Below are 142,435 nucleotides of genomic sequence, written 5' to 3'. Positions count from 1 at the left end.
CCTAGCTGTGAGCTCTTGGATGTTTTCCTGAGCCACTGTCTCCTCTTGTATAAGATAAAGGTATCTCTCCTGTCCATTTGAGACTTACATGAGACAATGCACAGAACAGAGCTGAGCCCACAGGGTGGTCACCTTCTTTTCCACCTTTAGGCCCTGGCTAGAAACTGTGCTGGCTGGGAGGGCGCAGGGATCCCTGATCCCAAGAGGGGCTGAACAGTTGGGGTTGTGGGGATTGGACCTTGCAGGTTTCATTTACCTGCAGGAATAGGGTTGCAGACTGTTGCTTGAACAGGCCCCTGGAGATTTCCATTAGGGCTAAAAGCAGGGCCCTCCAACCCTTTGAGTTTCAGTTTCCTCATCTATAAGATGAAGCCAGCCATATTTACTTTGAACCATAATTGAGGGGATTAAAATGCAGGAAGAAAGGGTCTACCACAATGCCAGAAACGAAGTAAACACAAAATAAATTATAGCTACAATTGCAATCATGGGCTCCAGGGGGCGTCTGGGGCTAGCTGAAGGACGCCATTCTCTACCATCCAACTCCCAGTCTCTGTGGGGGATTGGAAAGCAGGTCCCAGAGCTGGTGAGAAGGCAGGTTACAAGCCCCTCACTCCTTGTGTGGGAAGGAAGCTGGCACAAACTTTCTGGAGGATGGTTTGGCGATAGGGATCCTTTTGACCCAGCCATTCCACTTCTTGGAATTCAGCCCAGGAAATAATCACAGGGTCCCATAGAGTTGTCTGTGTTAGGACGTTCACTGCAATGTTGCTAATAATAGTGAGAAATTGGAAATAATCTAAAGTTAGAGATGCACGCAACACACATTTTGGCTGAACACCAGATGGTCAATTGTTACAATCAGTATTCAGCCGAAGCCCAAGCCAATGCCTTTGATAAAGGAGTACATCTAAAGTTTTATCAGAGATTCTCTGTGATGACAGTTTCCTTATTGGTGCATTTCACTGTCAGTGTTTAACAGTTTAACATTATAGTGCAAGAACAACATTTTCTTAGTGCTAGCAGTAGCGAGATTGCTCTTGTATTATGTATTATGTAATATTTGTGTTAATATATTTGTATATTATTGTATTATGTATTATGTAATATTTGTGTTAATAAATTTTGACTGATAATGGCAGAGGAGTGTGATGCCTCACTTGTTCTAATAATTTCTTCTTGGCCAGGCACGGTGGCTCACGCCTGTAATTCCAGCACTGTGGGAGGCCGAGGCGGGTGGATCACCTGAGGGCAGGAGTTCGAGACCAGCCTGGGCAACATGGCAAAACCCCATCTCTACTAAAAATACAAAAAATTAGCTGGGCGTGGTGGTGGGTACCTATAGTCCCAGCTACTTGGGAGGCTGAGGCAAGAAAATCCCTTGAACCCGGGAGGCAAAGCTTGCAGTGAGCCGAGATCATGCCACTGCCCTCCAGCAGAGAGAGACTCCGTCTCAAATAATAATAACAATAATATTTTTTCTTTTTTTTATATTCTTTATATTCCATACTGAGTTAAATATAATTTACCATAGATATTGTTATTAATATATGTGATTTTAGAGATTTCCCTCCTTATGAAATTATGAGGTTGGTTAAGCTGAGATTCTGTTTTTATTTTATCTTTATAAGATATAAAGAGTTACAAATAGGGCTTTAAAAAAAAAAGACTCATGGCCTAAATAGAACAAAGTAACTAAAGATGGAATACAGTTTTAAAAGGTTGTTGTGCTTAGTGCCATGAATATTAGTATCCCAAACAATTCCACAAAGATTAGAACTCTGATATAATCTAATCTCTATTATTCTCCTTCATATTATTATTTTAATTTTTTTGTTGTTGTTGCCTCAAAAAGTATCTTTAAGCCAGTTGTAGTGACTCAAGACTGTAGTCCCAGATACTTAGGAGGCTGAGGCAGGAGGATTCCTTGAGCCCAGGAGTTCTAGGCTTCAGTGAGCTATGATAGTGCCACTGTACTTTAGCCTAGGGGTGACAGAGTGAGACCCTGTCTCTAAAAAAATTTAAAAATGTTTTCAAGTCTTTAAAAAATATCTTTTAAAAGTATCTAGCTGACGTATTTTTCAAAATTTGTATTAGCTATGTGTTTCCTTCTAAATCTGAACACTTAAAAGCTCTCAATAATTATTTCCATACATAAAAGGGACAATGTTTACAATCATAAATGATTACAGCATTTTACTCTTGCAATAATAAATGTACATTTATACATTGATAGAATTTCAACACATAGAGCACGAAAGAAGATATTCATTACAATTTACACATGGAACGTCATCCATATTTGAAAGTGTTTATTACGGTACATCCAAATGATATGCCAGTATAACAGGTTGTTATGCTTATTGCATGCAAAGTCCATGTAACACAGCCACGGGATCATGGATCATGCCCCAGTCTAGGAAACCCAGAAATGATGCTCAGGTCTGAACTTGGCAATTCAGCCTTTCAGGGGCCAGAGTTGAAGATGAAGCTCTAGAGCAAAATTTGATACTAAGATCAAAACCAAATTTTGGTGCACCCCTATTAAACTGTGTCACTTCTGTAAGAGGGACATACTTGCTGTCCATTAAAAATTACGCTGGGGAAATGTATTTATCAACATGGAAGGATTGTCTTGTTAATGCTGAATTTTAAAAGCTGATTATAAAAGATAATGAAGATGTGAGCCCAAATTTGTAATTAAGGGGAAAAAAATCTGAGTAGATGAAAGATTGTGAGATACGTACAAGATGTTCATGATAATTAGCTCAGGGCTTAAGATGAAAAGATTTTGTTTTGCTTTTAATTTTAAAAAACATTTGTATTTTCTTACAAAACATATTACTCATACGGTTTTTAAGAGTAAAAAATATTTAAAGTGCATCTTTTCTGTCTCCCCTTCTCTTTCATCTGGGGCCACATTTTGAGCTTATTGAAGCAGCCAGATGGCCTGGGACACTGACCATAGCCACCTCCAGCTCTCACCGTCCATGTTCATCTGAGGCCAAGGCTTTGGCAGGCTGCAGCTGCCCTTCCTGCACCTGTTCTGTGAGGAGAAGGAAACGTGCCAAGAGGAAGGCAAAGATCAGGCAGAGGGCAGAAAAGGGCAGCGGGCAATAGCCCCATTTGACCAATGACAAACTGAAATCTCAGAGACTAGAAGTCCCAGAAAAATCCGTGTTCAGTCTTGAGGCCCAGGGAATGGATAAATTGCACGTCTAAACTTTTTCACAGTAGAAGAAAAAGCTGCAAGTCATCCGCCAAATCCATTTCCCTCCTCTTCTTTCTCAATACAACTCACATATCTTAGCTGGTTACATACTGACCAGTACTAGGTGTGGCCATGTGACCAAGTTCTGGCCAATGAGAGAGGTAAGTGCATGTAATGTGTGTGACTTCCAGGAACTGTCCCAGCACTTTGGGAGGCCGAGGCAGGCAGATCACAAGGTCAGGCGTTCAAAACCAGCCTGACCAACGTGGTGAAACGCCGTCTCTACTAAAAATACTAAAATTAGCCAGGCATAGTGGCGTGTGCCTGTAATCCCTGCTACTCAGGAGGCTGAGGCAGGAGAATCACTTAAACCCGGCAAGCGGAGGTTGCAGTGAGCCAAGATTGCACGACTGCACTCCAGCCTGAGTAACAGAGGGAGACTCTGTCTCAAAAAAAAAAAAAAGTGGGGTGTGGTTGGATGCAGTATCTGTGATACAAGCATTTTGGGAGGCTGAGGCAGGAGTATTGCTTGAGGCCAGGAGTTTGAGACCAGCCTGGGCAACATAGTGAGACCCCCCTCCCCCCGCATCTGCCCTCACCCTGTCTCTACAAGAAATTGAAAAAAAAATTAGCTGGGTGTGGTAGTGCACATCTGTAGTCCACTTACTCTGGAGGCTGAGGCTGGAGGACTGCTTGAGCCCAGGAGGTTGAGGCTGCAGTGAGCTATGATCACACCATTGTACTCCAGCCTGGGTGACAGAGTGAGATCCTGTCTCAAAAAAAAAAAAAAAAATGCTGGGCACGGTGGCTCACACCTGTAATGCCAGCACTTTGGGAGGCCAAGGCAGGTGGATCACTTGAGGCCAGGAGTTCGAGACCAGCCTGGCCAACATGGTGAAACCCCGTCTCTCCTAAAAATACAAAAATCGTCCAGGCATGGTGGCACACACCTGTAGTCCCAGCTACTTGGGAGGCTGAGGCAGGAAAATCACTTGAACTCGGGAGGCAGAGATTGCAGTGAGCATTGCAGTGAGCCAAGATCACGCCACTGCACTCCAGCTTGGGTGACACAGCAAGACTCTGTCTCAGGAAAAAAAAAAAAAGGCAGGGGGGCTATTCTTTCTCCTTTTCTCCTTTTTGCTGGCTGGAATATGGGCATGATGGCTGGGATAGAAGCAGCTATTCTGGACCAGGAGGCAGCATGCTCAGGATGACGGAACAAGATAGAGTCTAGGTCTCACATAACCTTGGAGCCTCTGCATCAACCCTAGAGGGGCTCCCTTAAACTTCGTTTACGTGGCAGTGAAATAAACTTTCATCTTAGTTTAAACCAGTTTTGTCTTGGGGCTTCTATCACATGCCATGGAACCTAATCACAGTTTATTACATAACTTCTCACTTCTTTAGTGTTTACTATGCCAGCCACTATTCTAAGTGCTCTACAGATGTTATCTTGTTTAACCTATGTAACAACCCTATCAGGCGAGAGCTGTATTTAACACTCTTTTATAAATAGGACACTGAGACACAGAGAAGTTAGCTGGCTTGCTCAAGGCTGCACCAATGAGTGTTGCAGCTGAAACCTGAACCAGGGTCCTTCGACCCCAGAACCTGTGCCCTGAATGCTCTCTGGACCTTCTTTTTCCTCCTCTGGTCCCATGTGAAACTTCTATCCCGTACTGCAGACCTGTTTTTCTGATTCTGCACCTATAATCCCAGCTACCCGGGAGGCTGAGGCAGGAGAATCGCTTGAACCCGGAAGGCGGAGGTTGCAGTGAGCCAAGACTGCGCCATTGCACTCCAGCCTGGGCGACTGAGTGAAACTCCATCTCAAAAGAAAACAAAACGACAAACCCCCAAAAACAAAAGCTCATGACAAACTGCAGGTTAGCTAAAGTCCTCATTTAAAGGAGAGCAAATCTGAGACTTAGAGAAGCTAAGGAACTTGCTCAAGTTCACATAGCTGGTGAATGGCAAAGCTGGGAGACAAGCTCAGGTCAACAGACACCAAAAACTTGTGATTTTTTTGGTCGCAGCACACGGCCTCTCTCCTGGGGCCTGGGCCATCTCTGCTGGGGTAGGGGGAGGGAGAAAGAGGGGGTCAGGAGTGTGAGGTTTGTGCTGCCTGCTGCTCTGTGACGGTAACAACATATCTAAGAGGCCTCCAAACACCCAAGGGCACTGCGGGGACCTCACTCCCTTGGTCTCACTCCCCTCCTCCTGTAATTGAGATGTCAACCTTCTGCCTCATTCCCTCCCATCCTGGACACCTAGCATTGCAGGGCTCTCGATGGAGACAGCTGATTTTGTCCTGCTCCTCCCGAGCCTCCTCCATCATGAAGACATAAACTTGGTGTGTCAGACAGATAAGTGAGCACTCTCTCACTACCCCCTTTCTTCTCCTTCCTCTCTCCTTTTCTGTCTTCTCCTCTCTGCCCTCTCCCTCCCTCCTCTTCTTCCTCCCTATACCCCCTCTTTCTCCTCCCTCTGCCTCCTGCATGCTCTGAGATGAAAAGGCCAGTTAATCTTGCTGCCACCGCTTCTGCAGGGCTGGGTACTCGCTTGTCCACAGGCACAGGCGTCCCTACCAGGACTGCCTAAACGGTCCCTGGAAACCATGGCTAATTGGTGAAAGAGCCCATTGGTTCATTCTTCCACAGCCTGAATACTGCAAAAGAGGCTCTCCCAAGCTAAGCCAAGATTTCCACCCAGATGCACCAATCACCTGGGAGACCACTGGGTTTACTTGTCACCCAGACCTGTAGTTTCTACCTTGACATGTGAGCTTGGAGGCTGAGCATCCCTGCCCCTAATCACATGCACCCCCTCCAGCACAACAAACAGCAGAGTGCCTGAGGGCATTTGATTAATGTGCTGCAGGCTTACAAGTTTAGGCATATTATATTTATTCATTCAACCAATGTTTACTGAGCACCTACTACTATGTGCCAGACACTGTTATAGGCACTGGGGATATAGCAGTGAATAAAGCGGTTCAAATCCTACTCTCACACAGTTGAGAATTCAGTGGGGAGAGACAGACAGTAAACAGACAAAATATATACTTGTCAAGGGGTGATAAATGTTGTTGAAGACAAAGCAGAATAGATGGGATGCAGAGTGCAGAGCACAGCAGTTTTAGGTAAAGGGAGATCCTTCAGGTCTGTTACTCTGGGGGAGTATGTTACATACCTGCTTCCTTTATGCAACTGACATGTTCCAGAAAAGTTAAATATCGATGAGATGTGTTTTGCATATTAAATCATATTTCAAATCAAACATAGTCAAGCCTTGCAAATTAACATGCAGCAAATCTCCGAACCTCAGTTTCCCCATAAGGAAAATGGGTTTGATAATTCTCACCCCAGCTAGTTTCTGCTGTTGAGAGAGATTCTTGGGATGAAATTTTAATTTTGTGGATGACTTTGTAGCCTGCAAAGCACTTTATTACATCAAGGTAATGTTATCGTTGTTAAAATGAAGACATAGCAAAGTAAATTACCACCTCCAAATAGAAACTCTGTGATAATCCAATTTTCATGTATTTAGTTGGCTAAAATGAAGATTACACTTGCATGTTTTCCAAATCTGGGCAGGCAGGGATGGCATCTTTGTAAGCCTTCCCAGGCTTGGGAAGCACTCTGTGGTTATCCCTGGCTATGATCTGCTGTCAGCACTAAAGAGCATCCTGACCCAAGCCTATCTTCACCTTGATCTATCTGAAATAAGAGCATGAGAATGAAAGAAAACCACCACCAGCCTTCTTAGGTGCAGCTCCTTGCATCCTGGAATAGTCTCCATCCAGAACATTTGGGGCATTACAGGCCTGACAGACATGGAGGCGGGGTTACTCACTCAAGGCAGAAGCTGCTTGCTACATGGATTTCTCTCCTTGTAATACAACACTCTGAGGCAAAGTGGAATAATTTCCACTTGAAAGGGAATTCATTTTATTCAAATAACACCACCAAATAGCAAGATTGAGGGCGCATAACTCCAGGAAAGGGCTGGACAGCAATGAGATGCTTATCTGTGTCCCTGCCCCCATGGGACTGCCTGCAGGTACAGTTATGGCTTAACTATAGGAATCTACAACAAGAACAATGGAGAGTGTGGTTTATAAATTATTTCTGTCACTGTTTATGAAGGATGAGATCAGAGTCAGGGTGGGTGGTGGCAGGTTTCAAGATCAATGGCAAATGTGTCCTCACCAGATATTTCTCTTTGAGACAGAGTCTTGATCTGTTACCCAGGCTGGCATGGCAGGCTTTGCATGGCAATGGCATGGTCTTGGCTCACAGCAACCTCTGCCTCCTGGGTTCAAGCTATTCTCCTGTCTCAGCCTCTTGAGTAGCTGGAATTACAGGCACTGGCCACCATGCCTGGCTAATTTTTATATTTTTAGTAGGGACGGGGTTTCCCCATGTTGGCCAGGATGGTCTCGAACTCCTGACCTCAGGTGATCTGCCTGCCTCAGCCTCCCAAAGTGTTGGGATTACAGGTGTGAGCCACTGTGTCTGGCCCTCACCAGACATTTCAAAGACCTCAGAATATATAGCTCTTCCTTTCAGAGACAGACCAGTAGCAATTCATCGATCGAGAGACTTTTATTCGGTGTCGACTCTGGGCAAATCATCCTATTAGGAAATATGGAAGAAACTCCAAAACATTTCCAACATAGGCAAGGAGCTCTCATTTTAGTTGGAAAGAGAAGAGAGCCCTGTGGTTGAAAAGAGGAGCCCTAAAGATGTGGGAGATGCTAAGGTGCTTAAATTACGTGATCCCATTTGATCATCATCACCACAAAGTAACAGCAGCATTCTTATTCCCATTATACGGATGAGAATACTGAGAGCAGAGAGCAGAGAGGTTAAATGACTTGCTCATGGTCACACAGCTAGTAAATGGCAATAAAATGCTCATTCTTAGTCTGCTTGACTCTCATGGGGCCAGAATCCAAGTGAAGTTTTCATATTGATTTTGCCTCCCTATTGATTTTGTCAGGGATAAGCATATGTTTTAGAAAAACAAAATGACATTTGCCGTGCTTCCCTTCACTCCATTCCTTAAGGGGAGCTGAGGAACCACTAGCTTTAGATCTGAAGCTGTAATGTCCTTTTCTGTTGATAAACGATATTTCCAAATAAATAATCATCCTTGTCCGTTTGTGTTTCCACGACTAGATCTCCTTTTCCTGACTGAATACTCCCTTCCCCCACTAACATCTTCCCACGTTCGCTTAGCTTCTTTCTCTCTTTCCCTTTCCTCATACACACAAATTCAGACACACACCTTCCCACCTCACACCCATATGCAAAATAAAATTAGAAATACCACCCGACTCACAAGGTATTTGGGGAATGGAGATCTTCAGTCAGTATACCCAAACCCAAGCACCCCAGCCAGGCTCCCTCCCTGCCAAGCCCATGTGAGAGGCAGACAGAGCTTGTGAAAAGGGGCCCAGACGGCCACGATTATGAGACAAAGCTGCTCTGAAGAGAAAAGGGCCATGTGTGCCTCCCCGTGTCTGTCCTGTGGCCACTGGAACTCACAAGGCTACCAGCTGCTCACGGCCACCATGTGGCATATACTGTTCTTTCACTTACATGTCAGATCCTTTTAGAACGTGAAAAGGTTTCCTGGCCTCTTTTTTATTTTGATGTATGCTGATAAATTACAGAGGAAACAGTGTGTGGTTATTCAAGAATAGAGGCTGAGCTGATCAGCATATGGCCCTCATTTCAAGTGATTGCTCTTGTTTTAATCAGCCAGTTGAGAAAGCAATAAATAATTATTTATTTATTAAGTATGCCATCACCCAGAGGAGAGGAACAGGGCAGATAGGTGAGCTACGACACCCAGGAAATTGAGGATGGTGATGGCACCAATATTCCTGCAGTGTTTGATGTTTTTAAGGCTCTGCTCCCCCGACCCCCCACTATCTGATACACATTGGTGTCACTAACCTCTTGGCGCATCACAGTACCCACCTTAGAACAGCGGAGCCCTGGAAGAGGAAGGAAATAGAAATAAGAAGGTGGGGGTGAGGCTCAAAGAAGAAGCTCCAAGTTCAAGCTCTGTGTCTGGATAAACTCCCATTGTCTTTCCTTCTCTCAAATCAGAGCTGCCCGTGGGTCCCAGGGTGATGCTGGGTTGTGTAGAGGCTGAGCGCAGGAGCATTAATGGTAGAACCAGGTTCAAGTCCAGGCTCTGTCACTTAATGGCTGTATGACCTTAGACATGCAACTTAGCTTCTCTGAGCTTCAACCTCCTCATCCCCAGAATGGGGCTCAGCCAGCTTCACAGACCAGGCTGAGAGGATTAAGGAAGCGTCTTATGCTAAAGGCTTAGCACAATGCCTGCTACCTAGTAGGGGCCCGATAAGTAGTGTCTCTAATTATGATCTAGTCAAGCAGTGCTTGCCCTGGGCAGGCTCTGTTTAAGGGTTTTACATAGATTGTCATTTAACTCTCACATCTCTATTTTACAGATGAGGCAACTGGAATCTAAGATCACACTGGAATTTACAGACGAAGCAACTGGAATCTGAGATGTGACAGTAGTGAATGGTGAATATTCAAACCCAGGTAGACAGGCTCCAGAGTCCCAACTCCCAACCCTCTGTACACAGCCCTTCCGAGGAGATGACACTGATCTTCATGGGTGTTGCCCTGGCAAGCTGACCTCTCAAACCCCCAGGGTTCCTTCAGTCCGAGTGGAGAGCAGGGAAGGTCGTGGGACATAGCCGAGAGGGAAGGGCAGGATGATGGCTGGAGAATCCACATCAGGGCTGAATCCCAATCTCCTAGCTGGAACGGGCAGCTGAAACCAGGCAGGGCGCCCCAGCCCGCTCTAGGGGAATCGAGAGGGGAGGAGGGGGCAAGTCCACGAAGCTGAGACTGGCGGCCAGAGCACCGCCCCCAGGAGCGGAGGGAGGGGTGGCGGGGCTGGGGGGTGCCCAGCTGCCATCCCCGCCGCTTCCTGGCCCTTACTCGCTGGCGCCCAAGTGGGAAGCCAGCAGCTGCCCGCTCCCTCCTCCCCACATCCCCGCTACCTGCCCAGTTCCCGAAGCGAAGCGCAGGCTGCGAGCCAGCCGGGCCGAGCCCACAACTTTACAGCCTCGGGCAGGGCGACAGCCGGCGTCCGGGGCTCCTCTTGTCGGCGACCAGAGCTCGGTGAGTTGATTTCCTCACCCCTCTGCGGCGGCGGCAGTGCGGCGGCGGCGGCGCGGGGGGCGGCTTCCCATGCGTCCGGGAGGCAGTGGCCGAGAAGCCCGCGGCCGCCGGCGCTGCCGGTCTCTCCAAGGCTCCGGCTGTGCCGCCCTCTGCCGCGGGCGAGGCGGGCGCCAGGGCTGAACGGACAGCTCCCTACGCCCCGGGGCCCCACGGGCGGTCTCTGCTGTCCCTTCTCCCGCGCAGGGCCAGGGCTGAGGCTGCCTGCCGAGCGCCCCTCACTCCCCTAGCCCCTGTCCTTCGCCGCCTTCCCAGGGCTGCGGCGCATCTGGCTGCTCCCGCGCCCCCCTGGCGACCGGCGCGGGGAAGGCACTTGCTTCGCCGGAGCCCCAGGCCGAGGGCTCTCTGGGGTGGGCAGCACCGCCGCAGCCCCCGGCGGCGCAGGACTGGGGGCGGTGCCCAGCCCCGGGCGACCACCCTCAGGCGTGCACTGCCCTGCGCCCCAGCGTCAGGGAGAGGCCCACGCTCTCCGCGGAGGCTGCGGGTTCCCGGGGGGCGCTGGGACCTGCAAAGGGGATTCCAAGGTGACCAGTCGACCCGTGCGGACGGGACAGCCTGAACGGAGGCCCCGTGGCATCCACCCACCCTAGGTGCAACCGCCTTCCCAGAACTTTTCTCGCGCCTCCGGCTGGCCGATTCCTTAGCCCCTGGAAAAGTTCTCTCGGGCGCACGGAATCCTATTTCTCGGTGGCTTCCGAAGCTGGCCAGGAACCCCGGCTGTGAGGCGTGGGGTGGGATGGGGACGCGGTGAGGGCTGAGCACGGCGGCGAGGTCGATCCCAGGAAAGGCTGGCCAAGCATCCACTCGTGCGCCCAGGGCGGGCTTGTCGGCATGTAAAGGATTTCGGCTCCATGAGGGTTGTTTGGGTTTCTCTCAGCAGGAGGGCGGGAGGCGGGCGCGAAGGGGGGATTTTAATTTCGCCTCAAATGAAAACGCTCTTTGCGAAGAAATAGCCCGGGCAGCCAGCGTTGGAGAGATGTGCTGGCCAGGACCCGCTGACACAGGTATTCTGGCTGCGCCCCCACCTCACCCGGTGCCCAAGAGCGAGTGTGAGTGTATCGATTGTTCTAATTGATTTTTTAAAGCTAGGTAGCAGATACTGCGTGTCTGTACTCGCGGATATATACATACACAAATACAGATACACAAGCGCACACAGATTACACGTACAGAGTCACAGACAAGGACACACACACACATCGTGGTCCCGCACGCACACATACCTCCAAAGAGCCTTGGGTAACCGGTGAGGTCCCTGAGTGCTGCCCAAGATGTGTGTGTGGGTGGGGGCGCAGGGACGGAGAAAGGGGAGTGTGAAGCAGGATTTCCAGCAGGTCAAATGCCGCTGATTCCCCGCCCCCGACCCCAAATCCTTCCCTTTCTCCTCCTAGGGAGGTCTGAACCAGAAATCCCAAACCTGGGCTTGTTTCCACAGCCACAGAGGGGAGGAGTCCTATCCCCCGGTGCCCCCCACCCTCACAACTCCTATAGACTGCAAACGAGTCCGTCCCTCCTGTGCCAGACTCTGCCGCGCCAAGGCGCCGAGCTCGCTCAAAACCCCAGGCAACGCATCCCCAGGTAGGGCCTAGACCCGAGGCCGCTGCGGGCTCGGGTCTCTGGCCTGCTTGATCCGGGGTTAGGGAACTGGGGAGGGGAAATCCGCGGGACAGGGGGTTGGGGGCGTGGAGTCGCGTGCAGTGCCCCAGACGCGCGGCACGGAGGAGCGCGCGAGGGCGCCCCCTGGACGCCGCAGTCAGTCAGTCCTCTTCTCACCCTGGGCCCCGCAGGAATGTAATCGAGGATGCTGGCCCTGCGGCTGCTCAACGTGGTGGCTCCCGCCTACTTCTTGTGCATCTCCCTGGTGACCTTCGTGCTGCAGCTCTTCCTCTTCCTGCCCAGCATGCGTGAGGACCCCGCGGCCGCCCGGCTCTTCTCGCCTGCCCTGCTCCACGGGGCGCTCTTCCTATTCCTCTCGGCCAACGCCCTGGGCAATTACGTCCTTGTCATCCAGAACTCCCCAGACGACCTGGGGGCCTGCCAGGGGGCCTCGGCCAGGAAGACTCCATGCCCCTCACCTAGCACCCACTTCTGCCGCGTGTGCGCCAGAGTCACCCTGAGGCACGACCATCACTGTTTCTTCACCGGCAACTGCATCGGCAGCAGGAACATGCGCAACTTCGTCCTGTTCTGCCTCTACACCTCCCTGGCCTGCCTCTACTCCATGGTGGCCGGCGTGGCCTACATCTCCGCTGTCCTTTCCATCTCCTTCGCCCACCCCTTGGCCTTCCTGACGCTCCTGCCCACCTCCATCAGCCAGTTCTTCTCCGGTGAGTGGGCCTTGGCGGGCAGATTGGGCTCTACACAAAGACCTCCCACCCCAAAGGTTGCCGGGCCCCAAACCCCAACCCCAAAAGTTGCCAGATTTAGCAAATAAAAATACACACCGTCCCGCTAAATTAAAATTTCAGATAAACAACTCATAATTTTTTAGTATAATCATGTCCCAGATATTGTATGAGATACACTGAGAAAATTTGCTATTGGCTATCTGAAATGCAAATTAAGCGGACATGCTGTATTTTATTAGTAACATCCCCCCTTACCCCCATCATCCTCATCCATCATGTTATCCATATGCTCACAGAGTTGTGGCATCCAGGTAATACACCTGCTCAGTGCCAGGCAGGGCTAGGTGCTGGCCATTCCTTCATGTAGCCCCATGAGGTACAACCATGCTATGACATTCCTCTGCCTGGACCCCAGTTCTGCTTACATGTCACCCAAGGACTCTGCTCTCCAGAGGTCTCACCAACCAACTGCAGTAATATTGAACTTGTTGCCAGTCCAGACCAGCAGGAGGCTAAGCTCTGTCCTCCTGCCTATTATGTTTGACCTCACCAGCCTGTTCTCCAGCCTGCTGATGGCTCAGAGCAGAGGGAACTTGGGTGGGAGAGGCAGGCATTTTTTTTTTTTTTTTTTTTTTTAGACAGAGTCTCACTCCATCATCCAGGCTGGAGTGCAGTGGTGAAAGCAATCTCTGCTTACTGTAACCTCTACCTCCCAGGTTCAAGTGATTCTCTGCCTCAAACTCCCGCGTAGCTGGGATTACAGGTGTGTGCCACCACGCCACGCTAATTTTTGTATTTTTAGTAGAGATGGTGTTTTACCACATTGGCCAGGCGGGTCTTGAACTCTTGGCCTCAAGTGATCCACCCACCTTGGCCTCCCCAAGTGCTGGGATTACAGGTGTGAGCCACTGCACCTGGCTGAGGACTGCACTTTAACTAGTATGCACCAAGGACCACTACCTGCTACCTGGCCCTAGAAGGACTCAGCTCCTGGTGGCAGTTCTTACCACTTTATTCGGCCTTGAGACTGGCTCCTACTGCGTTTCCTTCCACTTCCTCCCTACCCTGGCCTTTGACTCTGAATGGCTTAGCTTCCACAATCAGTAGTGTCTACGTGCTTGAGCGTGCATGTATGGCATTGTTATCTCCATTTCTCAGATGATGAAACCGAGACTCAGATGGGATTAAGTGGCTTGCCCAGTATCTTCCTACTACTGAGTGGCAGTCTCTGGTCTGCCTCTCAGGTCCTTAATCCACAGCTCTTCTGCAGTGGCTCAGAGAATAGAGCATGCTTCCTCACCTGTTGGCCTTCTAGGAGCAAAGAAAGACAGGGGGCAGCTACTTCCTCTGAAAGCCCAAGATTGTTTTGAGGTGCCTGGACTGAACATTCATAAAAATTCTGCTCTACTCTGGGGGAAGCCATCATTTCAGTCTTTGTGGTGGCTACAGCCCAGTTCTTCCCAGGCATAGAACTATCATGCCATTTGGCGGTGGGAACACAGAGATACAGGGGGGACCCAGCTACGGGGGCTGCCTTCAGGGCTGGTGGCTGAGCTGGGTCCAGAACTCACAGCTTTCAGGCCTTCTGGATCCCAGCACTGGCACAGGAGGCTGCCGGGACCAAAATAACCAGGACGGGGGAGGGTGGGTGGGTGGGCTAGTGGGTGGAGTGTGAGCACAGGCAGGTGGAGGGATGAAGAGAGCCAACAAGCCTGCTTATACTTTCTTTTCCAAGTAGTTTCGCCAACCGTAAAAATGGATGGTTCCGGAAGGAAGACCTTGAAATGGTTTGATTTAAGATAAATCTGGGCTTGAGGCCTGTCCATATGTGCTAGGTTTGATCTGATGGGAGAACAGAGCCAGTGAGTGCCCACCTTGGGGCCCAGACTCCTGTGCTAGCATCAGTTCCAGTGTCTTTCACTTCCTCACCATATCCACTGGAAATAGGCGACCAAGACTTCTTACCTCCAACTCTCCTATCTCATCTTTTGTGACCTTTCATCTTTCCTCTTGACAACCTTCCTTCTTTCCCTCCCATGACATACACCCCACCTGTTCGGCTTTCCCTTTCCCATTCCTCTTGTTCCCCAACCCTCAATCCGAATAGTTGGTAGCACCCTCTCTCATCTGCTCAGGAGGACAGGTGGACAGAAAAGAGTAAGAAGCATGGGTTGTTTAATAGAAATTGAGTTCGAGATCAGCCTGGGCAAGAGGGTGAGACTCCATTGCTACAAAAATAAAAAATAAATAAATACACTAGCCAGGCATAGTGGCATGTGCCTGTTGTCCCAGCTACTCAGGAGGCTGAGGTGAGAGAATTGCTTGAGCCCAAGAGTTTGAGGCTGCAGTGAGCTATGATCATGCCACTGCATTCTATCCAGCCTGGGCTACAGAGCAAGACCCTGTCTCAAGAAAAAAAAGAAAGAAAGAAATTGAGCTGGCCCCAACTCTGGTACAGATCTGAGTCAGATCTGTCACCAGAGCATGGATGGCTGTGAGTTTGGGCCTTGAGAGCTAAAAGTGGGAGGGGTTTTCTAGTGTGAAGGTGGCGGCCAACCACAGGCCCTCAGCTGATCCAGAGAGGGAGGCGGCTAGCTAGTTAGGTTTCAGAAGTTGCCCTTTCTTTGGGCTTTGTGGGACCGGTACAGGTTGCTGTGTCACCTCTCTGAACCTTATTCTTATCTGGGAAATGGAGATGCCACCATCTGACCTGTATCGTGGCATTTGGGTAAGTACACCAGCATGATGGGTGCTACCAGAAAGTCCAGTAAGAGGGAAAGGGGACTAATGTTCATTGAGCACCTATTATGTACCACCTACTATGCGTGTCACATTTCACCCATTCCTCATGACAAGTCCATATTATCATATCCATTTTTAAGGCTCAGAAACCAAAGACTCAGCAAGGTTAAGTTGCACCAACACCACACAGCTGGTATGATTCCAAACCAAGATTTGGAGTTGGGGCTTCTAGCCTCCAAAGCTCATACTCTTTCCACCACACCATACTGCCTCTTGGGGGCTGCCTCTCTGAAGCTGCTTCTCAAATGAGCCACTTTGGGAGGGAGGGAGCTACTTGTCCTTGGATGTATTAAAAAGTATGCTGGGTGATTATTTGTCAAAGGTGTTATAGATGCTTGTTGGGAGGAAGGGGCAGGAGAGATTGACTGATGTGTCCTTTTAGGCCAATTAGGAAAATTCTGTGATTTTTAAAAAGAAGCAGAACTATTATTAAATAGTTAAGGGGAGCTGAAGCAGCCAGGCTAGGTAACTTCAAACACTTTTAGAGAAAGCAGGTCCCCAGAATAGCCTTTTGTAGCTGCTGCATGGGGCCAAGAAAAGGCCGCAAGGTCTTTTTCTCGTGCCTTGATTTAGTGCCAGGAAAAAGCCCTGTGGGAAATGGCTTCCATCCACCCAGGCTTGTTCCTGGGGCAGTGTTGCAAGGCAGGCCCAAGCTTGACAGCTCTGATGTTCTCACATCCCAGCTCGAGGGCCATCTTTGCCTGTCAGCATTCCTCACGCCAAAGGGCACCATGGACCTGGGATCCTCCAACCCGCACATGGCTGCCCAAGCTAATCTGTGCCGACATGGAAGAAGTGGGTCAGGGGATGGCACAGCCCAATGTGAGCCCTGTCCCACTGCTGCCCCTGTGCCAGTGGAGGGGCTGCTCTAAATGGCAGCTGGGCCTATCTGTCTCCAGCTTTGTTAAAAAAAAAAAAAAAGAATACAGCTATCCAAGCTCCTAGGGATGAGGAAAAGAGGAGGCTGCTAATGAGAGAATCTAAATCAGATCCACATCCTCCCTGGCTGCTGAGTCCACCACTGCTCATAGTGGACAAGTGTTGAAAGCCCAGTTGACAGGGCTTTGGAAATTGGAGGCTGGAGAGACTTGGGAAGAGGTGGGCTGGGGCAAGAGAAGGCTAGGGAAAGGGCAAAATATGGTTAAGATTTTCAGGGGCAGAATAGGTTTTAAGGTGGAGTCCTTAGAGGAGGTGCCCCACCCCACAAGAGGAGGTGATAGGGTTGCTCTACAGGGAGCCAAAGGCTAAGGAATACTTTCGAATTAACTCCAGGGTCCAGTGCCCTGGCTGCTGGGTAGGTCAAGGTAAGTGTCTTTGCCACAGCTGCCAAAGTTGCAGCCCAGCCAGGACTCTAAGCCCTGAAAAGGAGAAGGAGAAAGCTTGATAGTTTCAGGAGTTGAACTCATTTTAGATGTAGTCTCCTGCTCTGTAAAATGACCCTCTGCTGGGAGCACCGCTCTGAGTGTGAACCGGGATGCTGACCACTCCGTACATCATTTTCTTGAATCATGCAGCTGTATGAAATCGTTAGTATTATTATACCCATTGTACAGATGAGCGAGCTGCAACTGAGAGGCTGGGACACTTGTGCCAGTCCACACAGCTGGGACATTCAAACCTAGCATGGACCAGCCACCCAAACTCTGAGGAAGAGTGTGGGAACTCTTACTCAGTGATTATTTCAAACCAGTAATAGGAAGTGCTTGGTTTAGAGGGATTCTGGGGAGATCCTGCCCCACGACACAGGGCTGATGACCTTGGGGGCCTCTTCCAGCAAGCTTTGATTGACAGAACCAGCTCTGGTGGAATGCTGTGGTGGCCACACTGTCCTCTTGTTAACATTAATGACTGAATTATTCTCTACGTTGGTGCTCTGGGCTACTCTTGAGACTAAGCTCGTGACTTATTCTTCCCGGCTCTCCATCATGCTGTCATTTTCCTGAGTCCTCTCAACCAGCGTTCCCAGAATAATAGGAAGAAGGTGCTGTGGTCTAGACAGCTGCCCAGGCACCTGCTCCCTCTTTAGGGTCCCCAGCTCACCCCTCTCTCCTCCTGAGCAAAACCCCTTCACCCTGCTTCCAGCCCAAAAGGAGAAAGCAGAGAGAGACAGGCATCTCCTACTCTACAGAAATGTTATCAGCGGCCAGGTGCTGCCCCAGGAGCTGAGGGCTCTCCTTGCTAAGCTCATCAAACTTAGCTCTCTTCTCCGCCAGATCTCCAGTCTTCCCCTCTTGCCTCAGGTGCCATCCCCACCAAGAAAAAGTTAGGGCAGCTGGTTCTTCCTTCCTCTCCCTCACTGCAGCTGCAGCGCTGAGGTTGCTACAAAATGTAGCGTCAATCTCATTGATCTCCCTCCCTCCCGGTGGAAAGCCTGCCTAGATCGCAGTTCTGCAGGTGGCCTGGGTGTAAAGCGGCTCTGGTGTTTCCCCTCCCCCTGCCCTGCAGGAGCTGTCCTGGGTTCTGAAATGTTCGTCATCCTCATGCTCTACCTCTGGTTCGCCATCGGCCTGGCCTGCGCCGGCTTCTGCTGCCACCAGCTGCTGTTGATCCTCCGCGGGCAGACCCGCCACCAGGTGCGGAAGGGGGTGGCAGTGAGGGCCCGGCCCTGGCGCAAGAACTTACAAGAAGTCTTCGGAAAGAGGTGGCTGCTGGGCCTGCTGGTCCCCATGTTCAATGTCGGAAGTGAGAGCTCCAAGCAGCAGGATAAGTAGTAGACACTCCCGTCATTTATCTCTCTGTCTCTGTCTTGACTCCTCCTGAGCATAAAACCATGGCAGCCTTGTCTCCACCCATGACTCACTACAACCTTGTGCTGGTAAGGTCCTAGCATCTTCCCCTCACCTTCCACCCATGAGAACAGCGTGGGCTGGCGGATCATGACAAGGAGGAAAAATGTCCCCCCAGGCATTTCTAGGCTCCTCTAGCAGCCAGGTGGCTGCTAGCCGTTAGGCTGCCTCTGCTTTCCTTCCATCCCCTTGGGATCCCTGCTTTCCCCCTCTTCCTGGCTCATCCATTCTCCACCATGTCTCATTCATCACTGCTGTCTGCTAGAGCCCTTCCTGTCAGCCCCCATGTTGGGAGAGGGGAGTGGATTCTTGCTGCTGGTATGAGACTCCCTGGGACCTGGAGGCTGGCAAATGTTTAAAATCACCACGTGTAAGAGGCAGCCAAGTCAGCTCTGCCAACTGCTAAGGGAGTTGGGAAAGAGTGGGTGTGTGTCTGCATCCCCTCTGTAGGAAAAAGAACTCAGTAGCTTGCCGCTCCCTCACCCCGCCACCAGGTTCAAGACCTTTTCTCTGGGAGACAGCAATCAATGGCCTGCTTTTTCCAAATGTTATTCCCTGTCCACCCTGCCCCATCTGGCCGGCCCAGCCCAGTCCAGGACCTGGCTGGGTGCTTCCTCTCCCTGGAACTCTTCCAGCCTTTCTACTTGATCTCCAGCCCCTAGGTCTTTGCCAGATGATGGGAAGGCAAGGAAGAAGGGACAGGGAAAGATAATTACTGATAAATGAAGGGGGTATTCGACTGTATAACCACATGGAAGAGTGTGTGTGTGTGTGTGTGTGACAGAGACAGAGAGAGATGGTGAGGAGTGTTGTTAGAAACATATAGGAATAATGCCTAGGGGAAAGGGAGAAGTGAGAGGGACAATTAGGTTCATTTATGCCCTATACAAAGGGCATTCCAGCAGCTGAAACTGTTCAATGTTTGAATGGCTGCCTGTGAAGGTAGTGAGTGCCCCATCACTGGAGGTATTCCAGCAGAGTCTAGGCAGTTGTCTGCCAAGCATGCTGTGGAAGGGATTTCTGTACAGGGTCATTCTAGGTGAGCTTACACATTCCTTCCAGTCCCAAGGTTCTGGTGTCCTGGTTGTGATTGCTGGACCCAGAGGCAAGATCTGCAGAGATGCCTGTGAGATATTTGCTTTCCTGGAGGGGAGTGTGGGCGTGGGAGGGGTCTGAAAATCAGGACCCAACCCAGCCACTGAAGAGAGAGTCTCTGCAGAGACAGGGCTACCTGGGTGGTTGAGGGGACTGGCATTTGAGGACAGGGAGATGGAGCAGTGTCATTGTCGGTGGCAGGGCGTGGGGGGCAGTGGTGAGTTAAGGCTGAGGAGTGGAGATGACTAGAATATAAGGGTGCAATTCCCAGACCATTCCTGCGCATCTGACTGACTCCGGTGGAGGCACTGCTGTGTGTTTTCTGAAACCCAGAGGACCAGACCCCTGGGGCATATAAAGGAGTAGCGACAACACAAGTGTCCCCTCCTGACTGGGTCCCAAAGCCAATATGACATCCATGCAGGCAGCAGTGCTGAATCCATGCCCTCCAATGTCCAACCGCCGACTGCAGCAACCTGCTGATAGCTGCACAACAGCCTGGGTTCTTGAGCAGAGATTGGGAGGACTTTACTGTGGTTCTGCCTTCACGCCCCCCGGAAAGCTAATGTAGTATTGGCTCCACCTGCTCATATTTCTCCCTCCCATATTCATTCCTTCATTCATCCATCCTACGTATATTTATTGAGTGCCAACTACGTTCCCAGCCTCTTCCAGGCACTGGCAATGCAGTGATGAACAGGATGACAAGATTCATGCCATCAGGGGCACCTTGTCACTGCCGTCTGTGCACTGATTCACACTCCCTGCAAAATGGTCACTCTGCCATCTTGGTGGTTGGTGGGGCAGGTCATTTGGAAAGAAAAAATGTGATAGAGACGGCTGAAGAGGGGAAGCCTAGGCTGCCTCAATGGAGGAGTCACCGGGGGCATCTTCACCCCCAATTCTGGCCATACTTAAGCAATGGGAGGGAGAGGGAGGAGGGGAAGGTCTGGGCAATTTTGGCCTTGACTCTTTCCTGATCCCAGAGCTCAAGCTTAGAAGCCAGCCCTGCCATTTCCAGCCTCCTGAAGGCTCAGCACGGTGAGGCCTGACATCCTGGGGAAGGGCAACAGGGAGACCTACAGGATGTTGGCTTCTTGCAGCCTGGTCAATGGGGGATGACGGTGGGGAGGTTGCCAGATGTGAGACTTGAGTAGCATTTGTACACATGGCCCTGTATTGTCCTTGAAGAACATCAATAAAATATATGGTTTTAAATTGGATTTGATATGATTGTATGGGCACTGTTGGTAGCAGGGCTGGACTGTACTGATGCAGCCATACTAGCTATTCAAATATTTAAAATAAGTATTGAAAATACTAAGAAATTCTTACAATTAAGAAAGTTGGTAAACAACCATGGCTCAGATTCTCTGAGTATCCTATCCCTTCTGCCCCTGCCCCTCCCTGGGGACACTTGATTCACTCCACAATCCAGCAACTAAAGTGATAATGCCTGGCACATGCATGGGGTCCCCCAGCCCTGCTGCAGCCCTCAGTTACAGTCCATTGTAATTTGTCAGGGCTGGGCTGTGTGGTGCTAAATATGTATAACCTCTGGTTGGTAACCAGAGGTTTCAGTGCTGGGGTCCATGGACCCACAGGGACCAGAGATGGAATATCTTACCTAGGAACTTCCCTTTTCCTCCTTCTCCTTCCACTCTTTCTCCTCCTCTCCCTCCCCTCCCCATATCAGAAGACAGGTGAGGAAAAGAGTGAAGAGAGTCCCTCTGCTGATCCTCCACAGACAGAGCCAACTGCTCCTAGGGATCAGTCAGGCCCCCTGCCCTCTCAGGCCCTGCAACATCTGGAGGTCTCAGGCTTCCCAGCCCTGGGGACAGTTGGGAGGGTGTTGAGCCCTTCAGGGAGTGGGCCCTGAGCAGATGAATGAGCAAGGCCTCTGATTCATCCTAAAGACACAAGGCGTGGACTGAGGAAGGATACAACTGCAAAGAGCTGTTGCAGAACCCTCAGCCCAGCCGAGTGTCATGATGGTGTACGTTCCCTGAACACACGCCAACAGGCGACCAGCTTTGCTGCAAGAACTAGGTGAATGGAGCTGTGGCAAATCCTCAGCACATTCTAGAGCATGGGCTGCCTACACTCCACAGGGCAGGCACCACACTTGCCTTGGTCACTGTCATATCCTTGATGCGTAGCAGGGGCTAGGCACACAGTAGGCGCTCAATGAATATTGCCTGAATGATGCAGATTTAGTGCTCACATGCTTACTCCACATCTCTTATTCCCGTGCTGGACCCAGGACTGCACTTTGCACATTGTGGGGCTAGAAAACAGATGAGACCACTCTCTCTTCGAGGAGTTCCCATTCTGGCAGAGGTTTCTGGGAGTGCTCAGAGAAGGGAGAGAGCACATTCTGCTGCTAGGTCTGGGGCCTTTCCATGATACGGGGCCTGGAAAGATGGATGAGATTTCAGCAGGCAAAGAGGGACAGGGAGGGCTTTCCAGGGACAGAGAACAGGCCTGGGCCTTGGGGTGTAAGGGATATCATGAAGAGGCAGAGGAGGTTAAGGCTGAGAGTAGGAACCCAAGCAGAGAGGGCTCTGAATGCCAAGCTAAGGGACCTGGAGGGCATTTGACAGGCAATAGGGAACCACTGAAGGTTCTGAGCAAGGGAAGGGAGCAGCATGATCAGAGGTAGATTTCAGAAAGCGCAGCCTTGGAGGATAGACTGGAAGTGGGAGAAACTGGAGGTTGAGGGATCTGATAAGAGGCATGTGCTGTATCTCAGTGAGATGTAACCAGGGTCCGGGTGGGGATAGTGGTTGTGGGATGGTAAAGAGGGGAAAGATATCAGAAGCACTTCATAGACGTGGAGCATGAGTCTATCCCTAGAGGGATGCTAGGGAGGGGGCCCAAGATGGCCCTGAAGGTGAAAACGGGGTGATTGTTAGGAGGATTGGGGTGGAAATGATTGTGACAGTAGGGTTCAGGGCCATCTCATGCACTAGCCTCTGTCTTTGGCCCATCAGATGGCAGTTGATGTCATTCTTAACTAACCACTCTGTGTCCATGGAGGAAGGGGTTCAGGGACATCTGCCAGTCATTCTTTACAGCACAGCTCTCTGACTCCCACAGCACGGGTAGAATCATCTGTCAGTGCCAATAGAGATCATAGGTCCTCAGGCCCATGTGCTGGAGAGAGATGCTTGGCTTCCCAGTGCCTCAACCTTTCCATCCAGAAAGTGGGTACACTCTGCTTTGACCCATGCCCTAGTGTCAGATTAGGCAAGGCAGGAACTGCCTCACTCTAAGCTCCAGGAACCCAAGGAGTTTTGGAAAGACGACAAACTTGAGGAGACTTCAACCCGGGTGCCCCTCCACTGTAACAAGTCAGTCGTTAGGTCCCAGGGACTATCTGTTAGCCAGTCTTTCTCCTTAGGAAGATGACTGTCCTTGTTACTGTCCATGCATTTGGTCCTCCAAATACTGCGGCTCCTGTCTGTACCCAGTGTCCTCCAACTGGCCTCATTGCTCATGAGATTCCCCCTCATCTCCCTCCTGCCCTGCCTCTCAGCATGCCCTCGGGGATGCTTGGGAAGCAGCCCCTCCTGCCAGGAAGAAAAGGAAGGATGGGCAGGGAGAGAGGAGACATTTCTCCTAACTTATCTGAGACACGTTAAAGGTGAGGCAGAACCTTGGGCCTGCTCACCAGCCACAGTGAGCCTGCTTGTGGGGGCGGGAGGTGTCTGGGAGTAGCTCGGTTGCTCCTGGTGTTGGCCTCTGCTTCTGCTCTCATTCCCCTCTCTATTCACAGTACTGGCCCAGCTCCTCCATTCATTCTTCAAAAACATTCATCGATGCTGACTCTATGCCAGGCATGATGCCAAGAACCAGGAATGCAAAGATGAAAGAGACCCAGTACCTGATCTCAGGGAGCTCACTAGGAAGAGAACAAATTGCAGATAGTTGCGATTCAGTGGCACGAAAGTGCCGATGGGAGGACAGGGTGCTACAGAAGCCTGGAGGAGAGCACTTACTTGACCAGGGCAGACCTGAAGGCTTCCCAGAAGAGGCAACATCTGGGTCATGCAGGATGAATAGGAGGGGGCCAGGCAGAAAAGCAGGGCTGTGGGTGAGAGTGGAGGTAGGAGGGACTATGCAGAGGCAGAGATACCAGGTGATTTCTGGGAATTGCAAGTCTGCATTTAGGAATGGTGGGATGTGAGCACACACCTGCAGCCACAACTGCAGGTTTGTCCTCAGGCCACGCTCCCCATGGACCCTGCCTCCTTCCTCTGATCACTCCTTAGAAAACCCTAACTCACACCAGCTCATGGTGTCCTGTTTGGATGAGTCAAGCATGAACTGATGTCTAGTTTTTCTAAAGGATCCACAAGTCTCCAGGTTGGCGATCAAAGGTAGAGGGTTAAGTTCATTTTCCAGAGAATCAACCCAAAGATGCTAGAGCTCACCTGGGAACATCTGAGATTCCTAGTCTTCTCTGGGCCCAAAAAGGGGTCTCTGGGAGCTCCCCATCACTCTTGCCTTCCTGCACAGCCTCAGCAAATGGCATTGGAAGGACACCATTCCTAGCAAGATGGCTTCCAGGAGCTACAATAGAACTGGAAAGGCTGGAACCCTGAGATGTAAGCAGTGACTTTTGTTATGCCCATCTGGACTGGCAAGGCAGCTCTCTGCGTGGACGTCTGCACCCTGGTGGGCACCTCCCCACATCCTGTAACCTGGTGGCCCTAGCATGCCTCCTCCTTTAGCCTAGGCCCCTCCCAGCCCCTCCTCCACATCGCACTTCTCCATAGGACCTTTCTTCAACTGGTCCAGCCCCCTGGAAACCTTCTATCCCAAACTCCCACTACTGTTGGCAGCTCTCTGTCACTCTTACTCACTCTCTTCTGTAGGTTTTTTCTCCTAACTACTGCATGCCCTTGGAAAGCAGAAATAGAGATGGTGGAATCCTTTAGTTTCCCCCTGTCCCTAGCATGGTGTAGGACACTAACATTGTTGATACAGTCATTCCACTACTGGTGACAATGACCAAGATTTGCTGAGCCTTCCCTACATGCCAGGTGCTTGTCCTATACACATTTTTTCTGTATTAACTCACGTATTCCTCATAGCAATCCTACAAGGTATGTTTTATTATAACCCTGACGTTCCAGGAAAATAAATAAATAAATAAATAGAGGCACAGAGAGGTTGTGTAATTTGCCCAAAGCCTGAAGCTAGTAAGTGGCAGAGCCAGGATTCAAACCCAGGCTGCCTGCTCCAAGGTCTATTTAACCCGGCACTAGACTGTCTTTCCATTGTTCAATATTATAGACACACAATACATTCCCTGCTGAAAATTAACAAGGAGCCAAGTTTCTACTCATTCATTCATTGATCTGTTCATTCAACATGTTTATTGAGCACCTACTATGTAATAGGCACGGGTGGATACAGAGAAAGGAAGTAGGCTCAGCTTGTGCCTTGCAGAGCTAACAGTCAACTGCTTATGGTGACTTTGCTGGGGAAATGGGGGTCCCTAGGTCTTTCCCAGCTAAGGATTATGGGCAGATTGCCCTGGATGAAACTACTTCTTCCAGGGCAGAGCATCAGTGGAGGTCTGAGGACAGTCAGGGCTGAGGCTCAAGGATGACACCTAGTCAGGGAAAAAGCCCAAGCTCTTTCTAGATGGCGGTCCTCCCAGGCGGTGTTGGGGTACCTGCAGGAGGGAACCAGACCCTGGCAGAGGGCCAAGCACAGCCCAGCACACTTCTACCCCCATCCTTGCAGACCAGGACACGGAGCCACCAAAGACTCTAAAATGAAAGTAGGGTCTGAGGAGAAAAACACCTGCAAAGCCTGTCTATGACAGAGAAAAACTCTCCAGAGAGGGCAACAGACAGCTACTGAAGTGGGGTTGCATGTGAGGGTCCCCCCACGGAAGGCCAAAAAGCTGTGTAGGAGGGGACCAGAGGGCTGACCTGGAACTCAGAGAGGAGCGGAGCTGGCGCTGAGGCCTTCCAAAGAGGCAGTCCTGTGTGTGGGCTTCTCCCCAGCCTTCCTGTCCCCAAATACCCCTTTCTGGCTGGCTTGTGATGCCTGAAATTCCCCTACCATGAATATGTCCTTCAAAATAGTATTTTGGCTCCCCAGGCCCTTTGTTTCAAATTCTGGGAGGTATTTGCCACCAAATACCTTGAAATGAGGCTGCCTTCTTTTTCTGATTGACAGCTGCAAGGTGGCCAGAAGCTGTCTGAAGGGGTGATTTTAGGTAGAGGCGAGGGGAGAGTGGTGCCCAAGGTGTGAGGTACTCTGTGGGGAAGGAGGCCCTGCGGGGTGTGGTGACCCTGGGCAGGGCAGGCCAGAGGGGCAAGGACTGAGGTGGCTAGGGGTGCAAGACTGAGCAGCACTGCTCTCAAGTCCTCAGTCAGTAAGTGGCATCCTGGAAAGATCACACTGTGAACCCGGAGTACCCAGTGGTTCTGAGTCCCTGCGTGACCCTGGGCGGGTCACTGCCCTCTGTGAACACAGGACTCGCTCTTAGACTTGGTGAGGATTGCACACACTTGGCCCTCAATGGGGCACATGGTTTTAACGAACCCCAAAGGGCAAGTGCCTTTTACTTTGCCACAGACTCCCCCCACCATTGCCCAACCCAGAGCCACCCCACACTCTACCCTTGGCTATCTGGCCCCTGAAGGCTTTGAATTTGTGACCCCTGAAAGCCAAGCTTCAAGAGGGCTTAGTTTTAGTCCCGACTGTGCCCTGGATGGGCTGTGTGACCTTCCACAAGACCCCGGGGCCCCATTCCGAAAACCTTCCACCCAGCGTGCGGTGTGGGGAGATGGTGGTGGGAAGGGGGAATACGACTGAACAGCTGGAAAGACAGGGGAGGGGAACTGACACGAATTGGATGCCCCAAGCAGCAGAGGTCACCAGCAGCAGGAGAAGGACGGTTCTTGCGTTTGCTCAAAGACCTCGAGGATTGCCGTCTTGTTCCAAGTGGAAAGAGAGGGAGGAGACCTGGGGAAGGAAGCCAGGAGGCGCAGCTAAGGGGCAGCGCGGCCCCTCAACCTGACGCACCGGCCTCCGAGGCCAAAAATTCCCTCGCACGTGCCGGGTAATTAATAAACAGACTAGCAGGGGCGGGGGGCGACGGCTAGCCGGAGAAAGGATTTAATTAGCAACGCTTTCGGGAAAGAAACTTAAATTACAGGAAGCAGTGGTGCAGGCTGCGGACCACAAAATCCCGAAGCCGATTCCTCAGACCCCTACGCGCGTCGGGACCGCCTTTCCATTGCCCCTGCCGTGGGATGAAGGCCGCGCAGCGTGGGGCGTCTGTCCGGGCTCAGGTTGCGACGCCGTCGCGCGTGGCCTCCCCGGCACCCGCCGGAGCCCGCGGCTGTGGCTCTGGCCTGCCGGGAGGGGGCGCCGTCGGGCCTCCGCGCTCCACTCTCCCCGCGCTTGGCTGCCAGTGTTGGCTGCGCGGGGACCGCGGGCCGCAGCCAACCTGGGCCTGCCTTGCCTAGCCGGAAAGGGCGAGATCATGGGCCCAGACTCGTGATGCCAGCAGTGGTCTTACTCGAAACTCATCTAAGCGTAAGGTGAGGAGAACCGGCCTGATGAGTGGGCGGCAGGTAGTGCAGGACACTGCAGTCTTGTCCACGGCCCGGGCCCCGCGCATCACTGCGTCTCCGAGAGCGCGCTCCGAGCCCAGCCCCTCCTGGGAGGTTCTTAGCCCTCAGGTGCCACCGCGGCCCGGGGACCCACCTCCTCTCTGTCTCCTGGCGGGTTTTCTATTTGTCACAATAGCGACCATTCCTGAGCTCGCGCTAGAGCCAGGCCTGGTGAGTGAGTACTTAGCTTAGGGAAGGGCACCAAGCCCTGTGCGGTGTGATTTTTAGCCCTGTTCGGCGGAAGAGGAAGAGGAAACGAGCTCAGAGAGGCTGAGAAAGTCGCCCAGGAACACACAGCTGGGAAGACATTGAAATCCACATCCCATTGGCTTCTGAGCGCTTCTCCAGCAGGGGAGCGCCTGTTTTTCATTCTCAGTCTCTAGCACAGAGCCTCGCACGTGGGTGCTCAGGAAGGATTTGTTGAAGGAACGGCAGATTTTCCCTTGTCAAAGGGGGTGCTCATAGCTGAGGGGTGTGAGGATTAAATGAGATGGTGTGTGTGTAAAACACCTGGCTGTGCACTTGGAGCACCGTGAGCAATTAGTTAAAGCTGGTGCCAGTGTTAATGAAACTCGACAGTGCGAGGAATCACTGGGGACTTTGGTAAAATGTAGATTCCGAATCAGCAGGGCCTGTGACTTTGCATTTCTCACAGGCTCCCAAGTGTTGGCGATACTGCAGATGACAGTTACTTCGCTGTGTGGAACTGGTCCCCACGCCTCCTCACCCCAGCCCCAAGTCCAATCCCCCACAAGGGAGCCACTGCAATTATTCCCAGCTTTGTCTGCCTATCTGCAATCCCCTGAGGAGCTTTAGAGAATATCCATGGGGGTGGGGGAAGGCAGGTCTTTTCCCCAGAGTCTGACAGGTCTGGGATGTGACCTGGGCATGTTCAAAGCTCCCTAGAGGATTCTGCTACACAGTCAAGGCTAGAACCGCTATAGGGGAGGTGTCCAAGGAAGGCAGTAAGCGAGCAGAGGAGGTTTGAGGAAGTTCACTCGATGCAGGTGTGGAGGACAGATTGTGCAGGAGCCTGGAGGCTGAGTCACCAGCTAGGAGGCTGGGCCAGCTAGGAGGCTGGATCTGGCTAGGGTAGGGCTGATTCCTCCATAGCTCCCCACCCACCAGCTGTATAACTCTAAAGGAGGGTGAGGCATGGGACAGGCTGGGGAGAGCTGGAGAGCATGCTTGGCAGGTATTCTGCAGGGTGTGTGCAAAGGAGGGGCTCTGTTCTGGGTGCAGCAGGGTGCCAGAGGTAGGCAGGGAGCTGGGTTGTTTTGCTGGCCACTGTCTGTATGTACAAAGTGGAAGGCTGGCCTTGGACTGAAGCCAGCTCAGAGCCCAGTCCTTGTTCTTGGAATGGCACAATTCACTTGCAGTAGCAATCTTATTATTGTTTACTGAGCACCCACTACGTGAGGCCACTGTACTATATACTGTACATTAAGGCACAACAATCTTTCAGAGTTGACAGTAACTTAACAAATGAGGAAACAAGGTGCAGAGAGGTTATATAACTTGCTAGGATCACACAGAGACCAGATCAAGATCTAAAGCCATGATATTTCCATCTCACCAAGATGTCTCTACTCCTGCTCTTGCCTTTGGCTAAAATGCTATTCCCCTTTCCTCTCTGTACCTGTATCAGGTGAACTCCCTTAAAACCCCTCTGCTCACATTACTGCTCTCCTATGTTGTCTCTATGTAACAACTGAAATAATCTCTAAAAGTTATGTTCTTCATCTCAAATGAAAGGGCTGTTTGCAGATGACTGACCAGGAACAGACGGCTTATCGAAGCTCTACCCTATGCCAAGGCTGAGATCTCAATCACTACTTAGATCTCAATCATCGTGAGTTCCTCGCAAGGTCTCAGGGAGCTCCTGCAGCTCTGGTCTGTGATTTTCCTTGGGCACCAGGCACAACCTTGCATCACTCCTTTTCCTGTGGGTCATGACTCCTGGCTCAGATGCCTGGGCTTCAAGGCCAGGGACCACATGTATCTTTCTATAGACCCTGGGCCTCAACAAGTATTTGGTGCAGCCAGAGCCAGGACTAGGGTAAGTCAAGCAAGAGGCCATGTGAATGCTTATGCTGGCGGCAGCTGGGGAAAGCAGATGCAGGTGCTGTTGTTGTGGGTGAGCTCAGAAGTCTGAAGGTGGGTCGCTGAACAGGATAATCCACTGCTGATAACTCCCTCCTAGTGTGCTTGGGTGTGTTGGGGTGGACTTATAGTTTCATATTAAGGACTCCTGCCCTAATCAAAGGGTGCTAACCCCAAAGGTTATTAAAGCATTATCTTTGAAATGAGTAGGACATATCACCTTGTCTAGGCTTACACACCCAGCTTTGGACGTTTAAGACCTACAGAGACCAAAACTGTCAAAGGGGCAATTGACTAACTGATTGTCATTGCTACCTCCCACAAGACTAGAAGGAGGGACCAGGTCTGTTTTAGCCACCATTTTATATCCACAGCTCGGTCAGCAGCTGGGACATAAACGTGTTGAAAATGTGTTTCCTTGAAACAACAATGACAATGCTTTAGTCAGGTAAGCTCCAGGAATCATTAAAACTTTCAGAAGAAGGAGAAATGATCAGGTTTTGGAATACAATTTTGTGAGGAAAAAGGTGTGAAAATCCGAGTGACAAGGACCATGTTTTTGAGGATTTTTAAAGGTCCCCAAAGTGGGACCTACCCCAGGGCTGACCTGTGGCCTTGTGTTGTCTGGTGCCTGCTCACCTCTGATCCTGTGGGTCCAAGAACCGTTTTTTCCCTTGAATTAAATATTTCTGCCTTGAATTAAATATTTTTCCCTTGAATTAAATATTTCTGCCATGTTGACTTTTTTTTTAAATCATTCAGTGCATGCTGTCCCACATGTCCTGATCCCCATTCAACTGGTGGGGCCAGGAGCCAGTCTTGGCCATGGGCTGAGCAGAAGTGACATTGTCACTAGAGCCCAACCTGACTAGTACAATCAGCAATGTTAGTAATTTACTAGCTAGGAGCGTCACAGCACAACTGATGTTTATAAAATGCTTCAAGAATAAAATCAGCACAGGCTGGAAAGCATGATACTTCTAAATACCTTGCCAAGACAAGCATCAACTTGGATATCCTTTCAAAAAAATAAAAGGCTTTTTCACCTTAAAGTTCACCCTCTCGGCCTGCGAGAGCCCGGGGGACCATTATTGAAAACACACAGTCTAAACCACGCCTGTCACTGTGTTGTCGGGCTGCGGGTATCGGGGCTGTTTGTTGTGACGTTCACTGCCCTTTCTCTGTGTTTTGCTGAAGTGAAACTCATTTGCATTTCCTGAGCAGCCCAGTGAGGAGAGGAGAGGCCCGGAAACCTTGCTGGAGCCCAGAGGGGAATCAGAATGAAATGTTAACCAACAGGACCACCAGGCCTCTGGGGCCAAGTTTTCCTGCCGTTTTTGAGGACAATGCAGGACTCGTTGAGGGTGTGGTGCTCCATTTGTGTGTAACTTCTTCAGGCTTCTTCTCTTCCCCCGACTGGGCAATGTATTCACTTGTGCAAGGGTTGAGTGGAGATGATGATTTCAACCCAGCTCTCTGTAGAGACATGATTATTATGTTTTACCATCTACAAGTGGTGGCAGGTCTTGATTTTTCAGGGCTTCTGGCTTTTCACTCTCACCCTCAAATGAAGGGCAGGCCCCATGCCAAGCACTCCCATCTGTCCACCCAGTGGGCAGGGGCTTTGTGGGCTGTCCCCAGAGAATGGAAGCCTTTGCTCTCTTCTGTTATAAAGATATTTACCAGGATGAACGAACATGCTTCCAAGGCCACTGCAATTCTTGGGATCTAGTGAGTCTGTAGGAAATGTAAAGGCAGCTATTTTTACTCTCATGCTCTCCAGCCACTCTGACTGCCTTGCTGGAAGGATAATAATCACTCCACCTGCCAGGGCCCTCACGCGGGCTGGCCGCAGGATCCCACTTTCGGTTTTCGTTCTCCTTCATTTTCTAACAGCTTCCACCCACTCCCTGGGTTAACTTCATACTCTATGGGCCCTTCTTGCTTTTTTGCTCAACTCATCTCCTCCAGCTGCTGTAATTTGAGGCAGGAACCATACAGACTGTTCTTTCAAGCAATCCTGTCTTGCATAACTATCCTTTAGAAAGAGATAGGAAAGCCATGTGTTTTAAGAATAAATGGGGGCCAGGCACGGTGGCTCATGTCTGTAATCCCAGCACTTCGGGAGGTTAAGGCGGGCGGATCACCTGAGGTTGGGAGTTCGAGACCAGCCTGACCAACATGGAGAAACCCCATCTCTACTAAAAACACAAAATTAGCCAGGCGTGGTGGAGCATGCCAGGCGTGGTGCAGCATGGCTGTAATCGCAGCTACCCAGGAGGCTGAGGCAGGAAAATCGCTTGAACCCGGGAGGCGGAGGTTGCCATGAGCCAAGATTGCACCATTGCACTCCAGCCTGGGCAACAAGAGTGAAACTCCATCTCAAAAAAAAAAAAAGTAAAAAGAAAGAAAAGAATAAAGGAAGGATTCTGAGAGGAAAAAACCAAAATGGTCACACATGGATCCACAGAACAGCTCCTTCCAGGAAGCCAGTCAAAGAGTAACCATCCTGGGTTGATATTTTCTCTCCTCTCATTCACTGTAAATGAGATTTTGGTAGAAGACAGTCTTAATTATCCCAAGCAGTGACAACCCTGAAGGGGCTGAATGCCATCACTTGAATTCCATCACTGGGTCTGTGAGCGGCGAGGCTGCCTCACTCCATAGAGCAGTTTTAAAACACTTTTGAGACATCATTTTTTTGCGTTGCACCTTCATCTCAGGATGTCAAGTGCATAGCGGGGATTATGCCCCTCCTCTTTTGATAAAGGAAACTGAGGTAGCAGAGACAAAGGCTGCAGGAGCTAGAGCACAGTCGTTGTTTTCTTCTGCCTCTCTCTCAGGGATTCTGATTGTGCTGTGTCACCCAGGCAGACTTCTCATCTCTAATCTCTCTTCTGGTGTAGATGAAAGGTGGACCCAAAAGGCTTGGACCAGAATAAAGACCTCACAAAGTATCACTGCATCTATGTCATCTCTGACTAGTGACAGTGAAAATAATGTTAAATCAACCCAAGTGGTTCTGTTTTTCATTTGGCTTTTTTGTGAGACAGGGTTTCTGTCACCCAGGCTGGAATGCAGTGGCATGATTTTGATTCACTGCAACCTCCGCCTCCTGGGCTCAAGCGATCCTCCCACCTCAGCCTTCAGAGTAGCTGGGACTACAGGTGTGTGCCACCACACCCAGCTAATTTTTGTATTTTTTATAGAGACACGGTTTCGCCATGTTGCCCAGGCTGGTCTCAAAGTCCTAGGCTCAAGCAGTCCATCCACCTCGGCCTCCTGAAGTGCTGGGATTACAGGCATGAGCCACTGCACCCAGCCCCAAATGGTTCCTTAAAACACACGAAGAGGCCGGGCACGGTGGCTCACGCCTGTAATCCCAGCACTTTGGGAGGCCGAGGCGGGCGGATCACGGGGTCAGGAGATCAAGACCATCCTGGCTAACACAGTGAAACCCCGTCTCTACTAAAAATACAAAAAAAAAAAAAAAATTAGCTGGGCATGGTGGTAGGCACCTGTAATCCTGGCTGAGGCAGGAGGCTGTAATCCTGGCTGAGGAGGAGGCTGAGGCAGGAGAATGGTGTGAACCCGGGAGGTGGAGCTTGCAGTGAGCCGAGATAGCGCCGCTGCACTTCAGCCTGGGCGACAGAGCAAGACTCCAATTCAAAAAAAAAAAAAGAAGAAACATCATCCCTGGTTGTGCAGAGAGAGGTCTGAAAGGAAATAAGCTAACTGACACTTTCCCAAATACAAAAGTTACCTTCTTCATCTCAAATGAAAGGAAAGGGCTGTTTGCAGATGGCTGACCAGAAAAGGAGATGATCTGATTTAACCCCAAATCATTCTCCTTTTGGGCCAGTAAGAATTCTTTGAGACCAGGTTTTTACATGGGAGGTAGTATATCCACATTAGCTGCAACAAGATAATCATATGAAAGGCAAAACCAATGCAGACTGGCAAAGAGCTTCTCCCAGAGGTCCATATAAAGAAGTTAAAAATCTGACAGAACACCGTACTATAAAACCATCTTACTGGAGGCCCTCAGAACCTCTTTTCTAAGCACCCCATGTTTTAAAAAATTTAAGCACCCGGGTGTGGTGGTTCACGCCTGTAATCCCAGCACTTTGGGAGGCCGAGGTGGGTGGATCACCCTGCCAAAACTCTCAGGAGTTCGAGACCAGCCTGGCCAACATGGTGAAACCCCGTCTCTACTAAAAATACAAAAACTAGCTGGGTGTGGTGGCACACGCCTATAATCCCAGCTACTTGGGAGGCTGATGCACGAGAATCGCTTGAACCCAGGAGGCAGAGGTTGCAGTGAGCCGAAATCATGCCATTGCACTCCAGCATGGACGACAAGAGCAAGATGCCGTTAAAAAAAAAAAAATTAATCTATTAATTCTATGGCTCACCTGTAACACAACTATAGATCTCACAAAGGTTAGCACTGAGATTAAACTTCAAGGTAACTAATTCAAATTCTTCATCATTCAGCTGAGAGGAGTGACATCTAGAGAGAGGTTAAGTGACTTATCCAAAGTCACTGAGTCAATGAGTAGTAGATATGACATGTGAATGTAGGTCTTTAGACCCCATCACACCAGGCTACAATCTGCAGGGATGCCATAAAAAAATGTGGATGAAACATGTTTGTAAACAGGCCGTCCTAAGGGGCAAGTGTTTCCACATACAGGAATCACGCCGAGGGGTGAGGAGCTGCAAACGCAAATAACTGGGTTCTCTTGAGCCTCTCAGGCTCAAATTTTTGTGCTCCCTCCCTTCTCCGGATTCCACTTCTTAAGGAAGGATGGTTCTCTTTATTTCAGAAGGGACCTTCTCTAGCCATCTTTACCCATTTTTTGTTTCTTACTAGTGGCCTTACAGCTACATTTTAAAAAGCCACTTAGACAATTGTATAGGACAGAAATAATACTAGAAGAATTCGACTATGACAACCCTCCAGGCCTTTTAGTGAGGTCAGCTTTTCATTTCCCCAGTGTTTTAAAGATCGCAGAAAGGGGCTCCTGACTGGCCTGGGAAACAGGGAGGACTCCACATGTCTCCCTGTTGAGATCCTCTAGGTGAACCATGACAGGGAGTAAGGCTTGAGGAGGCACGGGGGAAGGCATGGAGGTGTGCTTGCTAAGGACCACTGTGCTGCAGAAAGAACTTCACTTACTGTGACTTTAGTTTATCCCGGTATACAATTGTAGTAGCTTTGTCACTTAAAAGTTCTATTTGTAAAAGTGTCAATCAGATGGAAGAAATCACTGGACTATCTTCACCTCTCACTCCTCCCAACCTGCCCAGTATAAACCTCCAAGGCTCCAGAAAACAGGGGACTACTCATTTGCCATAAGGCTGCTCGTATTTCAAGTTCACACCAGTGAAAACCTGAGCAATGAATTTCCACATGTTCACTGTCTAATCCCAATATTCCCAAATAACATGAGTACCTATGTTTAACATTTAAATCAGTTCAAATATTTACTCCAGGTTCACTCAGTATTTTTAAGCAGTTATAAAGCAAAAAGGCCAAATAGGTTTCAAGTCAGTGACTTTTATTTTTCTCTGACATTTCACAGTCAATTTCTGCAAAACTTCATACTTTCTCAAAAGAATTCACATTTGCTAAATAAATTTCTACCCTAAAGAATTCATAGCTGAAAAACCACTTCAATATATGCACAAAAGTTACTTTTCTGCTAAAGGAACCATAGTAGAAAATAAAAAGTCAGACAATACTATAATCAATAAAAACCAATGAGTGTAATAAATTACAAATGTCATTAAATTCCATTCCCATAACCATTGCAATCAGCAACTTTTCTATATATATTTCAATAATGCCAACAAAATCTGCCAAAAGTTCTCTTAAGGGTTGCTCTGAGCTAAAAATGGCTTCTCACCTTCAGAAAACAGCAGCTCTGCCACAGTACTTCATAGCCAAGTACGTTATGCATCGCTAAAACCATCACTACTTACAGCCTTGGGCAACCGATGGAGATCTTTCTGGTCACCTCCGAGGTTCCTCCATTTGCTGATCTGGCTTCTGGCCTCAATGGATCTCTCCTTCCAAGATCTATCTTCTCTACTTGGGTTCATCTGCTTACAGCTCCAACAGAGAACAAATACCCATGGTAATAGCCTGGAGAGACTTCTAGCACTAAGTTACAAGATTAGAAAAGAGCTGAGAGTGGTGCTGCTTCTCCCTGCCACTCAGCAGTGAGGATTGATAGCAGCTTTCATCATCTTTTACTGAAACAGGGAGGGAAATGCAAGCCTTAATCTAGGAAGAAGAGTCCAAGAGGTTTATAGCTCTACAGAGGGTTTTTCCAATGGAATAAATTTGGTTCTCAGCAAGTGTTTTCAGATTTTTGACACAGTAAGACTCATGACTGGTGCCCAGGCTGTTCTGAATGCACCTGTCTCTATAGCTTTGCTGCCAAACATATTCTGCCAAAAAGGAAGCTTCCTAGCATGGTGCACAGAGTAGAGCTGCTATAGTACCACACAGATTCAGGGGAGGCAAAGAGAGTGGGCCAAGAGAAAAATATTAAAAGGAGCTGAATCTGCCTAAAGACACATTTGCTCTGATTTTTGAAATTCTTTCAGAAAGCAGAGAGCAGGTAATAATTCTGCATTGATGAGTGGAGTCTAGGGATGTTACCAAGTTGTTCACTTCTAAATCAGTCATATCTAAATCACACGTTTGTGAACAAAGTATAGGCAATCTGAAGCCACATACTTTTTAAACTATGTTAGAGTTACAACTACCTAGGAAATGTCATATTTAACTTCTGGTCTTGGTAAAACTTTTCTTTGCAGAAAGGGTGAAGCTGGGCTGAGCGTGGTGGCTCAGGCCTGTAAGCCCAGCACTTTGGGAGGCTGAGGCAGGTGGATCAACTGAGGTCAGGAGTTCGAGACCAGCCTGGCCAACATGGTGAAACCCCGTTTCTACTAAAAATACAAAAATTAGCTGGGCATGGTGGCAGGCACCTGTAATCCCAGCTACTTGGGAGGCTGTGGCAGGAGAATCACTTGAACCCGGGAGGCAGAGGTTGCAGTGAGCCGAGATCCCACCACTGTACTCCAGCCTGGGCAACAAGAGCGAAACTCCATCTCAAAAAAAAAAAGATGAAGCTGATCATATAGAACTTCTTATTAAGATAATTTTGTAAAGAACAAAGATTTTCAAGAGGATGAAATTTTAAATTGAGAGAATATTTTGAAACTTTACTACTTAGAAACATAGTTGCCTATTTAATGAAGCTGAAAAGAACGTGTATCATCTGGAAACTCTGGTCATGGTCTCCATTTCGAGACGAACTTCATATAACCAACATTACACCTCTGGCTTTGTTGCCAGTATCTAACACATGAAGGAAACACAGAAGACGCTGCTCTGTAACTGCTTCCCATCACTATGACATGGAACAAATGAAAATTTGGGATGTGAAAAGAAAATGGGTAAGATGCTTTCCAATTTTTTGTGGACTTATCATACCCTCAAGACAACTGCATTTAATTCAGAGTTTATCAAGCATAATAATCACTTATCAAAATAAAGGAAAAAAAAACAAGATGGCAGCAGAGTTAACTTATACTACATCCCAGGAACCACTGAAACTATCCTTAAGATTTTTAGACATAAAACAGGTTACACTGTTTCAAAAGAAGAGAGAAAAAAAGCCTAAGTTACCAGAATCGTCCAGCTCCTGACCATGAGCCGACATATGCCAGCCATGTCTATTTTCTTCAGCTTCTAAGTCAAAAAAGCAATTCATCAACTACAATTCCAGATGTACTGCATCCATTCCATACCTTAAAATTTGGAAGTACTGTTTTTGCCTGCTAGTTTAAGAAAAATCTGACTTGTAATGAAAGTGTAGGAGTCAGATGGTACTACTCTTTCCCTTGACTTTCAAGTTTAAGAAAACAAAGCGTTGAGTGATTAAGTGCTCACACCCAGGTGCAACCTGTGCCCAGGGAATTTTAGGTCTCGCCCAACTAGCACGATGCCTTGTGGAATGCAAACAACCTCCTCTTATTTCTCTCTGTGACTAAGACAGGCAAGGGAAGATCCATGAAGGTTTCCTTGTGTCACCTACTCCCTGGCTCAACAGGCGTTGCTCTGTATGCTCATTCATGTTACTGTACCCTTGATCCTGGTGAGAGAGTGGGATGATGGGAGATGACAGCATGAAGAGCCCCACACAATCATCTCCTGCTTTGCCCCATGATCCATTGAAGCACCTGCAAGCTAAGGAAAAGGGGCTCAAGGGCACCCCCAAACTGAGGTCCTCAGTGGGACGGGGACATATGTATCCTGTGCCCAGACCACAAGTTAAGACAGCAGCCAGGTATTGGCACGTGGCTTCCTAAGTGAACCACGACACAGTTTAAGTTTAGAAGGAAAAGCTCTTACATAAGCTTTGGGAAACAGGAGTAGGTAACAGCAAATGAGCTAAAAGAACCACTCAAGTAACAGGAAAATATGCCTCTGTGCTATATGTCTGGGTGATCAGAGAATGCTTCTAGGTCACTGCCTGTATTACTGGACCCAGGTGTTAAAGATGCCTGCAGCTTGGCCCAAGCCTGAGGGGCCCTGCTCTTGGTGGCTTCTATAAACAGCTGGGTTTGCTCCTTTAGCTGGTCTAGTTCTACCTGAGTTGCCTGATTCTGACGAATCAACTCCTTGGTTTTCAAAGTGATCTCCAGCAAACCAGATTTATGTAGGACTACTAGGGTATTCTGAAAGCGCCTATGTTTGCTCTGCCGCTGCTCTGAAAAGATATCTGGGCTGCGGCAGAGGTGCTCTGCAGCCCATAAAGGTGAGCTATAATTAGCGGACAGTGGTGAAAGGGGAGAGTTGCTCTCTAACCCATGGAGAGTGCTGTCTGATGCGCAGACAGGACTGGCGGGGGAAGCGAAGGTCAGACTGGGAGCTTTAGCCACGTGACTGCTGGATACCGGCTGAAGAGTCTGTGGACTTCCACCTGCCACCAGAGAGGGCACACCCTGCAGAGCTGAGTCCTCGGCAAGTTTGGCGCTGGGTGGTGCTGGCGTCGAGGGACTGGACGGAACAGCACCAGCCTTGGTTGGCTCACTGGAAGACAAGCTAGGCCCAAGTCTCTCAGTACAGATTTTCTTCTGCACTCCACTTGTTCCTTTTTCTTCTGGGCCAACGGAAAGGCCCCTTTTGCCTGGATGTGGGGCTATTTTGGTGTAAGAATTCAGAATGGGCAAGTAGTTCCTGGAGTCAGACTTTTTCTCGCCAGTGTGACATGGACTGACAGGAGATGGTACAGGTGGATGAAGGAATAAGAGCTGTGGCTGTGCTGAGATCACTTCAAAGGAGGGCTGGACAGTCCACGACTGGAGCTGGGATGAGCTGCTGCCCTGAAGACAAAGGAGGAGAGCAGCACACTACTCATTACTGCTGAAAGGATAGAGGAGTGAAGCTTCTGTCAAAGGGGCAAGTGGATACTCAAATGCTTAGAACAATTTCAAGGACAGTGCTTCTCTCACATAGTGGTTTGAACATCTATTTGTGTCTGATATCACAAATACTTTTTTAACTTTTTCTAAGGGAAAATTGGAGGAAATACCTATTTTTATTCAAGTGCTATCACTCAGAAAAATAAATGGGTAGGTAAAGTAATGACATAGCTAAGGTCACAACTGAAACAATAAAAATATGGATTTCCTGGCATAAGTTAAAATGTGACTTTACACCAAAGTGTATCTTCATTTAGTTACACCTGGAACCTCTTTTACCTGAGAATAACTTTTGATTAAAAAGTAACATATTGGGCCAGATGTGGTGGCTCATGCCTGTAATCCCAGTATTTTGGGAGGCTGAGGGAGGCGGATCACCTGAGGTCAGGAGTTTGAGACCAGCCTGGCCAACGTGTGAAACCCTGTCTCTACTAAAAAATACAAAAAATTAGCTGGGCTTGGTGGTGTGCGCCTGTAGTCCCAGCTACTTGGGAGGCTGAGGCAGGAGAATCGCTTGAACCTGGGAGGTGGAGGTTGCAGTAAGCCGAGATTGCGCCACTGCACTCCAGCCTGAGCAACAGAGCAAGACTTGGTTTCAAAAACAACAACAACAACAAAAAACAGAAAGGAAAAAAAAACCCATATTGTCAGGAGTCTATGGGTTCCTGTTTTTAAGGCAGTGACATCCAACAGTCATAAAACCATTCAAAATAATAACAGCTACCATGTATTGGTGCTGACTATAGGCTACCACTGTGTGTAATGTTTTACATGAGTTACTTAATCTATTTAACAACCTCATGAGGCAGTTACCATTTCCCTTCATAAACAGGAAACTGAGGCTTAGAAAGTTGAAAAAACTTGTTTTAAGTCATCAAGTTACTAAGTGATGCAGTTAGGATTCCATCCTCTGTCTGACTCTAAAACCCATCTGAGCCATTCTCCTATACTGCCTTTGTTTTATTACTCCTCAATTATATATTATTTTTTAATTAAAGTATTGATTCAGGCGAAATCTAATAAAGAAGGACATGGCTACTTGTCTCCAATGTTTGAAAGCCAATCCAGTTCCAACCTCGTCCCCAAATCTGAGTATAGATAAAGCCAGGCAGAGGGCAAGCCTGACAGAGGTTCACATCCGCAGTGGGGTCAGGTGGGGTCATTTGATTTATCTGAAGAACATTACAAACTGTCTTCCCATACATGCACATGCGCACACCATTTTGCACACATTTCAGCTTCTCGGATGCAAGGTTAGGAACTTTAGGCCAGTTCATTTCCCGTGCAAAGGCTGGAACGATCTGGAGTCCTCTTGATGTTCAAATATACTCTGGGATATACTAAGGCAAGCAATGCTAGGGCCAGAAACCATATTTCCTTGTCATAGGAGATCCAAAATCAAGAGGTCTTTTGAAGTAGAGATCGGCCTGTTCCAGCTCAGTCAGAAGCAAAACTTCATGCCCTCTCTAGGGATGACCTACAAGGCAAATGGATCTGGAAAATATCTAATGCATTGCTTTCCCATGATTTACTGGACTGTTGCTACTGTTATGCCCACTGTCCTAACAGATACTAAGCTGACTTGTTCTAATTATTAGATTTTACAAATTGTATTACTCATGTCGAAATCACCTGAGGGAATACAGAACAAAATTTTAGACTTGGACAGGATCTCAGAATCATTTCACATAAACCCTTCATATTAAAGATGAAGAAACTGATATCCATTGTGGTTAATTATGTACAAGATCACACTGTCTAATGACAGAGGTGGAATCAGACTCTCAAAAGAAAAATATCTAAAACCAAGCAGCCATAATCAAGACATTACACAACATGCAGAGGGTTTTAAATGTGTATCATTATTTTAATTTTAGAATACGCTGGATTCTAGTATGTTTTTAAAAAATGAAACAAAACTCCTAGACTACTCCCTTAGGTCAGCCTGTCCCCAAGTCTCTTAGCTCCTGATCAGGCCCAGCAGCTTTTCTGGCGGGTCTTTGTCCTGAAGAATGTGGCTCTGCTGGAAAAGCCTACTCACTCCGTAACTGTGTGTGTGGGCTGTTCTCAGCCTTCTGGAGCTGCCAGCCTAGCCTACAACAAAGAAGGGATATAAACACAGACACACAAGAAAGGGACAAGGAAGCCAGAGAGTAAGGCAGGGAGAAAAAGAACTGGGAGAAAGGAAGCCCAGGAGAAGCACTGGCAGCACTGGTGGGGCTGGAGCAATCTCACGTGGGCTCCATTTCCTGTCCCTATTCTTTCTTTTCCTTTCAATAAGGAGAGCCATGCTTCCAGCTGAGATGTGATTTACCAAGCAAAAATCTTCAAATTCCTTTTCAGAACTCACCAGGCTGCCTTGTTGAAAATCAGTTTGTGTTCCTCATATACAACTAGGTAATAGCTAAGACATTAAGATTTCCTGTCAGGTTAAAGCCATGTTCTAACCTTTTACCCTAAGGGGGGAAAAGTCAACTACTCAAGCCAGATTTAAAATTTCACTATCTTCAAGTAGCCTCATCAATGGAACCATATGAGAACTGATATATTTTCAGAGGAAAGTATGGTAAGATTAAATTTCTTTGGCTGAAATCAATCTTTTCTATTCTCAGACTTCTCTATTCTAACTTAACCAAGTTCATATGCTCAAGTTCTCAGTTTCAAACACTAGAGCTTAACTTAGATTTTCATCTAAATCTTTTCTTTCATATCTAAACAATAATCATATAATATACATAGTTAGGTAATAAAGCCCCAAACAGGATGTGTTTCCACTCCACAACGCTGTGTGGATTCTGCTGGTATTCCCATACTTGAACCAGGAGCAGCTTCGTCACTAATGACAGGCTCTGGCTGACTACTAAGAAAATGCTCAGTATATGACATAAGAAACAGGGAAATTGCCTCTACTTCTGAAATAAATGCATTCTACATTCCTAAGTTCCCAGGGCAATTCATATTAAAAAGAGCATCTTTTGTTTCTACCCTAAACTCTGCCATATGTTAGAATGCACCACTGAAGTGATGCCATTTCTGCTTGGTTCCTTTATATACATTTCAGGGTCTCTTTGGACAAACTATGAATACAGAAATAAAACAACCTGTCTCAAAAATGAGAAAGCACGTCATGATTCTTATATTCCTTTTTAAAACAGTGTCACACTTGAAAGATAACATCCGCTCCCCAGGACAGAAAGTACACATTGGTGTGGTTCTAGTGGTCTGTTTCTAAAATCTCTCCTTGGCAGAGAATATAAATCTCTTCCTTTATACACGGAAGCTCAGAGATTTTTATCTGCAAAGACTTTAGGTGATATTAGTCCTCCTCACCTGTTTGACCAGCACATTCTTCATGACGACCATGGGAGACAGGGTAGGGAAGGCATTCTTTGCAGTTTTGGAGTTCTGCCTCGGCCTGTCTTCTCTGCTCCAGCCTAAGGCGCTCAGCATGTCCTCGGACTCCATCTGCTCTGCGGAGCTCAGACATTCCGAGCTCCCATCTGGTGGGCAGAAGAATGGTCAACTCACTTAGGCTCTAGACTAGGGGCTCTTAACTAGGCTCCTAAGGAGCTACAGACCTCTTGAAATTGAATGCAACACTTGTGATGTGTTTTTGTGAATTTTATTGAGAAGGAGGCTTTTAGCTTTCATTGGCTTTTCAATGGGATCTATTAATCCCTCCTCCACCAAAGATTAAGAATTATTGCCCTAGGACAAGTTTGACTTCCTTTCTAACTCTCTTACAGATAAAAACCTGCCTCAATTAGGGCTCACATGAAAGTAATCATCATTAGTCTACAGGAGAAATGAGTTCAAGGCTTCAAAGTTAGTTTATTACTTTCAAGAATCTGTTGTTGAGAAAGGAGATGAGTATGGCCCAAGGTAGGATTAAGACCTTCAGAGGCTCTGGGTACCACAAGATGTAATTACAATTAAAAAAACAAAACCAATCTGTAAACCTCAAAACAATTGCATTTTCTCCAGCTTAAGGAAGACTGTATAACTAGAAGGATATACATCAATGGAAATATGATTTAGAATCTCCAGCGACACTTTTAAAAACTATAAATGTTGGGATCCTTCCCTTGATCTACTGAAAGGATTTACATGGTTCCATGGTAGGTGTATTTCACAAAACACAAGTCATCCAAATGTACACCTCTAGTTAAGAACCATTAGGCTGAAAACAAATGAGACCAGAAGCAATGTACATACTGAGTGCCCAGATCTTGGTTTCTAAATGCCATTCTGCACATAAAGGAAATGAGGGCTCCTTGGAGAAACAGCTGATTCCAAGACTTTGACAGGGAAGATACGAGATAAGCCTGGACAGCTTGTTGTCCCAGAAAGCAAAGAAGTGCTCAAACACTAACAGAGACATGTCAAAGAGACACAAGAGCTATCTTGAGAGGACTCCCGCTGGTCAAATTTGAGACAATTTGAGTATCAGAAATGATGACTTTAATGGATTGACAAACTGAATTACAAAAGAATTCCATGACTACATTAGTGATACTCAAGAGGGAGGAGAGAAAGCACTTTTTACAGAAAAATGTCAGCTAATGACGTACAAAGAATGGTAAAATTATAAGATCACCCCTTTTTTTTGAGACAGAGTTTCGCTCTTGTTGCCCAGGCTGGAGTGCAATGGCATGATCTCGGCTCACCACAACCTCTGCCTCCCGGGTTCAAGCGATTCTCCTGCCTCAGCCTCCCGAGCAGCTGGGATTACAGGTATGCACCATCACGCCCGGCTAATTTTGTATTTTTAGTAAAGACAGGGTTTCTCCATGTTGGTCAGGCTGGTCTCGAACTCCTGACCTCAGGTAATCCACCTGCCTCGGCCTCCCAAAGTGCTGAAATTACAGGTGTGAGGCACCACGCCCGGCCAAGATCACCACTTTTAAACCACCAATGTACTGATTCAGGCAAAGATCATCAATGGATGCTAACTGTGGTAAAGAGTTTGTTGGGGAATAGGATAGTCACACAATTATGAAGTATTATCCCATAAATTACTTATTAATTACAAAAAGAAAAGGGTACTTTAACGGTAAAGAAATCTGTACACACTATCTTAGCCAAGTGATCAACCAACCAGAGCATCACCAAGAGTAAGACCAACTTATGAGTCTCCAAATGTGTTGCAATGGGAAGGATACAACATCAACAACATAGTATTCTGGTCAAGATGCCAATCCTGACCCTAATAATGGGGATACTACCAGAAAATCCAGAGTGTGAGACATTCTACAAAGCAACAGGCCTGACTCATTCAAAGATGTCAATGTCATAAAGAAAGAAGAAAGAAAAGATACGGGAGTGGTTATAGACTAAACCAGACTAAAGGACAGGACAACTATATGCAATGCTCAATCTTCAGTTGGATTCTGGATCCAAAACAGACAAAAAGACAAACAGCTATAAAGGACATTATTGGGACAATGGGGAAAATCTGAATATGGAGTGTAGCTAATGATAAGTATCAGTGTTAAATTTCTTAGGTATGATAATGATATTATAACTACACAGAAGAATGTCCTTGTTTTTAGGAAATCTGTACTGAAGCTATATGGGGTAAAATGTCAAATGTTTGCAATTTACTTTCAAATAATTCAGAGTGTGTGTGTGTGTGTGTATGTGTGTGTAGAGAGAGAGAGAAAGCATATATGGCAAAAAGATAGATATATGGGGTATTCATTTGCTTTTGTATAGATTTGAAATTTTTTGAACTACAAATGTGGTAATTAAGATGGGAAAAATTGTCTTGATTTTGCAAATTTCATCCTACTCCAAGGTAACTGGAATTAACTCAGGCAGTGAGGAAATCACTGGTAGCTGGCCCAAGAGTGGCTCGAAGCATTCCAGTGGCATTCACTGGGGCTACTTTCTGGGGCATAATGAGTTTGATTATTTTAATACCACCTTATGTCTGAGTAGTACAATATTCTTAAAACAACTGACAAAGTTGAAGTTGTTAGAAGTGTCAAAATGTCAACAGTACTGGAAATAATAGATGGTAAGATTATGGATAATGTTTATTTTCTTCTTCATGCTTTCCTACCTGTCCAAGCTTTTACAATGAGCACGTATTCATGAAATGAAAAATAAACAAAAAGCAAACATGATATTAAAAGAAAAAAAGAGGCATTAGGCCTCCAATGTTTCCCAAACCTGTCTGATCATACAACAGAAACACTTGTATTTTAAAAGAACCCACATTCCAGGCCCTGTCCAGACCCTTGAAAGAGTCTCCAGGAGGGAGATCTGGTGATCAATATTTTTAACAAATGCCTCAGGTGAGCCTTATGATGAGGCAGGCTTAGGAAACAATGCTGAGAGAGAGAAGAAAAATCCAAAGGGAAGGTTGGCCCGCCCTTCCCTGGACTGTCCTGGCCCTGGGCAGGGCAACTAATTCCTTTTAATCTAATCCCTTGGTTGGCGCTCTGTTCCTCTTTGAGCAAGTCTATTTATAATTTGCCTTTTCAAGCAGCATGCCTACAGGGAGAAAATATGCCAATCTAAAGACAAGAGAGTTCTAGTTTTCCTAACAGCTGCATTTCTCACTATAAGTTAATAAATCAAAATTGATTGGTTTGTCTTTGTGAGTCTGGATAATATAAATCTTCTCCTTGAGAGGGTTCTACTCTCAGGATGTTGACTTCACCAGAATCCCTCAGCATCACCCCTCTGCATCCCCACGCCAAAAATCACACTAGCGCCATATTCAAGCCACTACCCTCAGAGCGGGAAATAAAAAAAGAGCCCCAGCACAAAATTAAATGATTCAATGTATATGCAGCTGGTCCTTTTGGGTAAGGTTTAAGAAAAACTTGTAAGGAAAACTGTTCTATTTTCTTATCTCTAATAGATACTCAAGTTTAGAGCTGGGCCAGGTGGCTCACAGTCCAAATACAAAATGCATACAGACTGGGGGGAGGGGTTGTTGGAGGCGTACATTTCTAAACACAGCAAAACTACTTTCTCAACGAAAAAGTTACCTTACAAATTATATACAGTATTACTTTTATTTAACTGGCAGTCTTCCAATTTGTTACATGGCAACTACATGCAGTAGCAATTTTTCCCCTACAATGTAATAATTCCTGTGAAAAAGGAAGTAAAACAACAGAATTGAGTATTTAAATATTTTTTCCAGTGACCAATTGCAATAGTTGGAAGTGTAAGATTCAGAGTCTAAGTTGAAAAAAGATGTCAAATAATTCTTTCAGAACTAACCCTATGGTGACTTAGATGGGTACCCTGACATATGGCATCAGAATTACCATTTTAAAGCAGGTAAGTATTTATCCTGTGTGTGAAAGCATCCCATCCTTATCACATAAATGAGTTTTGGGGAGGAAATTTTTCAGGCAAAGCATTCACTCACAAAACAGAGGAAGGATAAGATATTTTTAACCTGAAAAGCCAGAGTCCTTGTCTGACTCAGCAGCAGCCATCCCGAGCTGACGAGCCACTTTCTTCATCTCTGTGCCTTTGCCTACTTTGGCAGAGAGTCTTCTGGGGCTCTCTCTGGATGAGTTTTTCCTTTCCATGGTTTATTCAGCTGGAGGCAGATTCATTGGTACTCTTTTCATCTGGACTGCCCTATGAAAAACAATTATATAAGAAGTCACTGCCTGGAGAGCTGAAACAGGTGATCCAAACAGTGAATAAAGTATGGGCAAAGAACACTGGCCTCACCCACTTTAGCTTTATTTTCTCAGAGGTTTCAACTGACAAAAGCTTCAAGTTTACTAAACAGAATGGTTTCCACCCATAAGGAGATTCAAAGTCCTCTGGCTGCCCTCTAATTCCATTACAAATTCAAGGCACACAAACCACATTCAGCATACGCTTTGTAAACTGCTAACAAAGGCACATTTGATTAGGCTTTTTCCAATGGGTAACAAAATGAACTCACCAGAGGGGAGAGGGGAGAGGGGAGTGAAGAGAAGGGAAAAGGAAGACGGGAGAAGAGAGAGGACAGAAGGAGGGGGAGAGGGGAAAGGGGAGAGGAGAAAAGAGACACCACAAGGCTTGCTTTCCTCGTGTACATTTGCAGGCTCATGACCTATTGCCACCTCCCACAGTGTAGCGTTTCTCAAATTAACCTCTAAATCCTTTGGCTGAGGTATTGAACAGAGAGCAAAAACAACTCCCTATACATGCATGCTACTTTTAGGCTTAAAAAACACTTTTACGGGCAAATAAAATCATATATAATAAAGAGCTTATAATATGTGTTGCTATTAGTGTTATTTCACTTGAGCCTCACAATGTCATCTTCAGTTGCTGTCTCACTTTACAGGGGAGGAAACTGAGGCTCAGATAAGTTACATTCAATCATTTAAAAATATTTATCAAATGCCATTGTAAATCAGGCATTGTGCAAGGACTGGGGATATAGAATGAACAGAATAGGCATCTGTCGCTTCCTTCTTGTAGCTTATGATCTAGAGAGACAGTCATTAATCAAGTAATCACTCAACTAGCGACCATTTTGATAAGAGCTATAAATGGGACGGGCTAACAGTCTGGGGGACTGAGGAAGTGCACCGTAGCTGGGATCTGGAGGATCGGGAATTAGTAGGAGTTAGGCGAAAGGCATGTTCCAGGCAGTGTGAAAGCCCTAAGGGAGCAAGGGGCTTGGCATAAGCAAAGAACTGAAAGGCCAGGGAGGCCAGAGCACGGTGTAGAAGGGTACAATGCCATGCACTGATGCCAGACTAGTAGTCAGGGAATAGACAGGCAACACCTTGGAATCCATGTTGGAAGGATTTTAGATATTAACTTAAAAGCAATGGGAAGCCATGGAAGAATTTTAACCAGAAGTGTAACATGATCAGATGTGCATTTTATTTATCTTATTTTTTGAGACAGTGTCTCACTCTATCGCCCAGGCTGCAGTGCAGTGGCGTGATCATGGCTCGCTGCAGCCTCGACTGCCCAGATGGAAGCGATCCTCCCCTCAGCCTATGGAGTAGCTGGGACAACAGGCATGTAGCACCACACCTGGCTAATTTTTTTATTTTTTGTAGAGACAGGATCTCACTTTGTTGCCTCAGCTGGTCTTGAACTCTTAGGCTCAAGCAATCCTTCCACCACGGGCTTGGCTCTGAGCCTTGGCTTGGCATCCCAAAGTGCTGAGATTATAAGTGTACACCAGCTTTGCATTTTAAAAGCATTCTGGATGCTGAACTGAGGCCAAAGTGGAGAAAGGCAAGAGTGGCATTGAGATCATTTAGTTGCTACCATGAGAGTCCAGGTGAATTAAGGTGGTGGCAGTGGAGATGGGGAGAAGAAAAACATGGAGGCCCACCTGATCGGACTGGGTAGGAGGAAGATGGTGGTACCACTTTCTCAGCTAGGGAGCCCAAGAAGTGCACAGAAGGGAGTTGGGTGGGTGGGGCAGGGTGGCATGGTCATGTAGATTTGGTCATGTAGAGACTGAAGTTACTGTGAGTCATCTAAGTGGAGATCCTGGGTAGGCAGTCACATGTAAGACTGAAGCCCAGGAGAGAGGCCGATATTTGCTCCAGTGATAAACAGCTAGTCCACAGCAGATCCAGACCTAGATCAACAGTGCCAAGAATATGACCAATCGGCCCTTCCAATTGCTGGCTGAGGATAAGAACATTCCAGATATTTTAACATGGCCATTTGAGTCACCAAGGAATGGCAACTGTAAGGCCAGCATGATAAGAACACAAGGAATACCGCTGGGATAAGGAAAACAGGCCAACAGGGAACATGACAATAATGAAACTGGGAAGATGCAAGCAAAGCCTTGTGATGTTTTAATTCACGATGCACTCCTGACTCTATCCTGTTGTTCTCTGCGTGAAGAAAAACACAAGCCCCCTGTCAAATACCACTGTATCTGGAATACCCTGGAGTGCCAAGTCTCGACATTCCTGCTAATAAGATCTAGTGAAGAACATTAACTACCCTAGAAGCAGTTCAAAATAAAATTAAATAGAAGACAAGGATGCTTATAAGCAACCCTCTTGCTCATACTTTTGCATACTGTGGGAGCAGACTAAAGGGAACACAAACTGGACTGAATGAGAATGAATTTTAAACACAATTCCAAGTAAAAATCATTTTGCCCCGTATCTAACTCATTTAAGGGGACTGGTTTCCTCATTCAACTGACATCAAATCAAGCACTCTTCCACAGGTCACACGTTTAATCCTATGTGCATAAAAGATAAACAGTGGCACTGTCACATCTTGCAGAGAACTATGCAAGAGCAATGTCTATCTGACAGCTATGAAATTTGACAGCATGGACGGCCCAGCTTAAAAAGTAGACTAAAGTGTAAAACTATATCTCTAATTAAATCAGGATCCTTTTGTATGAAATTCAACAAATGTGCATAGTATAATTTTCCTAAAATAATACTGTCCAAAAGTGAATAGAAGCCTTCTCCAAAATGGAAGTAGATGAGGCTTGTGGATGGGCATTCAAACTAATTCATGTCCGACCAGGCTGTTGATTTAGATTAGGACGGTGCTCATGTTAGTTGCAACTAATTAAGAACCTTACTTAGGTTCTTGAAGTTTCACATTATCTTACTAAACATGGATTATTTTACAGGTACTTTAGATAATGCATCCCAATTTAGTCTTCTACAATCCTTGTGGCAAAACAATGAAAAAGGTCTTGCTATTATTATTAAAGTGTAGTCAATGGAGCTACAGAAAATACACAGGAATTTATTCTGGCTTATTGAGAATTTGTAGGATAAGAGATAATTGATCATGGAGTCAAAATACTGAAACACTGACAATCGGTTTTTGAGGCTCAGAAAACAATACTCCCAAGTATGGCACTTTAGCATAATGAGTACTTTGTTGTTGCTTTTTGTTTTTTTCTGAGACTGTGTCTTGCTCTGTCGCCCAGGCTGGAGTGCAAGGCCACAAACACGGCTCACTGCAGCCTCGACTTCCTGGCCATAAAGAAATTATCTGACCTGTCTTGTCCGACAGCAGATCATAAAACCCTCATTCCAGAATGGGTCCTGCCCTATAACAGAGAGGAAGGAATGCTACGCAGAGGTCAAGAATAATTCTGGACAGACAGACCTTGCTGGGTTTCCCACCTCCATCCATTACTATTAGATCATACTCTTTTTTTGTTTTGTTTTTTATTTATAGACGGATCACACGCTGTTGCTCAGGCTAGAGTGCAGCGGCACGATCACGCCTAACTGCAGACTCGACCTCCTGGGCTAAAGTGATCCTCCTGCCCTAGCCTCCTGAGTAGCTGGGACTCCAGGCGCATACCACCACACCCAGATAATTTTTAAATTTTTTGTAGAGACTGGGTCTTGCTATGTTGCCCAAGCTGGTCTCGACCTCCTGGGCTCAAGCAATCCTCCCACCTCAGCCTCCCAAAGTGCTGGGATTACAGGCATGAGCCACCATACCCAGCCAGATCATACCCTTTTTGTCCAATCATATTTCTACACAGCCGTCCATTCTTCATCAAACCTAACCATAAAAATAGACAGTTTTCTCTGAGTTTGGGAGGCTTCAATTCTGAAGACTCCTGTGTCATAAAAAACACTTTGATTAAATAAAACGGTTATGTTTTTCTATTGTTAACCTGTCTTTTGTTATGGGAGGGTCAACTGTGACCCTTATGATAGATGAGGAAAGGTATCACAGAGGTAAGTTAAAAAGAGAACAGATGCTAAATTTAGATCCTGGGGAGTTGGTGGCAGTTGAAAATAAAGAATGCAAAATCGACTTTAGGATGGCAAATTGACTATTTTTCATATGAAAATGATTAAAAATATGAAAGCCTCTATCTTCAGTAAAGTTCTCTTCAGCAGCAAAAAGCCTTAGCACTGAGCCAGGGAGGCTCACATGGGATGTGGAACAAAGGGCTACATCCCTCCCCAAACTTTACTCTTTCAGAGGAGCAGCAGCACTGCCCTCCTGGGAGTGGCTGAGGGACCCACTCACACATAGCACCACATAAAGCCCTCAACAGGAGAGAAGCAGAGAGTGATGGCATTTACTACTGGTGCTCTCAACCCCAAAATTTGCAAGGCAAAGTCTGAAAACCTCAGGAAGTTGCTTGATTTTTTTCCTCTTAGATATTAGTTTACAATAAAGTTAGATGCTCACACTGACTAGGAGTTGAAAATGGGTTACTAAGCTCTTACCCACTGTGTTCTTTCTGCTTCCTGGCACAGACTGGAAATCACTCATGCTGCTTTACAAATGCATATACCTTACTCTGCATTAAAAGGGCTAATTTAGGCTCCAAAACTGTCAGAATTTACCCTAATTGGGCCTCTTATGCATGTATATGTAACACATTGTCCAAAAGTTTCCCAGAGAGGATAGTACACACTAAAACTCATAACGGAAAGTGAATCAGGCCGGGTGTGGTGGCTCACACCTATAATCCCAGCACTTCGGGAGGCGGAGGCGGATGGATCACCTGAGGTCAGGAGTTCGAGACCAGCCTGGCCAACATGGTGAAACCCTGTCTCTACTAAAAATACAAAAATTAGCCGGGTGTGGTGGCACACATCCGTAATCCTAGCTACTTGGGAGGGTGAGGCAGGAGAATCCCTTGAACCTAGGAGGTGGAGTTGCAGTGAGCCGAGATGTTGTCACTGCACTCCAGCCTGGGTGAAGAGTGAGACTCCATCAAAAAAAAAAAAAAAAAAAAGAAGAGAAAAGAGAGAATCAGAGCCAGGCAAGGTGGTTCACGTCTATAATCCCAGCAGCACTTTGAGGCACAGGCAGGCAGATCACCTGAGGTCAGGAGTTGGAGACCAGCCTGGCCAATACGGTGAAACCCTGTCTCTACTAAAAATACAAAAATTAGCTGGGCTTGCGGGTGTGTGCCTGTAATCCCAGCTTCTCAGGAGGCTGAGGCACGAGAATAGCTTGAACCTGGGAGGCAGAGATTGTAGTAAGCTGAGATTGTGCCTCTGCACTCCAGCCTGGGTGACAAGAGTGAGACTCCGTCTCAAAAAAAAAAAAAAAAAAAGAAATAAAGAAAGTGAATCAATAAATATATAAGTTTATATAAGGGGACAAAATTCAAAATCCTAGCAAGTGCTCCAAAGCATTTAGCTCTTACTACTCTTTTTGCACTTCTGACATTAGTCTAATTATTTGTCTCCTCAACCTCGAGTTGTTTTTATCATCTTTGCAACCTCAGCCCCCAACAATTAACATGAGGCATTCAATAGAGGAATAAATTCCAACAAATCTCTGACCTGCTGAGTCTCTGACAGCTCTAGTAGCTTAGCAGTCACAGAAATACCTGAACAGCTTGAAGGTCAAGATTCTGCATTTCCAAACACCATGGTCACCTTAAGATCTAACCTCCACGTCTGGTCCCCTGCAGGAAACAGATATTTGATCTACCCCTTATTCTAAGTTGAAACCTCAGGGACAAATCCACCATCCAAATTAAAGGTTGGTCTAATCCACAAACAATCTTTGTGAAGATTTGTCCTTATGATTAAAAAGGAGATCCAAGGGTTACAAGAAAAGGATCTGAAATGCTGCTTTCAGATCTCTCCTTTTATAGACACTTGGCAACATTCCTGGAAGCTCAAGTTCCCTTTAAAATGTGTCACGTGTATAACATGTGTGCCTGGACAGAAGTGTGAGGTAAAAGCCCAACCAGAGGCTTAAATACAATAAAGTGATAAGGTCACAGAAAGAAAACCTTGAGTAATCCCCGTTAGAATTATAAATACATTACTAGGTTTTCTCCGAAGTCATTTTCTTTTGGCCTGCATATTCAGGGATACCATTCTGGGAGAATGTCTGGGTATTTTAACAGTGGAAAAACCCTGTCTACCTAAATGTCTAATATTCATCTTCCCTTCCACATTCATTCCATTTCTCCAACTTGGCTGAAAATTCGTGTCAAAGATCCTGAACCCCAATTCCATACAATTTCCTATGTTTTAGACCAGTTTGGCTCTATTTTCACCTTTCAAAGGGGAGATGAGCTTAGAGAACTTTCTCCGATCCCCTGCTGCAATTAGTTCACAGTAACAGTGCCCACCTACCCATTCGCACCAGCCCACATTGCATCTGTGCCAGGCAGCATGTGCACCCTCCAGGCATCCACCAGCCTGCCAGCTCAGCAGGGCAAAACTGGGCAGACCCTAGTACTGTGCTGTGACTGGCATACCACCAGCCTTCCAGGGCAAACGCCCAGGCAATGCATACTGCCAGGACTTGAGCAATAACAGGGAGCCTAGCTCCAGCCTGTGACCTGGGCCGGGATCAGAGCTCCCCCGAACCCACGCACTAACCACTTAACTCCTTACTTGGCACTGCCCACCTTCTCCCCCGAAACACCACCCCCGACACCAAGCCTGGCAAGCTGGCCACTCAGGGGAAACAACCAGCAACGTGGGTGACGGCAGGTCTCTGGGAAAGGCAGCACACCTGTGCCCTGGAGCCAGAACAGGGTACCACCCCCGATCTCAAACCGGAAGCCCAGGACCCTCGCCCAGTTACTAGTTCTGGCGCCCACTCACCTGCCCATTGCCTGGCCCTCAGCTCCCAGCCGGGCTGGACTCCAAGCTCTCTCCCCGCCCAGCCGGCTGGCGGTTGCGCCCAGGGCTAGACCAGGGCCCACCTGCCCCTCACACAAGCCTCCTCCCCACACGCAGCCCCCTCCTCACCCGCGATTCCCTCTCCCACGCCCCTCACAGCAAACCAAAGCCCTGCTCCCACCATTTGGCCCTCCGTCCCCCGAAAGTCCCAGTTTGCCCCTCTTGCCTACTCGCTCCTCTTCCTCTTTCCCCTACTTCCACCTCCTTTCCCCACGCTCCTCGCCCAATCCCTCTCCCGCCGCCATCCCTGCTCCCCTCCTCCCGGACCGAGCTCTCCCTTTCTCACCTAGGGCAGGGGTCGCAGCTCCACGACCGGCCCCGTGGGTCAGGTGGCGCATGCGCGAGCACGGCCCCGCGGCACCATGACAACCTCGTCGTCGCTGGGTGTCTCGCTATCCCCACAGCCTCCCGCCCATTTCTCCTCCCCACGCCTCCGCGACGGCTTTCGCCAGCCACGTGACCCGGCTCGGATGACCCGGCACCATGGAGCCGCACGCTGTTCTCCTAGAAGGGCCCTTGGAGACGGGCCCTTTCCCCGCCCCCGCCGGAAGACCAGGCCGGCGCGGGGCGGGGCCGGCGCTCAGAGGCCTACGCTCTCTCCGCAGCCGGCGGGCGTCTCTATGGTTGGTTCCTCAGGCTCCGCCGCCATTTTGTACGGGGGCCTTGAGCAGTGAGCGGCTTGGGCACTGTTTCGAGGCGGGGTTCCGAGGAGCCGGGGGTGGGGTCGGCTTGGAGTCGATACAGCGAGAGGAGCGACTCTCGCACTGTCGTGGTGCGTGCTGCCGTGCCGCCGTGCCGCCGTGCCGCCGTGCCGCCCTGCCGCCGTTGGGGATGGGGGCCGGGGCGAGTCGTGTCCGGCCTGTGCGCGAGCCGGGAGCGACAGTGCCCGGTGTGGGAGAGCGGGCGCGCGGGCGGCCTCGGCCTGGAGTCGCCGTGACAGAGGCGCCAGACCTCCCCGCGTGCTCCTCGCATTTTCCCTACGCCTGTCGCCCTGTTTGTTTTTTGTTCCCGTCCACCCTCGAGACCGTGCCTCACGAGGTCGAGGCGCGATGAGTTATTTTAAGTAGATGATTTCATGACCTTTGATGTTTGACTGACTTTGTCATGTGCTATGGGTCTTATATGGATGCTGTTTCTTGGTGAAGGTTCACGGTGAACACACGTGTGTAACAGCTAAAGAAAAAAAGGGCTTGGGATCAGTTGACGTTCTGTTGCCTTGAATCAGTGAAGGTTACTTAGAAAAAGAATTATTTCGCTAGTGAAAAAGAGGACATGGGCGAGTTTAAAGAGTGTTGACGGGTCGAGGCAGATTCAAGAGCTGAGCTGTCCAATAAGGTGGTCACAAACCACTGGATAAGTTTCTCAGTTGTACTAGCCACATTTCAAGAGCTCAGTGACCTTTTTATTGGACAGTGCAGATTATAGCCCATTCCCAGCATCGCAGAAAGTTATGTTGGACAGTGCTGATTTAGATAGTGGGGAATTGTTTTGTACTGGTCATCCAGGCCTTTGTAAGTGCTGCTAGGTCGTGGTTAATCACGTTAGTCCTCTAGACACAGATAATTCTAATGTATTACTGGGTATGGGTGTACTTGTTAGCAGTCAGCTTTACCAACAAGTAATATGCCTACAGCATGTAAGGCTTTTGTTTTGGGGACAGAGTGAAAGCAATAGTTAACAATTACCAAGTAATTAGGAGCCTGGCCGCTTTATATGCATCCTCTTATGATGCCTTACAAGTTTATGACGCAGGTGGTATTTTTTTCCAGTTGTGTGGCGTTTTTGCCCATTAGGACTCAACTAAAAACCCATGGCTTTGGCCGGGCACAGTGGCTGACGCCTGTAATCCCAGCACTTTGGGAGGCCGAGGCGGGCGGATCACCTGAGATCAGGAGTTCAAGATCAGCCTGGGCAACACGGTGAAACCCCGTCTCTACTAAAAATACAAAATTAGCCAGGCGTGGTGGCACGTGCCTGTAATCCTTGGGAGGCTGAGGCAGGATAATCGCTTGAACCCGGGAGGTGGAGGATGCGGAGAGCCGAGATCGTGCCATTGCACTCCAGCCTGGGCAACAAGAGTAAATCTCCGTCTCACCAAAAAACAAACAAAAACAAAACCGTGGCTTTTATCCATGAAGCTATTAATATATTGCCTTATTTTGAAGTGGAATAAAACAATCTGCCTTCAGATAACTTAAAATCTGATATGGGAAATAAGACGCGCTGTAATAAATAATATGAAAGAGAATGGGATAAGTACCAGAAGGTTGTGAACAAAACCTAATTAATAAAGGGAGAAAAAAAAATTTTTTTTTTTTGGTTGTTGGAGTAGGAAGAGACCAGTAGGTAAATCTTTTAAGGATAGCTAAAAGTTGGATTTGCAATAATGGAAGTGGGTGAGAGTATGACGCACACAAAGCAAAAAAAGAATCAGTGAAATAAGCAAAAGCATGAGGGGTGGTCCTATCTTAGTTTTCTGAAGGGGCAAATAAACTATGAGAGGAATGAATTAATGGCATTTGCAGCAACCTGGATGAGATTGGAGACTTATATTCTAAGTGAAGTAACTAAGGAATAGAAACCCAAACATCGTATGCTCTCACTTATAAGTGGGAGTTAAGCTATGAGGATGTAAAGGCATAAGGATGATACAGCGGACTTTGGGGACTCAGGGGGAAAGGGTGAGAAGGGGGTGAGGGATAAAAGACTACAAATTGGGTGCAGTGTATACTGCTCAGGTGATGGGTTCACCAAAATCTCACAGATCACCACTTAAGAACTTATTTATATAACCAAAATGCCACCCGTTCCCCAAAAACCCGTGGAAATAAAAAATTTAAAAACAGTATGGATACTAGGCTTAATATACCTGGGTAACGAAATCATCTGTACAAACAGACTGCCATGACACAAGTTTACCTATGTAACGAACCTGCACACGTATCCCTGAACTTAAATAAAAAACAAAACAAAAATAAAATTCAAAAAAAAAAAGAATAAAACAGTCTGCCTTCAAACAACTTACAATCTGATATTAGAAGTAAGACATGATGTAATAAGCAATATGAAAGAGAATGAGATAAGTACCAAAAGATTCTGAACAAAACAATAACATTAAGGGAGAAAAAAAAAAAAACTTTCTTTTTCGGTTGTTGGAGTAGAAAGAGACCAGCAGCTGGTAAAGCTTTAAAGACAGCTAAAAGTTGGGTTTGCAATAATGGAAGCGGGTGAGGGTATAATGCATACCAAGCAAAAAAGAATCAGTGAAATATGGGAAAGCACGAGGCCCTCTTAGTCCTCCGAAGGGGCAAATAAACCAAACTTCCTTGACTTTACCTACATCTTGAGCAGACAGCCATGCTGTACCAATAACTTGAGCTTCAGACAAGTATTGTAATGGAACCAAATGAATCAGACAAATGATAGGCATAATTTTTTATGATTATTTTATGCTATGATTCTATATAATTAGATATACAGAATAAGCAATTCATGAAGATTGATAGTGAATATTTTTATGTAGCTAAACCACCGTAAACGTTTTTCTTCCTTTCCTATTAATTTACCAAGGTTTGTAAATCAGCATCTATTGATAGTTTACTGGTGCCACGAATTCTTTAACCTTCACTCACTTTACTCTCTTTACTCTTGGTTGGGGTAAGGACCCTGTGATGGATGGGGTAAGGACCCTATGATGGGTAGTGGGTTCTGAAGCACCTATTCTTCTTGCTGTAGGGTCCTTTCCAATTCAAGTTCTCCCCAGTACCATTGTGGTCTAGGTTTGGTTTGCTACCACCACAACCAGCAGGGGGAGACATGCGCCCTTAAATCCTACATTTAGGGACTTGCGAATGTTTCTTTTTTTTTTTCCATCTACTTGTTGAAATTGTAACCTGCCTATCTGTGTGAGGATTTGAGTTTTTAATCCTGCATAGGATACCATGAAGAGTCAACCATGGGCCGAGTTTTATTTGAAGATATTTTAAGTACAATTTAAAATATTTATAAACAATTGTTTAATAATTGTTGAATTTAAAATTAAAGTCATTTTAAAATATTTAAAAGTGGGCTAGGCACAGTGGCTCACACCTGTAATCCCAGCACTTTGGGAGGCCGAGGTGGGCAGATCACTAGGTCAGGAGTTCAAGACCAGCCTGGCCAACATGGTGAAATCCCGTCTCTACTGAAAATACAAAAATTAGCTGGGCATGGTGGCATGCGCCTTTTATCCCAGCCACTCAGGGGGCTGAGGCAGGAGAATTGCTTGAACCCAGGAGGCGGAGGCTGCAGTGAGCTGAGATTGTGCCACTGCACTCCAGCCTGGGTGACAGAGCGAGACTCCGTCTCAAAAAAAAAAAAAATTTTAAAGTAATTAAAATAGTGTAATAGGAGACGGTGAAAGTCAATGATCTAGTTTCAAATCCCAGCTCCTATCAATATCATTTTACAAAAGAAGGGGCCTTTTGATATCTTTTCTGTATACACAGGAGGGAAGATAGGACATAACCTCACAATTTAAAAATAGAATAATTTCGGGTGTATGAAAAACTTAAAGCTTTAGTCTTATTTTTCCAGTTTGGCTGAAGACTGGTGAAAACATCACCACAAGGACTGGCAGCAGTTCTTGGGCTGGTGTTTGAGAACCATTGATTTCATTTTCCTGAACCTCAGTTTGGCTGTCTATAAAATAGTTATCCTCTGGTTTGAATCTAGCATCTAGCATTATTGGTGCTGATCACTTCATAAGTTTTTAAAGAGGACTTGATGGAGTGGTAAGTGTGTCTCATGGGTCAGTGAGAGAAGAGAGGGGCTCCAGCCTGTGTGGGCAGGGGGATCTACAGGTGCCAGATGGCAGAGGCAGAGGCCAGTGATAGTGGGATGTATGACCTTTTTTCCCTTAGCAGTCAGGTGACAAGGCCCTCACCAGCCAGATTGGTTCTTGGCTCATATTTTAGGGGAGTATTTGGCAGAGCAGGTACACTAAAAGGATAATATTCAGGTTATGGTCAGGCTGTTCATATACAGGTGAAGGTTTTGATTTTAGAGGCAGTGTAAACCCCTCCCACATAGCCCTCTGTCTTCTTGCTGATACTTGAAATTCCTTTAAGGAATTGCTTGACACCAAGATACTCTGGAACCCAAGACAAATTATTCCATAACAACACGTAGTGCTTATTATTTGCCAGATGCTGTCCTAAGTGATTTGCCTACATTTATTCATTTAATCCTCCCACTGTCTATGAGATGGGTGTAGTATCATTATTTTCTTTTTACAGAGTAGGAGGCTCAGATACGGAGGCCCACGTCACTTGCCAAGGTCACCAGTGGTAAGTGGTAGAGCCAGGATTTGAATTCCAGAGTCCTTGCCACTTTGCTTGACAGCCTCCATGTTAAAGTGGAAATGGGTAATATCTCAGCCTTTCCTGCTATGCTAAGGAGGAGGCCAGTGGGGAGCTAGAAGCACTATGAGGAATACAATCTTAAGCCCTTCAGCCAACTGGAATGACCCCCTCTTGGCCAAGCAGTCCCCAGAGAAACCCTGAAAACTGAATGTCTGGCTGTGATGGGGAGAGAGGTCAGACATGCCTTAGTATGCCCCTTCCTTATTAATCTTTAACCAGAATTATTTCCTAAAGAGTAAGCAGAAACCAGCTTTAGAAAACAAGAAATGGACAACCCATTCCTTTATCCCCATTAGCCAGTCACCTGAGGTAGTGACTGCACTCCCCCACCCTCTTTACAGTTTCAAAGTGACAGCTTGCCAGTTTCACAAAGCATCCCTTCCTAAAAACTGACCACCATTGCTGGACTAGTTTTGGCTGACTCATGGAGGATATGCAGTGAGGATTTTTGTGTCCTCTGCTTCACCTTTTGATGTCAGAGTAAAACCGCCTTTGCAAAGATTATGACAGAGAAGTCTAGCATGGCTGACTCCATCTTGCTTTTGCCTCATAGGCTGGCTGTCCTCACTCATTCCTGGGTGTAGGCCAAGCTAACCATGGGAGGCATTTAGTTTATAATTTAACTTTGAAGCAAGAATGATAATAGGCCCTCCATGAAACTAACCCCCTCTTTGCTAGAAGGGGGTTACCGAAACCACTTTTGTAAAAGTAATGAAAAGGGACTGAAACCACTTTGGTAAAAGTAATGAAAGGCCACAAGATTGGGATTATGGGATGGACCTGAATTCTGCTAAAATGTAGGTATAATTAAATGATAACCAGCCATGGCCGGGTGCGGTGACTCATGCCTGTAATCCCAGCACTTTGGGAGGCCAAGGTGGGCAGATCACCTGAGGTCGGGAGTTTGAGACCAGCCTGACCAAATGGAGAAACCCTGTCTCTAATAAAAATACAAAAATTAGCCGGGCATGGTGGCACATGCCTGTGATCCCAGCTACTCAGGAGGCTGAGGCAGGAAAATCACTTGAACACAGGAGGTAGAGGTTGCAGTGAGCTGAGATTGCGCCATTGCACCCCAGCCTGGGCAACAAGAGCGAAACTCCGTTTCAAAAAGAAAATAAAAATAAAAATGATAACCAGCCATTGTTTCAGAAGTCACAGAATTTGTAACTTCCCCAAATGCTCCTATAGGTAATCATTATTTTAGAACCTAAGATTGGTCTTTTGAGATGTTTTTCAGACTTTTGCATTCTGGCAACTCATTGACTTCAATCGGATCTGTGGCTCAGGAATCAACCAGTCCTGTGGGCCCCCTACCCAGAACTGGGCACACAAGGACTAATTTTCCACACCCCTATGATTTCTGCCCCAACCAGTCAGCAGCACCCATTCCCTAGCCCCCTGCCCACCAAATTATCCATAATATTGTTGCCTCTCAGTTCTCAGGAAAACTGATTTGAGTAATAAACTCCCATCTTCTGCTTAGCTAACCCTGCAATAATTAAACTCTTTCTCTACTGAAATACTGCTGTCTCAGTGAACTGGTTTTATCTGTGCAGTAGGTAAGAAGAACCTGTTGGGCAATTACAAGAGGGCCAAAAACTCTACTCTTGGACCATGCTAACACCACCACTTTTTTTGAATATGGGACTCAGGAAGAAATGTGAAGCTCAATCACATATATGGTTGTTTCTCCTTTCATAAATATTCATGACTCCTATAGCTTACTGAATATTATATATTTGGTCATGCAGCTAAGCATAAATTTCTGTTTGCTTTAGCCCTGCCTTGAAGTGATTGCTCTCAGCTTCTTCTGAAGGTTACACTTCCCAGCCTGTGGGCCTGCAAGCTGCAAACTTTTATGAGAAATAAAGCTCTCCCTTCCAGATATATGAACTTCATGATTCTTTAGTTGACAGTTAGGTACAGGCACTTGTGTGGAAAGGAGGATGCCACGAATGGGGGCTGGGCACTGTAAAAGCATACTACAGAAAATGCCTCCAGCTGGTCATCTTTTTCTCTGTACATCATAGAGAATTGAGGTGTGTGTGTGAGAGTGTGTGTGTGTGTGTGTGTGTGTGTGTGTTATATGCTGATTTCAACCCACATACCTGCCCAAACTATTCAGAAGCTGCCTTGTACCTGTTAGACCCTCATCCTGAATCTTTTTAGTGGAAAGACTTTTAAAGTATTTCCCCTAAAAGAGCATAAGGAACTTCACCCTAAAATACGGCTCCTAGATATAATGAGTATTTTGAGTTAAAGGCCCTTAGCGATCAACAGATGTTGGAAAAGACTTTTCCCTTATCTACATAAAAATTGGATGGACCCTACAAGGAGAACGATTGTTTCCCGGCCCCCGCCCCTTATTATCTATTTTCTTTTCGTTTATTTTTTGAGACGTTGTCTTGTTCTGTCACCTAGGCTGGAGAGCAGTGGCACGATCTCAGCTCACTGCAACCTCTGCCTCCTGGGTTCAAGTAATTCTTCTGCCTCAGCCTCCCAAGTAGCTGATATTACAGGTGTGTGTCGCCACATCCAGCTAATTTTTGTTTTTTGTATTTTTAGTAAAGACAGGGTTTTACCATGTTGGTTAGGCTGGTCTTGAACTCCTGACCTCAAATGATCACCTGCCTCAGCCTCCCAAAGTGCTAGGATTACAAGCGTGAGCCACCTCAAATTTTTTTTTTTTTTTTTTTTGAGACAGAGTTTCACTCTGCCACTTAGGCTGGAGTGCAGTGGTGTGATCTTGGCTCACTGCAACCTCCATCTTCCTGGGTTCAAGCAATTCTCATGCCTCAGCCCCCTGAGTAGCTGGGATTACAGGCATGCACCACCACACCGAGCTAATTTTTGTATTTTTAGTAGAGACGGGGTTTCATCATATTGGCCAGGCTGATCTCGATCTCCTGGCCTCAAGAGATCTGCCTGCCTCAGCCTCCCAAAGTGCTGGGATTACAGGCATGAGCCACTGTGCCTGGCTTCCTCCTCTTATTATCCATGCAGAAAAGACCAAGAATGTAACCACACCTGAACAGACTCTTTTCACAAGATGATGTCTCTCTTGCAGACTCACTCAGACAACCATTTAGAAATTAATCTCTGTTCCTCATTCCATTCATTCTCCCTAGCAACCATTTATTGCCAATCAACAGAATTACCTGTATTCCCTATCTCCCCCCTCCACCTGAAATAAGGCTATCTGGACCCCATTGGGAAGTGGGGTAAGCACTCTGTTGTTCTCCCTGTTTGCACATTAATACATTTGTATGCCCTTTCTCTAATCTTCTTTTGTGAGCTGATTTTTTTGGCGAACTTTCAGAGGTCAAAGGGGAAGGTTTCTCTTTGCCCCTATACTCCTTCCCCAACTAAATACGAAGTCGTCTATTTATTGAGATGAGAGACTCTTTGTCACCCAGGCTGGAGTGCAGTGGCATGACCTGGGCAGCAGTGCAGCCTTGACCTGGGCTCAAGCAATCCTCCTGCCTCAGCCTTGCAAGTAGCTGGGACTACAGGTGCATGCTGCCACACCCAGCTAATTATCTTTATTTTTTAAAGATGGGGCCTTCCTATGTTGCCTAGGCTGGTCTTGAATTCCTGGCCACAAATGATCCTCTCGCCTTAACCTCCCAAGTAGCTGGAATTACAGACACAAACTACCATGCCCGGCTTTGAAGTCTTTGATTGAAACTCACAACTTCTCTCTCTCTAGGCCACCCAGAAAGTTATTCACCTGCCCCTTTGTGTGGAAGTATTTGATTTTTGGCTTGGAGGTTTTCCTTGGCTTCATATCTTGCCTCATAGGTTTACCTCCCTTCTGTCAACAGCCTTTGGATCCCAGTTGAGTTCACCAGCATGGGATTGACAAAAGACAGGGAACACAGACCACCACAGCAGATAGCCAAATGGAATTGGAGCTCTTTAGCGGAACTTGTTGCTTCATTAATAGGAAGCTGACTACAAAGACCAAGATTAGGAATAGCCTCCATATAGAAATTATTTACAAAAATTGAGCACTTTGTGTCTTGTAGCTTGATCTAGACTGGCTTGCTTTGTAATTTCTTGGGTACTTCTCTGTCTCCCTCACTAGAGTCTAAACTCCTTAAGGGCTGGGATTATATCTAATGGTTTTCACCCACAAAGTAAATTCTGCATAGTAGATGTTCAACTAACTTGCTATCAGTGGGACCCGAACTTCCCGTACATTTAACAGTGGGCTCATACATCACTGAAAGGACTCCAGAGAAGGAAAAGACACCATGAAGGAGGCGAGTGAGTAGCTTCCATGGCCACAGGTGCACAGAAGCTTGTCCCTCTTCTTTTGTCAGTTCCCTGACATGCTCTACTCTCTGCCACCTCCAGGCCTTTTGCACACACCTGTGTGTGGCCACTGGGGAAAGGAGGAATGAAAGTAACTGTGACTCCCACAGGTTTTGCTCTACACTTATCATTCTGGCAAAGAAATTCCAGAGCCTGCATTGTTCCTCCCACCCCTCTGAGTCATTGGAGGATCTTTTCCATTCCGAAATTTACTCAAGAATGCCCTTGAATCTTCCTCCTTTATGTTTGATTTGGCTCATGGCTGACTCTATTTGGAATTCCATGAAGAATCTTATAAAACCTAGCAGTCAGTAGAGATGTAGTGGCTGTACTTTGCAGACTGAGATATACCCAAGAATGTCATACGCCAGTACTCCTCTCTCCAGCCCCAGGGAGTCTGGATGGGCCTTTGTCAAGTTTCATTTCACAAGATTGGCCAGCTGGGCTTGTTTAAGTCAGCACCAAAACAGGTTAAACAGGCTCCATATGTTGGGTTGAAGCCATGCCCAGTTGTTCGTCAGAATTACCTGGTTGATTTTATCTCAATTCAGAATCTGCTTTCTTCACAGCCAATTGCCTCATCGCAGAGTCTAAGGTCTCAAAATTAAATCTCAAACAGGAGACTGAAAAGCAAGCAGTCAATTTGCAAAGACTTTAATATGATATTGGGGTGGGGATGGGGCATGTTGAGACTCAGAAAACAACACCCCAAACTGAAGGCCTCAGAAAGCAGCCCCAAAAGCAAAAGTTTTTCTCTGACCTTCTCCTGCCCTCCTGTCTCTCTGTCCCATTCTGTCCCCAGGCCAGCCGTAGAAACTAGAATCCCTCTTCCCCAAGGTGGGTCAGAGAAACAGAACCCCTTTTCTCCAAACCATAAAACCTAAAAATAATTTTCCTTCCACCTTGCTGTGTGAAAACTGTCCATAAAGAAATTACCTGACTACCTTGTTTGACTGTAGCTCGTAAGAGCCCCCATTCCAGAGCGGGTCCTGCCCCATACCCAGAAGGAAGGAGTGCAGGCTCAGAGAGGCCGAGAAGAATCTAGACAAACAAGCCTAGCTGGGCTTGTTTCCCCACTCAGTCTGGTAGCATTTGATCACACTCTTTTTTGTCCAATCATATTTCTGCATGGCTGTCCATACTTTGTTGGACCTAAGCACAAAAATGAACAATTTTCCCTGTATCTGTGGGTCATCTTTCTGAAGTCTCCTGTGTACACATGTTAAATAAATTCGTGTGCCTTCTCTCCAATTAATCTGCCCCTTGTCAGAGATTTTCAGCAAACCTCCTGAGGGTGATGGGGATGTTTTCCCTTGGCCCCTACAGGCATATATTCTTTTTTTTTTTTTTTTTTTAATATGTGTGTGTGGGGAGGTCCTTTCGAAAATTCAAATGAAAAAGATGAGTCCCCTTACACTTCCAAATTTGCAGTGGAATTTAAATTTATTTATTTATTTTTTTGAGACAGGGTCTCACTCTGTGGCCCAGGCTGAGTGCAGTGGTACAGTCTTGGCTCACTGCAACCTCTGCCTCCCAGGCTTAGGTGATCCTCTCACCTCAGCCTCCCAATTACCTGGGACCACAGGCTCATGCCACCATGCCTGGCTAACTTTTTTTTTTTTAATAGAGGTGGGGTTTTGCCATGTTACCCAGGCTGGTCTCAAACTCCTGAGCTCAAGCGATCAATCCTGCCTGGGCTCCCAAAGTGCTGAGATTACAGATGTGAGTCACTGCACTTGCCCTCCTCTTTTTCTTGCTTAACATCAGAGTAGCTTTCACACATTTTTTTATTCATTCTCCAACACATTATTGTGTTTTTAGCCTAAAGACAGTGATGTCAATACCTACAGTTGAGTGGAGTCTTTACAAGGCAGCTTGTCTAAAGTGTCTTGGAAATCCTGTGCAAACAAATGAACATTTTCCTCAGGTATGAAAAAGGGTGATTTATTCACTCAGAACTTGGGGTTTCTTTAAGATATTGAGTATCCTTTTTAAGATTTAAAAGGCTGCTTTTTTCTAGTAAAGTCTTGTCCCAGCTGGCATCACGGGACACGCTGATCTGGAGCTGTTATTGAATTGATGGCCATTCCCATGCAGAACTATGGTACGTTTGGCCTCCTGCTTTGTGGCCAAGTATAATGGGATAACCCACAGGATTTACCCACAAGGTAAATCCAAGAAGATTCACTGCAATGTCTTGTGCTAATAGTTTAATGAAATTCTCCTTCTAGCAATTTCTGACAGGGCATGGGGATTTTATCTGGTGTCACCATACTTCAGCAGGAGTGACTGTGTCATCCAGGTGCTGGTATTCTTGGTTGTCCTTTACCTGTTGTCTCTTCTTGTCACACATAGCTAAGAAAGCAGATGACAGGTTCATCTCTACTACATGGGGAATTACCAAGTGGTTGCCTAGCAACTCACACAGCACAGTCAACATGGTCTCTGTTGTGGAATGTAGAGTGGTTAGCTTTCTTTTCAAGAATGTATTTCCATACTTCTTTTGGGTTTCTAGAAAAGAAGGTACGTTTCCTGGATTTGAGGTTAGTAAAATGGAATTTTGTATTGCTTTTCCCAGTATTTATTCTATAGTAGGCCATTATTGTAACAAACGACAATTATCTGATCAAATCATTAATACAGCAATTGTTTCACTTGTATTCAATTCAGTAAGCATCTTCTATGTGCCATACACCCTACTAGATACTGTAAGCAATTATAAGGGTGCACAACTGTGGCCCCTGGTCTCAGGGAACCTAAAATTTAGTGTAGATGCTTAAATGTTTAATAGATGTGTATAAATCACCTGTTTACGCATGCGAAACACATACCTACATATGTATGTAAAATAAAGGTATCTTTATTTGGAAGAGTTCCTTTGTGTTTGATCAAAGGATTTTTTTGCTTGTATTTAGATTACTGCCTTCATAGCTTACAGCTGCAATCAGTTCAAAAAGCTGTAATCAAAAATTGTAATCACTTTTAAGACATAGCTCCTATTGGAATCTAAGTAATTAGCAGCTCTTAAACAGCTCTTGTTGGAATATGCCTCTGCCGCTGCTGATGTTATCAGATAGGATGGTGCTGCTCAGTGTCTGCACTGCAGTCTTTCTGCATAATTGCTGCTGTGGCGTTCACAGCTCCCTGCTTCTATTTTACACATTCCAGTTTAAAAGAAGCCCCTTGTCTTTCTTTGTCTACTTTGTCACCATGCAGCTGCCTCTCTCCCCTTAAAGAGGGACTTTGGCATGTCCCAAATCTTGCATTAGGGAATCCTTTGATTACTTCAGCTAACTTCTTTTCCACTGGAAAGACAGTTGCTAGACAGAGCTTGGGACTTGACTAGCCCCTTTCCCATGAATTGACTCATCTGGTGAATTGTGGCATCTTCATCCTCAGGAAAGTGCCAGGGCATGGTGTGAAGTAAGTGTCCCTTGATGCAGCTGGTGCTTATTCATTAGATTCTTCTCCTGAGTGAACTATACTGAGACTCCACTAAGGAAAGAGGAAGCTTTTGTGGATAGTTGTGCCACAGCCCCAGAATTCTCTTCCACCATTTTGGCTAGTGCTCTTTAGTTTCTCTGCTTGCTTTCCCAGTCCCTGTGCAGGGCCTGCCCCTTGATCATTTTCTCGGCCGTCCAGTTCCCTTAGATCCCTTGAGAAATCGTTTGGACCTCTTGCCTTCACACAGAGCCCCTGACCTTTGCTTCCCAGTACAATGTCAGCTAGAAGGAAGGGGACAAAGGGTAGAAGGGGACCGTGTGGGACCAAACATTGTACAGACGTTTTCCTTAAGCTTCTTCATTTCATCCTCATAACCACTTCTCCCTAGCTCTTCACAGCCCCATTCCACACATGAAGCTCAAAAAAGTGCTGCACAGATTGCTTTAATGAGTACTGCCATAGTCTCCTGTCTCAAGTCAGTTTTTCACTTACGATCAAGCCAACCAACATTTACTGTGTACTGTGTCCCTCCTGAGGGTTAGGAGCACAGTAAAGCATAAGGCCCAGTCTCTTCTCTTAAGGAGTTCCCAGAATGGTTTTATAAGTGCTATGAGAAAGATTTGGGAACACAAATAGGAGATCAGTTAGTTTAGGTAAAGGATGGGAGATCAGGAGGAGACACTTAGCCATTTAGATCTGGAAAGTTGGCTAACAAGAGAGGACTCTCTATTTACCTTTAAAAATGGGCCTAGGGCTGGGCACAGTGGCTCATGCCTGTAATCCCAGCACTTTGGGAGGCCAAGGCGGGCGGATCACCTGAGGTCAGGAGTTCGAGACCAGCCTGGCCAACATGATGAAACCCCGTCACTAATAAAAATACAAAAAAAAAAAAAAAAAAAAAAAAGTAGGCTGGGCGTGGTGGCTCATGCCTGTAATCCCAGCACTTTGGGAGGCCAAGGCAGGTGGATCATGAGGTCAGGTGTTCAAGACCAGCCTGGCCAACATAGTGAAACCCTGTCTCTACTAAAAAAAAAATAAAACTAAAAAATAATTAAGTGGGCGTGGTAGCAGGCACCTGTAATCCCAGTTACTTGGGAGGCTGAGGCAGGAGAATTGCTTGAACCTGGAAGGCGGAGGTTGCAGTGAGCCGAGATCGCGCCACTGCACTCCAGCCCAGGCAACAGTGTGAGACTCCATCTCAAAAAAAAAAAAAAAAAAAAAAAATTAGCTGGCTATGGTGGTGCACACCTGCAGTCCCAGCTACTCGGGAGGCTGAGGCAGGAGAATCGCTTGAACCCGGGAGGGGGAGGTTGCAGTGAGCCGAGATTGCGCCACTGCAGTCCAGCCTGGGTGACAGAGTGAGACTGTCTCAAAAAGAAAAAAAAAAGGGCCTAGAAAAAGCTGGGTGTTGGCCAGGCACAGTGGCACACGCCTGTAATCTCAACACTTTGGGAGGCCGAGGCAGGCAAATCACCTGAGGTCAGGAGTTCAAGACCAGCCTGGCCAACATGGTGAAGTAGAGCCCATCTCTACTTAAAAATACAAAAATTAGCTGAGTGTGGTTGCAGCACCCTATAATCCCAGCTACTTGGGAGGCTGAGGCAGGAGAATCACTTGAATCTGGGAGGCGAAGGTTGCAGTGAGCTGAGATCATGCCATTGCACTCCAGCATGGGCAACAGAGCAAGACTTTGTCAAAAAAAAAGAAAAAAAGAAAGAAAGAAAAAAAGGAAGAAAGGAAGGAAGGAAGGAAGGAAGGAAGGAAGGAAAAGCTGGATGCAGTGGTGAATGCCTGTAGTCTGAGACCAGGCTGGGCAATATAGCAAGACCTCATCTCTAAAAATAATAATAATAATAAATAAAATAAAAATTAATGATGGACCCAGAGCAGAGATCTATTGCCCTTTGATGTTGGGAAATCCTTTATTGCTTGAATCTAAATCCTTTATGCTGCAGTTTACACTGTATTTCCTCTCGTTTCGACTTCAGTTAAAATAGCAGAAATCTGTGTCTAATACCCTAGTCACTCAGAGGTTTTTTAGCAAGTCATATCTGGCTCACTACCCTAGCATAGAAAAGAAACTATTTTCCTCTTACCCCAAAACCCTGAAGCTAGACTTTTCTAGCTGCTGCACTAGGAACAGTTTCTAAGAGATTCCTCCCACTAGGGCCTTCCCTAGAAGGGTGGATGTGGGCAGGGCAATCAGCTAGTCGGGCAGCCTGCCCCAGATAACTGCACTTGGAAAGAGTCTGCATTGTAAGCGTTTCTCATGGTGTCTTCACTGAAGACAGAATTTTTGAAGTTAAATGACATATGAAAGACAGGAATAAAGTACAGTGTCTCGCAACATCCCGTACAAGATTTTTACCAGCCTATGGGTCATATTAACCAAGGAGGTCATATTGACATCCAGACCTAAATTTCATTAGCTCTGGTCTCCTACTGAAGGTCTATAGAACTTGCTAGTCATCCCCTCACCCTGCTAACTCACCCTCAGTTATTTCTGGGAGACCCCCGCAGTATCTCCCATAGGTTCATAGGCAAATCCACTATGTTCTTCCACTTCAGCCTCCCCATTCATGGTCTGCTATTCACAAGCTCCTTAAAAGGGGGTACCTCATCAGTGTCTGTGGCCTCCATAAGAACATTGTTCTTGCAGTGGTCACTTCTGTTGCCCTGCTGGGAACAGCATTCTCTCCCGGGGCCACTCTAAGCCAGCAGGTCACCAAAGTGGAGGGTGGGATAGGGCAGCAGGGACCTCTCACAGACTGGCTGCACTTTGTTAAGTGCGTTGTGAAGCAAAGCTGCATATATCTTTAGTTGCACAAAGCCTCACACAGTTACTCCTCTTTCCATTTATCACCCCTCACGCTTCCCTCACGGGGGCTGGAAATGAGTCTCTCAAGCCATCATAGAAGATAACAGCTCATCGATACCTTCCGGTACACTTATCTTTCTCCCCAGAGAGCTCTGAACCCAAACAAAACAACTCCCACAAAACCAAACAAATAAAACGCAAAACCCTCTTCAATTAAAAATAGCAAAAGTATGTCAATTGATGCAAATACTTACCAATACTTGGGTGGACAGAAATGAGAAGGTTGGTGATGTTTTGTACACTCCATCCCATAATTCATAAAACCCAGGAATAGTGGGGGTTTCTCATGTAACTTAAAAAGGAAGTCAACTTATTTGCATAAGAAACGCAATGCATGAAAGCTCCCATCTCATTGGCAATCTGTGAGAATGCAATCCTGGGAGAAATCTGCAATGGTTGTAGTCCAAAATTTAACAGTGCTTTGTCAAATGGACTTCTTGCTATACCAGAATTTTCTCTGTAGGCTCTAAGAAACATCCACTGCACCCTACTCCAAAATAAACACACAGAAATTAAACTCTTTCAATCCAGATGACGCAAAAGACAAAGATAGAAATGGGATTGCCCTAAAAGTAGACTTCACAGTATGGTGGACAGAGCTCAGGATGTGGCATTAAAGGTCTTAGTTGAATCCAGGCCCTGCCACTTACAAGCTGGAATCCCCTGAGAAAGTCCCTTTCCCGCCAGGCGCAGTGGCTCACGCCTGTAATCCCAGCACTTTGGGAGGCCAAGGCAGGCAGATCACGAGGTCAGGAGTTCGAGACCAGCCTGACCAACATGGTGAAACCCCATCTCTACTAAAAATACAAAAATTAGCCAGGCATGGTGGTGCACGCCTGTAATCCCAGCTACTCAGGAAGCTGAGGCAGGAGAATCGCTTGAACCCGAGAGGTGGAGGTTGCGGTGAGCTGAGATCACACCACTGCACTCCAGCCTGGTCGACAGAGAGAGACTTCCTCTCAAAACAACAACAACAACAACAACAACAACAAAACAAAAAAAAACCTGTAGAAACTTGCTTTGGTGGTCTAAGTATATTCTTAGTTTAAAACCAAAGTGTTTTGTTACTACTGTTATTTGTCTAAACATCCCTGTTTCAACATTAGCTTTAGCCACAGAGAGTATCTGGGACCAGAAACACAGGATCTCTATTAAAAGAACACGAAACGTCACTTCCACACGACCTGCAATTTCTAGAATGGAGAGAAAGCTTCAATAAACATTCAGTAATAACATGCAACAAAGGCAAGTAAAGGCTGTAATAGAACACTGGCATGGTGTTCTTAAAAGAATAATATTATTTGTCTTGTATTTAGCCAACATAAGGATGTATTGCTCTTGTTTTCTCATGGTGGGAGATATGAAGTTATGAAGAGATAGTTACTGGATCAAAATAGGAAGAAATGATGCCTGGCAGCTGGAAAAAAATATTCATGTGCATTAATTACACAATCAACACGTAAATACATAAGTAGCTCTTCTTTACCCATTATTCTAAATCTTCAGTGATAAATCACTATACTTCACAAGGATCTATGAATTTGGCAATGTATTAATTTTAAATTAATTTTTTTATTTTTTATTTTCATTTATTTATTTTTTTGAGACAGAGTCTCACTCTGTTGCCCAGGCTGGAGTGCCATGGTGCGACCTCGACTCACCGCAACCTCTGCCTCCTGGAGTGGATTCTCATGCCTCAGCCTCTCAAGTAGCTGGGACTGCAGGCACACACCACTATGGCTGGCTAATTTTTTGTATTTTTAGTAGAGATGAGGTTTTGCCATGTTGCCCAACTGGTCTTGAACTCCTGGGCTCAAGTGATCCACCCACCTCGGCCTCCCAAAGTACTGAGATTAGACGTATGAGCCACCACACCGGGCCTAATTTGTTTATTTTTATTATTTTTATTTTTTTGAGACAGGGTCTTGCTCTGATGCGCAGGCTGGAGTGCAGTGGTGTGAACATGGCTTACTGCATCCTCAAACTCCTGGGCTCAAACAATCCTTCTGCCTCAGCCTCCCAAAGTGCTAGCATTAATTTGTTTATATAGACAGGAGGAGTTCCAGAAAAAACATTTTCCTTGGGTCTGGCATACCTTAAGGGTGGTCTTGACCACTACTTGGCCAACAGTGCCATGGATTTCAAAGATATTAGAATACATTAAAAACATGGATCTTAGAATAGATGTAATGCAACATTTAGTCTCTCAGAAAAGGCAAATTTATTTCTTTCTCACTTGAGGTATTCATTGCAGATTGGCAGGATACTCTGCTCCACATGGTCATTCAGGGATCCACGTTCTTTGCATTTTCCTGTCATCTCTTAGGGCATCATTTTTACTAGCATGGCAAAACTAGGTCTCAGGCAAGATCATGTTCTGGTTCAAGGGAAGGGGAAGAGTAAGGATGAGACATGCCTACTATCTTTTTTTTTTTTTTTTTTTTTTTTTTGAGTCTCACTCTATCACCCAGGCTGGAATGCAGTGGCATGATCTCAGCTCACTGCAACCTCTGCCTCCTGGGTTCAAGCAATTCTCATGTCTCAGCCTGCCACATTCTCACTATCTTAGGCCTAGGTGTAATAATCTCTTCTGCCCATATAGTGCAAACTTAGTCATGTGGTCACACCTAACTGCAAGGTGTCCCCTAAGTGACTACTTACTCCAGGGCTGGGACTCACATGTACTAAGATTTCAACTGCAAGGAAAATTGGGAAATGCTATCTCCAGCTGGGCAACTATGGACCCAACTACATGTATGTTACTATGAAAGGGGAGGAAAAATTTTGGTGAAACTCTGGTAGTCTCCATTTTAGAGATCCATCTGAATGAACCATCTCAGATGCTAGTTTATCGTAGAGACACCTGAAAGAGTTCTTGTTTGTCACCTGGAGGTTGATTTGGACAATCAATGGCACAGGTATTATACTACCACTTGGCAGAGTCTTCTTTAGACTTTTAGCTCTCACCTTAATCAATTTAAGAGTGAGCTTCTTTTTGGTATAAAGACTGGTAGGTCAGGTGTGGTGGCTCACACCTATAATCCCAGCACTTCAGGAGGCCGAGGTGGGCAGATCACTTGAACTCAGGAGTTTGAGACCAGCCTGGGCAACATGGCGAGACTCCATCTCTACTAAAAATACAAATAGTAGCTGGGTGTGGTGGTACACACTTATAATTCTAGCTACTCTGGAGGCTGAAGAGGGAGGATTCTTTGAGCCTAGGAGGTTGAGGCTGCAGTGAGCTGAGATCTCACACTACACTCCAGCCTGAGTGATAGAGTGAGACCCTGTCTCAAAATAAAAAAAAAATAAAATATAGAAAATAAAAAAAAGACTGTGGTAGCTATGTATTGCTTTTTGTCATCAAGAATCCTTTCACCTGTCTCCTAGTGGTAGTATGCTGACTTTCCTCTTGGGAACCCCACTTTCCCATTCTTGATGTCCCACAGACAGAGTTGACTCCACTCCCAGATCCAGAAGTGGTTATGTGACTACAACCTGGCCACTTAAGCCATCACATTCCCCAGTCATGGTGTCTTGCTTGATGATGGACTTATGTTCAAGTCAGAGCCAGTTCAGTGGAATGAGACTTTTGCTGGGACTGCAAAAAGAAAAGCACTTCATGTTTTTTCCTCACAAGTCTCAGGCATAGGAAGAGGTGGGACTGGATTGCTGGCAGCCATCTTATCCCAACAAGAAAACGCTATGGAGAAGAGCAGCATCGGGGGATAAAGATAAAGCTAAGTCCTGGTGATATTGTTTGAATCCCTGGATCAAGCTTGGCCTGAACCAGCACAATGCCTAATCCCTGGTCTGCTCAGTTATTTGAAACAGCAAACCAATTTAAAGTCATTTAGAGGTGAATTTTCTGTCACTTAGTGCAACCGAGAGAGTAATAACTGATGCGAAGGCCACATAGACTTGGCCTTTTTTTTTTTTTTTTTTTTTTCCTGAAGTATAAATTCCCTTAGCATCTGTGTGGCCCAGCACTACACCCTGGATCTCCTTAGCTGTCTGGTCACTGAATGGGGACTACTACTTGGCTGTGATTCTCAACCAGGGGTAATTTTGCCCCCAAGGGACAGTTTTGTCATGGGGTTGGGGGAGGCTCTACTGGCATCTTGTGGATAGAGGCCAGGGATATTCCAAAACATCCTACAATGTACAGGGCAGCCCCTGCAACGAAGAATAATCCAGCCCAAACTGTCATTAGTGCTCTGTAGATGGTTTTGGCTGCTATAACAAAATACCTTAGACTGGGTAATTTGTAAACGATGGAAATTTATCATTCACAGTTCTGGAGACTGGAAAGTCCAACGTCAAGGCGCCAGCAGATTCAGTGTCTGGTGAGGGCTCATTCCTCATACGTGGCGCCTCCTCTGTGTCCTTGCATGGCAGAAGGGGTCAACAAGCTCCTTCAGGCCTCTTTTATAAAAGTCTTAATCCCATTCATGAGGGGAGAGCCCTCAGGACCTAATCACGTGGCAGGCAGATAGTCTGAGGTCAGGAGTTCGAGACCAGCCTGGCCAACGTGGAGAAACTCTGTCTCTACTAAAAAAAAAAAAAAAAAAAAAATAGCCGGCTGTGGCAGCACACACCTGTAGTCCCAACTACTCGGGAGGCTGAGGCAGGAGAATTGCTTGAACCTGGGAGGTGGAAGTTGCAATAAGCTGAGATCACACCATTGCACTCCAGCCTTGATGACAGAGCAAGACTCTGCCTCAATAAATAAATAAATAAATAAATAAATAAATAAATAAATAAAATAAAGACTGTTAGGAACCTTCTCTCCTATAAGCTGTGAACAACTAAGCTTGTTTAGGTCCTGAAATGTCACTGTCATTGTCAGCATGATAAATGTTTTGTGCTGTAATAATACAGAGAATCAGGATGTCTATTCCCCAAAGCCTCTGTGATGGAGAAGGTGGGCTTTCCAGAGGCTCTGACTGTGGAATGTGTCTAGAATCCTCTGTATGTTTTCCAGGTTCACCTCCACACCCTCACCTCTGCTCAGCCGGGTCCTTGCTAGGAGCTGGAACCTGCCTGGTGGGTCTCTGATCACAGCCCCATGCTCTGCAGACCCCGGACTCTCCACAGCCCCAGCTCCTGCCTTGTCCTTGTGCCTTCTACCAAGGGGCACCCTTCTTTAAAAAGCCGGACTCTTTTTTTTTTTTTGAGGTAGGGTCTTGCTCTATCACCCAGGCTGGAGTGCAATAGTGCAATCACGGCTCACTGCAGCCTCCACTGCCTGGGCTTAAGTAATCCTCCTGCCTCAGCCTCCTGAGTAGCAGGGACCACAGACGCGCACCAACACTCCAAGCTAATTTTTAAAAATTATTTGTAGGGATGAAGTCTTGCTATGTTGCCCAGGCTGGTCTCAAGCTCCTGGCCTCAAGGGATCCTCCTGCCTTAGTCTCCCAAAGTGCTGGGATTACAGGAGTGAGCCACTATGCCCAGCCCAAGCCTGACTCTTAAAAAAGGACAGAGCTAGTCCCAAGCTTGTGCAAGGACAGTGAGAGAGGGGAGACCCAGAGGTAGCCGATTTTTTCCCCCAGTAATTAATAAGACATTTAAAGGACTTATCAGATCACCACAGCTCCATCATCCCTGGGGAATTGTTTGGTTTAGCAGAACTGTTCCCACCCTGCCCCCCTTTGCTTTCTTCTTTCCTTGCCCAGACCCCTCCCCCACTTAGTTGACGTTGCACAAAGCTTTCAAAAAAACAAGTTTTGTTCCCAGGTCGGCTATATCCTCCCAGGAAGTTTCCCCATCCCAGGGTGAAGTCAGGCCAACACAGGGTGAAGAGTTCGGAGGGCAGGGGCGGGGGAGGGGCGGGTGTTTTGCACGGGACAAGGAGTTCTTTTTTGTTGTTGTTATTCTTTGTGTCATTTCCAGAGAGATAGGAAGGAAAACATAGTAAACATTCTTCAATTCTGCACAAAAGCCGAGAAGGGATTTTCTTCAGGAACCTCCCTGTGGGTCAAGGCTCTGCCTTGGCGGGGAGGGTGGGGGGTAAGAAATATAAGACCCAATTCCCCGGGGAGGCGGAGATTCGGTGAAACCAATCCCTTGAATGTGGGATGGAACCAACATGCAACTCAATTTGCTTTGGCTCTCACTGTGCATTTGAGCTAAAGCAAGGGAAGCATTTCCCCTTCCCGTGGCTGAAAGCTCAGCTGACCCCGAGGCTCTTCTGGTCATGCTTAGGTATGCGCATTTTATGTCACGAAATCCAATATCGACTTAGAGATTTAAAGCAGCCAGCCAAAGATATTAAATGACCCTTGCATTTTTCTTCAAAGAGAAATCTTCTTTCTCCTGCCCTAGTTAAGACCTTAGTTGGGGGCTGCCAGCTGCCAGGGACTGGGCATGGTGGGCTTTTGTCTATTCTCTCCTGAATACCCCTCTCCCCACTCGCTGGTTGTTTTCAGTCTAAGTGGAGGTGGTGGGTGAGGATGCAGGGAAGTGGATGGGGAGCAGGGGAATAGGGCAGTTTTTACTTGACTGTATGATTGCCAGCTCTCTGGATGTGGCAGATGGTGAAAGCTCTTTCTGGAGGGTTCCCTGTGTTCTTCAGAAGTTCCCATCTAAGCCAGGCACGGTGGCTCACGCCTATAATCCCAGCACTTTGGAAGGCGGAGGCGGGCAGATCGCTGGAGCCCAGGAGTACTGGACCAGCCTGAGCAACATGGCTAAACCTCATCTCTACCAAAAATACAAAAATTATCTGGGGGTGGTGGTGCACGCCTGTAGTTCCAGCTACTTGGGAGGCTGAGGCAGGAGGATTGCTTGAACCCAGGAGGTAGAGGTTGCAGTGAGCCGAGTTTGGGCCACTGGACTCCAGCTTGGGCAACAGAGTGAGACCCTGTCTTAAAAAAAAAAAAAAAAAAAAAAAGAAGTTCCCATCTCTAAGGTTCTCTCCTGAAGTTCCCTGTTCTGCACCTCTGTTTCAGGTACAGCTATGACTCCATCTTCAACCCCTAGAAATCCAGCATCCTCTTCCAACTTCTTCCTGCTGACATCCCTTTGCCCTTCTCGGAGGCCCTACAGGACTTAAAATGGCCCCCACCTTGGCCCTCTCTCTTGCCGTGGTCCATCTGATCCACATCTGGCCCATGAGAAGAACTCACACAGCCCCTTCACTCTATCCTAATGCAGTCCCTCCTGGCACAGTCCCATGGGGGCCCACAGCTCCGAGTGGCTGCATGGAAGCCCCCATCACTAGGCTTGAGTTGAAGGCGGTAGGGCCCCTAACTCCTTGGTGGGGTAGCTTACAGCATGGCTTTGCCCTCTCGGGAAGTTTCTATTTCCAAACTCTCCCCATTCTCCACACTCTATATTGTTGGTAGGCTGAGGGCCCTGAGTGCTGTGCAACTGGTTTCCCATTATTTCCTTTGTAAATACTACATATGGGAGTCTGTCTCACATTCAGTTTGCTATCTGATATTGTAGCCTGCTTCCACGATGGCTCCTCATTGTCCCCATCTCCTGGTATTCACATCATTGTGTCTCCTCCCTCCCTGAACAGGGCCGACCCTTATAGCCACTTGCTATTGCAGAGCTGATGGCATGCATCTTCCGAGGCTAGGTCATTGTTGGGTGTTTAATGATGTCCCCCCAGAAGATATGTTGCAGCCCTAACCCCCAGGGCCTATAAATGTGACCCTTTCTGGAAATAGTCTTCGCAGTTGTAATCAAGGGTTGTTCTTGACTAGAGTGGGCCCTACATCCAATGACTGGTGTCCTCATAATGAGAGAGAGACACAGAGTAGACAGACACAAGGGTGAAGCCCGTGTGAAGATGGAGGCAGAGATTGGAATGATACAGCCACAAGCTAAGAAACATCTGCGGCCGTCAGAAGCTGGAAGAGGCAAGGAATGATTTATTCTTTCCCACTTATTCTTTCACCAATGAGCACATTCCATGTGCCACTGTTCTGACCCTGCTGACAACGTGGTTTCAGACTTCTGGCCTCCAGAATTGTGAAACAGTAAATTTCTGTTAAGTCATCTTGCTCGTGATACTTTGTTACAGCAGCCCTGTGGATCTAATATAGTCATAAGAGACATTGTGACCTCCTCCCTGCTCTCTTGAACCACTCATTCTGGGAGAAGTTAGCTGCCATGTCATGAAGCTACTCAGGGAGGTCTATGGAGAGGTCCACATGGCAAGGAACTGAGGCCTCCTGCCAATAGCCAGCACCATCTTGCCAGCCATGTGAGTGTGCCGTCTTAGAAGCAGATTATAAGGCCCCAGTCAAGCCTTCAAATGACTGCATCCCTACTTGACATTTTGACTGTAACCTCATGAGAAACCCTAAGCCAGAACACCAGCTAAGCCACTCCCCAATTCCTCATCAAGAAAAACTGAGATAATAAATGTTTATTATTGTTTTAAGCTACTAAATTTTGAGGTAATCTGTTATGTAGCAATAGATAACTAATACTGATATCTGTCATACTGGGGCCTCAGTGTAACTTGGAACAGAAAGAGTTCCATATTATAATTCTTAAACATTACTCGGAATGGTTAGGGGCCCCAGTTTTATTCTCTCTGGGGATATTTCCAGCAATGGGCCCCACAGCCATTTATAGTGAGTTGTCCCACTTACTCTTTCACCAGTGAGCACCTTCCATGTGTCAGATGCTATATTAGAGACTGGGGCTATAGAAATGAACAGTCTTTTGGGAGGCCGAGGCAGGTGGATCACCTGAGGTCAGGAGTTCGAGACCAGTCTGACCAACAGGGAGAAACCCCGTCTCTACTAAAAAAAAAAAAAAATACAAAATTAGCTGGGTGTGGTGGCGCATACCTGTAATCCCAGCTACTTGGGAGGCTGAGGCAGGAGAATCACTTGAACCTGGGGGGCAGAGGTTGTGGTAAGCCAAGATTACACCATTGCACTCCAGCCTGGGCAACAAGAGTGAAATTCCATCTCAAAAAAAGAAAAAAAAGAAATGAACAACCTGTTCTTAATCACTTAACCGGTGGTCATTATGGTCTCTGCTAGTAGAGCACTATGGGCAAGAAGACAGCACTGCTTTGCAGAGAAGGGAAAAGAGAGACATCATTGAGGCACTGAGAGGAGAAGCATTCAGTGGTATGACCCTGAAGAGACAAGAAGGAGGACCAAGTTCAAGAGTCTGCAAGAACAGTGGGAGGTAGAGCTGGAACTAGAATCCAGACACCCCACTTCTAGTCTTGAATTTGTGCTTCCTGAAGTACACAGAGGCTGGCTTATGGTACCAGGGTCTCTGAAGATACCTGGAGGCATGGACTTGAATCCTGCTGGGATACTACTCTTTGGATAATAATTTCTCTGTGGAAAGGCAGGGTACAAAGTCTTGGGATCTTGTTTCTGCTCTGCCATCTTAGCTAAATAACTCCCTTTGGAGATCCTTTGAACCCTGATATATCAGCAAGCCCCCTCTGAAACATCATAAGCCTTAGGGCAAGAAGGCTGGCCTTCTCCTACATCTGAATCCTAGCCCTTCTTTTTTTGAGACGGAGTTTTGCTCTTGTTGCCCAGGCTGGAGTGCAATGGAGCGATCTCGGCTCACCACAACCTCTGCCTCCTAGGTTCAAGCGATTCTCCTGCCTCAGCCTCCCGAGTAGGTGGGATTACAGGCATGCAAAACCATGCCCCGCTAATTTTGTATTTTAAGTAGAGATGGGGTTTCTCCGTGTTGGTCAGGCTAGTCTTGAACTCTCGACCTCAGGTGATCCACCCGCCTCTAGCCCTTCTTAGTAGTGGTGTTTTCTAAACAGGTTAGATCAGAATTTGACACCTACTGAAATCTCCAGGCTGGCTCCTCCCAAGGTCAAATTGCACATCTTGCCAATGAGAACAGCCTTCACTTCTTGAGCATCTACTCAGCAGCAAGTGATTTCTCTAATCTTCACAACACCCTCTCAAGGCAAGGGATCATGGGCCACACTTGGCAATCTAGGAAAGTGAAGTTCAAGAACAAGCCCCAGGACACACAGCTAGTGGCAGCGAGGCACAGAGCTGGGACTCCAACCCAGGCCTGTCTAACCCTAAAGCTCCTCCTATCCACCTCCTCCTTGCTGCCACAGAAGGTGACTCAGAGGTACTCAGTCTGGAGAATTCAAGCCAGTATTCCAGGAAGTGGAATTTTCTCCAGTGTTCTAGGAAGGAGGGATTACCATGGCATAGGGTGGGCCAGGTAGACACAAGAGGCAGTGAAGTTGCATAAAGTGGTGATTAAAGAGAATGGAGTCTACTGTGGTTTGGATATGGTTGTGTCCACCTAAACTCATGTTGAAATTTGACCCTCAGTGTGGCGGTGTTGGGAGGTGGGGCTTAGTGGGAGGTGTCTGGGTCATGGGGGCAGATCTCTCATGAATGGCTTGGTGCCATTCTCACAGTGGAGAGTGAGTTTTCACCCTGGCAAGACTGGATTCTTGTAGGAATGGATTTGTTCCTAAGACAGTGGGTTGTTATAAAGCCAGGATGCCCCTTGGGTTTTCCCTTCTTTGCAAGTGTCCACTCTCCCTTTGACCTTCTCTATGTTGCAGCCCTCACCAGAGGCTGAGCAGATGCTGAGGCCATGCTTCTTGATTTTCCCAGCCAACAGATCTGTAAGCTGAATAAACCTCTCTTCTTTATAAATTACCCAGTCTCAGGTATCCTGTTATGGCAACACAAAATGGACTAAGACAGGCGGGTGACAGATTGTCCAGGTTTGAAACATAGCTTTTCCTTGTGCATCACATCTCAGGTTCTTCATCTGAAAATTGGGGATAAGAATATGTACCTCCTTGGGTTTGGGGGAAGATTACATGAGATAATGCATGTGAAATTCATGGCAAGAGTAAACTGCCAATTACATCTTTCTGCTATTAACATTGCTATTGACATTACTTTCCCTCCATGGTCACTAGACTCTTGTATCAGGCCAATATTTGAAGACAGACAAATTTAAACCAAACAGATGTAACTTGGAGGATGATGGCAGAGAAATCTGTGGCTTGATGGTTGTTTTTTTGTTTTTTTTTTTTTGAGACAGTCTTGCACTGTTGCCCAGGCTGGAGTGCAGTAGTGTGATCTCAGCTCACTGCAACCTCCGCCTCCCAGGTTCAAGCGATTCTCCTTCCTCAACCTCCCTAGTAGCTGGGATTACAGGTGCCTGCCACCACGCCTGGCTAATTTTTTGTATTTTTATAGACACAGGGTTTCACTATGTTGGCCAGGCTGGTCTCGAACTCCTGACCTCATGATCCACCCGTCTCGGCCTCCCAAAGTGCTGGGATTACAGGCGTGAGCCACCGCGCCTGGCCTTGAAGGTTGTTTTTCTAATTTTTTTTTCCAGCTCTAAGACAGCTCCCTGTGTAAGACGACGAGTGTGATTAATTGCAATCAGCTCCTCTCCATGTAATGAGGGAAGCTGGATGTCATCCTCTGGCTTCTGTCCAAGTTGATGCAGTTACCTATTGTGTCCACAGGATGTCACTGTCAATCACGCTTCGACTGAGTACAGCCAAACCAGGATACTCAGGGACTTGGAATCTGTTACCAGACTTCCATTTAGTACAGACACAGCACCAGGGGGCTGAGCATTCTTCAGCAACACCCTTTGGACCCCTTCTCTACACCATCATGCTGTATGAACAGAAGGGTTGGAGACATGAAGGAGCAGCTCAGCTAAGGTGACCCAGATGGTTGGGCTCAGAGCTGGAAGAACACCGTGGTCTCCTGACTCCCAGTTCCTGCATCTGTCCTGCTTGTAAGAGGCTTGCCAAGAACAGGAGCTTTTGTTTGTAGGTCTCTAGGGATGGCCACCGCAGGGAGTGTGATTTGAAGATGGGGTTGGGGTGACATTACAGGCCCCCTTTAGGCTCTGCTGGGTTGCAGTCCAGCTCTCTGGGCTGCCTTTCTGATGGCTGCTATTTTAAAGGCAGATAGGATGAAATTAGCAACTTATATCATTAAACTAGCAAGGGCTCAGGAGGGGCAGCCCCCTTCTGGGAATGTGCCTAGCTCCTGCTCCAGAATGGAGGAGTGTCTGTGGCTCTAGGAGAGCTGGCCTTCTATGGAGTCTGAGCAATGTACTGCACGGGGAGGAGAAGACGCTGCCAGAAGATACCAGTGTCTCTATCCAGAGACGTTTCCAGGACACCACGTTAAGCAGCAGAGACACTAGAAGCCGAGGCCCCTATGGTCTGGTGTGGATGTGTGCCTCCTGTGCCTCAGTGGCATCATCTGTACCATGGGAGGTATGTAATAAGGGGTGAGATCACGTCTGTGAGGGCACGTACATAGTAGATGCCCAGGAAGTGCCAGTCCCCATCTCCTTCCCAGTTTCTTCAGAGCCTTCTGGAAGGAACTGGCATAGCCCAGTCCTGAGGCACTGCTTTTTCTTTCATGGATGATCAGGAGCTTCTGTGATTTCTTCCCCCTCACTCTTCATTTTGCCAAGATGTTGCCCATAGTAACCTCAGCAGTGGAGCGAGGATTCTGCACTGTTCCACTGCCCTGGGGCTGCACATCCACGTGAGCGGGGCCGACCCATCCCAGAGCACTTTGCCCTTGGAAGGCAGCATCATCTGCAGGAGCAATGCCATGGACAGCTCTGGTGTGTCCTCCAGGGCCTTGGCATGGTCAGTGAGAAAAGGCCCCTGGGGCGTGGGCTTGTCCCATCAGTCAAGTTCAGAAGGCTTCCTGGGGTAGATAGAGACGCTCCCTACCCAACCGAGTTATTGAAATGACAGGAGGGCGAAGGGAAGGTCTGGGCATGTGGCACTATGATTTTTTTTTCTTTCTTCTTTTTTTTTTTGGAGACTCATTGGGGTAGAAATGAGGACAGGAAGAAGTACAATCCGTCTGGGATTGGTTTATTTTTATTGCTTTTTAAAATCATGTGACTAATTGGTGTTCATCGAAAAAGAGAAAACAAAAATAAACCAAGAGAAGACAGCAAAAATAATCTGTCAACATCTTGGCAAATATCCTTTTTCTCTGCATAGAAACAGAGAATACTTTTGTTTCACTTATAAAATATTTCTTACTGTACACAGCTTTATAACCTGCTTTTTGCTTAATGGGACAATATACTAGGACGTGTTTTCAGGCCAACAGATAAATATACTTCACTTGCATTGATGCTATTGGCTCCACGGTGTTCTGGTGGTGGTAATTTACCCTGTCATTCTGTCTCCCTTTACTCAGTGGCAAAAATGACCTGGGCACCTGCACCTGGGCCTGGGCTGGACATCGGTCCGTGGCAGATGGGGAAGGTTGGCGACCAGCAAGGCACAGAATAAGGACACACGGTCCCAGCATACCCTTGGGATGACCTTGACCACTTGGACCTTGGAGAGAGAGTGGGGAGGAGAAGAACAGAGGGCAAAGCCACATGGAAGGGAGGGTGCAGGTGGCTGGTGGCTGGAACTCCTAGAGGCTGAGCAGTGGGGGTTGCAGGAGACAACTGGCTCCTTCTAGACAGGAGAATATCGTGGTTAGGGTTCTGGGGTCAGATTCAATCTGGGCTCTGTCACCTACTAGCTGGGGAACAAATAATTGAGCCTTGGATCGTCACCTATAAAACTAATAATAGCTACTAATCAGATTGATGTAAGTGCCAGGATTAAATGAGAGAGTCTACAAGCTATAAAAAGTGCTATGTGGCAGCTGCCTTTAAACTTATTCTTACCATTGTCTTTGTTATTGTTTTTGCTGCATTTCCAGGTAACGCAGAAGGGCTTCTCTCTTCCCTAGCCCATCCCTCTTCCTTATTTCTCTCACATTCCTGCTTCTCCTCTTTCTCTTCCTTTTCAACCCTGCAAGAGCCTTGGCTTCGGGAGCAGTGGCAGGAGGGAGGAAAGAGGAGGCTGCAGCCGCTACAGCCTCGTGCCACATGGGGGCAGCAAGGCCCTCTGAAATGTGGGCCTGCCTCTCCCACCCCGCCTTCTGGCGGGTGCAATGGCCCAGAAGAAAGAAATCCATACCCACCTGGGCCCAAGTAGGGGGGCACTGCCCAGAGGGGTCCCACGGTCCCCAGGCTGGGTCGGCCAGGCCCTGGCAGCCAGAGTGGGTGACTGTTACGACAGGTCCTAGGAAGGCAGGGTGCCCCAGCGTGGGGCTGGGTCTGCTAAAGAGGGAGTTGGAGAATCTGGAGAAGGGTAGGAAGGAGGTGTGAGAGTCCTCCGGGAACCTACAAGCCTCCAGGTGCCATGAGAGATGGCCCTGGAAAGTTGGCCAGCTGAACTTGGTCTTTCGGACAACCCAGAAGAGGGAATTAAGTGGGAGTCAGTATAGCACAGTGGCTCAGCACATGGGGTCTGGGGGCTGGCTGGACTTGGCGTCCACTAGTGGCTCTGGCGCTTACCAGCTATGTGGCCTGGATCAATTCACTTAACCTCTCTGAGCCTCCATTTCCTCACCTGTAAATAATAGTGGTACCTACCTCATAGAGTTTGTGAAAACTAAGTAAGGTAATATACACAGAGCACTTGGCACACTGCCCAATCCATGGCAGCTTCATTATGTTTATCTTTATCAGGTAAGTTGGCCTGAAGAGCTGGGAGACAGTTGTGTATAGAAAATGAATGTGCTGGCCGTGCAGCACGGCCTATAGGCTTGAGGTGACTCAAGCCTATAATCCTAGCACCTTGGGAGGCAAGGTGAGAGGACTGCTTGAGGCCAGGAGTTCGAGACCAGCCTGGGCAACATGGTAAGCGCCCTGTCTTTACAAAAAATACAAAAATTAGCCAGGTGTGGTAGTGCGCAACTGTGGTCCCAGCTACATGGGAGCCTGAGGCAGGAGGATTGCTTGAGCACAGGCGGTCAAGGCTGCAATGAGCCACGATGGCACTACAGCACTCTAGCCTGAGTGATACAGCAAAATCCTGTCTTAAAAAAAAAAAAAAATGCCAGGCATGGTGGCTCACGCCTGTAATTCCAACACTTTGGGAGGCCAAGGCGGGTGGATCACCTGAGGTCAGGAGTTCGAGACCAGCCTGGCCAGCATGGTGAAACCCCATCTCTACTAAAAATACAAAAATTAGCTGGGGGTGGTGGTGCATGCCTGTAGTCCTAGCTACTCGGGAGGCTTAGGCAGAAGAATTGCTTGAACCTGGGAGGTGGAGGTTGCAGTGAGTCAAGATCACGCCACTGTACCTCAGCCTGGGCAACAGAGTGAGACTCCCTCTCAAAAAAAAAAAAAAAAAAAAAAAAAAAGAAAAGAAAAAGAAAATGAATGTGTTTCCCCAAGTTCACAGCTGTGGCTGGGTATTCTTTGCAGAACCAAGTTGGGGTATGCATGGCTGGGGATCTGGAGAGGAAAGCATTGGGGGGTTGGGATCAAAGGGCAATTATAATAAAGAACAAGGGGTGGGGGCCTCTAGGCTTGGCTGCTTTGAAATCAGGTAAAGACTCCAGTCGCCTTCCTGGTTAAGGAACATGTTGTATGTGTTCACATCACACCTCTTTCCTCCAGGCTGCCCTTGAAGCAGTCCCACTCCCTCCTGGGGGTGCAGAGCAGGGGTCTACAGTGGTGCCTGCATGGGAAGCAGAAGAGGGCTGGCATGGAAAAGGGGGGCTCAGTGACCTTGAGCAGCTAAGGCCTGATGGTCAACCTGGGTCCACCCTGCAGGGAAGCAGGTGCCCCTGCTGGCCTCCTTGCCATGCACAGGCAGACTGGGCCCTGGACCAGGCCTCCCACTTCCTGCTAATGAGGCACGGCTCCTCCAAGGGCAGAGGGGCTATGCTCCTGGCAGGCGGGCTAGCAGGTGGGTGAGCAAGGGTGAGAGTATGTCTGCCTGTGTTCTTTTAACTTCTCCAGAAAGGTCACCGAGGGGTCTCCATTACGAGCAGTCTTGAGCCCTGTACTATTTTTTCATACAGTTTAATCTACTCCCTGGATGGCCTCCAGTGTCTGAGCCACTGACAATCGCAGGTTTTTGCAATTGATTTCCTGGAAGCAGCGGCCCAGCCGGCAGCCACATGATGGATGTATGCTAGGCAACCTGGTTCAGCAGAGGCTGAAGGGGCTTAGGAACCCCGGGCTGCCCTCCCACACCATGGCAAGGTCCCTGAAATGTAGGACGCATGCACTTCTGCCCTCCAGCTCCACCCTGAATCATCAATGCCTGGAGAACCACTCACACATGTGCACAAAGAGACATGGGTGAGCATGCTCGGTGCAGAATTGTTTGTATGGTAAAAACTGGAGCCGCCTTATCTGTTCGTCAGGCAGGGCTGCTGCATTCTGGGTGTGGATGGCATCCCCTGGAATTGTGCAGAGGCACCATTTACCATGAAAACCTTTTGACCCATGTCCTCTAGAGCTGGGAATCTGAGTGAGGGGGAGTGAGAGGGGCGTGGTTGAATCAACTGTGTTACAGGCACGCATGGAATATTAGGTAGAGGTTAAAAACAAAAAATGAGGATAGCCAGGTGTGGTGGTGCTCACCTGTAGTCCCAGCTACTCGTGAGGCTGAGGCAGGAGGATTGCTTGAGCCCAGGAATTTGAGGGTGCAGTGAGCTATGATTGCACTAGTGCACTCTAGCCTGGGCAACAGAGTGAAACCACATCTCTAGAAGAAAGAAAAAAAAAAGAGGATGTCCTATTTTTGTTGACATGAGAAAATGTCCAGGATATACAGTTATGGGGGAAAAGTTGCAAAGCAATGTGGTCAGCATGATCCCCTTCATGTAAAATCAAAGCAAAACAAAGATCTTGACATCATCCCCCTGGGTACATACATGTATTATGCATGTAAATGCCCAGAAGTCTGGGATGATTGGGGAAAACAGTGATATTGGCCAGAAATGGAATAAAAGGAATTTTTCACTTTTCTTTCTTTTTTTGAGACAGATTCTTGCTTTGTCACCTGTCACCCAGGCTGGAATGCAGTGGCGAGATCTCAGCTCACTCCAACCTCTGCCTCCTGAGTTCAAGCGATTCTCCTGCCTCTGCCTCCCGAGTAGCTAGGATTACAGGCATGCACCAATACACCCAGGTAATTTTTGTATTTTTAGTAGAGACGGGGTTTCACCATGTTGGCCAGGCTGGTCTTGAACGCCTGACCTCAAGTTATCCACCCACCTCGGCCTCCCAAAGTGCCGGGATTACAAGCGTGAGCCACCGCACCTGGCTCACTTTTCTTCTCTCTTTACCTCTGTGCTCACATTTTTTTCCCCAGGGAGGGAAAAAAAATTGTGTAAAAAGAAAAAGAAACTTCCCTCCTTTCTTCTTTGCCTGTTACCTAACTCCCTCATCCATCAAATCCTTCCCCAAATTCCCAGATTCCCATTTTTTATCATCTCCTACGGAGAGCAGCTCCCTCCAAAGTTCCTTCCCATTTACTCTCCAAGAAGGAGCCCTGGGCAGGAGAGCTGGACATTGCCTGGACCCACATCAAAAGGCTCCTGCTGCGCTGGAAGGGTCAAAGCATCCTAGGCCCATCCTGGCCTTGTGATCTGAGTCTGGGGCTGCGGTGGCCAGGTTGTCCAGTGGACACTGTAGAGGCAGCCTCGGGGTGAGAAGCCTCTCATGTGGACCCACAGCAGGGGACATAAGTGGGAAGGAGCCCAAAGGCTGAGGGGGAAGCAGGGGTGTAGCTACATCAAATAAAGCTCCTTCTTCTCGCACCTGTCAGCATGCTGGGAGGATGCTACCTCTAGCATCCTAGGGATGGCAGAAAGGGGCAAGCATGGCTCTGCCTCCTGCCTCTGTGCCTGGTGCAGGTTCCACTGTGGTGTGGGGTCTCTGGCAGTGAGGACTAGGCTACAGCCACCACTCTGGCCTGTGAATCCTAAAGGAGCCAGGGCACGACAGTCCCCACTGCCAACCTAGAGTCCCTCAAACTCTCTATCTAGCCTGGCACTGCCTCCCTCGTCCTGCTAGACCCAGGGCAACAGCTGTGACTCTCCAGGGCTGTGCTCTGACTCTCCAGGGCTGTGCTCTGAGGGAGGAGCCCTTCCATTCTAGAGATTGCGTGGCTGCCAAGCCTACCAAGGGCCCAGCCTTCACTGCCCGGGGAGCCTTTGTTTTCTCCTTCCTTGTTCTAGAAGGAAGAATGGGGGCTGGGGGCATGATCATGGACTATACACCTCTTCTGAGATAGGATCCCAGCTGGTTTCCTGATACTTCAGCCCATTCACATTCCTTAACCGCCCTATAGATGAGGCTCACAGACATGGGAGTGACGGGGGTGTGACTTGGCCACACAACCCGAAGATATGGAGCTGAGACCCATACCCAGGTCCTTCCATCCCAGGAGCCACTCATTCCTACAATGCCTCAGTGCAGGCTTGCTGCTCTGCAGGCTCAGAGAGGATGCTTACCCTTTACTCCTGGTGAGCAGAGAACCTAGACACGGAAGGAAGCCCAAAGAGGGACAAGCTCCTGGGGCTCCTGGGGGCCCCCCGGCCCTCCCTGACCCTCCTCTGCGGGGGCTGCTTCCAGGGGTCTTCCTTGCTTCCCAGTCCTCTGCATGCTTCCCTGACACCTCCACTTATGGAGCTCAGACCCTGCTTGCTGGAGTCAGGTCAGCCAGGCCTTGACCCCGCCCCTCCCCTGCTTATGGATTTAGAGGCCTTTTTGCTGGCATCACCCTGTCCCAGCCAGACCGGGAGGACCCCTTCTTCTAAGCTCTCAGCCCTTCCTGCCAACATCTTTTAGCCAAGATTCAGCGAATCAGCAAAGTCTGACGGTTAACATGGCTCCCATCCCAGCTCTGTCGTCACTAGCCATGTGACCTTGAGAATGTCTCGGAACATCTGTCTCCCAGTTTTGTCATCTATAAAATGGGGATGCTAACGGCGATATTCCTAGAGCTGTTGCAAGCGTCAAACATACACATAATTGGAACAGCTCCCCGCTGTGGTTTGTGCTCTGTATATCTTTACTGTTATTGTTATCTTTTTCTCCCTCTGAGCTCCTTCCACAGGATAGGTTATTCTGCAGATCCATGGCTGGAAGGAAATTAGAGTGGGCTGGATGGAAACCAGGCCGTGGGCCTGATGAAACTGCCATATGGTGCTTTGCTCAGAGCTGTATACGAGAAGAACAAGTTCATATGCCAGTTGGGTGGTGGTGGAGACCGGGGAGGGAAGTAACAGGGACAGGGCTTTGCATATGCTCTATTTTTTGCTCCCTACCTTCCCCTAAAGTTCATGGCCTCCAATCCCCATTGTCTCCCTTTCCTTTGGGTCTCTGGGTCTCTGATCATCTTGTGAAAAACCCCATGGAGAGGCGGGGCAGCTGGAAAGAGGAGGAAGTGAGATGGATAACCATGCTGTCTAGTGGCTGGATAACCATGCTGTCTAGTGGCTCGCACCCTGCGTGTGCTCAGCTACTGGCAGGTTCTACTGTGGTGTTTAACAGTAACTGTGAGCAGGCCGCATGCAGTGGCTCACGCCTGTAATCCCAGCACTTTGGGAGGCCGAGGCAGGTGGATCACGAGGTCAGGAGATCGAGACCATCCTGGCTACCACGGTGAAACTCTGTCTCTACTAAATATACAAAAAATTAGCCGGGGGTAGTGGCAGGTGCCTGTAGTCCCAGCTACTCGGGAGGCTGAGGCAGGAGAATGGCGTGAACCCAGGAGGCAGAGCTTGCAGTGAGCCGAGATGGTGCCACTGCATTCCAGCCTGGGCGACAGAGCGAGACTCCGTCTCACAAAAAAAAAAACAGTAACTGTGGGCAAAGCCAATGTGAGTCTCTCAAGCCAACTGTGGTTTCTCTTTATTTCTCTCTACAAGAGACCCTTAAAAAGAAAGTCATTCTTGATACAAAGCACTGGGAACCCTCACAGTTGGCCCTTAAAACAACCAATAGCTCCTTATCTGGCACATGTATATCTCTTTGTTTTCCACGCTGCGTTGCCCCTGAAAATACCACGTCTGTCCTGCTCGCCACTGAGTCCTGATGCACGAAGCATGAACTAACAATTGATCTGCACACTTGGGAGCTTTACCAGAGAGCTAACACCTGTGAAAGGGCCTCATATGGTGTCTAGCACATAGTAGGTACCCCATAAATGCCACTTGACTCTGAGTCTGGGGGGCTGTTTGGTTGTCACCAATTTTGATGTATTTCTGGGCTAACACATCCAGCAAGCAGGTGTGACCACACCCAGCCTGTTCAGGCTTAGCCAAAGAACTGGCAGCCAGTCCTTCCTGTGCAATGAGCCCAGCTCCAACAGCTCACGTTGACTCCACCCAACCAGCTCTCTCAGCGGGTGGTACCTGCCTTCTGCTGTGCAGGGTCTTTAATGCAATGTGTCTGTTTCAGGGTTGCCTCCTGAGGAGGGTAGAAGCCACCTCTAGCAACCCTCTGCTGAGCAGATAATGTCCCTTGCTAGCACTGATCCAAGGGGAAACAGGACCCACAGGCCCTTTGCAAAGGCTTCTTGAGGATAAGGAGGAGTTTCCCTCTGGGGTTCCTTTCTCGGCATTGAGGACTAAGGCATTTCCCCAGCAACGGAATTCATTGTCTGACTAGCGCTTCCTGGAAGTCAAAACATGGTCAAGATCAGGTGACCAGGGGCCTCCAGAAGCCTTTGTCATAGTCATCTCCATGCTTTTATGTAACTTGGCCAGCCTGGACACACAGGTGACCTGCTACTCCTTGAGGGTTCTTAGGGCAGAGGAACCTCTGACCAGGCCTCCTGGTGACTGGAAATGATGCGTGCTGAACTGCTGAGCATGCCTGCAAGGCCGGTGTGAACCACCGTCCAGCCCCACCCCCACTCCCGCCCCACCTGCAGGCCCCGCTCAGGTACTCTAATGTGCCTGCGCCTGCCCACCTCGGGGCCTTTGTTACACAAAGGCTTGCAACCAGTGGTTCTGAAATTCGAACATGCATTGGAAGCCCCTGGTGCGCTCATTCACGGATTCTGGACCTCTTCCGCAGAGTTCCCGATTCAGTAGGTCTGGGGTGGGGCCTGAGAGTTTGCCTTTCTTACAAATTTCTTTGCTGAAGTGGCTCGCACCTGTAAAAATCCCAGCACTTTGGGAAGCTGAAGCAGGAGAATTGCTTGAGCCCAGGAGTTTCAGACCAGCCTGGAAAACATGACAACACCTGTCTCTACAAAAAATAAAAAAAATTAGGCCGGGCATGGTGGCTCACACCAGTAATCCCAGCACTTTGGGAGGCCGAGGTGGGTGGATCACCTGAGGTCAGAAGTTCAAGACCAGCCAGGTCAACATGGTGAAACCCCGCCTCTACTAAATATACAAAAATTAGCCGGGTGTGGTGGCTGGCGCCTGTAGTCCCAGCTACTCAGGAGGCTGAGGCAGGAGAATCGCTTGAACCCGGGAGGCAGAGGTTGCAGTGAGCCGAGATCATGCCATTGTGCTCTAGCCTGGGCAACAAGAGCGAAACTTCGTTCAAAAAAAAAAAAAAATTAGCTGGGTGTGGTGGTGTGCACCTGTAGTCCCAACTACTTGGGAGGTGGGAGGATCACTTGAGCCCAGGAGGTTGCAGTGAGCTGTGTTTGCACCACTTCACTCCAACCTGGAAAACAAAGTGAGACCCTGTCTCTAAAAAAAAAAAAATTTAAACCAGATTCCTTGGTGATTCTTATGCTGCTAGGCCAGGGGCCACATTATGAGAAACACCGGTATAAGCTATTTCTTCATTTGTCACTTCCTCAGGGAACCCTTCCTTGACCTCATCAAACAGATGAGGTTCTCATACTAGGTGCTTTCATGGGATCCAATACTTCTCCTTCATGCCACTTATCACATTTTGCATTTACTATAAATTTATAAAAATGTTAAATTGATGTCAGTCTCCCTCTTAAGCCTATGTCTGTTTTATATACCTTTGTCTCCCTGGTACCTAGTATGGCACCTTGTACATAGTAGGTGCTCAACAAATCACTGCTGTATGAATGAATGAATGAGTGAGTGAATGAGTGAATACATGCAAAAGACATTCAGAGGCTTTCCTATGGTCACTACCAGCTCAGGCAACCCTGAGCACTAGGAGAGCATGGCTACCGGAACCAGATTCTCTGGGTTCAAATCCAGTTGGTTATTACTAGCTGTGTGACCTTGAATTGGCTACTTAATCTCTCCACGTGTCACCATTCTTGTCTGCAAAATGGTAATGTTACTAGTACCTGTGAATAGTTCATAGGGTTGTACGAGGATTAAATGAGCTAATTTGTCTAGAGGGCTTCCTTTTCTGCCTACCACATGTGAAATACATCCAAGGTGATGGCTTAATTGTTACCAAAGTGCCTGGCACGGAGGCCCCGCTTACTTTATTTTAATAAGACCCTGGGCCAGGCGCGGTGGATCACGCCTGTAAGCCCAGTATTTTGGGAGACTGAGGCGGGTGGATCACCTGAGGTGAGGAGTTTGAGACTAGCCTGGCCAACATGGAGAAACCCCGTCTCTACTAAAAATACAAAAATTAGCTGGGCGTGGTGGTGCATGCCTGTAGTCCCAGCTACTCGGGAGGCTGAGGGAGGAGAATTGCATGAATGCAGGAGGCGGAAGTTGCAGTGAGCCGAGATCGCGCCACTGCACTCCAGCCTGGGCGACAGAGCAAGGGTCTGTCTCAAAACAAAACAAAACGAAACAAAACAAAAAAACAAAGGCTCTGTCTAGGGATCAGCTTCTGGAGCATTTCCTCTGGTTGACCTGGGCAAGATCTAGACACAAGGAAGTAGCCCAGATTTGGGTTTGGATTAACTTTCCCGGAATGCTCCATCCCCACCTACCAGGCCTCCATGATGGTCACACACAGTGCATGTTGGGCGGTGGAGGGCCTGGCTCCCGCTCCTCCAGCTGCTCCCCACGTGGATGGAGCTGGTGTTTCTGGCCTTACCACCACCGGCCTGGCTTGGAGCTGACTCACCGCCAGGAGGGGGTGGTGATTAGTATGCAGGGCGAGTACTGGGAGGAAAGCTGTCTCCACGCAACAGCTCTTGATGTGTTTCTCTGATTAATGTGGCAGAGAGAACATTGCAGCTTTTTCCTGAATGGTCGCCACGTGGAGCCGGAGTCATTAGCATTGTGTCTCCTGCTTGCCATGACCCGCTGACCAACCTAAGTAGATAAAAATGAAAATGGCCAAGACAGCTGCAAGGCTCAGAAACAAACTGCCTGGTGGCTTTGCAGCCACGGGAGAGTCTTTTATGTGGAAGGTTTCTGGAACAGCCCTGCCTTCTCCATCCTTTCACACCCCTCCAAAGCCGTCCCTAAAGTTTTTGCTTCTGTATCTGCTGGTTCCTAGGGAGGTCAGAATTCCTTTCTCAGGAGTGGAGCCCAAGTTGGGGCACCTGTATCAAAACCTCCCCCAAGGGTGTGTGCTCCAAGCCAAAAGAGTGTGGGAGGAGGGGACAGGGGCTTTAGGGGGAGGGATCAGACTGGGCAAAGGACAGGAGATAAGGGAGCCAGGGCAAGGAGGGATCTGTGATGGATCAACCAGGCTAGGGCAAAAGAGGGCACGGGAGGACCTGAACTGAGAGCAACAGGGAGTTCGTTGTGCAGGCTGGACAGGAGGATAAATTGGGGGCCCAGTCTGGAAGTGGGGAGAACCATGAGGAAGCCGTTTTCATAATCCAGCGGGGAGTGCACCTGCACATTCCTCAGTACACTTCCTCCCCACCCCGGGGAACTCTGTGCATCTATGTGCAATCTCTGGAGGCTAAAAGCTTGTGTTGAAACTCACACAACCAGTGGCGACCTGACAGCCTCCCGAGGATAGGAGTGATGGCGGGGGAGCTCCTTCTATAGCTCTGCTTCCTCCTGGGCTCTTTGGGCTTGGACCCGTGTGGCCATGTTGCCTTGAATTATTGCTTTTGGATTTTTATTTTTTTTCTAATTTGCCATATTCCTTCTCCGGGTCTCAGTTTCCCCATCCATGTAATGAGGGTGGGTCAATGGTGCCTGAGCTTGCTGGGAAGCAGGATAAGACACAAAGGCAGCACCAGACATCAGGAAGCTAGAGTTCAAGCCGGCACCACTCCCCCGCATTATGCCTCTGCCACTGACCCCACACCACCATCCCCACTCTATTTGGGTGGTGGTCTTCAAGCCAGCCCCACGGCTTCCGCTTGCCAGAAAGCAGGCCTCTGCACTCGGCCTGAGCTGGAAGGGAATGAGCAATGGTGCTAATTGTGAAGCCGACAGGAGAGGCTGGGGGTAGGCAGCCGAGAGAGAAATCATCTTGTGATACACCAATTACTGATCAGCTGGGACATAATTGCGAGGCTGCCATCCCGGCTGCTGGAGGTACCAGGCCTCCCTCTCGTTAATCAATGATAATCCAGAATTACGACCCTTAATGATTTGCAAAGACACTTATGCACACACGCACACATGCTCTCATACGAACACAAGTAATTGATAATCAGCCATGTAATTTGAGGCAATAATTCTGTCCGGGATAGATGACAGGCTCCACCCTGTCAGCAGAACAGAGCCCAAATGACAGCAGACCCCTGCAATGGCTGGAAGATTCTCCGGGGGAGGGGGCTTCTTTCCTCCTCCAGTGTAGGTATTGAGGGGACCTCCGATTGTCTCTAGGCCGTGGTATATGCTGGTTTTTGTTTCCTATTTTTACTTATCTATATTTTCTAAATTTTGTACATTATTATTAGCAGCATTTAAAAACATCATTGGCCAGGCATGGTGGCTCACGCCTGTAATCCCAACACTTTGGGAGGCTGAGGTGGGCAGATCACGTGAGTCCAGGAGTTTGAGATCAGCCAGGGCAAAAGAGTGAAACCCTATCTCTACAAAAAATTAGCCAGACATGGTGGCGCATGCCTGTGGTCCCAGCTACTTGTGAGGCTGAGGTGGGAGGATCACTTGAGCCCAGAAGGCGGAGGATGCAGTGAGCCATGATCACACCACTGCACTCCAGCCTGGGCAAGGAAGTGAGACCCTGTCTCCATAAAAGATAATAAAAAATAAAATGCATATATGCTGAAGTAAAAATTATATAACTACTACATGCACAAAAAGACATCTACAAGGATGTCAAGACAGCATTTTAGTAATAGCCAAAAACTGAAAACAACCTAAAGGTTCATCAAGAGGGAAATGGTTAATGGTGTTCCATTTCTACCATAGAATACTATGCAGGAGTTAAAAAGAATGAGGCTGGCCGGGCGCGGTGGCTTATGCCTGTAATCCCAGCACTTTGGGAGGCCGAGGCGGGTGGATCATGAGGTCAGGAGATCGAGACCATCCTGGCTAACACGGTGAAACCCCGTCTCTACTAAAAATACAAAAATTAGCCGGGCATGGTGGTGGGCGCCTGTACTCCCAGCTACTCAGGAGGCTGAGGCAGGAGAATGGTGTGAACCCGGGAGGTGGAGCTTGCAGTGAGCAGAGATCACACCACTGCACTCCAGCCTAGGCGACAGAGCAAGACTCCGTCTCAAAAAAAAAAAAAAGAATGAGGCAGACCTTTGTGTACTGAGAAAGGGCACGGAGTGCAAGGAGGCCATTCTCAGGGTCACAGAGGATCCTGCTTGCCTCACCCTGCTCCTGACCCTGCCAGGGTATATGGATAGGTGAAAGAAGCAAGTCAAAGAACAACAAAGCCTGGGCAACATAGGGAGACCCCATCTCTACTAAATAAATAAATACATAAATAAGCCTGGTGCCATGGAGCACACCTGTGGTCTCAGCTACTCAGGAGGCTGAGGCAGGAGGATTGTGTAAGCCCAGGAGATTGAAGCTGCAGTGAGCTGTCATCGTGCCACTGCACTCCAGCCTGGGCAACAGAGTGAGACCCTGTCTCACAAAAAATAAAATTAAATTAAAAACAAAAATAAAGGCCAGGCGTGGTGGCTCACACCTGTAATTCCAGCACTTTGGGAGGCTGAGGGAGGTGGATCACCTAAGGTCAAGAGTTTGAGACCAGCCTGGCCAACATGGTAAAATCCTATCTCTACTAAAACTATAAAAATTAGCTGTGTGTGGTGGTGGGCGCCTGTAATCCCAGCTACTCAGGAGGCTGAGGCAGGAAAATCACTTGAACCCAGGAGGTGGATGTTGCAGTGAGCCAAGATCGTGCCACTGCACTCCAGCCTAGGTGATAAAGCAAATCTGTGTCTCAAAAAAACAAAACAAACAAATAAAAACATCATTGCCATTGCTATATTGGATTGGGCAAAGGATGGGAGAAGAGGGAGCCAGAGCAAGGGGTGCTCTGTGATGGAGCAGCCAGGCTGCAAAACATCATTGCCATTGAATCTGGGCTGATCTGGTGTCTTGCTTGGGGCAGTAGAAGTGGTAGAAGTGACACTGTCCCAGCTTCAGGGCTAGTCCCTAAGTCTGGCAGCTTCTGCTTTCATTCCCTTGGATGAAATATAATTCCCAGCTGCCATGTAATTAATCCAGTTGACCTGAAACCACCATGCTGACCACGTGGAGAGGCCATGCAAAGGAGCGCTGAGATGCCAGGCCTGTAAGTGACACCTTCTTGGCCCTTCCCTCCCAGTCCAGCTGCCAGCTGAATGCAGCTGAGTGACCCCAGCTGACACCACATGGAGCAGAAGAACCACCCAGCCAAGCCCTGCCCAAATTCCTGATTCACAAAATCATGAGAAATAATAAATTGCTGTTTTAAGCCACTAATTTTTAATTTATTTACTTTTTCCTTATTTATTTTATTTATTATTATTATTTTTTTTTTGAGATAAGAGTCTTGCTCTGTCTTCCAGGCTAGAGTGCAGTGGCGCAATCTTGGCTCACTGCAACCTCCACTTCCCAGGTTCAAGCGATTTTCCTACCTCAGCCCCAAGAAGCTGGGACTATAGGCCCTGCCACCACATCTGGCTAATTTTTGTATTTTTAGTAGAGATGGGGTTTCACCATATTAGCCAGGCTGGCCTTGAACTCCTGACCTCAGGTGATCCGCCCGCCTCGGCCTCCCAAAGTGCTGGGATTATAGGCATGAGCCACTGTGCCTGGCCTTAAGCCACTAATTTTTGAAAGTCAATTGTTATGATCTTGTTCTGATACACACAAGTTCAGGAAGCATGACAGGCCTCAATTTCCTGATCTGTAAAATGAGAGTTAAATGAGATCATGCATCTAAAACCCCATGCCTGGGGCCTGGCACCTTGCCTGTGCTTCACTGAGAATCTATGATTCTCAGCCAAACAATGCCACGATTCCGTACCCATGCTCTGCCCCAACTGAGTGATGGCCACGCAGACCATGTTGTTCCAGGTCCTCAGATGAACAGCCATCATTCTCCTCTAATGGAAATGGCCTGTCACCATGGCAGCACCCTGACTAAGAGCAATGGCTTCTAAACCAGATAAGCATGGATGTAAGCCCTTCTCTGTCGGTTTCTAGCTTTGTGACCTTAGGCAAGTTATTGGCTGTCTCTGAGTCTTGGTTTCTTCACCTGAAAAGAGAGGAAGTCAGCCAACCTCCCTCTCCAGGAAATCTACCCTGATTAGCCTCTCCCCACCATATTTCTCTAAATAGAGCTTTGTCATGGCTTGTTTACAAGACAGGTATTAGTTTCAAAACTTTAAGAAAAGGGATGAAATTAACTATATTGGTTGGAAAAGGAGATTGGGGGACCCCTGACCATAATTTATTAATAATAGAGCCCAACACCTCCTGCCTCTTCCCATCCCCTCTCTCCTTGTTCCCACTAGGACAGCCTCTCTGACCATGCTTCAGTATCTTTGAATTTGCCATTTCTTCTGCCTGGAACCCTCTTCTACCAAATAGCTTCATAGCTCACTCTCTCATCTCCTTTTGGTCTTTATTTAAATGTTACTTTTTCAATGAGATGTTCCCTGACCACCCCATTTAAAATCCCCCACTCATTTTGGGGCACCCTCTTTTTTGCTTTGGTTTTCTGCATAGCACATATTACCCTCAAACATCATGTTTATGTTACTTGCTTATTTACTTTTCTATCCCAGACTCCCCCCTGCACCCCCACACAAATGTATGCTCCAGTGGGGCAGGATTTTGTGTTTGTGTTTGTCTATTTTGTTTACTAATATTGCCCTAGTACCTGGCTATAGCTCAAAGTTTGCTATATGAGTGTGTACAAAAGCACACACACCCATACATATCCTGAGCATGGGGTGCAACTATGGACATCTTGAAAGAATAAGCTGGACCTGACTTGGGTTGTGTGTTGATACAGGTGTTAAAGCATTCCTCTAGCATCAACTGGCTTCCAATCCTCACCTTTGCTCTGTGTGTGTGTGTGTGTGTGTGTGTGTAATGAAGGCCATGGGGAGTAGAAAATTGGATGTTAATAAAAAGTCATCAAGAACATATTTCTTATCCTCTTCAAGCCCTTAAAGCCCTACCAACTGTGAAGGATTTGCCCAGTGGTCTGGGGGAGAACAGGAATCCGGGCAGGCAATGGTTCCTACTAGGTTGGCACTGAGGCTAACCAGTCCAATTAATTTAAGGAGAAATACCCATGTGTCACCCGGAGAGAAAGTTGCAGGGTAACTGCACGATCCTCCTACATCCACTCTGATGACCTCTCATTAGAGGTTAGGGCTCTATCATTGCCCTGGAGCAGAATGGCTTGGGGCAGGGGTCTTCCGGGGTTCCTGGTAGATGGAGAGCCTGGGGAGATTGGCATGACAGGGTCCCTTCAGAATGAACCAAATGAATGACAGCCCAGGCTCAGAGGGATGAGGTTTCCTTTGAGAAAAGATGGCTGTTGGTGGTGACTGTTAGCTCCCTACTAATGACAGCGACCTTGAAATCCATACCCAGGGTCTCTACCCTCTGGTTTGAGGGGAAGGAGTAGAGAAGTCTTCCATGCTACAGATGAGAACCTGAAGCTCTGAGGGATTATGTTCTCTGTCTAAGATTACTGCAAGTCCACGATGTCAGGACCTTTGTTCATTGCTATATCCCGATGCAGAACCATTTCTGTTGAATGAATGAACATTCAAGCAGATATTGATAGTCTCTGGGCTTGAACCCATGCGTGGTCGACACCAAAACTAGTTGGCTCCAAAAACCTAGCTTATCTTTCACTCATTTTGCATCGCTCCCAAAGCCTGGCGGGGTACCTGACACCTGGGGGTGCTCTGTGAATATTGGGTCAATTGACCCGACAGCAGCAGGTGGTGCTAACACGAACCACCTGAAGATCCCCGGCGGACAGGCGGGACCTCTGCTCACAGCCAGCAGGGGGCGCGCACACATTGTTTTCCAGTGGGCTCACCTCCCCAGGCCCCCTTTGCAATCCTCCTGTCCTGACCAGTGGTGTGTTAGACAGAAAGGGCCCTCCCTCAACCAGCCTGTTTTATGTCAGGAGGCTTCAAATGGCGCGGTCTTCCCCAGCAGGCAGCCCTCTGGGACGTGTGGCTCCTACACCAGGCGCTGTGCTAGGCCCTTAACACACATTATCTCATTTAATCATCTGAGGTACTGATATCAGTTTTACAAATGAGAGTACTAAAGTGCTATTTTTACCCATTTTACAAATGAGAATACTGAGGCTTGGGGCTGTTCAGGGACTCGTACCCCTCTACCCTTGAGGCCTCGTCTCTTTGGGGTGGTGGGACCCTAACAGGTCCTGGCAGAGGCCTGAGCTTCTGGAGAGGGCCAGATGGGAAAGACCACTTCTCAGAAGAGGAATGGCTCCTGCCCGGGTTCTTCTCCAGTTCCTGCCTCCTCATGGTTTGTCACTGTTTTCCAGAGCTCTGGGCAGGCACCTTGGGCAGGCCTGCCAGCTCCATGCTGTGCCACAGGGCACCCAGGGACACTCCCTCCTGGTGTCAATTCCAGACACCTGGCACACACTGGTGGGTGTCCTGGGTGATGGTGTTGGTGGTGGGAGGAGAGAAGGCTTCCTAGCATGTCACAGTAAGTCCAACTAGCCCACCCTGTTTGCCATTTTACATGCAAGGAAACTGGCCCAAAGGGGAGGCCCCTGGCCCAGGGGCTTGTCACGGCAGAGCCAGGGCTGGAACCCAGCTCTCTGGATTGCCAGTCTTTCTTCAGGCGCTAGCAGATCATGTTCTCTGAGGCCTGGAATTGCCTCCTTCCTCACATCCACCTCTCTCCCCACCCCTGCCATGTGCCATGGGCAATCCTGCCCATGCTGCCCTAGGCCCGGCCCCCTGCCCCTCTTCCGGGGAGCCTTTGCCATCCTGAGTTAGAACTACTTGTTCTCTTTAGTCTGTAGCAAGTGTGTCTGTCTGTTCCTGGGTGACTTGCCCCATCTCCCCACTGATCTCTGAAACAAGTGCCAAGGGGTAGGGCAGTACAATGGACGAGGCACTGGGCTTGACTTTGAACCTGACTGGGCCTCCAACTTGCTGTGTGACTGAGGGAGGTCATTTCACCTCTCTGGGCTTCTATATCCCCCCCGGTCTGGGTCAGGGCTGTTTGGATGCTGTCCATGGAGTCTCTGACTCGAGGCAGAGTGGACAGGACCCTATCCCTGCCCTAGATTAAACTGCAGCAGTCTAACTTTTTTTTCTTTCTTAAATACTTGGGCTTTGGAGTTCTGAGGCACACAAGTTTAAACACCATTCTGAGGTCCTTTCTGCTCTGATCTTCCTCTCCGTATCTCTCACCCCACCCCACCATTAGCCAGGAGGAATATGGCATCTTACATAAAGTATTCTCAATAAAGATTTGGTGAACAGGCTTGAACGTCAGTGGCCAGGCGTAGTGGCTTATGCCTGTAATCCCAGCACTTTGGGAGGCTGAGGTGGGTGGATCACCTGAGGTCGGGAGTTTGAGACCAGCCTGGCCAACATGGTGAAACCCCATCTCTACTAAAATTACAAAATTAGCCAGGCGTGGTGGTGCATGCCTGTAGTCCCAGCTACTTGGGAGGCTGAGGCAGGAGAATCACTTGAACCCGGGAGGCAGAGGTTGCAGTGAGATGAGATCACACCACTTCACTCCAGCCTGGGCGAAAGAGCGAAACACTGTCTCCAAAAAAAAAAAAAAAAAAAGAATTGAGCATCGAAGCAGGGCTGTGCTGAACCCAGCTCAACAGGGGAGGGGCAAGCAGGAAAGGAGACCCTGAAACAAGCTTCTAAGGTGAAGGCGGCCTTTGAGAAGGCAGCTCAGGCTGCCTTGAGTTTGTGGCTTCTGCTCCCAATCTCCTCCACGTTCCTTCCTGACTCGTCCCTGAAGTGAGCCACCGCCTCTCCCACGCCCTGCTGTGGGTGCCACAATGTCCTTGCACAAACCCTGCCCTGTCCCCTGATGCCAGGACCGCCCACACAGCTGGACGGACATGAGTCTGGCAGACACTGGTGTGGCTGAGCTCTCCTGGAATGAGGTTCGAAAGGGCTGTGGGGCTGGCAGGGAGCAAAACTCCATGGCCTGGTCAGCTGGCCAAAAGCCAGGCAGCCCCCAGAGGCAGCCCCACCCGAGCTGGAGAGGTCTGCTGGGCTTCTCTGGGCCTCTCAGGGAGGACGGACTTGGTGTGCTTTTGGCAAGTCAAAGGCCCTGCTTTACGTTGTGTGGGTATGATGGTTCTGCTTTCAAATCTTGGCTCCTCCTGGAGCTACAAATTATACTCTAAAGTCTGGGCGCAGTGGCTCATGCCTGTAATCCCAGCACTTTGGGAGGATGAGGTGGGTGGATCACTTGAGGCCAGGAGTTCGAGACCAGCCTGGCCAACATAGCAAAATCCCGTCTCTACTAAAAATACAAAAATTAGCCAGGCATGGTGTCACACTCCTGTAATCCCAGCTACCTGGGAGTCTGAAGCACAACAATCGCTTGAGCCTGGGAGGTGGAGGTTGCAGTGAGCAGAGATCGTGCCACTACACTCCAGCCTGGGTGACAGAGCGAGACTCTGTCTCAAAAAAAAAAGTACACTCTTGCCTTTATCCTGCAGCAGGGCTTCCATACCCCAGGGTAATTAAGGACCACCCTGATTGTACAAGTATGGCTACTTACAATTAGAAAAGCCTGTACATGCAATGTCTAATTCTGACCCGGGTAAGAAAAGGCATGAGAAGTATAAAGGAGAACCATTGTTACAGCCCCAAGAAGTTCCATTAGGACATTTACTAACATAATGTTTGAATTTCATTGTCATTGTCATCTTCGTCATTCTAGCACCCACCCACTTCTGAACTGCTCTAACTTTTATTACCATCTGCCATGTTCTCTGGACCACTCTTCACAGTCATTCCTGCATTCACCCCAGAACATCTCAGCAGGAAAGTCTTTAATCTTTGAGAACCTACTATGTGCCAGATCCTGTCAGGCACTTTTTCAATTTTTTTTTTTTTTTTTTTTTTAGACAGAGTTTTCCTCTTGTTGCCCAGGCTGGAGTGCAATGGTGTGGTCTCTGCTCCCTGCAACCTCTGCCTCCCAGGTTCAAGTGACTCTCCTGCCTCAGCCTCCCAAGTAGCTGGGATTACAGGTGTCCATCAGCAGGTCCAGCTAATTTTTATATTTTTAGTAGAGACGGGGTTTCACCATATTGGCCAGGCTGGTCTAGAACTCCCGACCTCAGGTGATCCACCCGCCTCGGCCTCCCAAAGTGCTGGGATTATAGGCATGAGCTACCTCGCCTGGCCAATTTTATTTTATTTGGTCATCACAGCAACCCTGCGAAGTTGATTGTTAGGATGCTTTTGGCTGCAAGTCACAGAAACCTTGGTTCCACTGGATTGAGCCAGGGGTCCCTCATTGAACAATGAAGGAATTGATGGAAATAGTCCAGATGTGGGTGGCTCCAGGGCAGAGTAATCCAGCTGCCGAACTGTGCCACCAGACTAATGTTCTTTCCACATTTCCTTCCATTCTATCATCTCTCTTTTTTTTTTTTTTTTTGAGATGGAGTCTCGCTCTGTTGCCTAGGTTGGAGTGCAGTAGTGCGATCTCCACTCACTGCACGCTCTGCCTCCTGGGTTCACGCTATTCTCCTGCCTCAGCCTCAGCTGGGACTACAGGCGCCTGCCACCATGCCCAGCTAATTTTTTGCATTTTTAGTAGAGACGGGGTTTCACCATGTTAGCCAGGATGGTCTCGATCTCCTGACCTCGTGATCCGCCCACCTCGGCCTCCCAAAGTGCTGGGATTACAGGCATGAGCCACCGCACCCGGCCTCTATTCTATCATCTTTAGTGTGTTGACTTAGTTCTCTGAATGGCTGCCTTCATCATAGCAAGATGGCTGCTGTAGCCCCAGCCATCATCACTGCAGACACACATACAGCTACAGAAAGACAATTAATTGTTTGGCTGGGCGCGGTGGCTCATGCCTGTAATTCCAGCATTTTGGGAGGCCGAGGCAGGTGGATTACCTGAGGTCGGGAATTCGAGACCAGCCTGACCAACATGGTAAAACCCTGTCTCTACTAAAAATACAAAAATTAGCTGGGCATGGTGGCAGGCGCCTGTAATCCCAGTTACTTGGGAGGCTGAGGCAGAAGAATCACTTGAGCCCCAGGGGCGGAGGTTGCAGTGAGCTGAGATCGCGCCACTGCACTCCAGCCTGGGTGACAGAGACTGTGTCTCAAAAAAAAAAAAGAAAGACAATTGTTTCTCTCTCTCTCATGTTTTAAGACTGAGAAAATATGGCCGGGCGCGGTGGCTCACGCCTGTAATCCCAGCACTTTGGGAGGCCGAGGTGGGCGGATCACAAGGTCAGGAGATCGAGACCATCCTGGCTAACATGGTGAAACACTGTCTCTACTAAAAATACAAAAAATTAGCCGGGCGTGGTGGCGGGTGCCTGTCGTCCCAGCAACTCGGGAGGCTGAGGCAGGAGAACCACATGAACCCGGGAGGCAGTGCTTGCAGTGAGCAGAGATCATGCCACCGCACTCCAGCCTGGGCGACAGAGCGAGACTCCGTCTCAAAAAAAAAAAAAAAAAAAGATTGAGAAAATATTTCCTAAAACAAGCCCCCAGCCCCCATGTCTTATTCACCAGAACTGGGTCACAGATCCATCCCCAAACAAAGTGTTAGCAAGGGGGATGGGATGCTAAGATTAGCTCAGACTAATTGGGATTTCCCCCCAAGGCACGTGGAACTGAGGGGTGTGGGACTCCTGAAACAAATTCAGGGCACTAAGGAAGAAAGCAGGAGTGACTACTTTTTAGCAATCAACAGTGTCTGCCCCATGGGTAATGAATGTTATCTTCATTTTACAGGTGGGAAAACTGCGGCTGAGGTAAAGTAATGACTTAATGGCACAGTAAGAGACCAAGTTACGATTTCAACCCAGAAATACTTGATTCCAAAGCCCCAACTCTTTCTACTGCATGATATACTAAGCACTATTCTATCTCTACTTCTGAGTAGAATGCTCCAAGATTTTGCTGGGACAGGAAGGGTATAAATAGTACATACATACATACACTTCCATATTATTTTGGTGACAATAAAATTACGTCATAAAAATGTATATTTAGGCATGTTTATTTGACTAGCCTTTATTTAGGGGCTTCTAGAGGCATTTGGGATAGAATGGACCCAACCTTGAACTTCAGTGAGTCCCCAGTGAGGCAGTGTGAACAGATAACTACAACTGTTTTTTTTTTTTTTTTTTTTTTTTTTTTGAGACAGAGTCTCACTCTTTCTCCCAGGCTGGGGTGAAATAGTGCGATCTCAGCTCACTGCAACCTCCGCCCCAGGGTTCAAACGATTCTCCTGCCTCTGCCTCCCGAGTGGCTGGAATTACAGGCGCCCCGCCGCCCGCCCCCCCGCCCGGCTAATTTTTGTATTTTTAGTAGAGATGGGGTTTCATCATGTTGGCCAGGCTGGTCTCGAACTCTTGACCTCAGGTGATCCATCCGCCTCAGCCTCCCAAAGTGTTAGGATTACAGGCGTGAGCCACCGCGCCCGGCCAACTACAACTCTTTGTGATAAATGCAGATTGCAATTGAAGCACAGAGCTGGGAAATGCCAGAGACTATTTTCACAGGAAAGGCAAAAACTGAGCTGGGTTTTGAAGGATGCATAGAAGTTTGCTCAAAAAACAAGAGGGAGAAAACATTCTTTGTAGGTAGAGAAAAGAGCCCCATAAAGGCATGGGGCCTCAAAGTTCATATTGTGTTTAAGGAATAAGAGGAATTTAATGTGGTTAGAAATTAAGGAGAAGGAAGAGGCAAAAAGAGGAATTGGAGGCAATTTCCCAAGGCCTTGTGTTCCAAGCTAAGGAGTTTTTCTTGATCCTGTAAGGTGCCTGGAAGATTTTTATTTATTTATTTTTATTTTTTATTTTTTTGAGATGGAGTCTCGCTCTGTCGCCCAGGCTGGAGTGCAGTGGCGCCATCTCGGCTCACTGCAACTTCTGCCTCCTGGGTTCAAGTGATTCTCCTGCCTCAGCCTCCCAAGTAGCTGGGATTACAGGTGCCCACCACCACGCCCGGCTAATTTTTGTATTTTTAGTAGAGACAGGGTTTCACCATATTGGCCAGGCTGGTCTCGAACTCTGGACCCTGTGATCCTCCCGCCTTGGCTTCCCAAAATGCTGGGATTACAGGCGTGAGCCACTGCACGAGGCTTGGAAGATTTTTAAGCAGGAAAGTAAAATGATCATACTTGAATGATTTAGAAAAACTTGGAACACCCTAAGGAATCTAATTGAACATGAGTGGGCAACATAGAAAGGAGGACTTGTTGACTCAGATGCAGATGCTGATGCTCAGGACATGTGGATTCTGGCATAAGTTAAGAGAAGTCACAGAGAAAGAAGGAGAAGGTATTTTCCCCAACATCAGTGCCACACCCAACTGTACTTGGAGCCAATATACCTGTATAGGGATGTATGGGCCTTTCCAAGGGTTTGAGAAGATCCACAAAAATGACGACTAACTTGATCAATGTATCTATGCTGAAGAAACACAAAGCTATCGGCTGGGCACGGTGGTTCAGACCTGTAATCCCAGCACTTTGGGAGGCCGAGGCAGGAGGATCGCTTGAGCCCAGGAGTTCAAGACCAGCCTGGGCAACATGGCAAAACCCCGTCTCTACTAAAAGTATAAAAAATTAGCCCAGTGTGGTGGCATGCACCTGTAGTCCTATTTACTCAGGAGGTTGAGGTGTGAGAATCACCTGAGCCCAGGAGGTTGAAGCTGCAGTGAGCCGTGACTGCACCACTGCACTCCAGCCTGAGAAACAGAGTGAGAACCTGTCTCAAAATAATAATAATAATAATGATAAATAAAATAAAAGATAGCATCCATTGAGTACTTACTATATTTTGGGCACTCTGCTAAGTATTCTAAATGCACTATCTTATTTAATTCTTAAAGCAATTTTTTTTTTTTTTTTTTGAGACAGAAGTCTTGCTCTGTCGCCCAGGCTGGAGTGCGGTGGTGCGATCTCGGCTCACTGCAACCTCTGCCTCCTGGGTTCAGGCGATTCTCCTGCCTCAGCCTCCTGAGAGGCTGAAATTACAGGTGCACGCCACCATGCCCAGCTAATTTTTGTATTTTTAGTAGAGACGGGGTTTCACCATGTTGGTCAGGCTGGTCTCAAACTCCTGACCTCGTGATCCACCCTCCTCAGCCTCCCAAAGTGCCAGGATTACAGGCGTGAGCCACCACACCCTGCCTTAAAGCAATGTTGTAAGGCAGGTTTAGGCTAAATTACATGAAATTGCCAATATTTGATGTGTCTAACAATGAAAACGGATGAGGAAGCCTGGAGGTGCAGAAACGTGGCACAGGTCACACAGTCTCATGAGTCAAGATTCAAACCCAGATCTGTCTGATAAGGCCTCTAGAGTCAGGCAACCCTGAGTTCAAACTTCAGCCACCACTTACTAGCTGTGTGTCCTAAGATACGTTATTTAACCTTTCTGAGTTTAGTTGCTTCATCTATAAAATGGGGACGATAACTGAATCCACTTCATTAAGTGTGGATTAGAAGAGATAATGCATTAAAACACCCAGCACAATGTCCAACACATAAGAGGTGCCCAATAAATGTCAGCCTTGCCTATCATCATTGCTATTAATATCCTAAAGTCTGGGCTGTTAAGCACCTTCCCAACCTGCTGTAGGAAAGATGCTTTCCGGAGTCAGTATGTCCCTGGGTAGAAAGGAAGGAGATTTTACTGCCAGAACCACAACAGTGCTGCTGGTAACAGTCTTCAAACTAACGGGGCGAGGAGAGCTGGGAGCTGTGTCCTCTAGTTTCTATCACCACAAGCCTCTGATTGTTCCACTTCTTCCGAGGTTCTCCTGGCCACAGGGGGTGCAGCAGCCCTACCATTGCAGAGTGGCTGGCAGCTCTGCCCTCGCCCAGGGCGTTCTCCTTAAGGAGCAACTTCTGTCTCCTTTGCCCGTGAACCAACCTGAATGAAGTGTATTTCCAGGAAATATAAGCCGCCTTTGCTTTCAAGAGTCACATCTGGCTAGGTGCAATAGCTCACGCCTGTAATCCCAGTACTTTGGGAGACCAAGGTGGGCAGATCACCCGAGGTCAGGAGTTTGAGAACAGCCTGGCCCAATGGTGAAACCCCATCTTTACTAAAAATACAAAAATTAGCCGGGCATGGTGGCATGTGCCTGTAATCCCAACTACTTGGGAAGCTGAAACAGGAGTATCACTTAAGCCCAGGAGGCGGAGATTGCAGTGAGCCAGATCATGCCACTGCACTCCAGCCTGGGCGACAGAGCAAGACCCTGTCTAAAAAAAAAAAAAAAAAATCCACATCTATCAGTGATGGGTCCTGCGTGTCCCCCTTGCTCTTGTACCTCATCTATGCACACCTACCCAGTAGCTTTCTGGTTTTGTATATAGACAGATGTTTCTGATATATGCGTGCATGTAGTTCTGTGTGTGTTTTCTGGGCTCAAAAGCATCTGCACTGGCACAGGCTGAAGGTTGGCACCACCCTTGGCAGCAATAGCCCAAGGACACTTTTTTGTGCATTGCATTCCATGTCTAGGTGGGGCCCCTGCCTGCTGGGTAGGTGTTGACTCCCTGCACTTTTCCATCTATATCTTGGAGTATTCTTTTGGCAGAAACTACAAGTGTTGCTAACTTGAGAATGAAGTCCAAACCCCAGCACCCAGCTGTTCTCAGTGTATCTCCCTGAGATGGGGTGCTTTGGCTCACGGACTGACATCATGGCAGCTGCCATAATAAAACACTGAAGGGGTGCGGAACAGGCAGGCTCACTAAGCCACACCTTGCTTTCAGAACTTTTGGATGCCCACAGATCTTTTTAGCACTGTCTGCCCTCTTTCGTGGCTGCATTCTTGCACAAGACCTGGTTGCCCCTAGCTTCGTCTCTCTGAAGAACATGTTCAGCTCCCTCCAGAAAAAACTCAGAAACTCCTATGCATTTTCCTGGAATCATTCTATAGCTCCAGCCTGGGAAAGCTTCCAAAAGTTTCCTGAACCAAAGATAATAATAATAAAAGAGGTGAGGGAGGGGAGAATCGTGGGCACACAATTCTGTTGATTAATGTGCAAGGGAACAGACTTGGATTGTAGGGAAAGGAAAAAGAAAGGCTTTTCCAGGTCAATTTAACCATTTGTGTTGTCTTCTTTAGAGGCAACTTCAAAATAGTTGGCCTCCCCAAAGCGATTTTTTGGAATCTACCCAGAGGGCAGAAAATGAACCCTTCCTTCCCCCATCTGGAAAGTCTTCACACCAGAGGCCCCACTCATTCCTGAGCTCTGGCTTTAGAAGGACTTTCCCAACCTTCCAAGATTCCCTGCCCTCCCTCACCCGCTGACCTATAGGGAGTTATGTTTGCTCCACCCTAAGCAGCTGCATTCCAGCTGTGGAGCTATTATGAAACATTTAGGAATCCTCTGGCTAGAAAGGTAAATGAGGAATATGTCCTAATGACAGCTGAAGGCTGGCTAAAATCTGTAAACAGAGAAGCAGCAAGGAACAAATGCTTGACATAGGATTCCCTTTACAATTCTATTGTGCAGAAGAGTCAGCTGTTAACTTACAGAAAACCTTCTAGATGGTCTCACAGATAAAAGTGCTGATCAGCCTGACCCCCTACTGTGAATCGCAAGAAATGAAATTCAAACCTATTTGTGAAGATTCAAAAATATTTTCACTTACTCATGATCGCTCATCTTTTTAATTAAAGCACAACATCTTGCTCAAAACAAGCCTTTGGAACAACAAAATAAACAGAACCTTAATTTAGGGATTTGCCAACTGATCTTGACTACTGCTGGCAGGTTATAGCAGCCAGTTAGAAGCAGAAGATGGGGTTCCCTGCCCTTCCAAAGATGGTGTCTGCCTGAGGACTCAGAAAAGAGGGGACCACAGAGACCCATGAGGATCCTTGAAATACACAGAAGTTGGCCAGACAGGGCAGGGCTGAGCAAATGGCTTTTTAGGCAGCTGAAGCCCTCTGCAGCTGTCAGAACAACTGCCACCAAGCTCTCCTGGTTGAGGTTGCAGCAAGTGCTGCAGTGTTGACCTTATCTTCCGAGACTGCGTTGTGGACACTCAGGTTAACGGCAGTCCACCTTACTATCTAGTTCTAGAACAGTCAGCGGCACCTGCCTAGCTACACGCTGTCTCACCCAAACCATTTCATTTCCTGGGTCTTGCAATTCTGGACTTTTCCACTAGCAACAACTGCCATCCAGCCAGCCAGCAACAATGAACCACCATAGGTATGCTTTGAGAATCCAGTATCCAGGGTGGGGAACTCCATATAATCCTCCATTCATGCATGGTGCTAAAAGCAGATATGGAGAATTAGTAGAAGAGGTGCCCTGTGTCCCAGGAGGCCGCCCAGCTACAGTGAAAGCATCTCTCTCTCCCCACTTCTTCCTGCTCCAGTTGTTCTACCTCAAACACTCCCTACAGAGTACCTTTTAACACCTCTGGAGCCACCACTGCCACGTCACCCTTCACCCCCACCCACTGGCCTAACCACCCAATTCTCAGCCAGGTCTTTTGCAGAGCACAGCCTCCATGGTTGCCATGGAGGGTTCCTCCCCCCAGCAGTACCCCTTGGGGCTTTGAGACCCTATAAGGAAAGCACCAGGAAACCCCAAAACGTTCTCCCTCCTGAAAACAATGGTTCCCAGTGTCTATGCCAGACACACTCACACCACCCAAAATAGACTCATTGTCCTCTTGCACAACATCCAGGAATTTGGTGAAACTCATCATTTTTCAGGTTACCGATAATGCAAGTTTGGAAACTGAAACAGGAAGGAACACAGGCTGAAAAGCTTTTATCCAGCCCACAGCATTTCTCTCTCCAGATGCAAGATAGTTTTTTTTTTTTTTTTCCAGCAGTACTTTGGTGGGGTTAAAATTAGCTGGCAGCATTCTGGTCACATGCTAGACAACGAAACAAAAGGGAGTTGTTCCCCCTGCCGCTCCTGAACTGGCCCACGACAGAGCTTCCTAATCCATGGATTTCTGGGAAGCTGGCTCTCCGGGCCCTGGTATGGAGGGGCTACACCGAGGACTCCCCTCCGGTTATCATCCCTGCTATAATGCGGCGACACAGACGAGGTCAAGGCTGTTTGGAATCTTGGGGCTTGCCTCGATCTGGGAAGGCACTCAAGGGTCCAAAATGGCTTTTGTAAATCTTCTCACCAAAGCCAACAAAGAAGCAAACACTACAAAAACACTGAGAGAGAGAAGGGTAACATCTGACACGTGACCATGGGCATCCATTACTTGTGGGGTGGTGGCTGCTCTTGGCATGATTGAAAAAAAAATAGCCAGGCGTGGTGGCTCACGCCTGTAATCCCAGAAACTTTGAGAAGCTGAGGAGGGCAGATCGCCTGAGATCAGGAGTTCGAGACCAGCCTGGCCAACATGGCAAAACCCTGTCTCTACTAAAAATACAAAAAGTAGCCAGGCGTGGTAGCACACGCCTGTAATCCCAGCTACTCAGGAGGCTGAGGCAGGAGAATTGCTTGAACCCGGGAGGCGGAGGTTGCAGTGAGCTGAGACTGCCCCACTGCACTCCAGCCTGGGCGACAGAGCAAGACTCCGCCTCAAAAAAAACAAAACAAAAATAAATAAACAAACAAACAAACAAATAAATAAATATAATACATCTGGGCTAGAGGTGGCGAACATTTAGGATAGATTCTTTATCTCTTGACATTGATGATAGGGACATGTCAGGGTCTGCTTTGTTCATCCAGCTTAAAACTGTCACCAGAAGCCCTGGATAAAAATGCAGCCTCTGATTCACACACAGTCAGGAAACATGCCTTGTGCTCAGTACAGAAACATGTCCGTCAACCTGGGAAAGGAATCACCACCACGAAATATGCTTTTGGCTTGCCAAAGCTTAGCAGCTGCGAGAGCCAAAAACCCAGCTGCCTGGACTGTCTGGGGAAGTTGGCGGGGGGGGAGGGGGGGTTGCTTTCTGAATCACCTGATTTCTGCCTCTAACTCTAGTTTAATTCCAAGCCCAAACCTATCTTGAAATGTCTCAAGGGCCTACTGCTCCTAAAAATTGTAGGTTTTAGCTAACCCTTCAGCTCTGTGCCTTTTGGCAAGGTGAAGCAGATGGCGTTTGTTGATTATTTATTTCGAAGGGGCTACTTTGGAATCAGGAAATTCCAGCGAGACAGTGCATCGCCTTGGCCAGAGCTGCCGTGACAATCATGAGCAGACACCCAGAGACAGTCAAGTTCAAAGAAATTGCAGCTAAGCCTCAGGAACTTGGGGCATTTTCAGTCTTTCTCCTCTCCTGGCCTCCATGTTCACCACGCACTTAGGAAGAAATGTTTCGTTCAGTTCAACGTTCTGTGGTCTTCAAGGGTTTGAATACAAGGGCCCACATTCAAGGTCCCGCTTTGTCAAAAGGGCTTTACGAAGCTAACAGGCCTCTGACTTGTGTTTCATCCTGAAGCCCCTCATTATACAGACAGATCAAAACAGAAATCCCCCCTGCCTTAATGCCCACCACATAAAGTCCTCTTTAATTAACATACACCATTTTTCAGCGAAACAGCCTCAAGGTGTTAAAAGTGCATAAAGGTCTGAAAGCTGAAGCCCAAGATAAACAGTGTGCTGAAATATATTTAGCAGAAAATATTGAAAGCCACAGGAAAAATAAGTTCCCTTCCTGGGATGTTAACGAAGGTTTAGGTTCAGGAAACCTTCAGGAAGTAGTGAGCCGAGAAGGAATACTGCTCACCGTTTTTACCCCCAATGTAAATAAATCACTAAACCTCTTTGGTTTCCATAGGCCTGGGCTGGAGTGGAATATTTCATTTTTTCCCCATTAAACAGGCCACCCGGAGTGTTGGCATTACGGGCCTGAAAATATACCAAATCTGAATGTGCTATTTTGTTTCTGTACATTAAATCAGACTGTGTTTCAAACGGCAGTTCGTGCTAAATGGGGGGCCAATGATCCAGACTGTGCACCCTCACACACCTGAAATTGGCGCAGCGTAAATGATAGATCTGTTTCACCTTGGATCCCCCCGTGTCTTGTCTCCTACAGAAACACACCCTCTGTCGTTGTTGACCAAGGTGATGTCATGTTCATTCTAAAGGCCGCGGTTCCAAGGGGACTACACCACAAGAAGATGCCTTCAGAAAGACCCAGATTTCCTGCGGTCTCAGGTAGGCGGCAGGGAGCAAGAGAACAAGGAAAGGACCCGCCACCACTCTCCCCAAGATGGATGCTGCATGATGTAAGTGGCTGGCTAAAATATCTGGCATCCTTGCAGTTTTAAGTTGCCAGCTAAATATTATTAAAAAGATAAAATACACGCAAACTGTGCAGAATGCAGGGCTGCTGTGTTTACATCCGGGTTTTGATGACTCAAAGACTTACACTTGGGCTTGCTGAAAAGCTCTATTAAAAACATCGCTTTGTGAAAGCCCCCAGGGAGCAGGAAGAAAGCTGGTGGTGTGAAAGAGGAGAGCGGGAGGATGGTGACCCACCCAAGGACGGCGCTGACACCTGTGCTCCGGGCTGGCACTTAAGGCCATGGAAGTGCTTAGAGGTTAACCTCCTCTCAGCCTCGGAACCAGAGCGGGGAGGGTTAACCTTTTTCCAGAACATTTATTTCACCATCTCACTGACTAGAGGGAGGAGGGGCGGGAGGGGGAGAACGAGAGCCTGCCGCGCAGAGAGGCTGCGGATCACAAGGCCATTCTGATAGCCTCCTGTCCCCATGGCAACTGCAACGGCATTTATCAGTTCCTTCTGCGCACAGGCACAGCAAATCTGCATTGCACATGGCAGGCTTCCAGCATTTCAAATGAAAGAGCACTTTGAACGGCTGCCAAGTTTGGAAGGAGCAGAACTGTCAGGGCTGCTTAAAGCTGGCAGTTTATACTGGGAGGTTTTCGCTTCCCAGAATCCTCCGGGCCTGGCGAGCCGCCAAGTACTTAGCGGAAGCTAAAAAGTAACTCGCTCCCCTCCCTCCCGTCCCCTCCCCCTGCTCACGCTCCCCCTCCACACTATTCACCGCAGTGCTCTCAAAATTTTCCACATGTCCTGTGTCACCAGTGCAGACTGTACAATGAAAACCAGAACGCCGGCTGCCCACGACCAGGCTTTTATTAATAAATAACGGAGGGAGAGGGAGGAGGGGTTGGGATCAGACACTGACAGCTGGGGCACCGGGTCTCCGCGTACCTGCCAAAACTCCATAACCACTGGGTGTGAATGCGTGTGGTGTGTGTGCCTTTCAGCCTTAAAAATACATTAATAAAAATAAAAATAAAGGGAGCCTCAGAGCTGTAGACACCCTGAGTACTGGGGGAGGAGGGGTGGGTTTCGGTTGGATGGTTTGGCGCTTTATTTAGGGTGGGAATGGAGGTCTTGCAGGCAGCGTTGTTCAGATCCAGCCTTTCTAAGATCTGTAGGGAAGAGGGTTGTTATTGAGAGCTAAGCCTGTTTCTGGAGCTTTCCTTGAATCTCTCAGATGTCATGGTGAAAGCTCTGAGGCCACAGATGGGGAGGGAGTTCGGAGATGGTTTTCAATGCAAAGTTTACCAGATAACTTCTGACCATCACGCACAGCCCAGAGCACAAGGGCTTCTATGGGCAGAAAGTGGAAATTGGCATAGTATTCACTGTACTGTTTTTTTTTTTTTTTTTTTTTTTTAATGAAAATCTACACTGAGATCAAGGGCTTGGGCTTTATTTTCCAGCACAAATAGAATGAAAATTGTCTGCCGCTTAGGCGGTTGGATAGAGTTCAGGAAAACTATGTCTGGCATTAATTCCAAAGTGGAGGTTTTGGTTCAAGCGAGGCCCATTAATTTCAGTAAACTGTTTTCACTAGTCCAGACCCTGCTGTGCAAGGACTATTTATTACCTTTTGCTAACCTGATGTCTGCAGAGTTGTAAAGCAAAGGGGAAAAAAATCCAGGGTGAAGATATCTATATTTTGCATCAAATGGGTTTTGCACTTCCCTTGGGGGGCCATGTTTTATGGGGAGTTTTCTATCCCTGGCTTTTCTTTATCAGTGCCAATTTTTTTTAAAAAACTCCATCTTGCAATGAATTAGAAAAAAAAAATCCTGATGGAGAGGAGCCTGGTGAGAGCAAATACCCATCTCCTGCCTCCTTCAGAAGGGCACCTCCCAGCCACAGGGATGTTTCGTGTCCCTGTCTTCAGCTCCCAGGCTGCTGGTTCACTGCAAAGCCCTGACATGATTCACCCTGGCGATCCGGTCTAAAATACACCAAGACAGTCAATTTTGGCATTTGTTCTCCCTTAGGAATTTTACTAGCTGCCTTAGAAAAGCACATAAATTACTTCCCCTTCCCTCTCTTTTTTCCGTGCCTCCTCTCTTCATCCCTCCCCCCCACAAGTCCATCTTGATGTCATTTCAAAGAGAAGGATGAAAAGCGGGGATTTGTCAGGCAGTCCGGTTTGAGTGTGTTTTGCCAGGCCCCAACGCGCGCACACACACACGCGCGCGCGCGCACACACACACACGCGCACCAGCTGAGAATGTTAATCAGAATTAAAAGCTAGTCAGTACTATTAAAGCATCAAACATGAAGACCTAGAGAAGGAAGGTAATTGGGGGTGGGGGTAGAGGGAGTGGGAATGAAGTAGAATTCCGTCTTCTACACTGACTTCCTAAAATAAAGGAGGGGAGAGGCAGCGGTAACCCCGATTTGGTCACCTTGTCAAATTTATTGGTCTTTCCTTTGAACTACCCCCCCCCACCCCACATCTCCCCATCTCCCTACCCCCTACGCCTCACCCCTTCCCAGCACAGTCAAGTTTTGTGCCATTCCCAAGTGTGATTAATCTCTGGCAGAGGCCAGAAACAGGAGTAGGTTTCTTGGCTGCCCGTTCTGATAAACAATCTGTTCTTGGGAAGAGTAGGTGAAGGGGACTGGCGGGGGATGTGGGGGCGGTAATCTGCGGGCATGATGTGGAGTGGGGGTAGGAGAAGGAGGAAAAGGAGGGGGCAACCTCCAGGCCGGCCCCAGCTAACCCTAGTAGAGGCCGCCCCCCCACCCGCCGGAAAATGCAAGTGCCCCTCCTTGGGGCGCGTGGTCTGGGGGTGGGTCAGGTTTCCTGCCCTTAAAAATGTGAGCAGACAGTATATGCTTTCTTGCTTGTCACTTCACAACGTCCAGGGAACGTCGGAGGGACACCAAGGGCCCAGGGAGAGGGGAAGGAAGAGGAGGGGAGGAGAGAGGAGACCGCGCATCCCTAGGCTTTGAACCCATTTCAAACGCTCTGGGCGTTGCAAACCAGGTGTGCTTGTGCACAGACTGCTTGTCCGAAAAGGAAACCGAGGCAACCACGGGGGAGGCTGGGTAGGGATGGTGGTGGTAAGAAGTATTTTAAAGCGGAACAAGGAAAGCCAGAAGATGTTTAAAACAAAAGGAGAGACTATTGTTCAGCGTCGGAGGTCGCTGGAATGGAAGCTGTAGGCAAGAGAGCTGGCTGTGGATTTTGCAGTGGGTTTATTGTGTGGGCAACCAGGCAGAAAGCGGGAATATGAAAAAGTGGGGAGGGGGAGAGTTGGCGTGAAAGGAAAATCAGTGCCTAGAAAGCTATGCACGCTGAAAATGTCACTAAGGAGAGGGCAGTGGCACCGAATAAAAGATGAATAATCGGCTACCTTTTGGAAAACGCAATGTAAAAATATTAATAAAGGCGAGAAGCCCGCTTCTTCTCAGCCTGAAAAGCAAATCCATTTCTCACCTCCTGCCTCTCCTCCCCATCCCAACACACACAAAACACACACATACACACAGCTCTTGTCTGCCCTGCATCCAAGAAGCCTCAGCTAGGCTCGCTTTCCTTTGGATTTAATTACTTGAAAATGCTGAACAAAAACCTGTAATTACACCCTTAGTCCCTGCCACTCAGGCCCAGTACACTTCCTGCCTAGTTTTGTTTTTTAAAGAAGAGGTCATTGCCTCTTTTCTTTCCAAATTGGCCAAAACAAAAAAAAAAGTAAAAGCCCTAAATAAATCCAGCTGCTCCGAGCTTCACTGCCATCACCAGGGATTTGGAGAGGGGATATCCTTGTCTCTCTAGGAGAGATGAGAAAAAAACAGCCTAACCTTGCTATTGTCTTTCTCCAGCTCTTAGGCCTAGAGCCTGTCATTGCTTGTTTGTCTGCCAGCCCAGAAGGACACGGACATGCTAGAGTGGCCCCCTAGGAGGAGGCCCTCCAAGGGCAAGATGAAGAGAGTGGACAGAGCTTAGCGGCAGGCCTGGCTTTCCACCCATTTTACCTCGAAGGGCTTAGCGCTGGAAAAAAGATTTGTCACAGTGTCTCGCCTTTCTACAGCCCTAGGCATTAACATACAGAATTTCATAGCAAACCCCTGAAGTAGGGAGAACAGGTTTTAATATCAACCTTTGACAGGTGAAGAAATGGAGTCCCAGAGAGAATAAATAGATTGCTCTAAGTCAGTCATGTGGCTGGTGGGAGTACTGAACAAGCTCTGCCTCTTATGACTTTTGGGCTATTGCATCAGGAAAGTAGGACACCTAGGAGGAAATGGAAGCTTCTAGACTCTGGGCTACAGCCGGTCTGGCTTGGTTCATCCAGCACTGAGATAGAAAGTGCTCCCTAAATAAACAGTTGAATAACTGAATGAATGGTAAATGGAAGGGCACTGGTTAAGGAGCTGGGGAACAGAAACCCACCAGGCCATCTGGTAGCCAAGTTTCAGCTTGGAAACAAAATGTAAGTAGTGAGAATAGTTTCACACCAGGGACCTATCAAGCTTACTCTTCCGTGTACGGCCAGAGAGGGCAGTTCAGGTTAAAATCTGGTGGTCCTCTAGATGTGTTGGAGGGGTCACTTTGTTTCCTGGCTTTCTTGCTCCAGTGATGCCTAGGCCAGATTTGATGTCAGGGCTATACACCTACCCTTGGCTAGAAGTGCTTTTTTTTTTCTTTTTCTCTTAAGAGATGAAGGCTGGGTGTGGTGGCTCACACCTGTAATCTCAACACTTTGGGAGGCTGAGGTAGATCACCTGAGGTCTGGAGTTCAAGACCAGCCTGGCCAACAGGGTGAAACCCCATGAAACAATATATACAAAAATTAGCCAGGCATGGTGGCAAGCACCTGTAATCCCAGCTACTTGGGAGGCTGAGACAGGAGAATCGCTTGAACCCAGGAGGTGGAGGTTGCAGTGAGCCGAGATCATGCCACTGCACTCCAGCCTGGGCGTGGGGTGAGACTCCATCTCAAAAAAAAAACGTCTTGCTCTGTCAGCCAGGGTGGAATAGTGGAATGCAGTGGTGTGATCATAGTTCACTGCAGTCTCGAACTACTCCTGGGCTCAAGTGATCCTCCCACCTCAGCCTCCCAAGAAGCTGGCACTACAGGTGTGCACAACTGCACTGCACCTGGTGGCCAGAAGTGCTTTGAGGACTGTAGACGGCCACAATCAAGTGGCCCCTAGCCTAAGGACAGGACAGTACATGTTGGGTGAGTGTCTATACAGCTGGTGTGACCCGTATAAGGTGGCACACGTTACTTGTGTGGTATGACTTTTGGGTATGAGAAGAGGCTCCAAAATGCACTCTCTTCATTTTCCTCCTTGTTTATTGTTCAGCCTGGGGTCTTTTTCAAGAGTGCACAATTAAAATGCTGCTGTCCTTGGTAAGGTATCTCTGTAAATTCCTAAATGCTTCAGTGAGTTCTAGAACTTCAGATTTTCCTCCATCACCTCTGCCAAGGACCGGGGTATAGAAAAGGCAGGAAGAGACCAGATGCGGTGGTAATCCCTGTACTTTGGGAGGCTGAGGTGGGAGAACTGCCTGAGCCCAGAAGAGACAGGCCTGGGCAACATAGTGAGATCCCCGTGTCTACAAAAAATAAAAAACTAAGCTAGGTATGGGGTGGTGCATGCCTGTAGTCCCAGCTACTCCGGAGGCTGAGGTGAGAGATCGTACCACTGCACTCCAGCATGGGTGACAGAGTGAGACCCTGTCTCAAAATAAATAAATAACGTGTTTTTGTTTTTGTTTTTGTTTTGGCAGGGGCTGAGCACAGTTGCTCACACCTGTAATCTTAGCACTTTGGGAGGCCCAAGCAGGTGGATTGCTTGAGTCCAGGAGTTTGAGACCAGCCTGGGCAACATGGCAAAACCCCATCTCTTTTTTTTTTAATACTAAAAATTAAAAAAAAAAAAAAAGAGCTAGGCGTGGTGGCACGCACCTGTAGTCCCATCTACTTGGGAGGCTGAGGTGGGAGAATCATCCGAACCAGGGAGGTTGAGGCTGCAGTGGGCTGAGATGGCACCACTGCACTCAGCCTGGGCAACTGAAGTGAGACTCTCTCCAAAAAAAAAAAAAAAAAGAAAAAGAAAAAAAGGCAGGAAGAAAGAGAATGGTCTTACAGGATGCCGGGAAAGCATAACTACTCAATTTTGCTTCAAAGCTGGATAGTGATTTTAACTCCAAAATAACCTGTGCTAATTTATGTATAACCTTGCATCTACTGGGACATGAACCTGTAAACTCCTATGGGGAGAGAGGTTTTAATTTCTTGCAGTTTCTGAGGAGCATTTGAGACCCTCAAAAAGCTATAGCAACAGGCGGGGTGAAAGAAGAAATGCCAGTTTTACAGCCAGGGAACCTGGTTTCCGAGTAATTCTGGACTTGGCTTTCCTCACCTATACAGGAGGTTGATGAAAGTAACACCTACTTCACAGGGTTGATGTAGGGATTGGTGAAATAATGTCTGGGAATGCTCTTCGGAGCCCTAGACAAATGTTGGTCATTGTATTGTTAATAATTTCTTACATTTTATTTAGCACATTATATTGTCTTCCACACAGATCAACGAGGCAGGCAAAGGAAGCAGTGTAACTTTTTCCCATTTTACGGATGAAGAAACCGAAATTCAAGTGATTTGCTCAAGTTCACACAGCTGTTTAGGGTCAGCCAAGTCCGACTTAAACAACGTAATGTAAATATGTACCCAAATGCTAAGTGCCCTCCCTTCCTCCCTCTCTCCTGAGTTTCGGGTTGAACTACTCAGCTCACGCAAGCCAAAATATTTGAAGGTCCTGGCCCATCCATCCCAACCAGGCACAGCAGTGACAGTTGCCCCGTGTACCAGACCTGACCGAGGGATGGCGAGGCTGCAGGGAGGGTCTTCCCGCTCTGAGGCCCCGCCTTCTGGTGGCCCCAGCAGGAAAGCGCCGGCGGCAACGGGTCTCCGTAGCCGGACGGTGGAAATCCCCAGGTCGGTGCGGGCCAGTGGGAACTGGCTGGCACTCCTACTCCCTGCTGAGGCCCAGGCGCGCGCCCGGTGGGGTGGAGGGTCCGGGGGTATGCGCACCTGTGGCCTGGTCGGCCGCCCTGCCAGCTTTCTGCCCTCTTGCCGTCCAAGGCTTCCTTCCTCTCCAACCCCCCTTTTTGGGGTGTGGGTATTTGTTTTAACCCAACCAGGTCAGTGAATAGCACCCTTGTCTGGCTCTTCCCTCTTTTTTTTCCCCTAGGCCTGGTCCCTGGGCGGCTCATTCCAGGGTTCCTTTATTTTTGGACCTAAAAAAACCACACCAGCTTTTGCTGAGGACAGCGCTGGGCTCCCCCATCCTGGCACGCGGGCAAAAAGAGGAAGCGGGGAGGAGGCAGGAACCAGACGCGACTCCCCCCGCCTTTCTTCCCCTCTCCTCCCTGCTCCCCGCCCCTCCAGGAAGAAATCAGTCAGAGATCCATCGCTCGCTGTGGCCACTGTGCCTGCACCAAACACTACACCCGCCCTCCTTTTCCTTCCACCCGATTTTGCACGGAGAGCCCGGCTGCCCGCGCACCCCAGGCTGGGCAGGTCCTGGCAGGCGGTGCAGGCTTTCCTCCTCCGGGGCTTCTCAGCGAATCACGTCGTTCCTGGGATTTCATGCTCGAGTGGCTCTTGCGTAACCCTACGCCCTGGCCTAAGTTAATACTTTTTTTTTTTTTTTTTTTTCAAATACCGGGATTACTCCCTTAGGGAAAGGCAAATACTTCCGCCACGGAATGGGCCTGGGAGTAAATCTGTAAATTATCTTGCTGTCTCCCTTCCCCCACCCTCCCCAGCCTCTTTGCGCGTCTCTACAGGCCCAGGGCTCAAACTGCGCCTCTGGGGTTCCTGGCGCTCGGCGATCAGGGGCCATCGAAAGGCCAGAGGAGGGCCCAACGCAGACGTTTGTTTTCATCTTCTCCAAGGCGGATCTCGCAGGCCAGAGAAGTGGGTCCCGCTTATCGCGGAGCTGTTACCAAAAAAGGCCTTTCTCTCGCTGGAGCGCTTGGCGGCGCGCGTTGCAGCAGGGTGACGCGAGGTTCAGCCCGGGCCTCCTCGAAGGTTGAGCCAGCTGACTGCAGGGCTGCCAGGCCAAGAGCCCCCCCCTTCCCTCCGCAACGCACACACACTCGCGCCCCGTCTTTGCCACAAAACGGCGGGGGCAGGAGAGAGACTGCAAGGAGCTTCGAAGTGCGCGCCTGGCGACCTTCTCACCACTAGTAACCTTGGGCTATGGTGCTCCGGCAAGGCCAGGTGGAAAGCTGACCTTTTGCTCCAGTTTAGAGCAGGGTTCTCTGAGGATGCCAGCCCAGATGGCAAGCTGGGTGGGGAAAGCGACAGTAGGAAGGAACTTTGGGAAGATGATGCCGCCGTTTGGCGCCCGGCTCTGCTAGTCTCTGCTTGTCTCCCAGACCCCATGGACAGAGTTCTGTGAGTCTCTGCACCTGGCAGTTTACGTTGAGGCTCCTCCACCTCCACCACCCCCCTCCCAAATCCTTTCCAGTTCCTTTCCACCGTTGTCATAGTTTTGTTGCACGGGACTCTTCCTCAGGGAGAAAACCCACCTCCAGAACATTGGAGTTCTAGCCTCTCGCCGTCTCTCACACATCCCCAAACGGCCATCTCAGGCAACAAGAGATACCACAAATGATGGTGATTCTTTTTTTTGGTGGGGGGAGCGGTTTGGAGAGAGCTGTGTTTTATAAATGAAAGGATTATGAGTCTGTAATGGAAGTCTGTTTAAATACACATTGATTTCTAACTCAGTGTGTCTGAAGGCACCCCGGCATGTATGTGTGTATATATATCTCCTTTAGTAACAGTGAAGACAGAGACAGACAGGGAGATGGAGACATATGTGTGTGCATACCAAACATAACACCATGACATAGAATCCAACTTGCTTTCTCTAGCAGCCTGGATGGAGGGTTGTGGCTAAGTTGCTATTTCCCCAATATTTTTGGTTTAATAAAGGGAAGGGCTGAATAAATATTAATGTAAAGAAATGGGTCACCCAGCCAAGCCAAAGCTAAGGAGCCCCAGGCTGGCGGGGATGTCAAACCATTTCCCACCCCTATGTTTTGACTCTCTCCAGGGTAGCTGTAGTGTGGGGAGGGCTGAAGTCTAGGAGAGTGAGGCAATGCTCCCCAAGCAGCTCTTTGCAGAGGAATCACTGCAAAGTGCCAGCAGCCCAGAGGAAGTTTATTATTGCTCTGGAGTGCACAGTGAGCTCACTGTTTTGCAAAAACAGAAATCTGGCTGCTTTGAGATGAAAGAGGGGCTCCCTAGGGCTCCTCCTCCTCCTTTTCTGTCCTTAAAAACTCGCCTTTCCTTTGCACTTCGGGGCCCCAGAATGAGTGGGAGATTGGGGCTCTGGGGAGTGTTGGATAGGGGAATAGGCTCTGGAAGTCAAGTGTCAAAATAAAAATAAGTATCTCTTGTTGCTTCCACTGAATTCTATTGCAATTACTAGTAATAAGAGTGGTAAGAATAGTGATCCTCACGTTTTATGCAGTTTACTAAGTACTGTCACATGTCAACCAGCAATAGTACCAACACTAGTATCAATACTAATAATAACTAACACTGTGAGTCCAACACTGCTCTCCATTCTGTATGGTGTATTTAAGTTACAGTCTGGTAGTGGCAGATCTACAACTTCTGTATATAGAACTCAGTGGTACAAATGTGCTTGGAAGGGGAGGCTGGGGGTTGGTTATGAAGGTGTATTGGCGTAGTACTTACGTAAGATTGTATGTAACACCAAATCAACTGGGGCTGATGGGAATTTTGAGCACCCCAAACCACCTCTGTGAGCCTGAGCTTGTCAAAGACACCTCAAATCAGATTTACTGGATTCAAATCCCAGCTCCATCACTAATGGCTGTAGGCAAGTTATATAGCCTCTTTACTTTCCTGGTTTGTAAAACGGAGGTAAAACAATCTACCCTGTAGATAATATTTAAGGGTTTAATACTATAATAGGCCGGGCACGGTGGGTCATGCCTGTAATCCCAGCACTTTGGGAGGCTGAGGCGGGAGGATCACCTAAGGTCAGGAGTTCGAGACCAGCCTGACCAACATGGCGAAAGTCTGTCTCTACTAAAAATACAAAAATGAGCTGGGTGTGGTTGCGGACGCCTGTATCCCCAAGTACTCGGGAGACTGAGGCAGGAGAATCGGTTGAACCTGGGAGGTGGAGGTTGCAGTGAGCTGAGATTGCGTCACTGTACTCCAGCCTGGGCGACAGAGTGGACTCTGTCTCAAAACAACAACAAAATACTATAGATAATATCCCCTTAATAATGTAGATGATATTAAGGGTGATGCAAGTAAGCCAACTAGTTTACTAAGGGTCCCACGGCAAGTCTTAAGCGTTATCTCTTATTATGATAAGAAACAAATTGAGGCCGGGTGAGGTGGCTCATGCCTGTAATCCCAACACTTTGGGAGGCCAAGGTGGGTGCATCACTTGGGCCCAGGAGTTTGAGACCAGCCTGGGTAACATGGCAAAACCCCATCCCTTTCCAAAAATACAAAAAAATTAGCCAGGTGTAAGGGCACAAGCCTATAGTCCCAGCTACTAGGGAGGGTGAGGTGGGAGGATTGCTTGAGCCTGGGAGGTCAGGCTGCGGCCAGCCGCGAGTGTGCCACTGCACTCCAGCCTGGGCAACAGGGCAACAGAACAAGATCCTATCTCAAAAAAACAAAAAACCTAAGTTGAAATCTCAAACAACCCTAATAAGCTGGGAGCTATCATTCCATTCTCTTTTCCATGGAAAAGAGAGATTTTGTGAGTAACTAGCTTGAGGGTGGAAAGCCAGTTAGTGATGGAGAGAAAATTTCAATCTGGTGGGCCAGACTTCAGAACTCGAAATCCCATTATATTGCTTTCCCTTCTCCAGCCTTCCCTGGGATTATCTCAGTTTTCATGAAATAAAAAAAAAAGCAAACCCGATAATTAGAATAATCAATAGAAATGCCCCAAATAGAGCTATGACCAACATATCCATCGTGCCATAAGCAATACTGATGAGCAGTGATCTTGTAAGGCAGAAGAAATCACGGCCTTGGCCGGGCGTGGTGGTTCATGCCTGTAATCCCAGCACTTTGGGAGGCCGAGGCGGGAGGATCACCTGAGGTCAGGAGTTCAAGACCAGCCTGGCCAACATGGCGAAACCATATCTCTACAAAAATACAAAAAATTAGCCGGGCCTGATGGCGGGTGCCGGTAATCGCAGCGACTTGGGAGGCTGAGGCAGGAGAATCGCTTGAACCTGGGAGGCGGAGGTTGCAGTGAGCCGAGATCGCGCCATTTTGCACTTCAGTCTGGGCGACAGAGCAAGACTCCGTCTTAAAAAAAAAAAAAAAAATCACGGCCTTGTTCCGCCTTCTGGGGCAACATGGAGTGAGATTACAGCGCCTGAGAAAGAACTTTGAAAACTGCGGCTGTGCTTTACAAAAATATATCAGTATTATTAAATGCTGCCCCCACCTTTTAAAAATCAAACTCTAGAAAAAGCACTCACCTGTTTGGCCTCTCCGGCCCCTCGCCCTCCCTGCCCTCAACTGCAGCTGTGCGCAGCCAGTTGACTGTTTCCCTTAAAGGCCTCGGGGTGCTCGTATCTTCTTCAGACGTTCAGCCAAAATTTTTAGAGTGCGGCTGGGGGGAAGGGTAGCGCACTCGGAATTCATTTAGCTCCATCGTTGAAGCCCGGGTTCCTAGATCAGGGCACAAAAACAAATAGAAAAGACAATTTCTGGAAGACTGGAAAACAGCTAATTTTGCAGGTGCTTCGGCATCAGTGGTGGCGATGAATGTAACATCCATGCCAGGGGGGGATAAGGTTCAATCGCAGATGAAATGGTTAATACCTTATACGAAATTCACGGTGAAAAATTCTGAAACAGGACATTTAAATTCACTGCCGAGGCTTGGGGGTGGGGTGGGGAGCAGGGATCGGAAACGACGCTAGTGGTTCTTAAATGCGTTTTTACTTGGGAATGCCGGGCAGGGAAAGGAAAGGTCATCGTCTGTTTAATTTCCACCCCCAGCTCTGGACTTCCAGCATTAGCTCGCCGGGCCTCAGCTGTTGTACACACACGGCGAGGGGGGAGGGGAGGGCGGAGGCGCGGAGGAGGGGCCGGCTGGGAGGAATCTGGGCGTTCTGCCGCGCATGCGCCTTTCCGGAGCAACAAGTGGGCTCCACATAGGAAGTGTAAAGGGGAGGGGGAAGAACTGGTGCAGAGCATGGCGGTGACGTCAGCGCTCCGCCCGGGCGGCATCCCGCGCGGCCAAGCCGGGGACAGCGCGAGCCGCAGCCGGAGCAGGAGCGCCGAGACGCGCCTCCGGAACGTAGAGTAACAATCACAACCCCACATTCCGGGCGAGCGCGAGCAGGAGCGGGAAGGGATGCGACCCGGGCCGAGGCGCCGCGCGAGCGCCCTGCAGCCAACGTGAGCGCCGCCAGCCGCGGCGGCCCGGGCGCCGGCCAGGCCTGGGGGCGGCGGGAGCCTGCGTGCGTGCACTCCTTCTCTGCTCTCTCGTGCGTCCTGGAAGCAGTGGCCGCGGCGGCTCTCTCCGGGGTGCAAACCCAGTCGCCGCCAGCAGAACGGCCGACGCTGCGGAGGGGAGAAGGTCCTTTCTCGGCTGCCACCCCCTCCCCCGGTCCTCCGGGGAAGCAGCGGCTTCAGCAAGATTGGACCCGGGCACTGGGTGGCACTGAACCCTCGAGCCCTCGCCCCAGGGGGCCCGTCGGGGAGAGGACGCAGCTCGTAGGGGGGCCCCCGGGGAGAGGAAGAGACAGCCCCTTTCGAGCTTCCACGCACCAGCCACTCCGGGGAGGGGGCCAAGAGGCAACGGCGGCCAGCACCGGGCACCCTCGCCCCCTCCCCTCGGGCCGGGAGCTTCCAGCCCAAGTCTGCAGCACCAGGAAGAAGGCGCCTGAGCTCCCCTCGCGACGAGACAACCGCAGTAGGAGGTGGGGGCGAAGAGAGGGCTGAACCCGTCCGCTGCCCGGGCAGTGGAGCCCCCACGGCGAGGCGCTGCGCCGGCGGTGGAGACTCGCGTTCCCTCCAGCCCCTGGGGCAGAACTTTCTCGCCCCCCCTCTTCCCTCCCCCGCAGTCGGACTCCCTCCCCAGCCGGCCAGTCCTCCCGGAGGAGAAGGCGCCGCGGAGACAGCCCGGGCGGGGGCCTACCTTCCCCAGGGCCGGCATCATGTCGGCGGCGCAGGTGTCCTCGTCCCGGAGACAATCTTGCTACCTGTGCGACCTGCCCCGCATGCCCTGGGCCATGATCTGGGACTTCTCGGAACCCGTATGCCGCGGTTGCGTCAACTACGAGGGCGCCGATCGCATCGAGTTCGTGATCGAGACAGCGCGCCAGCTGAAGCGGGCGCACGGCTGCTTCCAGGACGGCCGCTCCCCCGGGCCGCCGCCGCCCGTCGGGGTCAAGACAGTGGCCCTGTCGGCTAAGGAAGCGGCGGCGGCGGCAGCAGCAGCAGCGGCCGCCGCCGCCGCGCAACAGCAGCAGCAACAACAGCAACAGCAGCAGCAACAGCAGCAGCAGCAGCAACAACAGCTCAACCACGTTGATGGTTCTAGCAAGCCTGCGGTGCTGGCGGCCCCGTCTGGCCTGGAGCGCTACGGCCTAAGCGCTGCCGCCGCCGCTGCCGCCGCCGCCGCCGCTGCGGTGGAACAGCGCAGCCGCTTCGAGTACCCGCCACCGCCGGTGAGCCTGGGAAGCAGCAGCCACACTGCGCGACTGCCCAACGGCCTGGGGGGCCCAAACGGCTTCCCCAAACCAACACCAGAGGAGGGACCCCCAGAGCTGAACCGCCAGAGCCCCAATTCGTCTTCAGCGGCGGCGTCGGTGGCGTCTCGGCGTGGGACGCACGGTGGGCTGGTGACGGGGCTGCCCAACCCGGGGGGTGGCGGAGGCCCCCAGCTCACCGTGCCCCCCAACCTGCTGCCGCAGACGCTGCTTAACGGCCCGGCCAGCGCTGCGGTACTCCCCCCACCCCCTCCCCACGCCCTGGGCAGCCGTGGGCCCCCGACGCCTGCTCCCCCAGGGGCTCCTGGGGGCCCCGCTTGTCTCGGGGGTACCCCGGGTGTATCGGCCACATCGTCCTCCGCGTCGTCTTCGACCTCTTCGTCGGTGGCAGAGGTGGGCGTGGGTGCTGGTGGCAAGAGGCCCGGCTCCGTGTCGAGCACAGACCAGGAGCGCGAGTTGAAGGAGAAGCAGCGCAACGCCGAGGCCCTGGCCGAGCTGAGCGAAAGCCTGCGCAACCGCGCCGAGGAGTGGGCCAACAAGCCCAAGATGGTCCGCGACACGCTGCTCACGCTGGCAGGCTGCACGCCCTACGAGGTTCGCTTCAAGAAGGACCACTCGCTGCTGGGCCGCGTTTTCGCCTTCGACGCCGTGTCCAAGCCCGGCATGGACTACGAATTGAAGCTGTTCATTGAGTACCCCACGGGCTCGGGCAACGTGTACTCCAGTGCGTCTGGTGTGGCCAAGCAGATGTATCAGGACTGCATGAAGGACTTCGGCCGGGGCCTGTCCTCGGGTTTCAAGTACCTGGAGTACGAAAAGAAGCATGGCTCCGGGGACTGGCGCCTGCTTGGAGACCTGCTCCCTGAGGCCGTGCGCTTCTTCAAGGAGGGCGTGCCCGGCGCCGACATGCTGCCCCAGCCCTACCTGGACGCCAGCTGTCCCATGCTGCCCACTGCGCTGGTGAGTCTGAGCCGCGCCCCCAGCGCACCCCCGGGGACCGGGGCCCTGCCGCCTGCCGCGCCGTCGGGCCGGGGCGCAGCCGCCAGCCTGCGCAAGAGAAAGGCCTCTCCGGAGCCTCCTGACTCAGCCGAGGGCGCGCTGAAGCTGGGCGAGGAACAGCAGAGGCAGCAGTGGATGGCGAACCAGAGCGAGGCGCTGAAGCTTACCATGTCCGCCGGGGGCTTCGCGGCGCCGGGGCACGCGGCAGGGGGTCCGCCTCCGCCGCCCCCACCTCTGGGACCCCATTCCAACCGGACCACCCCACCTGAATCAGCCCCCCAGAACGGTCCGTCCCCTATGGCCGCCCTCATGTCGGTGGCAGATACTCTGGGCACAGCGCACTCGCCCAAGGATGGCAGTTCCGTGCACTCTACCACTGCGTCCGCGCGGCGCAACAGCAGCAGCCCAGTCTCGCCGGCCTCCGTGCCGGGGCAGCGCCGCTTGGCATCACGTAACGGGGACCTGAATTTACAGGTGGCGCCCCCGCCGCCTAGCGCCCACCCGGGCATGGACCAAGTGCACCCCCAAAACATTCCGGATTCCCCCATGGCCAACAGCGGACCCCTCTGCTGCACCATTTGCCACGAACGTTTGGAGGACACGCATTTCGTTCAGTGCCCGTCCGTCCCCAGCCACAAATTTTGCTTCCCTTGCTCTAGAGAGAGTATCAAGGCCCAGGGGGCCACCGGCGAGGTGTATTGCCCCAGCGGAGAGAAATGCCCCCTAGTCGGGTCGAATGTACCTTGGGCCTTCATGCAGGGCGAAATCGCGACTATCTTAGCTGGGGATGTTAAAGTGAAAAAGGAGAGAGACCCTTGAACCACTGGGCAGCCACCTCCTTTGCCCTAGACCAGCTCCTCTCCAATCCTGAGGGCCCCTCCCCCAACCCAACTCGACCCTCCCTCCCCTCACCCCCAAGGTGTAGAATTGTGAATATAACAAAACTGCAAAAAGTTAGTCTTATGTATAGACATTATTTTCGTCGTATGTTTCTATATTTTGAAACAAAGGTATGTAACTTCTTCATTTGAAGGATAAGCTGGTTTGTGTTAAGCAGTATAATATTGGTTGGATCATTTGCATCATATCGTTAGCATTTATTTGGTGGCAGAATGTTTGCCTAGGCACAGAATTAATAGCCCTTAGCAACGACTGCTGCTGGTGTGTATTTTTGTAAATGTTATGCACTCGCTGAAAGGAAAAACACACACAAAAGAAAAAGACTTTTTTTTTTTTTTTTTTTTTTTTTTTTTTGCCAAGGCCAGTGTTGCTGCCTAAAAAAAAAAAAAAAAAAAAAAAAAAAAATGCTATAAAATGGTGAAAGCTTCCTTCTAAACTGCCCCAAGTGTTGAAGTCTTCACTTTATTTTGTTCTGTTTTGTTTTGTTTTTCTGTTTTGTTTGCAAAATGGTAAGGGGGTGTCGGGGGGGATGGGTGTTTTTTGTTGCAATTTTGTGAGGGGGAAAATGTTTTGGTTTGTTTCTACTGACCTGAATGTGTTGGATCTACACGTGTTGTTTTGTTTTTGCTTTATTGATGCACGGATGCTTTTGAACAGTAGAGCGAAATGCTAGACATGGAGAATCTGCTCTGTTTGTCCTTTATACATTTCTGTAGTTAACAGAACACTGTAATGTGCCTTGGAGCTTAGTAACTTGTAATAAATTCAATTGATATTAACTGCGCTGAGTCAGCAAGTTTGTCTTTCTAGGGTTAAGGCCATGCAACTCCGACGTAGGGGACACCCTCCCTACCTCCAGTATAGAACGAAAATCCTAGTGCCTTTGAAAGCCCTGGGAGCTGGCCTGTGGGAAAGGCCCTGTGCTGCCTTGCTGCCCCTCCCCCTCAGTACCAGGCTATTTACATTCACCTCTTGGGGAGGCGACAATTGCTGACTAAGCGATTTCGGTTTACTCTTCAGCATCTCTATTTTCCCCCGGATGCGGGCCCAGCTGCAAATGGCATTGTCAGGAATGCTTTCTGGTGCCTCGCCCTGTGGCGGTGAACATAGGCTGACACCCAATGCAGCTGGTGACTTGACAAGTGGGCGAAAGTCTAGAAGAAAAGCTAGGATGCTTTGCGTCTTAGATATGACAGACATCAATCTGCATATTTAAAACAAAAGTGCCACAGAGCTGGGAGCAAATGCATACACTCAGCCTGGAGAGTCCACAGTAGCTTCAGGCTGGTGCCTTGGAAAACCAGTTTTCACCTCATTCATTACAAGTTTTCTTTCCTGTATTTTAAATAATTATTTTTAAAGGCAGAAATAATTCTAAAGACTTAGTTGATTAGAGAGGGTTTCCAAGGATGAGGAAGAGGGGGGAAAACCCCAAACTTAGTTCCTGAAGCAAAGGTTTACTTCCAACATCAAATAAAAATCCATTCCTGCTGGTGAAGCAATGCAATTATTCATCTAATCAGCTTTTGGCGGCGTTTGTGAGGTGCAGAGAGGCGGGGAAGCGGAGAGAAGACTAATGCCCTTTAGAGCAGAGCCCCTGCTCGTGGGCTGAGAGCAGCCTGGAGTCCTCCCAGTGGTAGGGGAAGGCAAACAAACCTGATCTGAACCTTGTACTTTCCTGGCAGGCAAATAGAAGAGCAGAAAACAGGAGGGAGGAAGCAAAACAAAACCGGCAATCCAGTCAAATTGATTCCTGGCCACATCTCATTCCTGGGCGGGGCGAGCTGGGCCCTGATGGTCCCCTCCAAGGCTGAAGGACTATAAGAAACTTGGAGCCCCCACTCCACTCCCATCAAAGGAGTGGGAAGACTGGGAGGTGGGGATGGGTACAGGCATGTTTGGGGAGAAACAAATCACTGGTTCGCCCAGAACTCTGGTGTGGAGGCTGGGCTGGTGTCGGAACTTGTTAATAACACCCTTTTAGTTTCTGTTCCTGCTTTGCCACTGCTATCACTGAAGTGGTGGAAACCAGGACTCTGTGTGCACGCACACTCGCGTGTGTGTTTGTGGGTGTGGATAAGTGGCAATATTGATGGATCTGCTGCAGCCTCTTAATCCTGGTACATGGGAGGTGCCTGCCTCACCTCTTTAAGAATCTCCCCACATATAAATAGATATTCATGTCAGCTTCCTGCAAATGTGTCCTTGCATTTTCATCTGCTGCCAAGTGTTGTATTGGTGCTTATGAGTCATGAAACCTATTTTCATCCGCAGGGGTAATTAACTTGGGGGTGATAATGCATAGCAGACTGTAGGAAGAGTTAATTCCAAAACCCATCCTCGCCTGGCTACCAATCACACATTTCACTTAAAGGTCTGGGTTGGCTTTTTGTGTAAGTTCATTAATAAAAACCAAGCATGTTTTGCCTGGAAGATCCTCTAAGATGCTCCCAACTCCCACTCCCAAGGCACATACTCTTAAAATTGGTAAAGCTCAACAGCCTGAGAATACAGTGTCACGGGTATAATTTAACCATCACTGAAGGAAGGAGCGGTGGGTGCAGCCACGGCATTGCACAGCGCATGTGAATTTAGACATGTGGATCACCTGTCTGGGCGTGGACCTTATGAGTTGTGTCTGGTGGCTCCAGCTGGGAGTTGTCCCTGTTACCGGTTTTTGTGCACAGCTGCTCCTGCCGGCCTGCAACTGTCTCTTCATCACTATGGTATTATGCTCAGGAACTTTTAGGATTATAAGACCCTTGATTACTAGTGCACATAGGTAGGAAAGGGGGGCCTGTCATTAAGCACTGAGAACAGCATCGTTTCTGTCCTTCTTGTTGCTGGGTGCTATTATGAACAGTAGAAGCAGCAGCTGTAATAATGAGGCATCCAGCCATGGAGGCCAGTTTAGTTTCACTAAGGAAACCTGACTAGAGACGTTGGGGAGAGGAGGGAGGGAGTGGGAGGGAGAGAGCAGGTTGGGGTGGAACCCAGGCTAGAAGTGAATTATAATAGTGCAGTTAATTAAAGTTTATCATAGCCGGGGGCCACGTGTTAAATGGAGGCTTTTTTTTTTTTTTTTTTTTTTTTTAACCATGTGAACTTTTCCTTCGCTGGGACCCATTCAGCTGCTAGTTTGGTTGCCTTAACCAGCCTTTCTCTGATCCCTCAGCTGGATTCTCCTTTCCCTGAAGCTTTCCACATTGGACGCCTGGGAAGCACTTTTCGTCTCTGGCATGTAAGGATTCTTGTGGGTTTCTGAGATTCAGCCCAGACCTCTGGATGAGCCGAGGCTCCATTCATCTCCGTTTTACCTCCATTTCTTCCTACCCTCATTTCCCATCCTTCTCACTCCCTTTCCCCTCAGAGCCAAAGTGGCCAACATTTAAAAATTCATATTTATTTGTGTGCATCATTTGTGCAGCAAATTCAAACGACATGTTTAAGTAGGCAGAGTGGTGGGGCAACGAGGACTCAATTCAACAGCTTTGAGAGAATAGGCCAATGGGAATAATTTCTTGACCTTGATCTCTGAAGGCAGCACCATAGTCCACCATCAAAGGCGGCTCACCATATCGAGTCCTCAATGTAAGATTCAAGGTGCGTTTTCAGTTGCATCCAGCCCAGACTGGCTGATGTAATAAATACTGAAATTCTCTTTTGTTTTCTGTAACACTTCATCAAGTCAGGAAGTTGGAATTGGGGCTGGGCACTTTGGGAGGCTGAGGCAGGCAGGTCACCTGAGGTCAAGAGTTCGAGACCAGCCTGGCCAACATGGTGAAACCCTGTCTCCACTAAAAATACAAAATACAAAAATTAGCTGGGCGTGGTGACGTGTGCCTGCAGTCACAGCTACTCGGGAGGCTGAGGCATGAGAATTGCTTGAACCTGGGAGATGGAGGTTGCAATGAGCCGAGACAGCACTACTACGCTGGGAATGACTCTTAAGGTCATCTAGTGAAATGTTCTCTAAACCTTTCTGGGGTCAGAGACACCTTAGAAAAATCTAGCAAAAATTATGGCTCTTCCCCAAGATATACCAGTGCCCATATACACAAGGATTTGCATACATTTTTTTCTTTTTTAATATACATTTCATATATTTGTTTTTGAGAAGGTAATACATTCCTTTGGTTCAAAATTCAAAGAATGAGGCCTGGAGTGGTGGCTCATGCCTTTAATCTCAGCACTTTGGGAGGCTGAGGCAGGAGGATTGCTTTAGGCCAGGAGTTCAAGACTGGTCTGGGCAACATAGTGAGACCCTTCCTCTACAAAAAAATTTTAAAAATTTGCCGGGCAGGCTGGGCGTGGTGGCCCACACCTATAATCCCAGCACTTTGGGAGGCCCAGGCAGGCAGGTCATTTGAGGTCAGGAGTTCAAGACCAGTCTGGCCAACAAGGTGAAACTTGTCTCTATTAAAAATAGAAAAAAATCAGCCGGGTGTGGTACTGTAATCAGTAGCCTGTAATCCCAGCTACTCAGGAGGCTGAGGAGGGAGGATCGCTTGAACCTAGGAGGTGGAGGTTGCAGTGAGCTAAGATCATACCATTGCACTCCAGCCTGGGCGACACAGCTAGACTCCTTCTCAAAACAAACAAACAAACAAATAACAACCAAAAATTAGCTGGGCAAGGTGGTGCATGCCTCTGGTCCCAGATACTTGAGAGGCTGAGGCGGGAGGATCACTTGAGCCTGGGAGGTCGAGGTTGCAGTGAGCAATGATTATGCCATTGCCCTCCAGCTTAGGCAACAGAGCAAGACCCTGCGTCAAACAAACAAAAAAACAAAGGATGCAAAGAGGGGAATATAGTACAACTGGCCCCTCTGCTACTCAGTTCCCTTCTGGGATGCAACCAATACTACTCAATTTCTCAAGGCATTTATGCATATCTAAAGCCCATTCATGAATTGAAGTTAGAACTTATGTCTGGTCTGGCCGGGCGCCGTGGCTCACGCCTGTAATCTCAGCACTTTGGGAAACTGAGGTGGGCGGATCACCTGAGGTTGGGAGTTCGAGACCAGCCTGACCAACATGGAGAAACCCCGTCTCTACTAAAAATACAAAATTAGCCAGGCATGGTGGTGCGTCCCTGTAATCCCAGCTACTGGGAGGCTGAGGCAGGAGAATTGCTTGAACCTGGGAGGCAGAGGTTGCGGTGAGCTGAGGTCGCACCATTGCACTCCAGCCTGGGCAACAAGAGCGAAACTCTGTCTCAAAAAAAAAAAATAAATAAAAATAAAAATAACTTATGTCTGGTCCATCCACTTTGTAATGATGAAGACCAGAGAGGTGAAATAACTTGCCTATGGTTACACAGTGGCAGAGTCTGGGCTACATTCTTATTAGGGAACAGCTATAATAGACTTTTTTTTTTTTCGAGACGGAGTCTCACTCTGTCGCCCAGGCTGAAGTGCAGTGGTGCAATCTCGGCTCACTGCAACCTCCGCCTCCCGTGTTGAAGCGATTCTCCTGCCTCAGCCTCCCGAGTAGCTGGGACTACAGGCATGTGCCACCACACCTGGCTAATTTTTTGTATTTTTAGTAAAGATGGGTTTCACCTTATTGGCCAGGATGGTCTAGATCTCCTGACCTTGTGATGTGCCTGCCTCAGCCTCCCAAAGTGCTGAGATTACAGGCGTGAGCCACCATGCCTGGTGACTTCTTTTTTTTTTTTTTTTGAGACGGAGTCTTGCTCTGTTGCCCAGGCTGAAGTGCAGTGGCACCATCTCGGCCCACTGCAAGCTCTGCCTCCTGGGTTCACGCCATTCTCCTGCCTCAGCCTCCTGAGTAGCTGGGACTACAGGTGTGCGCCACCAAGCCTGCTAATTTTTTGTATTTTTAGTAGAGACGGGGTTTTACTGTGTTAGCCAGGATGGTCTCGATCTCCTGACCTCGTGATCCGCCTGCCTTGGCCTCCCAAAGTGCTGGGATTACAGGCATGAGCCACCGCGCCTGGCTTTATTATTATTATTATTTTTTAATTTAAATATACTTGAGGCCGGGCGCGGTGGCTCATGCATGTAATCCCAGCATTTTGGGAGGCCAAGGTGGGCGGACCACTCAAGGTCAGGAGTTCGAGACCAGCCTGGCCAACATGCTGAAACCCCATCTCTACTAAAAATACAAAATTAGACAGGAGTGGTGGTGCACACCTGTAATCCCAGCTACTCAGGAGGTGAGGCAGGAGAATCTCTTGAACCCAGGAGGTGGAGGTTGCAGTGAGTTGAGATTGCACCACTGCACTCCAGCCTGGGCAAGAGTAAAACTCTATCTCAAAAAAAAAAAAAAGAATACTTGAGAGCTGGGCGTGATGGTGTAATCCCAGCTACTTAGGAGACATGAGCACTGCTTAAGCCCAGGAGATTGAGACTAGCCTGGGCAGTCTTGGGAAAAAAAAGAAGAAAGAAAAATTTAAGGACAGTTTCTATGAGGAGTGATGATAAGGTGGGCAAAAGGATAGCGATACCTGGTCCAATGGGGTTCACTGTTTTTACTAATTCTTGGAGGACTAGCAAAAAACATTTATCCCTTGTAGCCTTTTGGGGAAGGGAATGTTCAGAGATATTTCTAGGTTTCTGACTGTAAATGTCAGGTGGGCCTGAACTGGTAGAGTCTGTTTTTTTTTTTTTTTTTTTTTTGAGACAGAGTCTCACTCTGTTGCCCAGGCTGGAGTGCAGTGGTGTGATCTCGGCCCACTGCAACCTCCGCCTCCCGGGTTCAAGCGATTCTCCTGCCTCAGCCTCCTGAGTAGCTGGGACTACAGGTGCCCATCACCACACCTGGCTAATTTTTGTATTTTTAGTAGAGACGGGGTTTCACCATATTGGCCAGGCTGGCCTTGAACTGCTAACCTTGTGATCCGCCCACCTCTGCCTCCCAAAGTGCTGGGATTACAGGTGTAAGCCACTGTGCCTGGCCGGTAGAGTCTTTTTTTAACCTTTGATCTGTGGCCCTTCACACCACCTCCCCTCTTTGCTGATGGGAAACTTTTGAAGGTTTTTTGTTTTTTTGGAACAGGGTCCTGCTCTGTTTCCCAGGCTGGAGTGCAGTGGCATGTCCACGGCTCACTGCAGCCTCCACCTCCTGGGCTCAAGCCATCCTCCCGTCTCAGCCCCCTGAGTAGCTGGGACTACAGGCGCATGTCACCACCATGCCTGGCTAAACATATTTTTTAAAGAGATGGGGTCTTGGTACATTATCCAGATTTTTGAAGGTTTAGAGTCGGATAAGCAACGGACTCCAAACCAACAGGGAGCAGCTATGTTGGCATGGAAGAAAGGGGTAAGGGAGGGACACCAAGGACTCCCCCATTTTCTCTTCAGCTTGGGGCTTCTCAGTTCTCTCCCTGCCACCCACCTCTGCCTGGCCATCTCTCCTCCACTGCTAAAGGGGGAACTGAAGGAGTCTAGGGACAGGCCAGACGCTGTGCAATGTGCCTGGCAGCTGCACATTGTACCATTCCAGCTTTAGGCCTGCCTAGGAGGAAGGTGTGATGAGCCCCATTTTATAGATGTGCCAACTGAGCTCAGAGAGGTTAAATAGCCAAGGCCATTTAGACCCAGTGCAATCCAAGCTCCAGGCAGCCTAGAGCCTGGCTCTGCCCAGACTCCACTGTTCCTTTGTGCAGAGGGCCACAAACTTCTGACCTGCAGAGCCCAGGAAACCAAGACTCACAGCACGAGCCCCGTCCCTTGGCCCTCTCCACATCTCCTTGAGTCTGAGTGTGAGCCTCACCGACACCAGTGAGCAAGGCTATCTACAGGCAGAGCTGTCAGGAAGCCCCTTGGGGAGAACATTTTCTAGGTTCTATGTTCATCTTTAATTTTATTATTATTATTATTATTATTATTATTATTATTTTTGGAGATAGAGTCTCTGTTGCCCAGGCTGGAGTGCGGTGGCATGATCTCAGCTCACTGCAACCTCTGCCTCCTGGATTCAAGTGACTCTCCTGCCTCAGCCTCCCAAGTAGCTGGAATTACAGATGCCTGCCACCACGCCCAGATAATTTTTGTACTTTTAGTAGAGATGGGATTTCTCCATGTTGGCCAGGCTGGTCTCTAACTCCTAACCTCAAGTGATCCGCCCGCCTCAGCCTCCCAAAGTGCTGGGATCACAGGCGTGAGCCACCGCACCCGTCCTAGGTTCTATGTTCTGAAGGAACACAGTGGAGCTGTCCAAGCAGTATTTCCAATCAGGGATTCTGGAGCAGGGCTGTTCTTCTGAAGTCGTCCTCAGTTGCCTCCTACCCTCAAACTTAATTTAAAAATGAGCTTACCTCTGTCTTATTTTTGATGGAACAGAGAGATGACAGGAAACAGGCAGTGGTCCTGATTTGTAAGGTGTATTGCTTCTATGGGGAGCATCTACCCCACTAGCTGGTGTCTTCCCTCCCAGTCTTGCTTTTTTTTGAGATGGAGTTTCACTCTTGTTGCCCAGGCTAGAGTGCAATGGCGCAATCTCGGCTCACTGCAACCTTGCCTGCCGGGTTCAAGCAAGTCTCTTGCCTCAGCCTTCTAACTAGCTGGGATTACAGGCACACACCATCATGCCTGGCTAATTTTTGTATTTTTAGTAGAGACAGGGTTTCTCCGTGTTGGTCAGGCTGGTCTTGAACTCCCGACCTCAGGTGATACGCCTGCCTCGGCCTCCCAAAGTGCTGGGATTACAGGCGTGAGCCACTGTGCCTGGCCTCAGTTTTGTTTTTTTCAGGCTGAAATGCTGGTCAGTTACCTCTTGGGCATAGCTTGATTGTCCTGCCTCTTTGGGGGTCACAAGTGTGCATCCACCAGGTCTGGGGTGCTGGATTCAGGAAAGCTTACCTCTCTACGTGGGAACTATAATTGTGGCTCCCAGGTTTAGGTTAGACTCGAGAGAAGTGTCCCAACCTCCCGACTGGTCTCCAGTAAGCTCTGGTGTCTGCCCACTTCAGGCCATGGCTTTGTAGCAGAATCCATTTTTTTTCTACATCTGAGCAAGTCACACCCTTGCGTAGAAACCTGCCTTGGCTCCCTGTTGCCTACAGGGTAAGTCCAAATTTCTTAGAACAACAATCAAAGCCATCATCCACCATTTCGCCATCCCAGGAGTTTGTTTATTTATGTATTTATTTCAAAACAGAGTCTTGCTCTGTTGCCCAGGCTGTGCAGTGGCACAATCTTGGCTCACTGCAACCTCCGCCTCCCAGGTTCAAGTGATTCTCCTGCCTCAACCTCCCGATTAGCTGGGACTACAGGTGTGCACCACCATGCCCGGCTAATTTTTTGTATCTTTAGTAGAGGCAGGGTTTCACTATGTTGGCCAGGCTGGTCTCGGACTCTTGACCTCAAGTGATCTGCCAGTCTCAGCCTCCCAAAGTGCTGAGATTATATAGGCGTGAGCCATCACGCCTGGCCCCAGGAGTATGTTAATTTTAAAAAAGGTATTAGATACACATGGTAAAAGAAAAAAAAAATCAAAGAGCATGAAAAGATACTCAAAGAAAAGTAAGTTGGTCTCCTTTTCTTTCCAAATCTCCAGTTCCCCTGCACTGTGGACAGTTATTTCATGTACATGTTCAGCAGTATTAAAAGCACAGAGAAGCTTAGATCTATAATATATGTCTCCTGGAGGCAGATCTTAGGACAAGCCAGGGACAAGCAGAAAGGTCCAGGACAAGGAACTGGGCTTGGGTCAGAGAGAGCCCCAATCTGGGTCTGGGGGCTGATGCAAAAGTCAGCAAGATGCCCCCTGCCCCCACAGCCAAGGATTGGTTCTGGTGCGTCCTAGGCTTCTGGGCAAGGAGTGTGAGTGAGTGAGTGCGTGTGTGTGTGTGTGTGTGTGTTTGTGTGTATCTTTGGCCCACAGGCCCACACCCAGGGCATTCACATCCCTGTGTTTAGCTGGGTGCCCTGAGCAGCCCCTGGATGGCTGGACATTCTCTGGAAGGACTTGGGGGAAGAAGTCGGGCAGTGTCTATGGAGGCCAGCTATCACCCACAGCATCCAGAGCCTTCCTTACCAATAGCCTCATTCCTCTCCCTCTCCTACCAGCCACAACAGCTCATGGAGGCTGTGAGAATTGTACTCCTAGGTCACAGGCGGGGATGATGTGGCTGAAAGAAAAGACTGAAGGAGAGACATTATTATTATTATTATTTGAGACAGAGTCTTACTCTGTTACCTAGGCCAGAGTGCAGTCACGCACTCTTGGTTCACTGCAGCCTCCGCCTCCTGGGTTCAAGCGATTCTCCTGCCTCGGCCTCCTGAGTAGCTGGGATTACAGGCAAGAGCCACGATGCCTGGCTAATTTTTGTATTTTCGGTAGAGACGGGGTTTCAACATGTTGGCCAAGCTGGTCTCTCACTCCTGGCCTCACGTAATCAGCCTGTCTCGGCCTCCCAATATGCTGGGATTACAGGCGTGGGCCACCATGCTCCGTGGGACAGAAATTATTGACTGTAGACTTTGGAACTGACAGTGGGCCAGGCACTGTCATATATGACTTCTCCTTCATTATGGTAAATATTTGAGGCTGGTCGTGGCCATGATTCTCCTTTGAAAGGAAAATCCCCACAGTAGGTCCTATTATTGGTCCTATTTCATAGACAGGCAATCGAGACAGGGGTAAATAACTCACCCCTGCCGGGCTTCACTCCTCTTTGTCACCTGAAGGACAGTTCATACCCTCCCCTCACTCTGCCCCCACACCTCGCTTTTCACCAGCACAGACCCTGCCAGCTGGGGGTGGTGTTTCTGAGGGGAGGAGTGAGCACTTGGAATCCCACAGCTGCAGTTCCAGGAGGTCTGGGTGCATCTGAGAACAGGTTTGGGTGGCTGGGGGCGCCGGGGGCAATACTGATGGCCAGCACCCTGGGAGAGGCGGCTCTGGAATGTAGGGCCATGTGAACGTGAAGGAATTAACTCTGTGCCCCTGGGTCTCAGCCCAGACGGTCATGTGACCACCTCCCACAATCTCCCCCCTCCCTTGTGTCTGCCTGGAGCTGGAGGTTCACAATGCCCTGTTCCGCTTGGACTGGAGGTAGTGGCAACTGATCCCTGACTTGGGGAGTTGCCAACATGCCCATTCTTCTGGGGCCTCTGGAAGTAGGATAGTTTCAAGGGTGGGAGTTTCAAAGGTGACCTTGGTAGGTGACCTTGGGAGCTTCCCAAGGTAGAACAGAAAGGGGGAGAGCTGGAGAGTCCAAAGGAGGAGCTGCTGCAGAGCCTACCACCTCGCCTGGGGCTAAACCAACAGGCCAGGCCACTTGCCAAAAAGTGGCTTTTAGGGCTCCAAGTCAGTCCTGCCCCAGAAGGGCCTCCAGCTCACCTCAGTAAGTGTGGTGACCCCAGTGGGGCTGGGAGAGAGGCAGGGCTGGCCCTCAGGCAGGGAGCCAGCACCTGCAGCTCCTCTTTAGGCCCAAGGACCCCTTGCCTTGTACCCTCCTACCTGGTCCCAGCCTTGCCCCTGCCCATGGATGCAGAAGTAGGTGGTCAGGAGGTGTCTGCCAGCCATAGCTGGTGCCTCCAGCACCCTGGGTACAGGCAGTGCCTCTAACAGCTTCCACCTCCTTTTTCTTTTTCTTTTTTTTTTTTTTTTTTTTTTTTTGAGACAGAGTTTCGCTCTTGTCGCCCAGACTGGAGTGCAATGGTACGATCTTGGCTTACTGCAACCTCTGCCTCCCAGGTTCAAGTGATTCTCCTGCCTCAGCCTCCCGAGTAACTGGGATTATAGATGCGCGCCACCACGCCTGGCTAATTTTTGTGTTTTTAGTAGAGACAGGGTTTCTCCATGTTGGCCAGGCTGGTCTCTGTCTCTAACTCCTGGCATCAAGTGATCTGACCACCTTGGCCTCCCAAAGTGCTGGGATTACAGGCCGCCGCGCCCGGCCTATCGCAGGGCTCTTTCTTTGCCCACTATGGCTGAGTGCCTGGGGCAGGGTTCCTGTTCCTGGGGATGGCAGAGGTGAGGGAAGTCTGGAGCAGGCTGCGGAGAGTACTCAGCCCAGGCTGTGCTTCTGCCTAACACGTGGCTCCCTTCTCCTTTTGCCTGCCTGTCACGCCTCTCCTCCTTCAAGACTCATCCAAGCTCCACGCCTCCGTGAAAACTTGCTTTCACTCAACATACATCTATCGATTGATGTGTGGGTTCAAATCCTGGCTCTGCTATTAACTTTGGGCAAGTTACTGGATCTCTCTGGGCTTGTGTCCTCCCTGGGAAGGAGGAATATCCCTCACAAGGTGGCAGGAAGAATCCAAAGAGACAGTGATGTATGTTCTGTTTCAGCACCAGACAGCTTGTTGGCTTCCAGTGACTGTTAGCTGTCTTGTTGCCCTTATTCTTGCTGGCTCAGGGGTCTCCTGCCACCAGGACTCTCAGCACTGGGGGATGGGGCAAATGAAAGTCAACAGCAGCACTGGCGATGGTGCTGTGACCGTGGTGCTCAGGAGCACGGGTCAGGGCCACGGGGAAAGACCTCTTTCTGGAGATAGGGCCCATAAAGGACGAGGAGCGAGGATGATAGAAAGGAGCTCCTGGTGGAAGTGAAACTGGGGAGGCAGGAGAGCAAGTTTCCTCCGGAAAGGCAAAGACTTAGTTGGGTTTGGCTGGAGAGTGAGGAGGAGGCGAGGCAGGACCAGCCAGCAAGATCTTCCTTGTGAAAAAAACGTGGGTCTTGGAATTAATCACAAAGGGCCCTTGAAGGATTCTGTGAGCTGGGAGGGACATGGCCTGATTTGCCATTTGAAAAGATCTTTCTGGCAGCAGCATGAGGACTGGATTGGAGGGGAGGGAAAACCAAGATTGAGAAACCAGCTAGGAGGCTATTGCAGTTATCCAGGCGAGAGGTGGTGAAGCCGAAGGAGGAGGGGGCTGTGGCGCTGGGAGAGGCTGAGCGTGAGCACTGTGGGGAGGAGAGGTCCACGGGCCCTGGTGCCTAGACTCAGGAGGGTGAGGCAGAGGGAGAAAGGGGGCAGGGTCATCCCTCAGCTTGGGTGCCCAGGGAATGCTGCAGGCCAAGGAGGGTTGGGGAAGAGGCCCAGCTCCGCTCTGGACACTGGGGTTGGGTCAGGGAATGAGATGACGGATAAGCAGGTAGACACATAGGTCTGGCCTCTGCACACAGGTCTAGGCAAGAAGTGAGAGGTGTTGTCCTCTTTGTGAGTGGTAGGTGGAGGTGTGAGTTTGGAAGAGGGCCCTGAAAGGAAAGTGGGCAGAATGAGGAGATGAGATGGAATGCCGGGAGCTAGTGCTCCAACATCCCAGGCCTGGGGGAGGAGCAGCCCGGGAGGAGAATGAGTAGCAGGAGGGGTGGAAGGACGATCCCAAGAAGTGGTGTCCGGTCTGCCGAAGGAGACCTATGGACCGGGCCCAGGGAGAGAGTCAGGTGCTGGGCTGAGATGGAGGAAGGTAAGGCCAGAAAGGTGTCTGTTGGACTTGGCAATATGGAGTTCCTGGAGATCTTAGCCAGGGAAGCATGGCTATACTTCCTACGTTTCAGGCAAGAATGAAGGAAGCAGAGGCTAAGACACACTGTGTCGAGGGGTCGGTGGGCAAAGTGTGGGGACAGCAGAAAACCCAGCTTGTCCTAGTCTCTTGGCTCTGACAGGAAGGAGAGAAACGCAGCCAGGGGACAGGTGGGAAGAGTGTCCTTGATGCCAGCTGAGAGAGACACAAGCATGTGTGCAGGGAAAGGGCTCATCCAGGAGAGGCTGAAGACCCTGGAAGGGAGATGGGAATGAATGAAGTGGTGGCTTTCAAGAGGGAGGTGGCGGTATAGGTACTGGAAAGTCACAATATTAACAATAGCTCTCATACACATAGCGCTTACAATGTGCCAGGCACCTTTCTAACTGCTTTATGTATACTACCCCACCCAATCTGCACAACAGCTCTACAAAGTAGGTGCTTGTATAGCAAGTGCACCTGATAGCAATCACTTCAGCACACCCTTAGAATGACCCTGTATGGCAGATGCACCTGCACATGTGTTCCAAGCTAGGGGGTCTGGGAGTGGCCAACCTGGAGATTGGTTCCTTGCCTATGAGGAACATCTGAACCCCCAGCCTGCCCTATGGAACTTGGGCCATACAGAGATGGAGGCCCCAAGTTTTGCGCTGAAAGAAGGTTGCCAGGTGGAGGTTGTTAGGGAAAGGGTGCTAAGTGACAATGCTCTATAAACTGCATGCCTTTTGCAAGCAGTTGCGTTTCTTCTGCCCAACCCACTGCCGCTGGACTCTCTTCCCTGAATGTAAGTCCCCAGTAAAGCCCCAGGCACTCTAGCATTTGCTGGCGCTGGGTCTCTGCTACGGCCTCTTGAATCTGGTGCCATCCCCACTGGAGTTGACAGGGGATTGGCACAACAGTGCTATCATAGTCCACATTTTACAGATGGAGGAATCCACACGCAGAGGTTAAGAAACTCGCCTAAGTTTACGCAGCTGATATGTGGTGTTGCTGGTGTGTCAGGATTTGAACCTAGGCAGGGGGCCTCCAGAAGTGTGTAGTAGTCAAGAGCATGGATTCTGGGGCCAGACTGTCTCTCAGTTTCCCCACCAAGAAAATGGGCATGAGAATTGTACCTACTTCATAGTGCTCGTGCTTGGATTATATGCATAAGTGCCTATAAAACTCTAGAGTGGGGCTTGGTACATAGAGAGCTTAGGAGAGGGATGCACCTGGGACAGAACTGGGGCCCCACTTACACTGGGAGCAGAGGGAGGAAGCCAGAATGGAGAGATGGAGAGACTTGCAGGGACCCCTCAGGACTTTTCTGTAATATTTATTTATGGGTGCTCTCCTGACCAGACAAGACTCCT

General features: G+C 48.5%; 3 protein-coding genes across 6 annotated transcripts; 2 read left to right on the top strand and 1 right to left on the bottom strand.

The window, feature by feature from the left end:
- The first annotated feature begins 10,138 nt into the window (after positions 1-10,138).
- On the top strand, positions 10,139-20,697 carry ZDHHC22 (zinc finger DHHC-type palmitoyltransferase 22). Of its 2 annotated transcripts, XM_054530882.2 has the most exons (4): positions 10,139-10,386; positions 11,879-12,021; positions 12,231-12,770; positions 18,039-20,687. In XM_054530882.2, the coding sequence occupies exons 3-4, from the start codon at positions 12,245-12,247 to the stop codon at positions 18,302-18,304; spliced, it is 792 nt and encodes a 263-aa protein (XP_054386857.1). In that variant the 5' UTR covers positions 10,139-10,386; positions 11,879-12,021; positions 12,231-12,244; the 3' UTR covers positions 18,305-20,687. The 2 variants fall into 2 exon arrangements, with proteins under 2 accessions (XP_054386857.1, XP_024087408.1); XM_024231640.3 differs by lacking the exon at positions 11,879-12,021 and having other exon boundaries at positions 18,039-20,697.
- A 14,066-nt stretch (positions 20,698-34,763) lies between these two features.
- Positions 34,764-123,936, bottom strand: CIPC (CLOCK interacting pacemaker). 3 transcript variants are annotated; one of them, XM_054529790.2, is made up of 5 exons: positions 123,839-123,936; positions 123,493-123,685; positions 46,145-46,332; positions 42,055-42,224; positions 34,764-38,625 (listed from the first exon to the last, which is right to left on the bottom strand). In XM_054529790.2, exons 3-5 carry the CDS (start codon positions 46,278-46,280, stop codon positions 37,732-37,734), a joined length of 1,200 nt encoding a protein of 399 aa, XP_054385765.2. In that variant the 5' UTR covers positions 46,281-46,332; positions 123,493-123,685; positions 123,839-123,936; the 3' UTR covers positions 34,764-37,731.
- Positions 123,937-125,171: 1,235 nt separating this feature from the next.
- IRF2BPL (interferon regulatory factor 2 binding protein like) lies at positions 125,172-128,414 on the top strand. The gene has a single exon (XM_009249349.4). The coding sequence runs from the start codon at positions 125,182-125,184 to the stop codon at positions 127,552-127,554; it is 2,373 nt and encodes a 790-aa protein (XP_009247624.4). The 5' UTR covers positions 125,172-125,181; the 3' UTR covers positions 127,555-128,414.
- The last annotated feature ends 14,021 nt before the right edge of the window (positions 128,415-142,435 follow it).

This window comes from Pongo abelii, chromosome 15, assembly GCF_028885655.2.
Source record: "Pongo abelii isolate AG06213 chromosome 15, NHGRI_mPonAbe1-v2.0_pri, whole genome shotgun sequence".
Classification (NCBI taxonomy): domain Eukaryota; kingdom Metazoa; phylum Chordata; class Mammalia; order Primates; family Hominidae; genus Pongo; species Pongo abelii.
The sequence above is the reverse complement of the archived record's forward strand: the minus strand, read 5'-3'. Positions and strand labels throughout refer to the sequence as shown.

Excerpts from the sequence above, each read along its gene's own strand:
- ZDHHC22 (XM_024231640.3), top strand. The coding sequence starts at position 12,245 with ATGCTGGCCCTGCGGCTGCTCAACGTGGTGGCTCCCGCCTACTTCTTG. Across the intron at positions 12,771-18,038 it reads CATCAGCCAGTTCTTCTCCG|GAGCTGTCCTGGGTTCTGAA; the intron begins GTGAGTGGGCCT and ends CCTGCCCTGCAG.
- CIPC (XM_054529790.2), bottom strand. The coding sequence starts at position 46,280 with ATGGAAAGGAAAAACTCATCCAGAGAGAGCCCCAGAAGACTCTCTGCC. Across the intron at positions 42,225-46,144 it reads CAAGGACTCTGGCTTTTCAG|ATGGGAGCTCGGAATGTCTG; the intron begins GTTAAAAATATC and ends TCTGCCCACCAG. Across the intron at positions 38,626-42,054 it reads AGAATGTGCTGGTCAAACAG|GGCAGCAGCTCATCCCAGCT; the intron begins GTGAGGAGGACT and ends CTTTGTCTTCAG.
- IRF2BPL (XM_009249349.4), top strand. The coding sequence starts at position 125,182 with ATGTCGGCGGCGCAGGTGTCCTCGTCCCGGAGACAATCTTGCTACCTG.